Source organism: Schistocerca nitens, chromosome 7, assembly GCF_023898315.1.
Source record: "Schistocerca nitens isolate TAMUIC-IGC-003100 chromosome 7, iqSchNite1.1, whole genome shotgun sequence".
Taxonomy (NCBI): Eukaryota; Metazoa; Arthropoda; class Insecta; order Orthoptera; family Acrididae; genus Schistocerca; species Schistocerca nitens.
In genome coordinates this window covers 230,457,975-230,581,400 of record NC_064620.1, presented here as the reverse complement: position 1 = coordinate 230,581,400, position 123,426 = coordinate 230,457,975, and the positions used below count along the sequence as shown (strand labels likewise).

Below are 123,426 nucleotides of genomic sequence, written 5' to 3'. Positions count from 1 at the left end.
AGTTTCTTCCCTTTCTCTCCCTCCCCATAATGCATATCATAGCTGCAGATTTTGCATGCTGTCTGTTCTTTTTGACTTGTCTGAAAGAACAGACACTATACACTCATATAAAACAATATTGTCTATAAATTATGTTGTGAATATCTTATGTAATAATGTAAACTGAGTGGAAGATTGTGGTGGCATCTCAGGAGGGTTTTGTTGTAATAAGTGGGAGATTGTGGTAGTTCAGGTGTGCCATGTCTCTTAAAGCAGAATCTTGTTGCATTTGGTATAAAGTTTCAGTAGAAAAGAAAAGCTGATGATAAATGATTATTTAGAGCTATTGCGGCATTAACAGAACTGATGGCATTAAAATCCATATGTTTTTTTGAATTTGAAAAAAATTTAAGGCTATTACTAAAAAACATTATATGCTTGTACGTACCTGATATACACAATAAACTAGTCACTTTCAAAATCAAACCAAGAATGGTACAGATCTTTCGAGTGGATCAATAATTAATTAATGAGAAGAAAAAGAGTGAACAGGATTAACATTCCAGTGTTGCCATGAAATGAGAAAGAATGACTATTCTTATGATATTTCAAGCATGTGTACAACTAATTTTATTATAATTTTAGTAATGGTTAAATAGGACAAGAGTAGATGAAAAAGTTGTAATTTATATGTAGATGACTCCTATATACTTCCAGATATGTGTTTTATATTTCTATAATTTATTTAAGGCACTTCTCAAGCGGTATGCTGTGGAGGGAGTTAGACAACCGAAATTCATATGACAGAGCAGGTGCTGCTTGGAGTCCCCAACACCAAAGAGGACCTTAGAGTAGTACATTTCTGTGTGAAACTGTGGATGACCAGGATAAGAATATAAATGAAGAACAAAAAAATAATTCCTGTAAAATTTTTGAAGGTGGCAGGGGTAAAATGCAGGGAGCGAAAGGCTATTTACAATTTGTACAGAACCAGATGGCAGTTATAAGAGTCGAGGGACATGAAAGGGAAGCTGTGGTTGGGAAGAGAGTGAGACAGGGTTGTAGCCTCTCCATGATGCTATTCAATCTGTATATTGAGCAAGCAGTAAAGGAAACAAAAGAAAAGTTTGGAGTAGGTATTAAAATCCATGGAGAAGAAATAAAAACGTTGAGGTTCGCTGATGACATTGTAATTCTGTCAGAGACAGCAAAGGACTTGGAAGAGCAGTTGAACGGAATGGACAGTGTATTGAAAGGAGGGTTTAAGATGAACATCAACAAAAGCAAAATGAGGGTAATGGAATGTAGTCGAATTAAGTCGGGTGATGCTGAGGGAATTAGATTAGGAAATGAGACACTTAAAGTAGTAAACGAGTTTTGCTATTTGGGGAGCAAAATAACTAATGATGGTCGAAGTAGAGAGGATATAAAATGTAGACTGGCAATGGCAAGGAGAGAGTTTCTGAAGAAGAGAAATTTGTTGACATTGAGTATTGATTTAAGTTTCTGAAAGTATTTGTATGGAGTGCAGCCATGTATGGAAGTGAAACATGGTCGATAAATAGTTTAGACAAGAAGAGAATAGAAGCTTTCAAAATGTGGTGCTACAGAAGAATTCTGAAGATTAGATGGGTAGATCACATAACTAATGAGGAGGTATTGAATAGAATTGGGGAGACGAGGAGTTTGTGACACAACTTGACTAGAAGAAGGGATCAGTTGGTAGGACTAGTTCTGAGGCATCAAGGGATCACCAATTTAGTACTGGAGGGCAGCGTGGAGGGTAAAAATCATATAGGGAGACCAAGAGATGAATACACTAAGCAGATTCAGAAGGATGTAGGGTGCAGTAGGTACTGGGAGATGAAGAAGCTTGCACAGGATAGAGTAGCACGAAGAGCTGCATCAAACCAGTCTCAAGACTGAAGACCACCACAACAACAACAACAACTAGATTTTCAGTTTAGTACAAGCTTAGCTCCTGCTCAGACCAGTTGTTTGGACTTGGTAAAATGTAATATTACTTCATTGACGTTTATAAAGGGAAGAATTATTATTTTGATCGATGAATAACAGAAAAATGAGAATTCACCAAATCACTGTTCACGTGGATCTGAATACTGAACATTGGTGAAAAGCAAAACAGAAGTAATTGGAGAAATAGAATAAAAGAAGTAGTAATCTGACTTTGATTTTTATTATGCAGTTATTGTTTTATGCAGACCACAAAGGAGATTTACTGAGAAGCACATACTGATCACTTTAATTTTGACTCTGATGCTCGGAATTTCCACTATCAATTTACATCTCCTGGAAGAAGATAACCACAAGATACTGGTGGTTTGTTCACGTGTTATGACACTGAAAGATGAACCCGTTGCCAAACTGTTCACTGTAATGTTGGATAATGCAATGGAGGATCCTGTCTTATTACTACACAGACCTCAACTATCTACAATACTGATATGACACGTCTGACATCTGTACATGGTACTGGCCCACTTCCCTGTTGTTTAATACATGCCTAAGGTGTGCACTGCCGCCTCCACACTCTTCTGCAATGAGCAGTTCGCAGTGTGTGGCAGGCACATCTTGCACTCATCAGTGAGGTAAACCCTATGTCATTGATCCCAGTTCCTTTCCGGACATTCCATTGCCCACCTTCTGCATGCACCACAGTACTGGGATTCTTGTACTGCTGCTTGTAATGGATGCCTGTAGGCCAAATTGATCGTATAGTCATGGATGTGAACTACAAGGGCAACCCAAAAAGTAGATTATATTCTGACATAAAAAAGGTTTTATTAATTTGAAAGTGCCCTTAAGTAGTACTTTCCAGCATAGTCTCCACACAAATTTAGGCACTTGCCATAGCAGTGAACAAGCTTTAAAATTCGATTGTCATAAAATTATACCACTGGAGACATCAATCAGTTAGTCATGCTCTCCCGCTGATTTGCGTCATCGTCACAGCACTTTGTTGTAAACCGGGTCTTCATCTTTGGAAATGGTGGGTAAGATGATGATGATGATGATAGGTTTGTGGGGCACTCAACTGCGCTGTCATCAGTGCCTGTATAAAGTCCCAATTTTTACACAGTCCAGTTGAGCGACTGTCACTGATGATGATGATGAGGAGGAGGAGGAGGAGGAGGAGGAGGAGGGAGAGGACAACACAAACACCCAGTCCCTGGGCAGAGAAAATCCGCAACTCAGTCAGGAATCGAACTCGGGGCCGTGTGATCCAGCAGCAGCAATGCTAGCCACAAGACCACGAGCTGTGGACAACAAATCGGTAGTCACTGGGTGAAAGATCTGCACTGTACAGCTGATGAGGAAACACCTCTCACTTCAAAGCATTCAGTCCTTCACGAGTGCGATTTGCTGTGTGTAGTCGAGCATTGTCGTGCAAGAAAAAAATTTCCTCTAGCAAGCATTTTATTGATTTTTTGCGGGGGATTTGTGTGCCCTCATTCCATAGACCGCAGTCTGGTCTCACTGTTCACTTGTTTGGTCCAAGTCTCATCTCCAGTTACAGTTTGATTACGTAATGAGTCACCATCTTTTTCATACGAATCCAGAAATGTCAATGATGCAGCCATACTCTGGTTCTTGTGGTTTTTCTCTCCAGATTTTTGGTACCCATCTTGCACAAAATTTGTGATCACCTTCTGGGCAACAGTTTGATGCAACTAACTTTGTGAAATTTGTGGAAAACTAAACACAAGCTTGTCTTTGTGAATCAGCAGTTTTCTTGAACCTTCTCATCAACTTTTGTGGCCACTTCACCAGTCACAATGCTCAGTTGTCCACCTCCCTCTTCATCATGAACATTAGTTTAGCCACTTTTATGCCTACTGCACTGCTGGCACACTCCACTTTCAATGATTACATTATTTCTATACACTTCACACAGCTGTCTACATATTTCAATCAGTTTTTGTTCTTTTGCCAACAAAAACCTTATTACTGACGGTATTTCACAACTCATGGAATTTTTGATTGCAGCACACATTTAAAACTTTTATTGTGAAATAATGAGAAACAACATGAACCTCATGCTGACATGTCTGGATGCCAACTGAACAGACAAATGCTCAGACAATGATATGGCAGCACTAGCTCTACCCATTGTTGCTGTAGTCGAAAACTTTCTGCATAGACCTTGTATCTGTATCAGTACAGCTCTCCCATCTGCATCCGAGAAGGTGGCACACAGTTCTTTTGCTTTCTCCCTGAGGTGACATACACATGGTAGTTTGTAGACAACAGTCATAATCTAATGTCATTGTCTGGAGGCAATACAGACTTTCAATGTTTTGTATCTCACTAGAGTGGCTGAATGTTCAGCTGACATCACTGTGATGTACACTACTTTGGCAAGCAACTTACCATGCTGAGAACCAGAGGCATGCATTCTGGGTATGCTAGGTAAGCGCTGGTTACCCATACAAATTTTCAATAGTGAAAATAACTCTAATTTTTCTGTTGTCAGTCCTCTGTGTTCTGGAAACATAAATGTTTCTTCCGCAACTTGTGCTTCTGCAGTGGGAAAGCTGCAACCCTTACCGCTGAGCTAAGAGCTGCTGTCATGCGATACGCGATGTGGAGTGCATATGTGTGCGCATGGCATAGGCGAGATTTTGAGCAACTCGGGAGAGCTGCGAGGCTTTCGCTGCCCTGTTAGTTAGCTCACGTGTGAAGTGTGCATGCACCGCAGGCAAGCTCTGAGCCTTCTACTGTCCAGTTAGGTAGCTAACACATCGCGACATATTTTTTTCAAGTTATTGTTTCTAGACAACCCAAGTTCTGAAAACACAATTTTTTTCTTTGGAGTGAAAGAGAAGTTTGAATTAGAATTGTTGCGAGAAGACTTTCGAAGTTCAAAACACAATATCAGTATAATGTAAGTATGGTAGTCATTTACTTATTTTATGTTTCATTGTGTTGGTTTGTTGATTACAATATGATAAACAATTACAGTCTTAAATGTATGAGACTGATATCACAAATTAATATTTACGCAAAGCTTTTTAAAGTTGTAATTTGCTTCAGTCTCGTACATATATCACTGATATATAGGCTGTAAAAATTTCTCAAGACTCATAAAAATTTCATTTATTAATTACGTTTTTCTTTATTCTCTGTAATTACACAGTATGGTGGAGGCAGAGTGTATAATAGAACAATTGTTCAACTTTTCAAAATGTCTCAATATAGCAGGACAGACTGGATTGCAGGTAGCTCAATGTTTCACAAACTTTATTGCTGGCCATGTTACTGTTCGCAAAAGAACAAACTGCATGGTCAAACAATGGATGTAATAACCTCAGGGGTAGTGGCAGGGGTGGGGGGAGGAGCTATGGGGAGCTATAGTCCCCCCCTCTCTGCCCAAATGGAGTATCATATTACACTGGATAAAATGACTTCAGAAATCAGTGAATATATTTTTTCAACAGATTCACTCAATTTTTTTATAATTATGTAGCAAAATAGGTGGCAATGTATTTCAAATACATTTTAACAAAAGAATAAGAGTGACAATTAGCTTACTATCTAAACCAATAAACATCATTTAACTTAAAATAAGCGTCTTATTATTTATTAATATACTTTGGATGTATATTAATGTACGAGTACCACTTAACAATAATCAAGAAAGCTAAATATGCCAGGTATGCCTACCAACACTTAAACTGCTGACCCTAGTAGACATGTTTTTACCCTGAACTCCAAAACAGTTACCAAAAACTACTTTAAGCAACACCAAATTTTACCAATTTGTCGGTGGAGGACCCCCAACTCTCCTTTTGCTAAGTGATATTCCATTCCCCCAACCCCCCTCCCTGCCATTGGGCCATTAGGTGGACTCCTGTTACTGGAACTTAGAGACCATCAGAATGAGACAATGCAAGGAAGAAGCAAGATGGATCATGTGGAGAACTAGCAACACCAACAGCAGAGAGAAGTAGTAATTGACGTAAGTTTAGGTCCACTCTAATAGGTGATTATGTCAAACAATGACATGTAGTGTTGGTCCTTATATGGCCATACGTATATGAAGTTTGAAGTTGAAATGGATGTTAAATAGACCATGTCTGATAGGCATCCTAGGAAAACAGAATGGGCTGTATATACAAAAGACCTAAACTCACACTTATCTGAAATCAGAACTCTGATAAGGAATCCAGTAAATTGTGAGGAAATGTCAGACATAGCGACATCTGCTATTATGACCTTGTGTTTAGAAAACTGCCCAGTCACCAAGAAGCACGCAACAGGAGCGTTCCTTGGTGGAACAATAGACTGGAGCTGCAAAGGATGCAGGTAAGAAGACTGTTCAATCTTGCAAGAAGGAAGGGACTGTGGGCAAAATATCAGGTGGCTCTTGCCAAATACAACCTCATGATTAAGCAAGTGACACTATCAGCCTGGAAGATATTCTGTGATGAAGTGGAAGGTACAGTCAGTTGTGCTGGACTTCACAAAATTCTCACAAGAACGCCAACTAATCGAAGATGTACCCTAAAGGAGGAGGATGGTGAGTATACAAGGACAGTGAATCCAAAGCTGGATGTGCTCCTCAAGACTCACTTCCCTCACTGCACTCTGGTAGACAACAATGACCAAGATTCAGTTCCTGAGAGGTAAAGGGAGAACTGGGAACCTGGCAAAGAATGTGTTGATTTCAAAAAAATCCAATGGATGGTGAGAACAGCTCAATTGTTCAAGTCACCAGGCTCAGATGGAATCTTTCCAGCTCTACTGCAACAAGCAGGAGCATGGCCAGTTAAAGGCTACTGCAGTCACCAGAGTCATGGGGGTCCCCAAGACTGGGGGCCCTGCCATAAGCCCCATAAATATTTGTTCTTACTTAATAATAACTGGTTTTCTGTTAAAAGAAAAATAATATTTATATTTAGAATGTTAACAGATTCCATTCATGCTAGTCCCAGTACTAGCTTACCCGTGACTTAGCATGCACTTACCGTGTGAAGTCATGAAAAGTCAGTACTTAATAAACTCCTGTACAGCTTGTATACATATCATGAACATACAAATTGTACACAAAATTACATTCCAGAAAAAGAGTAGGGGGTCCCAAACTTAGATTTTGATGGTGCCCCCAGAATTCCTTAAACGGGCCTGAGCAAGAGAGATTTTAATTACACTCCTATGTAGGCTGTTTTAAAGTTAGCCTAGCAGCAGGAATCATTCCTAATGCTTGGAGAACAGTGAAGGTTGTTTCCATTCTAAAAGCAGGGAGAACTGATCATTCCAAGATGAAGGATATGACACAGATCAGTCTGTCCTCCTTTGATTTGAAATGAAATAAATTATATTTGATCCTTTAGGATTACATGGTCTCCCGTGAATGTACATGTAACATGTCATGTCAAAAATAGAAAACATTCATTATCACATACTACCTAACCATTTTTTTTACATTCTGACATTGTTGATTATAAGTAACAATATATACAAATTTGAATCAACAATGTAGGAATATCAACAATGTAGGGAAAGATAAATTTCTACTTACTGTAAAGAAGACACATCAGGTTGCAGACAGACATGATTAAAAGACACTCACAAATAGCTTTCAGCCACAGCCTTCGTCAGTAAAGAGGGAGTCGCACACACAACAATCACAACACACACAAGCAAGCACGCCTCACACACACGACCGCCAACTCCAGCATCTTGGGCTGTGAATGTTGTGTGTCTCTCTCTTAACGTATGAAGGCCGTGTCCGAAAGCTCTTGTCAGTGTATTTTAATCATGCCGGTCTGCAACTTGACGTGTCTTCTGTATAGTAAGCAGCAATCTGTTTTTTGCTATATACAAATTTAATGCGATAAGTACTCTTCAACACCGTAAAATTCCTTTTCCACAAGATAGTTTTTGAAAACTTAGTGTCACTTACATTGTCATGCAGTTGGTGGGGTACACAAACATTTGTAGTCCACTCTCCACTATCTTTTGAGACATATATCGTAGTTTTATATATGTACAAGGATCTAAAAGTTAAGATGCTGGTTCGTTTGAAGCAGTTTTTGCATGATTCAGAAGTCTTTCTTCTTAATACGATCCTGATCGTTTTTTCTTATATTGTAAACACCCTTTTTTATTTTTTGAATGTTCGATTTCTCCACACTACACTGCAGGTATGGTTTGAAGAGTCCATAGCATACTGTGCACAATAACACTCCATACTGCAGGTATGGTTTGAAGAGTTCATAGTTCACTGTACACAGAAGCTGTTTGTCTGCATACTATGAAAACTCCCTCATTATGAATGTGTGAGAGCTGAGTTTCTTACAGACAGAATAAATATATTGTTTCCATTTCAGCTTGTTATCCACAGCAATACCTAAGAATCTAGTGGATTCTAATTCTTCCAGTCTTGTTTCACCCCACTCTAAACCCATGTGCACAGCCTTCTCTTTATTTCTGAACACTGCATACATAGCCATTTTTTAGGTTTATAACAAGTCCATTTTCCACAAGCCACTGAGCTGTGGTGTTTGCAGATAAGTATGTGCTTCTCTCAAGCTGTACCACAGTTTGGTCAATATTCAGTATTGTCATGTCATCTGCATGCAATATTTTCTTCTCGTTCTCTTCAACACCTAAGCCATTAACAAACAGACTAAACAGCAATGGTCCTATTATGGATCCCTGCAGTACTCCATATCTTGTCACTTGGCAACCTGCACACACAAAACTGTCCAACGTCATCAGTCACTACACCAGTAATTTCAAAATCTTTTTCTCTAGCTATGGATAACCTCACAGCTTTACTGTTTGCAGTCTTTACGGGCTTTCCTGTTTTTTAAAATATATAGAAACTCCGCCACTTTCACGTTTACATCTACAGAAGTATATGGATAAGATATAGTCTTTTATTGTCAAGTTAGCTATCTGACTTTCAACTAGATCCTGATCACTGTTACATAGTATGTCTGGTTGTATTTCACTTAGGACTACTATTGCTTCTAGTTTCTTGGCCTCCGCTACTAAATACAGAGCAGAGCTCATAGCACTAAGTGTGCGAATGAGTTACGCAAGGGAACACCTGAAATACAAACTTGGATCAATGATTACAGGTTTTGTTGAGTGAACTGCAAAATCTGTCTGTGCCTGGTGATCATAACAGAAATGTGTGGAGGTGGCCAGTTACAAAGCAAGTCCAAGGTTTGCAGGCCCACAGGGAGGTGGGACAGTCACGGTTTGAGCCTGTATGTTGTGTATGGGTGTTTGTCTTTTATTTGAGGGAAGAGCAGTACTAGAACAGGAACTAGCAGCCTATTGTTAACTGTACAGGTAACATTTCAGTGATGAGGTCATCTTTCAAGGTGTCAATCTCACGAGTAAACTGTCTCTACATTGTGAATACTTTCCTTCCAGGGACAGCAATTGATCAAATCGAATGCCTCCAACATCTGCTGGTACGAACCCACCTGAGCACACTTGGGACCAGTTGAGACTTGCAGCACTTCACCATAGAGACCCTCCTGACTCTTCCGACATCCTCAGGAGGGCCGTCGTCATAATGTGGTACACGCTCAAGCAGAAATGTCATGAGCACATTTTGCGCAGTATGCCAAGGAGAATCCAAGGACATTGCAAGGCATTAGGTGGAGCAGCATGGTAACCTGACAGACTGTTTTCATTTAATGCATGTGGGTTTTTGAACTCACCGCTTTTATTTGTATTGTTTTGTCTTTAACTCACATTATTTTTTATTTATTTCTTCAGGCTTATTCTTTGATTCCCAGCTCCCCTTCAATAAAGGCCTACACAGTTTTGTTGATAGGCAGGTGATGAAAACCTTTGAGCCATTTTTGCTATGCGTGTCTAGCTCTTATTGGGGGGGGGGGGGAGTTATGATTCTAAAATGTTTATCACTTCTCCCATATCTCAAAGTAGCTTGGTATTGTGACACACAAATGTAGCAGATTGAATAATGAGTTTGAAAGGGAGTAGCTCAACAGTAACACTGGCTTCTGTTTATTAAATTCATTTATCAATACAGCTCACTTATCAATACAGCTGTGTTTGATCAAAATTTATTAACTCTTGCATAATCAATTTTCGGATACAAAAATCCCGCCACTGGGCACGTTTTACCTCACATGATGGTCGTTCGGTTGGTTAGCGATTGTTGTGCTCTTGGGATACGTGCAGACTTTGGGGTTGGTTAGCATTGTACTCTCTAAAAGTGCTCCAGAGTGAGATTTACAAATCCTGAAACTGATTGCATGTGAGTTAATATATTTTCAAAGTACACAACTGTGTTGTCAAATAAGTTTAACAAACATAAAACTGCAGAAATATTCTCTGCAAAACAGATGATATGTAAATCTGTTGTTACAAAAGTGTATTTAGTCGCAAATAAGCAAAATATGCCCTGTGAAACTAACAGGATATACATGGTATCACTTGCTGGTAGTAGGATTAGCAATTACACAATTGGAATATAAGTATTTAAGAACTCACATATTGCTTTCTTTATTCAACTATGTATGATACAAGGATTATAGCTATACACAGTAAATAACAACTGCAACAGTGATTATGTAAGAATGAAATCAACAAACAAATGTTTTAATAAAAATAACTTGCAGTAATAGTATTAAACAGGAGACTGATATAGGGTACTTCTCATGTACAAATACTTTTATTAATATTAATCATTAATTTTTTGTACAGGAATCTGATACGTTGTTTTATTGTATGATTTTAAAATTAAGAATTTTATATTGTGGATGATATATATTTATAATTGATTGATTCTGTTGATATGAATAACAATTAAATAAAAAACACTATTTAAACAAAATTAATATAATTTCATTAACCTGATATGTAACTTTATATTAATGCTGAATTTAAAATACATTATAAAGTAAATGTTACAAAATGTGAACAACATTTAATACAGACATAATCTCAATGTTATACAATAAAATCTGAGTTTCGCATCAGATAGGACAATGTAAATTTAATACTGATTACTGAGGAACAAAATTGTCCAATACCTCAAAATATTAAATTTACATGATTATATATATATATTATACTGGCTAGTAATGCAAGCATGATTAGTTATTAACCCACTACACTGGCAACTGCAAAATCAGACTTCTCATATGATACAACATTCGATATGACATGTTATATTTAAAATTATTATTTATTGTTATATTTGATTATAAAAATATCAGAAGCTTTTAAAATTATAAGTCACCACTAAATAGTGGTACTAAACAGAAGATATGTATTCTGATTATGCTTCAGAAATACTGAAACCAGTGCAGTTTAGATCATCCCTCATACAGTAGACCAGACTATACGTTAGAGACTGCATTTGACAGGCATCACTCATGAAGGTTCCTACTGTCTAGGTGTCACTATTGCATTGCTAGCCAGGTAAAACAGAGTGTGAAGGAAATAGTCATAAGCGCTTCCATTCTGATAAGCAAATATGAACCTTTAAATATGGGAATCACAGGAATCTAAAGCAACTGAAATGTCAATTTACAACCTCATATTAAACTATTTTGCTAAAAATATGTTTTCCACATCACACTGATGCATTTCACGGCAACAACCATATATACATTCATTTCAAGAACTATGAGCAAAATTTACGGCGATCTTCAGAAAGGAAAAATAAAACTGAACAGTGGTAGGAGTAAGTACAGACATATTCAATTACATACAGCTTTCCCTAGCCCCTCACAAAATAGTGAATCACACCCCTTCCCCCCCGACCCTACACACACACACACACACACACACACACACACACACACGGTTCTTCTCTAGACAAATAAATGTTCTAAACATCAAACATTAATAATCAATTGTCAAAAAGTTATATACCTTTATATTCATTATATTTTTATGCATGGGTGGAACAAATATATTCTGTCAAATGCAATGAACAGTAAAACATGCTAAGAGTAACATTTAAATGTTTATAAACATACAGAATGAAATAAACATTTTATGAAAAGGCGAACACTTTGGTAGCACTTGCATTATTTGATGGAAAGACTTGCAATGCTTGGCCTTTTACATAGGTCTGTGTAACAGATCCATTTTTCTTTTCACACCAAAGCAATGATGACTTTCATTCATAATGCTTTGCTTATTAAATAAATTCATTTTACTTTATCTGGTGCACCTTTCAATTTATGCATGTCATGTGCTTATCTACACATTAGCAATGGAAGTCAGATGACAGACAACTATTCAAACACAGAACACACTCTTGTTACTTACAAAAATGATTAACATTAACTACAATGAGTCTATAAAATTTAATTTAACGGTACGAGCTAATAAGTGTTTTTCTCGGAAATATTTTAATGCATTTCAAAAAATATTGGGAGGATAAGTACATCATGAAGACCAAAAGGTTTGACAATATATTGCCTTTTTCTTGTCATTGATAAGGTTCTATATTCTCTTACATATAAAAAACCAGAAGAATGAACAGGAATCACTCTGATAAACTGGAAATAGCAATCCACAGAAAATCATGTCTGATCAGTATGCTTAGCCACAGTGAGCATATTACTTTCATTTGATAAATAATTTAAAACAAAATATTATTCATAAAAACATATATGATATGACTTCTGTTATTTAATCAACTAATGGGGGCTAATGTTTGTACATTTAAAAGATATGGTTCATTCTAAAATTGATATCAACTCCCCACTGATGAATCCCATTATATCTATGTATCAGGCCATATTCTGAAAATTTTGGTGACACACAAATTTATAAGTTGTGCACAACAGAGGTGTGCAATATTATCTCACCCCTTGTGTGAATAACAGAAACCTGAAATACACACCGAGGCAGAACAATAAATCAACAAATTGCATCACATTGTTCCAGAAAATGGGGGAAAAAAAAAAAAATATTTTCTTGGACATAAAATTTGAACGAAGCAAATAAGGGCAAAGCTAACAATATAATAAATATTCCAGAATGGCATGGGGCAAACACAATAATTACTATATGACAAAAAATACTGAACTTTCGTAGCTACAATACTAATACCCGTCATCAAAATATTAACTCATACTAATGGAGTGTGCAGTTAACTACTTAGGATATTGTACACAAAAACCATGGTTAATTAAAGTTTAGTAATATTAGGTGCGATGAACAAAAAACAAACTGATGCATTTTGTTAGTTTTGTTGTTCCAATTGATACAGCAGTTCACACCTTTGACAATGGTGATGAATCACAGTATACAATAAATATGCAATTATTATTTAAGCAAGGCTAATGAAGGAAGAAAAAGTTTTGATAACTAAGGTACAAATTAATGTCCAAATTCCAATTTCAAATAGTTACAGAAATATTAACCAATAAAAAGCAGCAAGCAATGAACACATTCGAAGAGAATATTCACAGACAAACAATTCTAAACTTAATTATATTTGTTTCATGAAAAATGAAAAGTGAGTTTTAACTAAATGAAACCTAAAACACATTTCTACAACTGCAGGCAAATACTACAACCATAATGAATCCCATCACTGGCCACATACATACTTTCTTGACAAAACTGATAAGAAAATGGGCAACCCATCCACGCACGAACACTGTCCCTTATCCTTGCAAACACAAGTTGCACAGTGAAGGGGGAAAAAAAGACAACCTAACTGAGAAAGACAAATGATAATAAAAAAATTAAGGACTGTGGTCATACTGCATCAATAATTCATTATTTTTCAGTATATCTCTATATTCAACAATAACTGATATTTGTGACATAGCAGAAGTGGCTACATGTGAAAATAATATAACTTAAATACATAAAGCTGTTGCTTTTGCTATTTGTAGTTCCAGATGTATAACTGATATCAAGCAAATATTTCACATATTATACCAAACGTTTTTGTAGAGTATACTAGTTTATCAATAAGCAATTAGAACATAAGTTATAATATACAAATTGAACACCATCACTGGTATAATGTAACATTGTGCATATGCAAACTATTTGTGTCAGTGCTACAGATTCTCACACTAAATTCTTTGGAGCATCACTGCTACTGAAGTGGAACAAGCATTGAATGCCAGCAAAATTCACATTAATTCTCAGCTTTTTTAGCACAATAATTTGCTCACACTAAGGATACTTTGTACCATCAATAAATGGCCTTACATTTCTCTTTCAAATATGCACACCTGCCAAAAGTATAACAACACTGGAAGGAAAAGCTTGTAAAGAACCGTTTACTGTACATTGCAATTCAATGGGTTATCAAAAAAGATTAAACTTTTAATTATTGAGCTAGTTATGTCTGAAGAGTAACTGACTGCACTACAAAGTCTATTGTTTTGAAGTAGACGCCAGTAAGTTTCAAAGTTAAAACTTATTTTGTTCACTGTATGGTAACTCTGATTCATGTATCTTATGTTCGCACATACTTAAATTAGTTTGTGAGATCATAATTATGTCTCAACAAAATGACAGGAGAAAAATTAACATGTGCATTTTTCTAGCAGCCAATATGATGGTAGATACTAATACGCTTAGGAAAGTAAGTAGTTTTCTTACTACTGTATCCTTTGTCAACAGAATGCAGTCACTTCTCATACATGTGTTTCAAACATTTCCTTAACGCCAATTAATAGGTTTCAGGAGATCTGCAACAATGATTGCATCCAACTTATCATCACAGAGTATCATAACTATCTGCTACTTTTACAATGAATATTAAAAAAATCATCTATGGTTTGTGAGTAAACTTAAAATCATCATCACTTAGCAGGATGTGGCTAAACTTGTCTGAAACAAAGACTATAATATCTTCATTATCCACAATATCTCAGTTATCAGTATCATCCACTCTTATTGCAACTTCTGTACAAAACTTTTGATTAGATTCAGCTGTCTACTACTCATTTCCTCTTAGCTTCTCTTACTTTTAAAAGACAATGGACGCAAGACTTTCATTCTCAAACAATATTGTTACGACCACATTTCCTCATATTTCAAAATACCTGCAGAGGCTACTGTAATTAAATATACAATTTTGTGCAATTGACACTGAATTTACAAGTACATCAGCTCCAGATCAACAATAAAAAACACTAATTTGCCTTTTTCACTGATTGTAAACAATCTGTTTGGTTTATCATCCCCGCCTCCCCCCAATCTCCATAATACTGTTTTGTCTTTATGACACACAAGACAGTCATCCTCTGCATTCATCCATTTCAGAAATATTACATATACCTATTATTCAATTGTGCAAAGAAACTGCACCATAGCCTTCAATCTTTTAACATTCATTTTCCAGATTTCATATTTTGTCTTTCCCTACAATCTCTTACAACAGTAGTACAATTCTTTACAATAGCAAGTCTTTGGTCAGAGACTGAACTGCTTATCTGAATCTTCTGCTTGTGTCCGGTGATAACACACTAAAGCAGTATCCAAAATAATGCTTGTTTGCTAGCCATAACAGTATAATCAAAGTTTTGCTGGGCTGACTGAGTAGAAATGATTGTCTAAAAAGTTTTTGAGGATGTGACAATGAAAAGGGTTGTTAAATTACACACTGCACAATATGAGCAATCAACACAACACTTGATGGGCCATAAAACAACACTATTAATCTCAGCACTTTTGGTGAATTACAGCACTGGCTATTAGGATTACAAATTAAGACTACAAATATTTCTCTTATGTGTTCATAATTCATTGTAAAATTCCAAAAGATCTACAAGTGCTCAAATTGCAAGACTGACTCCCATACCGTGGCCAGCAAGCAGGAGAGAAGGAAATTAATTAAAATGTCTTAATGGAAGCTTGCATCCAAAGATGTATGCCTGCATTCTATCCCAGAGGGAAAAATGATGCTTCATTATTAATAGAAGACCAAATTGTTTGAACATAAAAAAATTAGTTTAAATGAAAAGACAACAGACAAGATACAAGGTCACTGCAGGTAATCTAAAATAATGTTCGGAAACTTCACAAACAATCTGTGATAATATAACTGGTTTTATCTTACGAAGTATAAACATAACTACCACCTCTGAATTTTACTGCATGATTATGAAAGAGCAATTAATGCATTAAATTTTTTTTTCCCAAAAGTCTATTGTCTAAAAAAATCTTCACTTTCTTGCAATACCTCCAAAACTGAACTTAATAAAACTTTCAGTTCCTTAGCAGCTTGTTTTTACGTAAGAAGAAAAAGGCTCCAGCACACTAGCACAATACAAAAAGATAGTTAGCACTAAACTTCTAACTAACACAAAATTTAATGGTTGCACAATACATGTCACTAACAAATATACTGTAAATGCAACTCTAAAAATGTTTCTAAAATAAAAATATACTTAACATTTAGAACAGTTACATTAACTGAAACATGCACACACATTCGACATGACCACTGAGTTGTAACTGTGGCACAATACTGTAATTAATTATGGCACATTCAGTTGTAAAGATAAAAGTACTTATTTTGAAGTACAATATGAACAAAATTCACATTGCTTTCAAGCAGCAAGGAAATCAGGCACATTACACACAATATTGCCATAGGAAGGAATCCCCCAGATATGATGGCAGCATATATATGCCACTTAATATCAGAAACAATTCAAAACTAATAAAGTAAACTTTATTATAATTCATACCAATAAAACATGAACAAGTACTTAGTGGACCTTTGTTCATTCTTAAATGGAACAAAGAACCACTGCAACAGTAACAATTTATTTCCCCAAACACATCACATCAACAGCAACATCTCTTATGGGCACACTATACAAACTATGATTCTTCGCAAAATTTCTGATGAAGAATGTCTTCTTTATGAGTTTAAATAAAATATGATTTTAACACCACTCCCATTCATTTTTGAATGTCACTAAAAAAAATCACCAGTCATCTCACAATGATTATGACTTTGCCAAATTTCCTTATTTCTTTTAGAACAAAGAATCTTGGAGAGGTTGGTATTTGGCCTGTTTATGAATGAAACACATTTAACTGGCAAGTATGGGCAATAAGTAAATTCTCACACCATAACAATACACTGAGCAAATATGGCCTCCATACGGCCATGTGTAGAGAATCACTACGAATCGAGGTCCAAGTTAACGTGAACATCGGAAGAAGCCAGTTTTACCAAAGTCTTCTTGATACGAAGAGCAGAAAGTCGGACATTTGGGTTCTGGTGCCAACATTCCTTGATAAGTTTCCCCATTCCACTCAGTGTCTAAAAAGAAAGTAACACCTATGAGAACAATGCACTACAATTTCATCTCTCTCTCTCTCTCTCTCTCTCTCTCTCTCGGGCGCGCACGCGCACACACACACACACACACACACACACACACACACACACACACTCTGTAGAAGCAAAATAAATTGTAATTTATTTTCTGTTGACATACAATACCTTTTTTGTTATTTTGTATTATCAGAATGCTCATTAGTGTCAAAATATGTTGGAGATTAAATGTGACCATATGCATTCACAAGGGGAAGAAAATGGGGGCCTCACACAATATTCGAAGACAATGAATCACTAAGGTAAAAAAAAGATATGGAAGTTTTACAAATTGATCTCCCCGTCTTGCGACACTAAAATGATGTTAGAAATACCTAAGAATCAACTCTGTCCATTGTGGCACATCCGGAGTTGGAGCTGTAACGCATGTCTTCACTGTAAGAAACAGCGTAAAGAATTACTTTAAAACACTACAATGACCCTGTTGTAGCAGAGTCAACTAACAGAAAAGGTATCTACTCTCTTTTTTAGTCATCATTCTTCTGACTAGTTTGCTGTGACTAACCGCAATTTCCTCTCCTGCACCAAACCATCCATCTAAGAGTATAACTTACACCTTGTCCACAATTATTTATTGGATATATTATAATCTTTGTCTTCCAATTTTTGCCCTAAAGTATCTTGAAAGTTTATCTCTGATATCTTAGAACTTGTCATACGTTTCTCCAACTCACAAGCAAACTGTCACCTTTCAACATAATCTAGGCCTCAGGCTATGCTACAGATATGTATCTCATCAGGACTAAGGTTTCCTATTCACATCCATTGGCTTTGCCAACTCGCAACCAAATTGTTATTTTTCAATCAGTACACATGCGGCATTCCAAAATGCTGTGCATAAACACAGGATTTTTCCAGAGCTCATACCTTGGATTCTATAGGTGATAGAAAGGAAAGGTCAAATGTCCTAGCTATCCCTTGGGCTACAGACCATTTGTAAAGCCAACAGAAGGATCGTCTTAGTGTACCTACCCTACGGGATAGGGTCAAATTTTGACTGTTACACACTTCCTGCAGCTTACGCAAGGAGCAAATCAGATGATTTATTAATTTACTTTTTTGCCTTACATATTGTCTATGGTACGCCTTAAAAAGCTTATGGAGGCACCATTTAGTTCATGGACAGTTCACGAGAAAACTCAAAAAACATGATTTTTGGATACCACAACTGAGCCACAGATTTCAAGACTGCTGAAATTTTTACAATATATTCGTTAGAGCCCGATTTCAAACAAACATTAAATTTTTCTTGATGTCTTATCTGTTTACAAGCTACAGATGTTCAAAGTTACCCTAGTTGTACATGTAACATACAGAAGTAAAATCTGGTGCGAGGTAAAATTTAAATAATAAATACCAGCAGAAAAGTGCTCAAATTTTAACAATACATTCTCTAGGCATTTATCTAGAAGTACCATCTCTCTATTTTCATAAATATTTATCCGTTATTGAGAAACACTGCAAAAACATGGTTTTTGGATGCTAAAACTGAGCCACTGGAAGATAGTAGATGGTGACTGTGGTATGGAAAGAGCGAAGGAGACAATGGCAATGTGAGAGAAAGAGAGTGACACAGTGGCAGCGGAACAAAGTTGACAGTGACACAACAGCACTAGGAAAAGAGTGAAGGAGATAGTGCCAGAGGGAGAGCATTAAAGAGAAGGAGAAAGTGCAAGTGGGTGAGAGCCAGTGGTAATGAGAGAGAGAGAGAGAGTCAATGACAATTACAAGAAGGCAGAGAGAGATACTGAGAGTGACAAGAGATAGCAGCAGTGGCAGTAGGAGAGCGCAAGAGGGAGACAGTGGCTGTGAGAGGAGATTGTGATAATAGGATGGTGGGGACTGTGGCTGTGATACAGGAGACAATGAGAACGAGTTTGGCATGAGTAAATGGGAACAGGCAACTGGGAGTAGATGAGTGTGAGCAACTTACAGTGATGGACTAATGTGTGAACACGTTACGGTTAGGGGAAATTGTGAGAGTGAGATGCGAGTTACATATTAAAAACAGTGTGAATATGTTCGGATGCTACAATTTTTAAATGTGCTGAGAACAGTAGACTGAGGCAGCTGGTATCCCACTTTTCAATCAGAATATTTTAAAACAAGAAGTGTAATAGCCTTGTTTGTACTCCGATAAGAGCATTTTCCTTCAGATGTAACCTATACCTTGGGCTACCCTGTGGACCAGACTGTAACTAAAACCTACATAAAAAAGGGGGTATAGGAGGATACACATCAATGTTTTTTTCCCTCCCCGTTTGCACGTGTATGACGTCACACCACATCATTACAGTACCAGTAGGGTAACTTGAAATGTTTTCCATATATTTCTTCCCTTACTGATTCTAGAAAGATCTTCCTTATTTCTTATCATTCCACTCAATTTTCAACATCTTTCCATACCAGCCCAACACAAATGCTTTCAATCTCTTGCTCTCCAAAAGGCCATTACAAAGCTAATTTACTATGATCAGTATTTTAAATTGAAAGTGGTTTACTTACCATTCAAGTACATTGTTATATTGAGTCTGAATATTTTCTTCACTTGATCACAAAGTCTCCTATCATACTAATGGCACAGCACTTGTATAATTCTTCTGACTTTATAGCACCTAGATATAGAGTGGATCACGTGTGCTGCACAGAATACAGGGAACTGCCCCAGAGTCACAGCCAGTTGCAGTTGCCAAGCCTGCTATGCAGTGACTGTATAGAGGCTGTCCCCTTAGGGCCACAAGAAACAGTGCTGCCCGATCTGCACCCAGTCTATGCTCTGCCTTAGCTGCTGACCCGCCTTTGCAAGTAAAGGCAGAAATTTTATTACTCAAGAGAGGTCCACATAATACACCTTGGACCCTATTCGGTGCCAGCCCTGTGCCCCAAGACCACCATCTTTTAATTTACGGGAGTTGTGTCAAATCCATGCCGTGCAGAACTGTTGCCTATTAAATTATAAAACTAGACCAAAAACCTATTACGCTGGTAGCCGTGTTTCAGCAGTGTATATAGTCATTGAGCAAGTCAGTGTATATAGTCATTGAGCAAGCAGTAAAGGAAACAAAAGAAAAATTCGGAGTAGGTATTAAAATTCATGGAGAAGAAATAAAAACTTTGAGGTTCGCCGATGACATTGTAATTCTGTCAGAGACAGCAAAGGACTTGGAAGAGCAGTTGAACGGAATGGACAGTGTCTTGAAAGGAGGATATAAGATGAACATCAACAAAAGCAAAACGAGGATAATGGAATGCAGTCAAATTAAATCGGGTGATGCTGAGGGGATTAGATTAGGAAATGAGACACTTAAAGTAGTAAACGAGTTTTGCTATTTAGGGAGTAAAATAACTGATGATGGTTGAAGTAGAGAGGATATAAAATGTAGACTGGCAATGGCAAGGAAATCGTTTCTGAAGAAGAGAAATTTGTTAACATCGAGTATAGATTTAAGTGTCAGGAAGTCGTTTCTGAAAGTATTTGTATGGAGTGTAGCCATGTATGGAAGTGAAACATGGACGATAACCAGTTTGGACAAGAAGAGAATAGAAGCTTTCGAAATGTGGTGCTACAGAAGAATGCTGAAGATAAGGTGGGTAGATCACGTAACTAATGAGGAGGTATTGAATAGGATTGGGGAGAAGACAAGTTTGTGGCACAACTTGACTAGAAGAAGGGATCGGTTGGTAGGACATGATTTGAGGCATCAAGGGATCACAAATTTAGCATTGGAGGGCAGCGTGGAGGGTAAAAATCGTAGAGGGAGACCAAGAGATGAATACACTAAGCAGATTCAGAAGGATGTAGGTTGCAGTAGGTACTGGGAGATGAAGAAGCTTGCACAGGATAGAGTAGCATGGAGAGCTGCATCAAACCAGTCTCAGGACTGAAGACCACAACAACAACAACAACAACATATAGTCATCTATCTCCATAACAACTGACTGTCACTGGCCAACTATTTTGTGCAAAAAGAAATCTTTATCATATGTCAAACAATGGAAACTTCATGTCATAACACCAACAATATTAGGAAAAGGATGAATTGCTACTCACCATAAAGATGACCTGATGAATTGCAGGGAAACACAATGAAAAGACTTACATATTATATCTTTTGGCCAAAGTCTTATTCAGCAAAGAAAACACACACACACACACACACACACACACACACACACACACACACACAAAAAAAGCAAACACATCTCCTAAAGGTGCGCCTGGCAGTCTCTAGGTCTGCAAGTCCAGTCAGACAGTGCTCTTCTCCCCACCTTCCTGTACCTTGCTATCACTCCCTCTTCCCGCCCCACTCCACACTGATATTCGCATGACATTGCGTTCTGATCACAACTGCTGGTGGTAGTGATCATGTGTGCATGAGATGTGATTGCTTGTATGAATGAGTGTGTGTTTTCTTTGCTGAAAAAGGCTTTGGCTGAAAGCTATAATGTGTAACACTCTTTTCATCATGCCTGTCTGCAACTTGACAGGTCATGTTTACAGTGAGCAGCAATCCAGCATTCTCCTAGTATTGTCTTTATCATATGTGTAAGACATTTAGTTTGGTTCACATTCAATAATAAGTTACTAGAAGCAGCTGTAATGAACACTCGGAAAACATCATTCCACAACATACTGTCAGTCCAGAAAAATCTCATAGGAAGGAAGGTTATATTTCTGCAAAATTCTAGATTTAAAAAGCATCAGCCATGTAAAACTCAGCTTGCCCTTTTGCTGCCTAATAAGTATCCTGAGAATCATGGATGAAGAGCAACAGACAAATTACATATTCCTACACTTCCAGAAAGTGTCGAACACAGTGTCACAACGCATGCTGCTAACAAAAACCTGAGCATACAAAACAGGTTCTCGGATATGTCAGTGGCTTGAAGATTTTATAAGGACCAGAACCCAGTAACTTCCTGTGGACAGCGAGTGTTCATCGGAGACAAGGGTAATGTCAAGAGTGCCTGGGGAAGCGTGCTGCTGTAGACATAAACGATCTGACAGATACGGTGAGCAGCAATCTACGACTGTCTGCTGGAAGAGAACTTGCTCTAAATGTTGTGTTGTTGTTGTTGTTGTTGTTGTTGTTGTTGTTGTCTTCAGTCCTGAGACTGGTTTGATGCAGCTCTCCATGCTACTCTACCCTGTGCAAGCTTCTTCATCTCCCAGTACCTACTGCAGCCTACATCCTTCTGAATCTGCTTAGTGTATTCATCTCTTGGTCTCCCTCTACGATTTTTAGCCTCCACGCTGCCCTCCAGGACTAAATTGGTGATCCCTTGATGCCTCAGAACATGTCCTACCAACCGATCCCTTCTCCTAGTCAAATTGTGCCACAAACTTCTCTTCTCCCCAATTCTATTTAATACCTCCTCATTAGTTATGTGATCTACCCATCTAATCTTCAGCATTCTTCTGCAGCACCACATTTCGAAAGCTTCTATTCTCTTCTTGTCTAAACTATTTATCATCCACGTTTCACTTACATACATGGCTACACTCCATACAAATACTTTCAGAAACAATTTCCTGACACTTAAATCAATACTCGATGTTAACAAATTTCTCTTCTTCCAAAACGCTTTCCTTGCCATTGACAGTCTACCTTTCATATCCTCTCTACTTCAACCATCATCAGTTATTTTGCTCCCCAAATAGCAAAACTCGTTTACTACTTTAAGTGTCTCATTTCCTAATCTAATTCCCTCAGCATCACCAGACTTAATTCAACTACATTCCACTATCCTCATTTTGCATTTGTTGATGTTCATCTTATACCCTACTTTCAAGACACTGTCCATTCCGTTCAACTGCTCTCCAAGTCCTTTGCTGTCTCTGACAGAATTACAATGTCATCGGCGAACCTCAAAGTTTTTATTTCTTCTCCATGGATTTTAATGCCTACTCCGAACTTTTCTTTTGTTTCCCTTACTGCTTGCTCAATATACAGATTGAATAGCATCGGGGAGAGGCTACTTTGCTTAGAACTGGGTTTCCATCTGAGCTCTTGATATTCACACAAGTGGTTCATTTTTCTCCAAAGGTCTCTTTTAATTTTCCTGTAGGCAGTATCTATCTTACGCCTCGTGAGATAAGCCTCTACATACTTACATTTGTCCTCTAGCCATTCCTGTTTAGCCATTTTGCACTTCCTGTTGATCTCATTTTTGAGATGTTTGTATTCCTTTTTGCCTGCTTCATTTACTGCATTTTTATATTTACTTCTTTCATCAATTAAATTCAATATTTCTTCTGTTACTGAAGGATTTCTACTAGCCCTCGTCATTTTACCTACTTGATCCTCTGCTGCTTTCACTATTTCATCCCTCAAAGCTACCCATTCTTCTTCTACTGTATTTCTTTCTCCCATTCCTGTCAATTGTTCCCTTACGCTCTCCCTGAAACTCTCTACAACCTCTGGTTCTTTCAGTTTATCCAGGTCCCATCTCCTTAAATTCCCACCTTTTTGCAGTTTCTTCAGTTTTAATCTACAGTTCATAACCAATAGATTGTGGTCAGAGTCCACATCTGCCCCTGGAAAGTCTTACAATTTAAAACCTGGTTCCTAAATCTCTGTCTTACCATTATATAATCTATATGAAACCTTTTAGTATCTCCAGGGTTCTTCCATGTATACAACCTTCTTTCATGATTCTTGAACCAAGCATTAGCTATGATTAAGTTATGCTCTGTGCAAAATTCTACCGGGCCGCTTCCTCTTTCATTTCTTAGCCCTAATCCATATTCACCTACTACGTTTCCTTCTCTTCCTTTTCCTACTGTTGAATTCCAGTCACCCATGACTATTAAATTTTCATCTCCCTTCACTACCTGAATAATTTCTTTTATCTCATCTTACATTTCATCCATTTCTTCATCATCTGCAGAGCTCGTTGGCATATAAACTTGTACTACTGTAGTAGGCGTGGGTTTCGTGTCTATCTTGGCCACAATAATGCATTCCATATGCTGTTTGTAGTAGCGTACCTGCACTCCTATTTTTTTATTCATTATTAAACCTACTCCTGCATTACCCCTATTTGATTTTATATTTATAACCCTGTATTCACCTGACCAAAGGTCTTGTTCCTCCTGCCATCGAACTTCACTAATTCCCACTATATCGAACTTTAACCTATTCAGTTCCCTTTTTAAATTTTCTAACCTACCTGCCCGATTAAGGGATCTGACATTCCATGCTCCAATCCGTAGAATGCCGGTTTTCTTTCTCCTGATAACAACGTCCTCCAGAGCAGTCCCCGCTCGGAGATCCGAATGGGGGACTATTTTACCTCTGTAATATTTTACCCAAGAGGACGCCATCATCAATTAATCATACAGTAAAGCTGTATGCCCTTAGGAAAAATTACGGCTGTAGTTTCCCCTTGCTTTCAGCCGTTCGCAGTACCACAACAGCAAGGCCGTTTTGGTTAGCGTTACAAGGCCAGATCAGTCAATCATCCAGACTGTTGTCCCTGCAACTACTGAAAAGGCTGCTGCCCCTCTTCAGGAACCACATGTTTGTCTGGCCTCTCAACAGATACCCCTCCGTTGTGGTTGCACCTACGGTATGGCTATCTGTATCGTTGAGGCATGCAAGCCTCCCCACCAACGGCAAGGTTCATGGTCCATAGGGGGAAGGCTTAAATGTGGTAAACTGTAATTAATGCAGATTAGTAGGAAAAATAATCCGTCAAGTTCGACAACAGTATTATTGGTGTGCTGCTTAACACAGTTATGTCGATTAAATATATAGGTGGAACACTGTAAAGTTACATGAAATAGAACGAGCTTGTAAAGTCAATTGTAGGGAAAGTGAATGGCAGACTTGGGAAGTGTAGCTCCATCTATAAAGGAGACTACATTCAGAACACTTGTGATACCCATTCTTAAGAACTGCTCAATTGTTTGGGATCGCCATCACGTCACATTTACAGAAGACATTCAAGTAACTGGATGCGTGCTTTTGTATTTCTTATTATATGCTGTTATTCCAGATGGCGGAAGGGGGGGGGGTGGTTTGGAACATGTGTTCTTTTCCTGAAACTCTACTCAGAAAGTTTAGAGAAACTGCATTTGCAACAGACTGCAAAAGAATTCCACTGCCACCAATATACATCTTGTGTAAGGACACCCAAGGCAAGGTAAGAGAAATCGGGCTCCTACAGAAGCAAATAGGCAGCCATTTTTTCTTTACTCTACCTGTTTACTCTATTTGCAAGTGAAACAGAAAGGGGAATGAGTGACTGTGGGACAAGGCGCCTTTTGCCATGCACTGTATGGTGACTTGTGGAGTAATTGTGTAGCTGTAAATACTTATATGCACGTATGGTTAAACAATGAGTGATTTAGTGTTACCAGAGAAGCAGTCAGTCATGTAACTGCTATGGTGGCAAATGGAGTTTACTGCTTAAGGACGTCTGCACTTCAAGTCTTGCAATCAATGGTACCAACTGAAATTTTGCATCATGAGTCAAAGCTATGCTTTTACAGTCACCTAGACCCAGCGTATCAGTTTTTGCACACAAGATAAGCATTCTTCTGTTAATAAGGACAAACTTTTCAGTCTTCTAATGAAATGTCTCCCCCGTGTTTAATAGTTGTACAGTGATCCCACTGACATTCTCACACACACTCCCCCAGTTGATGGGGATGTTATCAGATAAATTATGTGTGGTCAATTTCTGTCCTGTTCAGTGAGATGTGATGACTGAACACAATTAACAATGTGGATACCGGAGTACTGAATGTCTAACCATTTTCTTAAATGGAACATATGGTGTCTCTCTCCAGCTACCATTTCCCATTCAAAAGAACATAAATCTCATCATGGAGCCATAAACACATTAGGAATCTCAAAGAGGACTGTACTGATGGCACATCTTTAGATTGTTTTTCAGGTAACATTAGTGCCACTGTACAACATTATGTGATCAAAAGTATCCAGACACCCCAAAAAACATACATTTTTCATATTAGGTGCATTGTGCTGCCACCTACTCCGCATCAGCGAGCTCAGTAGTTATTAGACATCGTGAGAAAGCAGAGTGGGGTGCTCCGCGGATTCACGAACTTTGAACGTGGTCAGGTGATTGGGTGTCACTTGCGTCATGTCTGTACGCGAGATTTCCAAACTCCTAAACATCCCTAGGTTCACTGTTTTCAACGTGATAGTGAAATGGAAACATGAAGGGACATGTACAGCACGAAAGTGCACAGGCCAACCTCGTCTGTTGACTGACAGAGACCGCCAACAGTTGAAGAGGGCCATAATGTGTAACAGGCAGACGTCTATCCAGACCACACGGTAATACCAAACTGCATCAGGATCCACTGCAAGTACTATGACAGTTAGGCAGGAGGAGAGAAAACTTGGATTTCATGGTGGAGCGGCTGCTCATAAGCCACACATCATGCCAGTAAATGCCGAATGATGCATCACTTAGTGTAAGGAGCGTAAACATTGAATGACTGAACCGTGGAAAAATGTTGTGTGGTGTGACGAATCATGGAACATGATGTGGCGATCCGATGCAGGGTGCGGGTATGGGGTCATAATGTGTAACAGGCAGACGTCTATCCAGACCACACGGGAATTCCAAACTGCATCAGGATCCACTGCAAGTACTATGACAGTTAGGCAGGAGGAGAGAAAACTTGGATTTCATGGTGGAGCGGCTGCTCATAAGCCACACATCATGCCAGCATGTGTAGTGCCAACAGTAAAATTCGGAGGTGGTAGTGTTATGGTGTGGTCGTTTTTCATGGAGGGTCTTGCACCCCTTGTTGTTTTGCATGGCACTATCACAGCACAGGCCTACACTGAAGTTTTAAGCACCTTCTTGCTTCCCACTGTTGAAGAGCAATTCGGGGATGGCGATTGTATCTTTCAACACGATCGAGCACCTGTTCATAATGCACAGCCTGTGGCGGAGTGGTTACATGACAATAACATCCCAGTAATGGACTGGCCTGCACAAAGACCTGACCTGAATCCTATACAACATCTTTGGGATGTTTTGGAATGCCGACTTCATGACAGGCCTCACCTACTGACATTGATACCTCTCCTCAGTGTAGCACTGCCATTCCCTAAGAACCCTTCTAGCACCTTACTGAACATATGCCTGTGAGAGTGGAAGCTGTCATCAAGGCTAAGGGTGGGCCAATACCATACTGAATTCCAGCATTACCGATGGAGGGCGCTACAAACTTGTAAGTCATTTTCAGCAATGTGTCCGGATACTTTTGATCACATAGTGCATGTGCATACTGTTGTTCTAAGACCTTCAACATTTCACTGTAAAATATTTATTTTATACACATGACAACAGTGTGGAAGAGTTCAACAAAGGGTAACCAAAAGATCCAACAGCAAACTGTGTATCCTGTCTAGTTGGCAATTCCATTTCTCACACAATATTTTGGCAACTGATGTAATTTTCATTGTGTGTTTTGAGTTACTATCAGCCTCCACAGTTTAGACTGTGCTGGAATTTAGCTACGTGAAAATGTCTACAGACATGCAATGTAAGACAGAAACAGGTCAACAGGCAAAATACTGCACAGAAAACTATAGACTAATAAAATGGGGACTTTATATATATATTGCACTGGTCACATAAGAAAACCAAAAAAATGTACAAATTATGTTATTATTGTTAATAACTCATCTATACTTGTGGGGAAGGATGCAGAATTAGAACACATAGCAACAAGTAGTACTTACGCAGTTCAAAGTGACATACTCAAGGTAAGTAAGAATTCCTCTCTTGAAGGTATTTGAAAAGGTGAGCAATGTAATGAATAGAAAGTAGTATACTGCAATGGATACCACAATGGATAATACACATAAGTAAAAAATAGATGATAAATGAGAGAGAGAGAGAGAGAGAGAGAGAGAGAGAGAGGTGTGGGTGTAAAGCATCGTAAGAATGCATCAATATGTTGGGTGAAAGGTGCAATAAAACAATGAACTATAATCAAACTAAGAATAGGTAAGTTCACCAAGATAAGGTATCATGATTTCAAAATGATCACAAAAGGGACACATTCAGGCAAGTCTTCACTGTTGTACTGCAAGTATGCTTTCTGTCAATCATTCTTCATGTAAGCTTACTTGCAATACCATTACTGCTGAATACTAAGCAGTCTTTGCATGTGGCTAAGTGCTCTTATACAGTAATATAATTACATTCGACTCAGCTTCACATGGTGAGAAAAGAATGTAAGAGACAATGTTAACAATAAGCACAGTCCTGAGGGTAAGAGTTCTAACTATTGCAATAAGTTTACTCACAGCATTCGAAGCCCATCGATTGGGCACAATGGGGCGCTGCTGATCCACACACACTACCTTCTTCATATCTTCAAAACTGGGATCACTTGGCACTAGATCATAAAATGGAGGTTTGTAGTCCTCTGCTATACCATTTGACACTGTTCGTCGGCAGACCTCCCACAGAACTAGACCAAATGCATAAATGTCCACACGCTTGTAAGATTCGAAACAATCCAAGTTGATCCTGGAACAGACAATATCCAAGAAATGTCACTGTTTTACTTTTATAATGAGCTGTGAGTAAAATGGGTAAATTTTGGGACTTACGATTCATCTAAAACTTCAGGACTCATGTATCGCTTGGTTCCAACACGAGGGTTGGAGCCTACATCCATCTTTCCTGTCGACTGAACGTGGGTTACAGCCAACCCAAAATCTGCTATCACACAGGAGCCATTCAGTTTAACGAGAATGTTCTTGCTTTTGATATCTCGATGGGCAATGGCTGGTTTTCCCTACAATTTGATATGTAAAGAAAAAATGATTTCATTTTCTGTCTGACTCATATAGATAAACATACAAAGACTTAACTACTCACAGATGTTGATGAATAATTCCTTCCATTACATGCTAATTTATCACATAAAACAAAGTTTGTCATTAATATTATGTCACCTACTAGCAATCAGACCATTCACATATAAATTCACTTCTGATTCTCATTAGCCTGGATATTCGGAACATTTACTGCACAACAATTGGACAAAATGATACAAATTTTGATCTGATATTCTGCAAGGCCAACTCTGACGCCTAAATAAGTGAGAATCTTCTTGTGGGTTGATGTACAGTAAAACTTCGTTTATATGTTTTTCAATGGACTACAGAAAAAAACGTTTAAGTGTGTATATATGAAATATAGCACCATACTATCAAATTAATTGGCAAACAAAAATGAGAAATTCAGTAAATAAGAAGTTACATTCTACAAAATGTTATATAGGTTTACTAGGTACCATACTTAACAAAGATATGAAGAAAAATGTAAACCATTTCGTAAAAAAGGTTGTAATTTTTGCTTGTTGTTTCTTTCACGCAACAATAGCATTCACTGTATCCTCAAAAAGAGATAACTCTTATCATTATTTCATCAGAAACATTGTGGTGTGTCACAAATTGTGTAATTACTTCTAACGCATTTACTGCAGCGTTAAATGTCACGGAGGACTGCAGAGGCTCTTTTGTATCATCCTCATCGTCAGTTTCTTCTTCATCCAGGTTGCGCAATGCACGTTAAACTATCTCAGCAATAGTCATGGATTCTGTAATCAAGAGGTTTTTATCAATGTTCAAGTAATCCTCAAATGATGCCTGCTCTTCAAGTCGATTCCATTCTTCATCATTAGGTGAAATATCGTCAGTATATCCTGGCCGTACTTCACGACTAAATTCGGGATTTTTTTTATAGCTCTCACTTTTTATTCTGTTTTTGTATTCGGGATGTTGTAAGCTACACAGTGCTTCATCTGCCTCGAATATTTCTATCAATTTCATTATATATGTGACACACCATGTAAATTTGGGAGTCATATTGATAAACATTGTGTGTCATACAGCTGCAGAGATACTAGCACTCCAGGTGGTTGATTTCTCCATGCAGTAAACGTAAGACGAATGCTTTCTTTGATCAAATCTAAGGTGACGCACTAGATTTGATCAAAGAAAATTTGACCAATGTCTAACTTTGACAAAGTTCCTTATTACACTGTTGGCCTTACCAATTCACTTCCCGGCAACCCACTTTGAAACACTGCATCATAACTTGTGCACACTGAGGATATTTCGGCAGAACACACACAAAAAAAAAGTATAAGTAAGAAAAACATATAAATGAAGTTTTACTATATATAAATGACGATCAATAGGATTTTTTTTTCATTTGTCACAAAAAAAGATAAAAAAGGAAATGAAATGAATCTTCAGAGAAGCAGGACCATGGCTACAGGCCTTTAATTGTTTTCCAATGTAAACTAAAATGGCAAAATGATATAAAAAACCTGTGAATGAGAAAACTACAACACTGAATTTCATTCTCATGCTAGTAAAATTAAACCTAGGTATATGCAGTCAAGTGGTGGCACTATCATTCACTGCTGGGAACAAAGTCAATTCTACTGAATGAACTTGTTCACCTAAAATGACTTCTTAGGCAGTAATTTTCATACATCCCTTGACCATTAGAGAACCACTGCCAGGCTACACAGTTGCTAACCACTCCTGCTGTTCTCTCCATGTAAACATATGCAAACAGTGTAAATAGATCCTATAGACCATAGTATGTTTCCACTGGCCAACATTACAGGTTTTCTGACTGTTGAACCATGATGGCTCTTCTCTAGATTCATTTGCTTTAAAAACAACAGTCATACTTGGAGTTCGTTGTTACTGTAGTTCACACATCAGTGTTCTGTGGATATGTACTGAGCTCGACAATAACTATCCTGTTTCTTTTCTGCTTGCATTCGGTAGAGGACGCTCCCTTTTGGATTTTGCATGATATACTGATGCAAAATATAGCATTCAGGGAACTTTTTAACAGATCTGACATTACTGTCAAGGTGCCCGTACTAAGTGGACATCGACAATTTGCTCCAGAAAATTTTCCCAGATATTGCAATACAAACGGCTACATCAATGGTTTCCTGGTGAGTAAGGTAGCAAATGTCTGAAATGTGATGTCTATTTTGTTCAAAACAAGTTCCTTGTGTATGACGGATTATCCACAAATATTATAGTAACACCTGCAAACAGATTCCACACAATGACACTAGTCATCCAAATAGTGAATCACATTAGGAAATCATAATAAGAATACCTCCAATACAAGTAATTAGAAAACTGTTCCACGAGGAGTGTTGCAAATATACAAAGAAGCAAGTATAAGACAAAAATTACAACACATTGTTTTAATCAAGATTTTTTAAAATTTCTTCATGTTTTAAAGCAAGCCTTTGGTTTAGTATTTTTGTTACATTGCTAGTTTAAAAGTATAATGATTTCACTTTCAAACATATTGCAGAAAATATTCTAAAATATATGCTAATAATTTTCTGTCTTTTCCTCCCACACATACAACTGCAACACAATGACTTCACTATGTGAACTACTGTATTTATTCAGCTGCTGCATATCCAAGTTACACTCAGCAATAGAAAAATTTATTTTTGTAATCTTTAGTGGGATTTACAAGTTTTATAAATACACATGCCATAAAACCCACGAGAAAAAAACTAATTAACTACAACAGCACAAGCAAATTGTGAATAACAATATAAATAAAGTTAATATCACAAGTGGTTAACTCATTTTTATCGCTACAGAACACACACTTAAGTTGCTGAGTCCTATTGTGCATTGTTACCTGTGTTCCAAAAATTTCTGTGTGGAGGTGAACTAATCCATTAATGGCAGAAAGACAAATTTTCATCATCTGATGATGAGTTAGTGTTGTGCGGTTTAGGTGATCATAAAGTGAACCCAAGGGATGGTAGTGCGTCACCAGCCAAAGTTGAGTACAAGAGTTCCTTGAGGTCATATCTGATCCTATGTAGCCAAGAATATTCTCATGTCGCAAAAGGACAGTGCTGGAACAAACACACAATGCTTTTTTCAGACAAAAACATTGCAATGAGTAAAAGTACAGTCACAGAATAACAAAAATATCACAGTTCGTTATTTACATGATGTGAAACATCACTTTAAAAATACATTTATTTTTTTCTGTCCAGATAGACTTCTGCATGAGTTTAGTCTATGTTTCAAAAATTAAACTTAATTCCATATATAACCACATGTAATTCCATTCATTCACACATCATGTTCTTTAAGTCCCACCATGAAGGAGAACGTTCAAGAATGTGGAACTAGTCAAGTTTTATATTAATAGGCAGAAAGAATCACTGCTGGGTACTTCTGCACAGTATACTAACAACAAATTATGACTACTGCTAATCGACGCACACTGAGAACTATGGTAATTATTTTTTAATTACTTTATACATGTACAGTAGGGGAAAAGACAGCTACTTTGCAGAAAGTAACTGCTGTTTTCATCAAATACTTAAACTATTTATGTAATTTTACAAAGGCAAATATCAGCTGTCTATATACAGGCATAGTCATGATCTGTTTAATACAAATGCTAGAGTTACACAGAACTTAAATCTATGAATCTCAATATTCTGATAAATTGTAGGAGTGGCTAATGAAGTCTTTTCTTTTTCTTTTCCTTTGTTATAAATTTTTGCATCAGACTATAAAACTCCATTCTGAGCCTTACAAGAGGTATGAAGCGTCTCTGTTCACCCTTGTTATTAACCACAAATAGCGTCGAAGTAAACCACAAATACCGTAAGGAAGAATGTGTACCGATGCACAAGTCTAAGAATCTGTAAGTCTCAAGACACTTCCAGAAGATGTTTCATTATCAACTTCACAGGCTACTCTTATTGGGGACTCCTGCACACTAAATCTTTTTCTCACCTTTGCTGCATTGTCCAGAAGATTATGCCATAGAATAGTAATGAGTGAAAGCATGCATAGAATGTTAGCAACACTGATGCAGATCAACAAAATGTGAGAGACTTCTACAGGCAAAGCAAGCATGCTGATGCCATCTCTGTCTATTATCTACCTGGATCCATAAGAGCTTCGAGTGTGCGCATGCGCGCACGCACGCGCACACACACACACACACACACACACACACACACACACACACACACACACACACACACACACACAAAAGCATGACATGTTCAAAAAGTCTCTAAAGAACAAAAATAGATGTAGAGTAGGTAGGATTTTAGAATGTAAGAAGCTAATTTTATAATCACACAACTAGATACGTGGCCAAACATTTTTAGAGGTAAATCATTCATTCATTTCTCCTCCAAACCAACAGAATTATTAATCTTATTTTACAACCATTATTATTTCTAATAAACTCTAGAATATTTATTTTAAGCCATATTCACATCAATCAGCCAGTACATTATGATCATCGACCTACTATCGATATAAACCCATCCAGGCGACAGCAGTGTCATCTGGCGAGGAATGACTTATAGTCGCACACATGCACAGTGTATGTTGTATCAGTGAGTGTGCTGTCTGTGTAGAGAATGGGAGAGGTACGCAATCTATCTGAGTTTGACAGAGGGCAAATTGTGATGGCCCAAAGGCTCAGCACGAGCATTTCAGAAACTGCAAATTTTGGGGTTGGGAGACCACTCCTCAGAGATATTGGATGTTGTAGGCTGGGCAGACCAGTAAAACATGACTGGCAGCGTACTGTGGTGGAAATAATATCAGATTTTAATGCTCGGCAGAGAACAATTGCATCTGGAAAAACAGTGCACTGAACACTCCTTTTGTGAATGGGAGATCATTGCAAGGGATTCTTCCCCTCTCTTTACTACTACAAATAAATGCTGGCAAACGGGTGCTGTGCTACTCTCTTTTCTGGTGACAAACATTTAAATATAAGCTCTGTGATGGATATACGAATGTCAAGCTTGTATCCATGCAGCTTGTAGTGCCTCGAGAATGTCTGGGTATATTCTAGAGACACTCGTATTTCCACTGTCTCGAATACACATTATTTTAAAGATGAGTGTGTGAAAGTGGAATTGTGTCTACAGTGCCACGATTATGTGTGTGTGCAGGACTGGCATGTATCGGAAGGTTGATCGGCGTGGGCAGGTAGTCGCAGCGCTAGCCTCAGAAGTTACACGCCCAACACAAGGAGCAAACGCGACGTACTCTGTGACGGTGCTACATCAGTCATTATTGATAACAGTTGAATGTTGTTAAAGAAAAGAAAAGACACTTACTTATTCACTTACTTTCCTGAGGTCCGGATGGTGGACATGCTAGAGCTTTCTAGATTATATTTGTTATAAGCTATGTAAGAATATCTGTTGGACCAGTAATAGTTTTGGGCTTACAACAAATGAATCATTTATATGGTGTCTTGTTTATGGAAGTGAAAATATAGTGAGATTGGTTTAAAAGTATCTTGAGTGTACGGATTTATTTTAAGAGTACAAAAAATTCCTCCAAAACAGCATCTTATCTTTGGAGAAGAAGTTAGGCAGACAATCGCAGCTGGAAATCCTGAAAAGAAGATCGGCAAAACAATTCAACATAAGCTCAATAATGAAGTGAGAGTAGGAGTCTGGCACACCAGTACCACACTGCTCCCTCTAGTCACTGGAAACCGCCAGTACGTGGCAACCAATGTGATCAGGACTTGAAAAGGAGGAATTTTTTTTTTTTTTTTTTTTTTTGAGTAAATTGAGACAAGAAGAAGTTGAGAGTTGCCATAGCAACCCTTAATAACAAGATGGAGAAATTGGTTCGTAGGATTCGATTAAGAATATTTGGGTGTGGGAAGAAAGCAATCCTCACACACGCAGTAATCAGCCGCCGCCGACGCAGTAACCAGCAGCCTCTGCCACCAACGCAGTAACCTGCCACCGTTGCTGTTTGCTGTTTGAATTGCTAACTTCGCACCCGCCGATGCCGCAACCAATGTTCAGCGCTACCGGCGCCCGTGCTATTCACCGTAGTCGATTCTACACCTCACCGACGCAGCTTAGAACTCTATGCCGGGTGAGCTAAAGACAATAACTATTTGAATGTAAAGTAGTGTGGTCATTATTCGCCGAGGTGATTTTTTTTTAATGATCACAAGGTCAAAAAAGAATAAAAATATGGAGCAGGAACAACAACCTACAGAAACTTCTGAATCGGGCATGGCCATAAGAATTAGTAGAGTGATCTCAGATTGGACTAAATTAGCAAATTTAATAACTGCTCAAATTTCCTCTTTAAGTGAAAAATTAGATGCAAATTTAGCTTCTTTAAGACAAGAACTAAATGCCCAAAATCCTTCGTTAAGGGAAAAAATAGAGGGACAAAGTATAGCTGCAACTGCTCAAACTGATTGCTTGAGAAATATAATAAGTATAACTTTAAGTGAAAAACTAGAACCACAGGGTGTAGCTTTAAATTCTAAATTTGAGGTGTTAAATGATAAAGTGGAAAATTTATGAGTAGATTTAAAAAATGAATTAAGTAATTCTTTAACTGTACAAATAAATTTAATGTTTACGGACTTTAACCAAAAGCAGGTGATCAATTTCAGCAGTTGACCCAAAAATTAGAATTTGATATTGAAGACAAGTGTAACAACATAGAGTCTGAATTTAATGAAAAATTAGGATCATTTCAAAATGTATGCAATGTTATGTTCAATGCAGTGAAACAAAGACTACACACTTTAAAAGATAGCATCGAAAGACAGGATAAACTGATCCCTATTGTCCAATTGCAAATTGCAAGAGTCAACACTCAAATAGATGATGTGGAGAGAAATTTTAAGGAAAATCTAGCAACCTCAGACACCATAAATATAAACGGTCAGGAGGAACAGGTAGAGGAGCTGATAAACTGAAAAGTTGCCAAGACGGTAAACCCAGACAATGTTTCATCACTTTTAGTTTCAAAACTTAATGATAATAGCAATGTTAAAGACAACTCACAGAATGAATTCAAACTTGTCCAGGGCAGATTAGAACATAGAATAACTTTACTTAATGTTGTGCTTCCTGGTAAAAGGGTAATTGTTTTGCTGCGAGCAGACTTTCACACAAAATTTAACGAGAAATACTGGTATGCACCTGCTCAAATGAAGTTAATATCAGATCCATGGGATCCGGGAGGAGTCATATCTGTTCCCCAGGGACGTTAACATTCTGTGTTAACAGACGGAGTGACGACTGTCGGATCCCGAGTTGGGTTCGGTGTCACTTCCATATTCGTTTTCCGACACCGAATTCTTTTGAAGTCTTATACTATCCTGTATTCTGTTCTCATCTTCTTATACTGTCATATAATGTATTACTCCAGCATACTCGTCTTGGATGTGGCGGACAAGCTAGAGTTGCAGTAAATAACTGATATCAAGGTCATACTGCTTCATGTTGAGGTGGTAGTAAGTGATCTTGTCACTATACACAGTCTTACTTGTTTTATGGGCACAAGGATCCCCAGTTATATAATCACCTTGATGGATTTGTTGTTATATCGAGTCAAGACTGAAGCATTTGGTAATGCCTCGTAATATGTAAGTCAAACGTATGATCCGCTCTAATCTCGATGTAAAAGTGAACTGACAGCATGCTCCACTCTAGTCTCGATGTAGACGTGAGTTGACAGTATGCTCCACTCTAGTCATCAATGATCTCGAATCTGATCACAGTTAGGTTTTATTTTTGCCAAAAGTAGTCTTTGAACATAATCGCTTCACCATTTTTCCATATGAACCTGTGTGCAGAGGTAGTATCCATGGAGGGCAACGGATAAAAAAAAAATTATACCCGTTGGAACATTTTATGACATCCTCTTCGGTTATTCCAGGGGCCACATTGCTGGTCTTGGTGACTTGTCCTGGGGTCTTCATTGTAGTGTCGACAGCATCTGATGCAGGCTCCACAGATTGTTAGGTCATATTTTTGCCTAACCAGCCAGTCTCTCCCACCATCTGCCTACAGTTAGGTCATATTTTAGCCTAGCCAACCAACGTACAGTTAGGTCTGATTTGGGCCTAAACTATTGGAGGATACAATGTAATATGAATATTTATATATCTGAGATAATATGATACTTACTACTGAATATTTTATAACCTTTGTGAGAAATGATGTGAATGATACAATACAATGTAATATGAATAATTATATATTTGTGATGATATGATACATAGTTTTCTACTTACTACTGAATATTTTATACCTTTTGTGAGATGTGATGTGAATGGGGAGGGTTTATATAAATTTTGAAAGAGGTGGGTAGTGTATGCACAAACATGACACACTACACACACACATACCACCTTTAAGACAACCATCACAGACCAGTGTGACTTATCCTTCACCATTTGCCGTTCCACAGGAGTTGCTAAGATCTTTCTTCGGGGAATTCAAAGGTGAAGGTGAGAATGTCCATTCTGCAGGAGACGTTTAACATCATACCTCCTCCAGCTTCTCACTAAAGTACCAGCGACGTAGGGATCCTGGGGAACGGGGGGAGGGGAAGGGTTTCCTGTCTTTGGGGCTATCTTCTTTCACTTCTTTCATCTTAGCAACCACTTCTGTCTTTTCCTTTCTTACTGCCCATCTGAGTACCGGTCTATTTTTCCCTCTTTCCATATGCATACACTTCTATTGCTGAAGTCCTCCTCAATTTCCACTGTTTTCTATAACCTTCAACTTATTTACATAAGCAGGCCGAAGAATCAGGCTACACAACTACCGATACGCATACACAAAAAAGACACAAACAGAAAAGACATTGTGAGAACCGTCATGTGTTGGAGGGGGAAAATTGTGCACATAATGATGGGTATGCGCACATGGTTATGCGAGGTGACTGTCCACATCACATACAGGTATGTACAGAGATATATTTATATATGTAAGAATTAAGAGTGTTCATGGATGTTATGACAGTACACATTGTGGTTCATTATGCTACATCGTATACGTAAGTGTACAGAAATATATTCGGATTTGATATCAGTCTAACAACTATTCTGACAAACTGTACGATAGTGGGGCAAGTAGAGTATAAGTAAGAGAGAGAGAGAGAGAGAGAGAGAGAGAGAGAGCGAGAGAGAGCGAGAGAGAGAGAGAGAGAGTGTGTGTGTTTTTATATATATTAAACAATATTTCCAAGTGTGGTGTCTATTGGAAACTTAGGACTGGAAGAGTAAGGGAGGATTCTAAGAGGTTAAAGAAAGTATTGAGAAGCGAGTGGGAGGGGTAAAGTAGAGTTTTAGTTTTTCTAGGAGGTAGTTTTGAATTATAGTGTACATTAAGATGTATACTAGGGCAATGGACTATGAAGCCTACTCAGGAAGAAGAAGAAGGGCACACCCAGCATTGAATGGATGGAAAAGGGCAGGTAGGCACACCCAAGAAGGGCTGACCTATACTGTGCGGGCAGGGGCACCAAGAAGGGAATTGTCCTGTACCATAGTATATTAGGAATTTGTTTAAAGGGTTCCTGCCAAAATGGAATGAGGGAGAGCTTTCATAGTATCAACCCGTATGTAAGGTATAGGTACTGTGCCTTAAAGGAAAACAGCAGTATCATGACAAAAGTCACACATTTTGTAGAGATTATTCTGGTAAGTTTGAATTCTCTTTTCCACTCACATTGTTGTGTGTTGTGTGAAGTTACAAGGGTCAAAAAAAGCACCTTTATTTACCCAGAGTTCCTCCAGATTGTAATACGTAAGGAATAAATACATAATTAGAAAAGGTAGTAAACAAAGTAAGAGTAAACAACAGAATACACATGGGTCATGCACACTTTCAATCTACAATTGGAAAAGGGATCAGAAAACAGAAAAATTCTTGTCCTCACGAATTTTAGATTTTGAAAGAGCTGACTCCAACATTGATCAAAAGGCTCAAATTCTATAATGGTAGTAAAATGGAAAAAAAGGAGAGCTATAGATTAAGTACACGATTGTTAAAAGGAATGTCATGCAAACTGATTGAACTATAAATTAATGTTGCATGAATACGATATAGATGTACATAATAAACATGTATAAAATATCGTGTGTTCGAGCTAAGGGGAGGTATATGTAGTGTCTGAAGAATTTTGGGGTAAATTCTAGAGACACTCGTATTTCCACCGTCTCGAACACGTGTTATTTTAAAGATGTGTGTGTGAAAGTGGAACTGTGTCTACTGTGCCACGATTACGTGTGTGCAGGATTGGCATGTATTGGACAGTTGATTGGCGCGGGCAGGTAGTCACAGTGCTCGCCTCAGAAGTTACATGCCCAGCACAAGGAGCAAACGTGCTGTATTCCATGATGGTGCTACATCAGTCATTATTGAGAACAGTTGAATGTTGTTAAAGAAAAGAAAACCACGAACCTACTATGCTGTCATAGTAGGAGGAGAGGTGATACTCCTACGTGGCGTGTCCCAGGTGGCGGATAGGGAAGTCCTCACCAGTTTACTGGCGGACTTGAGTGAAATAAAATAGCTCTTGCGGACCAAACACATCCTCTTCGGTTAACAACCAGAGTTGTAAATCGGAGCTTGCTCCAACTAAGGTTGACAACCTTCGACAGTCAAAAATGGAAAGGTCTTTTAGGAAAAAAATTCCACCGTCCTGCTCAAAAAGGCAGGAAAAGGCTGCATTGGATTCGGTGGGTAGTCAACTAGAAGACAGCAATGAATCGGAGCGTTTGCAACCATCCAAATGCACACTAACACACAAAAAGAAGATTAAACATGAGCAAATAAATTATATAGCAACACACAACATAAACTCACTACTTCAGACCGGAAAACTCAAGGAGCTCACAGATGAACTAAATAAACAAAAAATTTTAGTAACAGGGATCCAAGAAATGAGAAACACCACAGAGGACCCATTCGAATCACAAGGATACAGAATTTATAATGGGAAACCAGGACCGAGGGCAATGAAACAATGTCCCCAGTTTGGAACAGGGTTATTAGTAAACATAAAAATAATAGATTCAGTAACGGATTTCCAAGCAGTATCACCAAGAATTGCGACTCTAAGCTTTAAAACAATGAATAAAACCTATACAATAATAAATGCTCATGCCCCAACAAATGAAAAAAAATTGTCTAACAAAAACAAAGGAAGAGGTAGATAAATTTTGGGACATTCTAGAACAAACTGTGAACAGAGTAAATAAAAAGAATGTAAAAATCTTATTGGGAGATTTCAATGCTCAGTTGGGAAAAGAAAGGAAATATAAAGATATAATTGGAAAATGGAGTCCACATAAATTTACAAACAAAAACGGTCAAAGACTTGTAGAACTCTGCAGAGAACACAACCTTATATCTAAATCAACATACTTTAAGAGGAAGCCAAGTAAACTTAAAACATGGAAACATCCAGACTGGAGGAAGGGCGAGTGGCAGCTAGACCATGTCTGTATGGACAAAAATTTTCATAAGGAGATCCACAATGTTAAAGTACTGAGAGGAGTAGACACAGGCTCAGACCATTATATGGTTAAAATTAAAATCAAATTCACACCGTTAAAGAAGAGGACCGGAAAAACTAATAAAATAAAAAGGAGGTTTGACCCACATCAGCTAATTAAAAATAATAAGTACCAACAAATAACACAAACCATCAAATTAACAGATGATCTAGAACAACTAGTCCCTAATCTTAAAAAAGAAGCAGAGAATCTAGCTCCCTTGAACCCACGAAGGAAACATGCATGGTGGACATCAGAATGTGACAAATTCCATGAAGATAGACACCAAGCATGGTTAAAGTTTCAAACACATAAAACTGAAGAAAATGCCATCAACCTAAAAAATGAAAGAAAAAAATTCACTCAAAATATTAGAAGAATCAAGAGAGGATTTCATAGAGATATTATAAAGTCTAGAGAAGGTAATTATCATAAAACCAACTCCAGGAACTACTACAAAATCTTTGGGAAACAACTACAACAATATGAGGCCCCTACACTAATACTGAAAGATGAAGATGGAAGAATGACACACAGTAACAAGGAAAATGCAGAAATCATGGCAAAAGCATTTTACAAACTTCTGAATTGCGAGGAACCCAAAGAACCCTTACAAATCAACATAAATACCCCAATAAAAACCAAACCTAACAAACTAGACCCTCCAACTTTCCAAGAAGTAGAAGAAATTCTTAAAGAACAAAAAAATTATAAGGCATGTGGAGAAGATCAGGTTTTTGTTGAAATGTGGAAATATGCAAGTGACACAGTCAAGACCTCCTTACACATGGCTCTAACAAAAATTTGGGTAACAGAACAATTTCCCGAACATTGGACCACAGCTATCATCCACCCACTACACAAAAAGGGAGATAAGAGCAACCCAGACAACTACAGAGGAATCTCTCTCCTAGATTGCACATATAAAATTCTATCCAAGATCCTATATGAAAGAATCAAGGAGCAATTAGAACAGGAGTTAGGGGAATATCAGGGAGGTTTCAGACCATGGAGAAGCTGTGCAGAGCAGATAATTAGTTTAAAATTGATTATGGCATACTACAAGAAACGGAACAAACCTCTGGCAATAACATTTGTAGATTTTAAGAAGGCATATGACTGTCTCCACAGACCTTCAGTATTAAAAATTTTAAGAAATCTAGGACTCCATCCAAAACTAATTAAAATAATACAACTCACTCTAACCACCACCAAATCAAAAGTGAAGTTTAGAGGAGAAATTTCGGAACCATTCCTCATAAAAACAGGCTTAAGACAAGGTGACTGCCTATCACCATTACTTTTCAACTGTGCACTGGAATACATAATGAGAGAATGGTACAAGGACAATCCAAAGCGGATAAGAATTGGAAGTGCAAAAGATGATATTAGCTTAAACTGCTTGGGATTCGCTGATGATCTTGCTCTCCTAGCCAACACCGTCAAGAAGCCAGGCAACAAGTGAAATCGCTACAAGAAATAGCAGAGAAAGTAGGAATCACTACAAGAAATAGCAGAGAAAGTAGGCCTTAGAATATCATTTGAAAAAACGGAGATTATGCTAACTGATCCACCACTTGCAAACAAAATTACAATAGGAGAACAGGAAACCAAATTGTTGATAAATTTAAATATTTAGGTGAAACAATAACATACAATCTAAATGAGAAGCCATCGTGGCAAAATAGAATAAAAAAACTGAACTATGCAAATTACATTACCAAAACTACATACAACAAAAAAAGCCTATCTATAGATGCAAAATTAAAACACTATAGAACAGTTACACAACCAGAAATAACGTATGCAGCTGAAACTATCTTCAAAACAACTAATACAGCAGAAATTGACAGAATACTAAAAATGGAAAGAAGAATAATTAGGACATGTATAAATAAACAGTATAAAATAAATGGACACTGGAGAATAGCATCAAATGAAACAGTATATAAGAAAATAGAACCAGTCATGAGCACAATCAGGAAGAAACGCATCTCATTCTTTGGGCATCTGATGAGAATGCCAGAAAACAGAATTAGTAAAAAAATAATACAAAAATTGTGGAATAGCAAGAGCGACATTAAATGGATCACAGAAATTAAGGAAGATATAAAAGAACTTCAAACTACAGTAGATGACCTAAAAAAACAAGACAGAGAAAACCAGAATACTGCAAGACCCGCAAACCAGACTACAAATGAAAATCAATAAAAGGAGTACAGGAAGAGTTGTCTCAGATGAAGAAAGAAAGAAAATATCTGAAAGAATGAAGAAATATTGGGCAGACAGAAGAGCAAAACACCTTTCATATAAGAATAGCCTCTAATAATTATATTACCTAAATATATTAAGTTATTGTTGAACCAAATTGTATCCATGTGTAACAACTTGTTTAGAACTTTGTATTTTTGACTACAGTGGTCCAATGAAGGCCATAAAATAAATAATAATAAAAAAAGAAAAGAAAAGACCCTTACTTATTCACTTACTTTCGTGAGGTCCGGATGGTGGACATGCTAGAGCTTTCTACATTGCATTTGTTATAAACTATGTAAGAGTATCTGTCGGACCGGTAATAGTTTTGGGCTTACAAAAAATGAATCATTTATATGGTGCCTTGTTTGTGGAAGTGAAAATATAGTGAGACTGGTTTAAAAGTATCTCTAGTGTACGGAGTTATTTTAAGAGTATAAAAAATTCCTCCAAAACAGCATCTTATCTTCAGAGAAGAAGTTGGTCAGACAATCGCAGCCGGCTATCCTGAAAAGAAGATCAGCAAAACAACTCCACGTAAGCTCAATAATAAAGTGGGAGTGGGAGTCTTGCACACCAGCACCACACTGCTCCCTCTAGTCGCCAGAAACTGCCCAAAGCTATCCCAGATAAAATACTGTTTCATTCAAGAGATTTAGAGTGGCAATGCTTGTAAGTCATACATCAGCACCTTTCACTTTATGTATCTGAATTTGAATATTTTCAATGAAGCAAAAACTGTGTCGGCTTTACCCCAATGAACTCTTACAGGCAGGGAGGGCTATTTCTTTGTTTTATGAAGCAATCCATCTATCACATTCGCTGAGGCGTGATTTATACTTCACATCTCTTCGCATTCCTTTTTTTACAGATGACGGAACTCGACTATAGAATTCTCTTTGTATAAAAACACCTGTACATTTCACTGGAATGGTGAGAATAATGACTGGTGTATTTTGAAAACCTTTTTTATGATATCCTCTTGACAGACTCCAACACATTTTCAGCAGTTTTGTTACATATATAGGTTTACAGTTTCTCACACAAGTGAAGAGATGCAAAGTTTCCTCATTCTCCATTGCCAAGTTTATCATCATCATCATCATCATCATCATCATCATCTCCTCCTCCTCTTCTCCCACTGTCGTGTGGCCTTAGCCTGGCTGAACTCCAATTGCAGAAATAGAATGTGTTTTGACGTGCTGAAAAGTCACAAAAATATTTCACGCAGGCACTCTTGTATTCACCACTTTGTGATTTCACTGCACTCTAAAGAGTAATTCTGTCTATTTACTAAAGAACCATTTCAGTCATGTTTACAATCATGAGTATGCTTTTTTGTGAAGTTAATCCATTTACACACTCACTCAATTTGCAAAAAATTTAAAAGCACATGTCTGAATTGCTAACACAGGAGCAGCTATTAAGTACATCTTAGCTGCAGAAATTGAGCTATCTAACAGCACTATTTCCACCAAGGAATATTCTGCATCTTCAACTTTTGTAGTCCTGTCTTCCTCAGTTGCGTGTAATATTCTGCACCTTCCATCACAATTGAGACACTTCCTGAAGAAGGTGGAACCAATTTCAGTTTTGGATAATGATTCTAAATCAACAGAGCCACCTTCTCTTCTATTTCTACCAGATGGAGTTGTAACCATGTCTGGTCGTCCTCTAATTGAATCAAGTCCGATTTTTAATCTAGCAAAGAAAGAAATCTAAGAGACTAAAGAAGAAATATTCCCTCACCAGCATTCTGGCAAACACAGCACTTTTTCAAACAAAGAAAAGGAGTAAAATGAAAAAGTAAGAGAAATTTAAACAGCAACAGCTGGAAAAAGCTGCAGTCACCAAAACAAAATATGGCAAACTGTCGATTTATCTTAAAAAGATGATAACCACTGTATGTTGTAAGGTATCAATCTTTACAGTCATCTTAGGTTTGCTTGGTAGCAGGGCACAGTTAGTTGGTGCACGGCTTTCAGAACTATTCGTCGTTCGATTTTGTTAGTGTTTCACTGAGTTACTTCTACAAATGTAGTACATTGTAGCAGTCCTTATAGCATCAAAGCAACAGCTGGTGTGGAGATGTGCTACATGACAGTAGAAAATTCTGACATGCAGTTTTTTGTTGTTGTTGTATTCATCTCTTGGTCTCCCTCTACGATTTTTACCCTCCACACTGCCCTCCAATACTAAATTGGTGATCCCTTGATGCCTCAGAACATGTCCTACCAACCGATCCCTTCTTCTAGTCAAGTTGTGCCACAAACTTCTCTTCTCGCCAATCCTATTCAATACCTCCTCATTAGTTATGTGATCTACCCATCTAATCTTCAGCATTCTTCTGTAGCACCACATTTCGAAAGCTTCAATTCTCTTCTTGTCTAAACTATTTATTGTACATGTTTCACTTCTATACATGGCTACACTCCGCACAAATACTTTCAGAAACGACTTCCTGACACTTAAATCTGTACTCGATGTTAACAAATTTCTCTTCTTCAGAAAGGCTTTCCTTGCCATTGCCAGTCTACATTTTATGTCCTCTCTACTTCGACCATCATCAGTTATTTTGCTCCCCAAATAGCAAAACTCGTTTACTACTTTAAGTGTCTCATTTCCAAATCTAATTCCCTCAGCATCACCCAACTTAATTCGACTACATTCCATTATCCTCGTTTTGTTTTTGTTGATGTTCATCTTATATCCTCCCTTCAAGACACTATCCATTCCGCTCAACTGCTCTTCCAAGTACTTTGCTGTCTCTGACAGAATTACAATGCCATTGGCGAACCTTAAAGTTTTTATTTCTTCTCCATCGATTTTAATTCCTACTCTGAATTTTTCTTCAGTTTCCTTTACTGCTTGCTCAATATACAGATTGAATAACATCGGGGAGAGGCTACAACCCTGTCTCACTCCCTTCCCAACCGCTGCTACAAATTGTAAATAGCCTTTCACTCCTTGTATTTTACCCCTGCCACCTTCAGAATTTGAAAGAGAGTATTCCAGTCAACATTGTCAAAAGCTTTCTCTAAGTCTACAAATGAGTTTTGTCAGGACTGGCTCTCCCAAGGCTGTCAGTAGTTCTACGGGGGAATGTTGTCTACTCCCGAGGCCTTGTTTTGACTCAAGTCTTTCAGTGCTCTGTCAAACTCTTCACATGGAATCATATCTACCATTTAATCTTCATTTACATCCTCTTCTATTTCCATAATATTGTCCTCAAGTTCATCGCCCTTGTATAGACCCTCTATATACTACTTCCACCTTTCTGCTTTCCCTTCTTTGTTTAGAACTGGGTTTCCATCTGAACTCTTGATATTCATACAAGTGGTTCTCTTCTCTCCAAAGGTCTCTTTAATTTTCCTGTAGGCAGTATCTATCTTACCTCCAGTGAGATCAGCCTCTACATTCTTACATTTGTCCTCTAGCCATCCCTGCTTAGCCATTTTGCACTTCCTGTCGATCTCATTTTCAAGACGTTTGTATTCCTGCATTTTTATATTTTCTCCTTTCATCAATTAAATTCAATATTTCTTCTGTTACCGAAGGATTTCTACTAGCCCTTGTCTTTTTACCTACTTGATCCTCTGCGGCCTTCACTACTTCTCCCCACAAAGTTACCCTTTCTTCTTCTTCTGTATTTCTTTCCCCCATTCCTGTCAATTGTTCCCTTATGCTCTCCCTGAAGCTCTGTACAACCTCTGGTTCTTTCAGTTTATCCAGGTCCCATCTCCTTAAATTCCCACCTTTTTGCGGTTTCTTCAGTTTTAATCTACAGTTCATAACCAATAGATTGTGGTCAGAGTCCACATCTGCCCCTGGAAATGTCTTACAATTTAAAACCTGGTTCCTAAATCTCTGTCCTACCATTATATAATCTATCTGAAACCTGTCAGTTTTTTTTATAGTGGCCATATTGAGGAGATCACTGACAGTGAAAGTAAGTATGTCTAAGTTATTGTAACGTAAATCTGAGTTTGTTCTACAGCTTTTATGAGTATCGTCACAATGAAACCACTGGGACAGTATGTATTTGTGATCCAACATTTATTAAATTTCAGGCCCATCTTTGCTTGTTATCCAGGACTAGAATTTGTTTTGGCCGTTATGAGTTCATGAACGTTTCGAAATGTGGGATTTTGTCCAGGAAAAATGTGAATTTGCTTCCAAATATTTCACACAAAATGATGCGTGATTGGAAATTGTAGCTCCTTGTGGTTCCAAAGTGAATTTACTTAAAGCAACTGATCATTTACTTCTGCCCATTTCATCTTATATTTGTTGCTTACAATGATTATAGAAATTAATTTTGTGACAAATTTTACATTTATATTCCAAAGCACACCTATTTAAAACAACTGATCACTTTTAGCCAATTTCTTCATGCATTATTTGCTTACTATGATAATAAAGGTTAATTATGTGAAAAATTTTAAATTTTTTTTCATATTGGTGGGACTCAAAGGATTAACACAAGAACCTGTATGGTGCGTGCATTAGGAAAAGCATGTATATATGTGTGCCTATCTACATCTATATTCTGCCACATGTGAAGAGCACGGCGGAGGGTACGTCCCATTCTACCAGTTATTGGGGTTACTTCCCACGCCATTCACATATGGAGCATGGGAAGAATGATTGTTTGAATGCCTCTCTGCCTGCTGTAATTATTATAATCTCGTCCTCACAACCCCCTATGTGAGTGAATATACAGGAAGTTTTAGTTTATTCCTAGAATCAACATTTGAAGAATGTTCTTGAAACTTTGTTAGTAGACTTTCTCGAGACAGTTCACGACTGTCTTAAAGAGTCTGCCAGTTCAGTTTCTTCAGTATCTCTGTGACACTCTCCCATGGGGGGGAAAAAAAAAACTGTGACCATTCATGCTGCCCCTTCTCTGTATATATTCAACATTCCCTGTTAGTCCTAGTGGTATGAGTCCCACACACTACAGCAATATTCTTGACTGGGTCATACAAATGATTTGTCAGCAATCTCCTCTGTAGACTGATTTCACTTCTGCAGTAATCTACCAATAAACTGAAGTCTGCCACCTGCTTTACCCATAACTAAGCCTATGTGACCATTCCATTTCATATCCCTATAAAGTGTCACGTTGTGGTTTTTATATGAGTTGGGCAGTTCCAACTCTGACTCACAGATATTATAGTCAAAAGCTACTCTATTTTTTTCATTTTGTGAAGCGCACAGTTTCACATAGCTGAACATTTGAAGCAAGTTGCCTATCTATGCACCACTTTGAAATCTTATCGAGATCTGACTGAATATTTATGTAGCTTTCTTCAGACAGTACTTCAGTATAGATAACTGCATCATCTGCACAATGTCCGAGGTTACTGTTAATATTGTCCACAAGGCCATTATTATACAATATGAACAACAAGGGTCCCAACACATTTCACTGGGTCACACGCTAACTTGCTTCTACATCTGATGAAGACACTCTAGCCAAGATAACATGATGCATCCTCCCGACCAAAAAGCCCTCAATCCAGTCACAAATTTCACTTGATAAACCATATGACTGTACTTTTTGATGACAAGCGGAGGTGTGGTACTGAATCAAATGCTTTTTGAAATTCAAGAAATACTGCATTTATCTGTCTGCCTTGATCCAAAGGTTTCAGTATGTCATGTGAGGAAAGTGTGAGTTGGATTTCACATGTCCGATGTTTTCAGAATCCATGCTGGTTGGCACTGAGGATGTCATTCTGTTCAAAATACCTCATGATTTTTGAGCTCAGAATATGTTCTAAGATTCTACAACAAATTAATGTCAAGGATATTGGACGGCAGTTTTGTGGATCACTTCATTTCGAATACCCTTCTTGTATTTACGTATGTTCTGTGCTTTCTTCCGACTACTGGGTACAGTTTATTGTTCGAGGGATCTAAAATAGATTATAGTTAGAAGAGGGGCTAACTCAGCCACAAATTCAGTACAGAATCTGATAGGTATTCCGCCAGGTCTCTTGGCTGTGATCAATTTTAACAATTTCACCTGTTTGAGGATTAATATGGGTTTTGATTTGTAGAAGAACATTTGAAAATAAGAGTTAAGCATTTCAGCTTTTGCTTTGCTGCCCTGAATTTCAGTTCCTGTCTCATTTGCTAGGAATGGACAGAGACTTTGGTGCCACTAACAACCTATTCTAAAGGTGGCAGGGGTAAAATACAGGGAGCGAATGGCTATTTACAATTTGAACAGAAACCAGATGGCAGTTATAAGACTCGAGGGGCATGAAAGGGAAGCAGCGGTTGGGAAGGGAGTGAGACAGGGTTGTAGCCTGTCCCCGATGTTATTCAATCTGTATATTGAGCAAGCAGTGAAGGAAACAAAAGAAAAATTTGTAGTAGGTATTAAAGTCCATGGAGAAGAAATAAAAACGTTGAGGTTCGCCGATGCCTTTGTAATTCTGTCAGAGACAGCAAAGAACTTGGAGAGCAGTTGAACGGAATGGACGGTGTCTTGAAAGGAGGATATAAGATGAACATCAACAAAAGCAAAACGAGGATAATGGAATGTAGTCTAATTAAGTCGGGTGATGCCGAGGGAATTAGATTAGGAAATGAGACACTTAAAGTAGTAAACGAGTTTCGGTGTTTGGGGAGCAAAATAACTGATGATGGTCGAAGTAGAGAGGATATAAAATGCAGACTGGCAATGGCAAGGAAAGCATTTCTGAAGAAGAGAAATTTGTTAACATCGAGTACAGATTTAAGTGTCAGGAAGTTGTTTCTGAAAGTATTTGTATGGAGTGTAGCCATGTATGGAAGTGAAACATGGACGATAAATAGTTTGGACAAGAAGAGAATAGAAGCTTTTGAAATGTGGTGCTGCAGAAGAATGCTGAAGATTAGATGGGTAGATCACATAACTAATGAGGAGGTATTGAATAGAATTGGGGAGAAGAGGAGTTTGTGGCACAACTTGACAAGAATAAGGGACCGGTTGGTAGGACATCTTCTAAGCCATCAAGGGATCACAAATTTAGCATTGGAGGACAGCGTGGAGGGTAAAAATCGTAGAGGGAGACCAAGAGATCAATACACTAAGCAGATTCAGAAGGATGTAGGTTGCACTAAGTACTGGGAGATGAAGAAACTTGCACAGGATACAGTAGCATGGAGAGCTGCATCAAACCAGTCTCAGGACTGAAGACGACGACGACGACGACAACAACAACAACAACAACAACAACAACAACAACCTTTACGTACAACCAGAATTTCTTTGGGTGTTGTGAAAGATCATTTGACAATATTCTGCTGCGGTTGTCATTGAAGGCTTCAAGCACTGCTTTCTTGACAGCCAAACAAGTTTTATTCAGCATTTCTCTATCTATAGTCCTGTGCTTTGTTTTTCACATATTGTGCAGTAGTCTCTGTTTCTTTAGAAGTTTCTTTACAGTGACTGTATACCATGGATGGTCCCTCCCATTATGAAATGTTCTATTGTGTGCATATCTATCCAGTGCACGGTCAACTATTCTTTTAAACCTGAGATTTAGTTCCTCTACATGCTCCTACCCTGTGCTGAAAGCTTTGAGTTACTCATTGGGATATGACACTACTGATTTTTCATCTCCTTTACTGCACTACATTCTTTCTACTTGTTTTAACTGTCCTTTGTAGTTTGGTAATCATTGTTGCCACATCCTCAAACAGATCAGGTCTGACTGTTGCCATTAGGCCAAATATATTTCCCTCATGACTGAGGTTCCAAACTACCTATACTAGGTAGTTTCAGAGAAGGTATTTACTACTGTTTCACAGGATGTCTTATCAGCCACCACTAACAAAACCATAATATTCCCCAACTGATTGTTGGATGATTGAAGTCTCCTCCAATGATTACAGTTATGACTGAGAAACTTTGGTCACTTGAACTAAGGTGTCCCCTAAAGTTTTCAGTTACATCAGAAGATGAGTCTTGTTGGTGACAGAAGGGTCAAATTACCATTTTATGCCCACCCTTGATACTGAGTCTTGCTCAATCAATCTTGTATGCAGCTTCAATTTCCATCTCTGAGGATCTGAGTGCCCTGTCTACTGTGACAAATACACCCTCTCTGTTTCCCATTACCCTATCTTTTTGATGTACACTTAATTTTTCTCCAAAAATCTCACTGCTATCAGTTTCAGGTTTCAAACAGCTTTCTGTACCATGTATTGTGTGAGCTTCAGTGTTTTTCAGGAGCACTGCGAACTCTGGTGCTTTATTGTGTATCATCTGGCAGTTAACCAGTAGGATTTCAATACTCTTATCTGTGGGTGGGATTTCTTTCAATTTCACACTGATACTTCTTCTATATTGTGGAAAAGAGCAAGCTTCAGTATAAGACATACTGTTTTTGATATAATAGTTGCTTGTAAAGTATTATTCCTTTCTTTCCAGTGATTGACATGTAGGTGAGCAGTGAGCACTATAGTAGATTATGCAGCCAGAACTAAGGAGAATATTCAAATGACGCATTTGGTAAATGGAATATGTTGTTGTTGTGGTCTTCAGTCCTGAGACTGGTTTGATGCAGCTCTCCATGCTACTCTATCCTGTGCAAGATTCTTTATCTCCCAGTACTTAGTGCAACCTACATCCTTCTGAATCTGCATAGTGTATTCATCTCTTGGTCTCCCTGTACGATTTTTACCCTCCACGCTGCCCTCCAATGCTAAATTTGCGATTCCTTGATGCCTCAGAACATGTCCTACCAACCGGTCCCTTATTCTTGTCATGTTGTGCCACAAACTCCTCTTCTCCCCAATTCTATTCAATACCTCCTCATTAGTTATGTGATCTACCCATCTAATCTTCAGCATTCTTCTGCAGCACCACATTTCGAAAGCTTCTATTCTCTTCTTGTCTAAACTATTTATCGTTCACGTTTCACTTACATACATGGCTACACTCCATACAAATACTCTCAGAAACGACTTCCTGATACTTAAATCTATACTCGATGTTAACAAATTTCTCTTCTTCAGAAACGCTTTCCTTGCCTTTGCCAGTCTACATTTTATATCCTCTCTACTTCGACCATCATCAGTTATTTTGCTCCCCAAATAGCAAAACTCGTTTAATACTTTAAGTGTCTCATTTCTTAATCTAATTCCTTCAGCATCACCCGACTTAATTCGAGTACATTCCATTATCCTCGTTTTGCTTTTGTTGATGTTCATCTTATATCCTCCTTTCAAGACACTATCCATTCCGTTCAACTGCTCTTCCAAGTCCTTTGCTGTCTCTGACAGAATTACAATGTCATTGGTGAACCTTAAAGTTTTTATTTTTTTTTCCTCCATGGATATTAATACCTACTCCAAATTTTTCTTTTGTTTCCTGCACTGCTTGCTCAATATACAGATTGAATAACATCAGGGAGAGACTACAACCCTGTCTCACTCCCTTCCCAACCACTGCTTCCCTTCCATGTCCCTCGATTCTTGTAACTGCCATCTGGTTTCTGTACAAATTGTAAATAGCCTTTTGCTCCCTGTATTTTACCTCTGCCTCCTTTAGAATTTGAAAGAGAGTATTCCAGTCAACACTGTCAAAAGCTTTCTCTAAGTCTACAAATGCTAGAAATCTAGGTTTGCCTTTCCTTAATCTTTCTTCTAAGATAAGTCGTAAGGTCAGTATTGCCTCACGTGTTCCAACGTTTCTACAGAATCCAAACTGATCTTCACCGAGGTCGGCTTCTACCAGTTTTTTCCATTCATCTGTAAAGAATTGGCCTTAGTATTTTGCAGCTGTGACTTATTAAACTGATAGTTCGGTAATTTTCACATCTGTCAATACCTGCTTTCGTTGGGATTGGAATTATTATTTTCTTCTTGAAGTCTGAGGGTATTTCACCTGTCTCATACATCTTGCTCACCAGATGGTAAGAGTTTTGTCAGGACTGGCTCTCCCAAGGCCATCAATAGTTCTAATGGAATGTTGTCTACTCCCGGTGCCTTGTTTCGACTCAGGTCTTTCAGTGCTCTGTCAAACTCTTCTTGCAGTATCATATCTGCCATTTCATCTTCATCTACATCGTCTTCCATTTCCATAATATTGTCCTCAAGTACATCGCCCTTGTATAGACCCTCTATATACTCCTTCCACCTTTCTGCTTTCCCTTCTTTGTTTAGAACTGGGTTTCCACCTGAGCTCTTGATATTCATACAAGTGGCTCTCTTTTCTCCAAAAGTCTCTTTAATTTTCCTGTAGGCAGTATCTATCTTACCCCTAGTGAGATAAGCCTCCACATCCTTACATTTGTCCTCCAGCCATCCCTGCTTAGCCATTTTGCACTTCCTGTTGATCTCATTTTTGAGATGTTTGTATTCCTTTTTGCCTGCTTCATTTACTGCATTTTTATATTTTCTCCTTTCATCAATTAAATTCAATATTTCTTCTGTTACCGAAGGATTTCTACTAGCCCTCGTCATTTTACCTACTTGATCCTCTGCGGCCTTCACTATTTCATCCCTCAGAGCTACCCATTCTTCTTCTACTGTATTTCTTTCCCCCATTCCTGTCAATTGTTCCCTTATGCTCTCCCTGAAACTCTGTACAACCTCTTTTTGCAGTTTCTTCAGTTTTAATCTACAGTTCATAACCAATAGATTGTGGTCAGAGTCCACATCTGCCCCTGGAAATGTCTTACAATTTAAAACCTGGTTCCTAAATCTCTGTCTTGCCATTATATAATCTATCTGATACCTGTCAGTATCTCCAGGATTCTTCCATGTATAAACCTTCTTTTATGATTCTTGAACCAAGTGTTAGCTATGATTAAGTTATGCTCTGTGCAAAATTCTACCAGACGGCTTCCTCTTTCATTTCTTACCCCCAATCCATATTCACCTACTATGTTTCCTTCTCTCCCTTTTCCTACTCTCGAATTCCAGTCATCCATGACTATTAAATTTTCGTCTCTCTTCACTACCTCAATAAATTCTTTTATCTCATCATACATTTCATCAATTTCTTCATCATCTGCAGAGCTCGTTGGCATATAAACTTGTACTAATGTAGTTGGCATGGGCTTCGTGTCTATCTTGGCCTCAATAATGCGTTCACCATGCTGTTTGTAGTAGCTTACCCGCAGTCCCATTTTTTTATTCATTATTAAACCTACTCCTGCATTACCCCTATTTGATTTTATATTTATAACCCTGTATTCACCTGACCAAAGGTCTTGTTCCTCCTGCCACCGATCTTCACTAATTCCCACTATGTCTAACTTTAACCTATCCATTTCCCTTTTTAAATTTTCTAACCTACCTGCCCGATTAAGGGATCTGACATACCACGCTCCGGTCCGTAGAACGCCAGTTTTCTTTCTTCTGATAATGACGTCTTCCTGAGTCGTCCCCGCCCGGAGATCCGAATGGGGGACTATTTTACCTCCGGAATATTTTACCCAAGAGGACGCCATCATCATTTAACCGTACAGTAAAGCTGCATGCCCTCGGGAAAAATTACGGCTGTAGTTTCCCCTTGCTTTCAGCTGTTCGCAATACCATCAGAGCAAGGCCGTTTTGGTTAATGTTACAAGGCCAGATCAGTCAATCACCCAGACTGTTGCCCCTGCAACTACTGAAAAGGCTGCTGCCCCTCTTCAGGAACCATACGTTTGTCTGGCCTCTCAACAGATACCCCTCCGTTGCGGTTGCACCTACGGTACGGCCATCTGTATCGCTGAGGCACGCAAGCCTCCCCACCAACGGCAAGGTCCATGGTTCATGGGGAAACGGAATATAGCTGCAAAAAACTACAAGAATACAAGACACATGACACTACACGATAACAGCAGCGCAAGATGACAAAAAGTGAGTGTGCATGAAGTAATGCAGTAGTTCGATGTGAAACAACATGCCATACTTGCAAATGAACTGTGTTAAAACTATAAATTACATGTATATCTGAGATAAGGGGGCAACTGTTTCAGCTATTATCACGGTAAACTAAAAATATACCCGAAACAAACAAAGTTGCAGAGAGGCACCCTTAAAAGACACTTACATATAAGCTTTTGGCCATGGCCTTCGTCAGAAAACAAGAGAAACATGTACCATTCATACACACCTCATGCACACATGACCACCAACTCTGGCAGCTCAGACCAGAATGCCAATCTATTTGGAGACGTAAATAATGGACTGGAAGAAGGTAAAGAATAGCAAGAGGGCAGATCTACAGACTCAGGATTTTTAGGCAGTAGTAAAATTAAAATGGGGGATTACGTACAGCAGCACACCTTTTTCAGGCTCATGTGAAGGTTGACAAATGGAGGCAACAGTTAGTAGTAAATCCATGACAATAAAGATCTCGGTGGTGTTAATGGAAAAACAAAAGAAAACTGGAAGTGTTAATGGAAAATGTGTTAAAAAAAAACAAGAAAGGAGGATAAAAGAAGCATAACACAAAGTGAAACTTAAAAAAAGTTCTGGCCAATATTGCAAAAGCAGAAAGAACACATCTATGCAAATGCTAGGAAGTACGGCATACTGGAAACAGGATTGTGAGAGCAATCCAAAACAATCACCACTATTAGGCAGGAAACCAGGGCAAACAGAGAATAATATAAACGAGAAAACACTTAAAGAGAATCAATCAGCAAACACAACACAGTAACATACCTATAATTGAAGAAATGGTGACAAGCAAGCAAAAAGAATGACAGACTATATGACCAAGTTGAAAATACAAGGAAAGGAATTGTAGATAACAGTATTAGAGCTGAAGAAACAGGAATTAAAGGCAAAGTCACATCAAGTACACAAAGGAATCATAATAATAGGTTTATAATAACTCGTGACTAAGGGAAATCCACAAATTCTATCCAAAGTTTTGACCTATCCTATGGCATTTTTGGTTAAATATAAAGAAGGGTGTCCTGTTTATTGGACTGAACTAGAGAAAATCACTTTCATATCGAGGAAGCTAACAGGATGCAGTAGCATGACACATGTGCATACAAACAACACTCACTTCAAGTCGTCACTCCTAGAGGAATACTGGTCATAGGAAAAACAGAGCGAAATGAAACTGAGTTTGGTGCAAGGTACAGAAGAGAAAACTGAACACTAAAGGGTTCCACTGATAAGGAATAGGTGTCGAATCTGTCTCTGGGTCAGCCACTTGAAGAGAAAGTTTTAGTGCTAAATCTAATAATAAGATGCCATGCAATGTGCAAACCAAGCTAGCAGGAATGGTTGTTGAATCTGTGGAGACAGCACAGAAGAAGTTAAAATAGACTCATCAAATTTAATGGGAACGGGAAGTGTGCAACCAGTGGAGCACACAGTAGGCAAACAACAATTTATATTGGAGTCAGTGGAAAGAACAAATGAACAATCAATAGCAAGAGTACAATTGGAGCAGTGACAGCATAAATGGGTGTGGCCAGCACACTTGGCAGCAACACAGCTGCGACACACGAGGGGTGACACACAGCATGGAACTTTTGGATGTTGCGAAGGACACGGCATGACGTGTTGGTGGGGCAAAGACACATACCAAATGTGCAAAGAATGAGGGAAAAACCATATTCAGGAAGAGGAAAACTAAGTGGCACTCTAGAAGAGACCTGTTCTGGAACTGGAAACACAAGGTCATTACAAGTATTAAAAACACATTTAGACAAACTAGGAGAGGAAGAACAGAAATTGATGTCAGAGAACAAGGTACAGGGAAAATAAAGGTCACCAATAATAAACATATAAACTGAATATCTTGAAGTGCAAGTCATTTTAGATTCAGGAAGAAATGTTTCTTCTATTTTGAAAAATATATATGAGAAATTTGTGAGAAGCAAAAGGAAGTATGTAAGTAAGCTTTCCTATAAATGGATACAAAATCATAGGCGCAATTGAAGCTACAATCAAAGCCATAAAATTCCAAGTGTTATTGGATGTCTTAACAGAAGGGGAAATGTATACTATGGAGGCTTTAGTAGTATCAAACTTATGTGTGAGTTGCATATTAAGGGCAGAATGGATGATGGAATGTCAAGTGGTGGTTAATTTCCGAGGGGCTGCTGTAAGGATTTGGAAGGGCAAAACAGGGCAGACTTATGTTTCAAGAGAAGAGTGTGGCAGTACACCACATAAAGTGAAAAAATAATACTGAAGAACTTCGCAAATATAACAAAACTGACATTGTAACGAAATAAATATTATCGCAGTAAAATCGAAAAGACTATGTAATCAATTAATATGATCTGTGAATGTTATTGTAATCTCTGTTCCTTTTGAAAAAGGATCAACACACTTCCCTTTTATTTGTTGGTTGTGTAAGAAGCCATTTTGTTGGGGGTTGGGTTGTTTTGGGGAAGGAGGACAGACAGCGAGGTCATCGGTCTCATCGGATTAGGGAAGGACAGGGAAGGAAGTCGGCCATGCCCTTACAAAGGGACAATCCCGGCATTTGCATGGAGCGATTTAGGGAAATCACAGAAAACCTAAATCAGGATGGCCGGACGCGGGATTGAACCATCATCCTCCCGAATGTGAGTCCAGTGTGCTAGCCACTGCGCCACCTCGCTCGGTGGTCATTTTGTGACAAAGCTTGAAAACGTGCAAGTTTCATGTAATATTTAGTATAAATATAATAAAATATTACTTAAAGGTGTCACTAATGTTTTACTGGAACAGATCCTCTACTCATGAAGTGAGTGACTTAAATTTATGCAAATTTTATAGGGCAACATTGGTGCAGAGGTCAACGCCATTGTTTTAAATGATAACGTTCCAGAGTCGTAATAAATATTTTAATATTTGCTAATTTTAACAAATAATAAAAATAAATTTAAATGAAGGAGATTTCTCTTGATTAGCAGTTCTTTTTTTGAAGCAGTAACAGTAGTCAGTTTTTCTAATATTGAACCATATTCATATAACGCGGGATTGAACCATCATCCTCCCGAATGTGAGTCCAGTGTGCTAGCCACTGTGCCACCTCGCTCGGTGGTCATTTTGTGACAAGGCATGAAAACGTGCAAGTTTCATGTAATATTTAGTATAAATATAATAAAATATTACTTAAAGGTATCGCTAATGTTTTACTGTAACAGATCCTCTACTCATGAAGTGAGTGACTTAAATAATTTATGCAAATTTTATAGGGGAACATTGGTGCAGAGATCAACGCCATTGTTTTAAATGATAACGTTCCAGAGTCGTAATAAATATTTTAATATTTGCTAATTTTAACAAATAATAAAAATAAATTTAAATGTAGGAGATTTCTCTTGATTAGCAGTTCTTTTTTTGAAGCAGTAACAGTAGTCAGTGTTTCTAATATTGAACCATATTCATATAACGTGATTAACAAAAGTAATTATGCAGCTGTATATCTGGAATATTGTATATCTGTGGTATCTTTTGATATAAAAACAGCTTGTTGAGCAAACTAACTGCGAGAAGTACCATAACAGAGTTAATGACATAAATAGTTTTTCAGTTGTAAAGCATGCAGAATAACACTAACTCCAACCTTATATAACAAACAGTTACCAACAATAAATACATAAAAAGAACTGCCACAAGAGGAATGCAGAAGATACTATGGCACTATGAGAGTAGGAGACTGGGAAGCAGGTACAAACGGATTACTGCAGTTTGAAACAGCATATTGAAGAAAAAGAACACACAACTAAAGAAAGGGAAATCATCCAGGAAAATGGCAGTGACGGAAGCTACATGTAGCACAATGAAGGATAAATTATTCATACTACTAATGGAGGCTAAGGAAGAATTTTCTGGGAAGCCAGGTGTAATCAAAGGACCACCATATGAAATAAAAATAAAGCCACATCAACCATACTTTACAAAACTGTACCTGATACCACAAGACAAGAAAGAAAGCAGCCATGGAGAAAGAAATACAGAGGTCACTTAAACTCGGCACAACAAAAAGATCTACCATACAATACAAAAGTTCATTGTTTGCAGTGGACAAAACGAATTGTTAAGGACTCATGCTTGACTCAAGGAAAGCAAACTGTATTTGTGAACCAGAATTCGATCATCCAGAGAATCTTGAGGAGCTCTTGCAAAAATTCAAAGAATCTCATGGCAGGTTGTCATAAAATCCAGTTACACACAGAATCATGGCAGTTTACTACAATCCTCTATGCTGGTAGATGTCACCAATGTAGGATGCTACCATTCGGACTGAGCACATCAGCAGCCACTTCATCTGCATGTTATATAATGTTTTAGCAGAACAGCTGCTTTGAAAAATCACCATTCATGTTGAAGATATATTCATAACCTCAAGGCCATGGGAAGAGCACCTGGAAACCACAGCAGAAATACTACATTGTTTCAATAAAGTGGGAATGATTGTGAATTCAGAGAAACCTGAATTTAGTAGCCATATGATAACACAGGAAGATATTGCATCTGACCCCGAAAAACTGAAAGTTATTCGACAGAGAACACAGCAGCTATGCATTATCTAGGATGCTTATAGGTCTTGGAGAGGAAGATGTGTCTGAACCCTAAGTACAAGAGATGCAGACCAATGTGATGCGAGGCATGGAACATGAAAAATTCATGGTTAAGCTGTTGGAAAACATTTGCTGTGGGCAGAATGCAGATGAGTGCCTGATCTCGATCAAAAGAAAATATGAGTGCATGGAGCAAGAAAAGTTGCGATTGTATTGCTTAATAGATAAAGTACTCTACAAAGGTGAAGCCAAGTGGAAGGGAAGACTAGCAACTGTGCATATTAGAGTATGCAGTGGAAAAACTTATATGTGCATCTAGATAACGCACATTACGATATGAAGAAATGCAGGAAAAAATCTGCAGGGAATGTGTCTTCAACAATATGGCCATAATACCCACTGGGTTGAAAGAAATAGTGGATGTGAATAACATGGGTCCCCTACCAATGTCAACAGCAGGAGCCACAGAAGTTTTAGTAGCCATCAAGCTGCTCTTTAAAGCACATGAGATTCGATTTTACCCCATAAGTCAGGCAAACAGTAGGGCAATGGTAGAGAGGATGGAAGAGGACTACTTTATGAAAGTGTATGGACATAAATGAATATTAAGTGACAATGGAACACAGTTCACATCTAAAATATGGAGAGAGAAATTGTAGAGGTACCACACTGAGCTGATATGTATTACAAGATGCAGACAAGTATCGAACACAACAGAGAGGTTGTTGCAGGAGATAAACAATATGTGCCATGTATATTACAGCCATGAACATGAACGCTGGTTGGATTATACTAACGAGTTTGAGGAGGTGATAAATACTATACCCCTTGAATTGACGGGTTTTATGACAGCAGAAATACTGATGAACCGTGAGCCAAAAAGTACCTTCAGGGAGGTGTTTGGAGATTTATGTAATGAAAACTTCCTATGTGAAGAGAAAATAAAGAAGATAACAGAATCTGATAAAGGGGAGTGAGAGAGGAAAGGCAACTTATGATTGATTAATGCACCCAGTCATATATAAAGTGGGTGCTCCCATGACAGTACAACATAAAACATCCCAGAAGCTAGACAGAGAGAGACAAGACAGTTTTGTCACATCTAAAAAGTTCTGTATAGAGTCATCAGCACTGAAAATCTGAATATGGTGGAGCTGGAGTTGGTGAGAACAAAGATTATTCACGGTAAAGATGATGTCAAGAACGTCTACAGATACTACACAAAGGAAGCAAATGAAGTGGTAGAAGATGGGAATGACAGTGGTGCATCTTAACAGATACAGAGAAAGTCTGCAAATCCTTTTTGGACACGTTTTGTGTGTGAAGGAAAATAAAGCAAATAAGAACACATTCCTCAGATGAGAGAGAACTTAAATTTGTGCCGAAAGTGTCAAGTTAAAATATTGGAAATACCATCAACAAATAGGCACAAACTGTTTTGACTTGCTATCTTCGGGAAGTGGGCAGTAACTGTAAACTGCACACCCAGATTTCAGCACTGTGTAGGTGTGGGGCAGCACAGTTTGTCCACACTGTCACTGCAACATGCAGGATTACCAGGCATGACCTGCACATCTGCTGGGATTTGCTACAGACACCACCAGCAGTCAGCACCAGGCGAGAGCATAGACCTACGGCTGGTTATGTCACACCAAAAGCTGTTTACCGGCGATTATTATTATTATTGTTATTATTATTATTATTATTATTATTATTCTGGAAGTGGAAGTATCATTGTTATGTTCTACAAATATCTGTTTCTGAGAATTTACAAGGTGAATAAATCAATCTACTGATTTACATTTTATGGCCTTCACTGGACCACTAGGTCAGTTTTATAAGAAAAGGGTTTTGCTGTTTCCTGGTAGCCTAGTGCTTCTTCAGTCTCTTGGATCTCAGCTTTCTTTCTTGGTATGAAATCACCCATCCCATTGCCTATTCACTGATACTGGACTGTATCCAATTTACTTGTCATCCAAGTCTCTCCAATAGTCTATTTTGTTTTTAAATCTTCTACTGTAATTTGCACTTCTCCGTGCCTTCACTGATTCCTGTAATCCATATGATATGGCTGTTACTGTTGTCATATTTCTCTATCACCCTCTAGATAATTTTGTTTTACAGTGTACTGGTCAGGCATCCAAAGAATTAAATGTATTTCTTTCCAATGGTGACCGTTACTGGTTACATTTCATTGTAAACTGCTTTATTAGAAGCTAATCTCCAAGTGCTCATTTACTTAGAACTAGCCTCAATTACGGTAATAATAAGTACAAAGGGTGATATGAAACTGTTGTTGGAGTCACAAATGATGGCAGTTGAGTTCGTGTTTGCTCTGCACACCTACATCATGCATTCTCCAACAGCCAAGGAGTGTTCAGTAATATTCTGAGCGGTCTGCTGTGAATGTCGTAGGCAGTGCGAGCAATAAACATAAGTGCGGACAGTTATTTAGTGACTTTTTATTCAATTTGTCGCAAGTTGTTATCACTGATGGTGGTGGTGGTGGTGGTGGTGGTAAGTGACAAACTCCACAGAAGCAAGCAAGAGATATAATCTGCAGGATACATGCTTTCTTCAACTGTTGTATGGAACTGGAAATGTTGCAAACCCAGTTGGTATCACAACATGCACGAACTGTCGATGTTCGTGAACCAGACTATAAGGTTACAAAGGCTGAAAGGAAACATGTACATTTTATTTCATACAAGCTATACACCCAATGATGTTACATTCATTAGGTTAATTTTCTCCATATCAGTTTAGGCTTTGCCATGTCCTTGGATGAGTTTGAATATACACTCTGGTGAAAATCCTGATCTTGTGTGCCATGTATGTTGTTGGAAAGTGTTTCTCCTTCTCATCTGGAGTGAATCGTTGACTTCCTATGTGCTCCTTCAAATGAGGAAAATGGTGGAAGTCACTTAGTGTGAGGCCTGAGATGTAGGGAGGGTAGTTGATGATATCCAAGCAAAACTGTTTCAACAGCATGGTAGTTTTCTTGGCAATATGCGGTTGTGCACTGTCATGAAGGAAGCTGAAGCCCTCAGCGAGAAGTCCTGACCATTTCTTCCCGATTGCTTTGCCCAACTGTGTGAAGGTCTCACAGTATCAGTCAGCGGCCAATGTCTGCCATCTTTCCAGAAAGTCCACAAGTATGACACTTGCACTGTCCAAAACATTCTGGCCATAATCTTTCCGGCAGATGGCATCACCTTAAACTTCTTTGTTTTTGGAGAGACGAGCTTCACTTCACTGATTATCATTTACTGTTGAGGTGCAGTGGTGGATCCATGTTTCGTCACCTGCAGCAATGCATTGAAGAAAACTGTTCCCTTCCATGGAGAACCACTGTGAGAGTTTCAGACTTACCCCCATGCACCTCTCCTTGTATTGGTTGGACAGACTTCATGGAAGCTATCGGGTACAAATTTGCCAATACTGCAGAATATCATGAACAATATGACAAATCTTCCAAATGACATTCCCAATTCTATCATCACCTGCTGCAATGTGATGCACCTATTGTCCTGAGTCAGCTCCTCCATGTGGGTTGTGTTCAAATCTCTGGACTCTGTGTTGGGTGTTGTTGGCGACATTTTCTCTACCAGTCTTAAACTACCAACACCATTCTGCGACATGCGGACAAGACATTACAGTCTCTCCTTACTCCTCAACCAGCTGCCGGGGAATTTCAACCACAATTACATGTTTTACCCACAGAAATTTAACAACTGAGCAGATTTCTTTGCGAGACCAGTTTTCCAAACAAATCATCATTTGTGTGTTTAAGTAAAACTAGTGCTGTTGAGTGGCCAACCGTACGTATCAGAATTACCACACATTACTAATTCCTCTATAATATATGAAACTCCAGGAATATTGGCCACGTAAGCTTAGTTTCTGATCAGCCCTCTTGAAACTGAAAAGTGAGTATTTAAGTGTAAGTGAATTTCAGTGCTCAATGCCTAAAGGTAACATTTAATTTATGCAGTCTAGTGAAAACAGTGTGTGGCATGAAAAAATAAAAGAGACAAAGAATTAGAAAGATAAGTTGCTTTGGAATAAAAAAAAAGTATTGTTGATTAAAGAACAAAGTACTGGTTTTGTGAGCAGTCACCAAGACGAACTAACACTCCACACTGCAAACACATTTATTGACCACGCACACAAAGTACACAAAAAGCAGAAATTGTTGGAGTAACTTAATCAATTTGGAACTCTAATCATCCACAGCCTATCATTGTTTGTGATGTCTGCAAGAATTTCCATGCAACGAAATCAGAAACTTCAAATCATAATTATTTGCAGGAAGCAGGAACTGAACTAATAACTTTCAAATCGTCAATCAGTGAATGTAACAGCTATAGCACGCTGGGTAACAGTATACTGTGTTGACAGGACGTGGCAATATTAGCAACTACTGAAGGTGAGTCAAAGAGAGAAAATATCAGAGGAAAGCACTAGGAAGAAAATGCTCAGAAATAGAGAAATATGAAGAATAATAAATATGCAATGAGGAAAGGAGAAAAAGAATAAAAGTTCCTTAATATAGCAGGAAAGTAGAAGACAAATAAAATTATTTTATGCCAGCTCTGAATACACAATTGCTCACCGCTTCTACTACGAGTTTTTATCTTTACTCTTAAATTATTTACAGTCTACAAGCACTTTCCATTGTCAATTTAAAATTATTTTATGTCACACTATAGTTTGCCAATTTTATCCACATCATCTTTTAAATCTTCATTTTAATGGCATTTGTGTGGCATGATTTGTCCACCATGTCACAGTAAGAACAAGTACTTTGATAATTTGCCTCATTTCCAATATTGATAGTTTATCTACTGTTTAACACTCTTGGACAGTCAGAAGTAGCTTCACACATCAATGTGTTTGGAAGGCTGTTGTTTGGAAACTGTCAGTTAAAAAAAAAGGGAAAGTGCAAGGAGGACTCTCCCTCTGAAGGTTTCATACAAACTTAATTATGTATACAGATATTAACAACAACAATAATAATCATAAAAATAATAATAATTTCACGTGGCTCAATGACCTAGTGCAAATTTCTTACCGGATGCAACTTTGGTGAATTGCTTGTCCCTAACCTACCCCAGTTATCCAATCAGGGAAAGGGGAGCCACAGTTTAACATGGAATCTGAACCATGTGCTTTTTCTGGAGACTCCTGATGCCACTGAGAGGCACAGCTACATTAAAATGAAGACTGAAAAATCCATGGAATGACCAAGATTTGGTCACACAACCTCTCGATTTCCGGGCACACAGTATCACTAGACCACCGATAATTCATCTTACAGGTTTTGATGAGTGAGTTTGAGAGTATCAAAATACGTGACATACACTGTCTTATCTTTTGATGGCAATGACTTATAAGCTTAAATTATTTACATTGTCAATGGACCAAAGATCCTGTATTTGACACAAATTTCAACTTCATACCTCTACCTGTTCCTGAGGAAAAAGTGGTCTTAAGAGAGGGGGACAGGTAGACAGACAATACAAAACAACAAATGGCAAAAAATGATGCAATTACAAATTCACTATTTTCAGGTTTTTTCCTTCACTTGTACTGTGAAACCTTGCTTCTTGAGAAATTCTATGATTCTAGATAAACAGGAAGTAACCTATAGGATTTGATGCGAGAGTTTGCAATTATCAAAATATGTGACATAAATTTCATCGCTCCGACTCAGAAGCTTACACTTTTCACACTACCAAGGGACCGTAGACATTAGTGCAGGGCATAAATTGCCACTTGATGTCTCACCCAATCTTGACAAAAACAGGGCTTAACAGTTAGACAGACAGAAAGACAATGAATTGATCCTATAAGGATTCTGTTTTTACTGACTGAGGTACAGATTCTACAGATTCCTAACAAAGAACATACTGTAACCAGTTGCTAAACTTAAGTTTTTATTTATAACACATTTCAGATGCTTTGCCCCATCATCAAGTGGCAGTCCCAGTGTTTAATTTAAGTGCACTGCTTCTAGGAAAATCCCTGATTTTGAAACATTATCGACATTTCAACACTGTTGATTTTCCTGAAAGCAGCACACCTCAAGTGAACACTTGGACTAGTACCTGATGATGGAGCAAATCCTGCAAAACTCATTGTAAATAAAAATTTTAGCAACTGGCAGCATTTTATGGTTTTACAAGGGGCATCCATGAAGTAATGCAACACTTAAAAAAAATACATATTATTCCCCATTCTTTTGCCCACAAAACTTTACTTTCCAAAAGAGCTCCATTCACTGGGATGGCTTTAAGCCGCCTTACTGGGAGGGCCTGTATGCCTGTATGGTACCACTCTAATGGTCAACATCGGAGCCAACACCTTGCTGCATCAGTAACCTCTCCATTATCCATGTGCTCCTTACCATGGAGTGCATCCTTCAGTGGGCCAAACATATGGAAGTTGGAAGGTCTGAGACCCAGGCTGTAGAGTGGATGAGAAACAACAGCCCAATGAAGTTTTGTGAGCTCCTCTTGGTTCCCCAGACTTGGGTAATGCTTGCATTGTCATGGAGAAGGAGAAGTTTCTTTGCATTTTTGTACCAATGAACATGCTAAAGTTATTTGTTCAATTTCCTGACAGTAGCACAATATATTTCAGAGTTGAACATTGCACCATGAGAAAGGACATCAAACAGAATAACCCCTTCAGAATCCCAGAAGACCATCGCCATGACTTTACCGACTTAGGGTGTGGCTTTGAACTTCAGAGAAGAGGTGGTGTGGTGCCATTCCATGGATTGCCGTTTTGTTTCCAGTTAAAAGTGATGAACCCACGCTTCATTACCTGTATCAGGGTTCAACAAAAATTGTCACAACTGCCCTCATAACACACAAGCAATTTTGTACAGATGGTCCTTTGTTGCTCTTTATGGTCTTCTATTAGGCAGCGAGGAACCCTGCAGACACACACCTCTTGAGTACCCCAATTGGTGGATGAGAGTGTCAGCACTACCAACAGAGACATTCAGTCAAGCAACGAGGTGTTTGATTGTGATCCATCAGTCACCTTGAATGAGAGTGTCTGCACATTTCAGCATTGCAGGATTCACAGCTTTGTGTAGCCAGCTGACATGCGGGTGATCACACAAATTTGTGTGACCTTGCTGCGGTGATGACAGACTCACTGTGCTTTTGTTCTGTTCACTGCCAGGTCACCGTAAACATTCTGCAATGCTCTGGTTTTCTGCCAAAACTAACTCAATGACAGATCTCTGCTTGGAATGCACCTCCATTACAGACACAATTTTGAAGGCCACTTATAGTGCCGTCACCTATTGGAACTTCATGAAACAATATGGACTGAAGCGGGAATATTTCATGATGCCCCCCAACAAATTCTGCATGTTTTCAACCAAAATGGGCTGAGGAAAAAAACATGTTGCATTATTGTCTGAATGCCCCTTGTATTTGTATTTTAATCACAAGTAATTACAAATACTGCAATGGTGAGAGAAAATTGACACAACTCTATCTTCTTTACCATTAGTAAATGATGTGCAAAAATAAATGTTCATTTTGGTAAATTACTCCCACTGCCCACATCCAGTTCTTCGAAGTGAAAAACATTTAACTTGCTGGCTTTTGGAATAAATCCTTAGTTGAGCTAGATTGACATTAATACAGTAATTCATACTTTAGAGTAATGTATTCTAACATTCATGAAAGTAGCTAACTTAAAAGATATTTGGCATTAAAGTTTGGAAACACCCAAAATTACATGGCCTGTTATGCCATTGTGATTGTTATGTTCCAACTTCCAACTATACTTTTGTTGCTCTAATTTTTCTGGGCCGATGACACCCTTTATTAATTACTTAAGAATTTGCTGAAATTAATATAAATGACAACATATAGCTCAGCCAAATTAGTAAACTATAACCTAGCAGTTTTTCAAATAATTACCTAGTTTCTGAAGTACTAAAATAGTCATACACCAGTCTTTATAAAGCCTATCCCATCCCAAAAACCTTCAGCCTCTTGTGAAGTTGTACACCACTATCATCTCCATGAGAATCAGCCGCCCACATTATTCGATTAACACCTTTGTAGTAACATGTATTATCTTTAATTTCTTTGAGTCAATCAGTGGATAGCATATGTTCCGGTCGCATCTTTCTGTAAACATCATGAATGTCTATGTATTGGTGCCCTATATCTGGAAATCTGTTATGCTAACTGATTACATAAACTGAAACCAGTGTTGTGATAGCATTCTGTCAGAACTATATTGTGAAAATGCACTGTATCTGCCACCTTCATATTGATTACTAGAATACTGAAGTACCTGCCTGTGAAAAAACATCTAATGTGAGACGTGAATCTGCTCATAGCACTGTCAATATCGACAGTAAACGTGAAACTAGCTGCATTAACTAAAAAATTGTGTGGTGTTGTTATTGGAATATTTCCCATAAATATAGTTTTACAGCAATCTGATGAACTTTCTATGATGAGACACCAAGAACAGAATGCACAAAGTTTGGATGTTGTTCTTGCCAAGAGTGATGTAACTAGTAGGATATCATTTATCCTTACATATGATAATGAGAAGTGAGGTCTTTAAGTTAGCTGTTACCTGTAAATCTCAGTTTCTCGATTCCATGATGCCTCATCTCGGGAAAAGAATATCTTGACAGCAACATTCTCGCCATGCCAAACACCCCGCCAAACCTCTCCATATCGGCCCTTACCAATACACTCAGCCAATGATATCTGTTTGGCCAAGGTTCGCTGGATAAGAAGAGGGAGACCAGATCCTGAACCAGAGCTCATTGAGCGATCAAGAAATTCCTGCACAAAAATAAACAAATATTAATTTTATCTAGTATGACCATGTCAAGTATGTATACTTGTATAAGGGCAGCTCTGTACAGGTTGTGATTTTAAAAAAATTGTGTACTCAGGGCAAATGAAAAATGGGACAAAGTATAACATTCTCTCCTCTGTTCTCCTTTCTAGTGAAGGAATATAAAAGCAAATGAAATGTAGATGCCCGGGCATAAGGCACCTCACTCATTTCCATACTGCACTGTTGATCATCAGCAAGCACACTTTGCTACGCTAAACAAAAGAAATAATACAAACCAGAAAACTGGTACTTATTTCACACATTAATGCACTACCATATAAGAAAGGAAGGTGGAAAGGACTGACACACTCTCTCTCTCTCTCTCTCTCTCTTTGGTGTGTGTGTGTGTGTGTGTGTGTGTGTGTGTGTGTGTGTGTGCGTGTGGGGGGGGTACCTGAAATGATACTCATTAGTGGCAGGGTGGGGAGTGCTTCTATAGCACTAGTATACCTTTTGCATCCAGAAAGCAACACAAAATTAATATTATGCTTTAAAAATTTCTAACACTATTGTAAAGCTAAGAGCATAGAGCAGGATAACATACCAGTCAGTCATTGGTATCAAAACTGCTCCCTTCAAGGCATTCCATTGCAATTTTTTTATTTTTTATTTTCTTTTACTTTAAGGTTTAAGTACAAAATTGTTACAAAGCAATTTATACACTATACATGAAGAAAATCTACATCTACACTCCACAAGCTTCCTTGTGGTGTATGTACGTCGGAGGGTGCTTTATGTACCACTGTCACTTCCCACCTTTCCTGTGCCAGTCGCGAATGGTTCACGGGAATAATGATTGCCAGTAAGCCTACGTGTGAGGTCGAGCCTCTAATTTTATCTTCTGGATCTTTTTGCAAGATATTTGTAGGAGGAAGCAATACACTGGTTGACTCTTCTAGGCACTATGTTCTTGGAAAGTTTACAGTAAACTACACAGTGAGGTAGAACATCTTTCTTGCAGCATCTGCCACTGGAATTGGTTGATCATCTCCGTGACACTTTTGTGCTTACTAAATGAATCTGTAACAAGGCGTATTGCTCTTCTTTTGATCCTCTCTGTTTCCTCTATCTATCCTATATTTTACCTAGGATGAAAAAGCACTTGGGAGAAACTGTCAGGCAAAGACAGAATGCTAATTAAAAGTGGGCATGTGATTGTTGCAATGTTAAAGCATGCGACGAACTAGAAATCCTAAATATAAAAAAGGAAACTATGGAAGTATATGCTTATTAAATAGCAAGATGCAAAGACAATTGGTAGACTTCTGGAAAGGCAGTCATAGGATTAGTTATACTGGGTTTAATATCGGTTGAGCCAGAGTAGTAGCAGTAGTAGTAGTAGTAATAGTAGTAATGAAATGGGAAATTGGTAATAGAGTATAGAGTTATATGCAGTTGACAAAAAGAACACTCATGGTGAAATCAGGCTTACAACAGACACCATAAATATAAATACACATGTCAACTACATATGCAAATGACCTGAAGTTGAAGCTTTTGCTAAGAATACTGAAGTCAAAAAAGTATTAAAATAGTTTGGAATTTAGTGGCACCAGAAGAATGGAATGCAGTCAGTGGTTAAAGTAGGGAAAAAAATGGGAGAGAATAGTCCATGCAAGCAAATTTTAAGAGGGGAGGAAGATTAGTGGAATTATGTGCTGGGCACAATTTATTCATTGGAAAAACATTGTTTGAAAGCACATTGAGAAGAAAGTACGTGTGGGAGATGTCAGGGCAGGAAATAAAATATTAGGATGATTAACTTTCGGTAAATTAAAGAGTCAGGAATCAAGTTAAGGAATGCACGAGTTATCCACGTGTTGACAATCATTGTGACCACAATCTAGTATTAACGAAATTCTATTTGAAACTCTAGAAGTTAAGGAAAAAGCAACTGAAAGCTGGAACCCAGACAAGCTGAAGCAATTATGAAGTAAAACAGAACATGTGACCAAAGAAAGAACAAAGGATTACTTGTGTGGAAAACCAATAGAACTGCCTTAAAAGAGATTTAGGAAATGCACCAGAAAAAATGCTAGGATTGAAACAGGCCCTGCGTAATGCCCTGAAAAGTAATGCCTATGATTGCAAATATACCAGAAATTGTTATAGGATAAATACTTCCTATGAACTACACATATATAATTTAAATTCTGTATATAACAGTAGTTAGCAAAACGGATCAAATTTGTAGCAACAAGGCCATAGCTGCAGCACTCCAAGCTGTTGGAATTCGAACATAGGAAAGCAATGTACAAGGTGTTCAAAAAATTCCGGAACTTTGTCCACAAAATTTTTCTATGCTTACCTTTTTACTTATTGTGCATAATATTCTTCAAAATACTCTCTTCTACAATTGATACACTGTTCCCAACACCATTTCCAGTTCCAGAAGCAGTCTTGGTACGCCTCTTGCTGGATCACGTGAAGCGCCATCTGTAAATTTTCTTTTATCTTGTCTATTGATGCAAATTTTAGCCCTTTCAATGGGATTTTTAACTTTGGAAATATAAAAAATGTTTGCAGGGGCCATGTGATTCTCATAAGAAACATCCCATTCTAATTTGCACAATACAAAAGCTCTTCACAGATTGTGAGGCGAAGGTCTTTCTGGTCTTGACTGACGAGCCGTGGGATGAACATGGCGGCATTCCACAATGCTGTGTCAGGATTCCATGACATGATCCAATTGAAATGTTACATTCTTCTGCAATCTCTCAGTCAGTCAGTCTTCAATTAGCAAGCACAATTTCATTGACATTTCTGACATGAGCATCATTGGTAGACGCCGAACGGTGTCCTGAATGAGGGTTATCTTTAGCTTCTGTCTGACCATGTAAACCATTCATAACACTGAGCATGGCTTAAGCCCTCATCATTGTAGGCTTCCAACAGCATTTGCTGTGTCTCTGTAAAGGTTATCTTGAGTTTCCCGCAAAATTTAATTCAATGCATTGCTCCTCAAACTTTGCCATCTTGAAATTCACAAACTGTATGACACACTGTTCGATTCAACACAGCACGGAACAATAACTAAAAGACATACAAAAATGAAACTTCCGGCAGTTACACATTAAACACAGCTGTGTGCAGGGATGCCAACCACATTTTGCTCCAACCCACCATTGTGTGAAATTACAAATATTCTGGAATTTTTTGAACAGGCCTCATACACAGAAATAATTTGGTAAATGAGTTTCAATCAAAGTATTTAAAAACAGAAGTGCACGGTAACATCAAAGTTATAAAAATATCATTAAATATGAAAGCCAAAATCAAGACAATTGTTTTACCATTCAGAATAGCAACATTACAGGCCACTCAAAAACAAAATTAACCGTGAATGTAGGTACGCTAAGGGAGAATGGATGGAGGACAGATGTCATGAGAGAGATACTGCACTGAAGCAGAGTAAGAAACATGCGACACAAAGACTAATAAACAACAACATTAGAAAGCATAAAACAAGCCACACAATGAAGAGAGATGGAAAAGGTAACTGAATAATGGAAGTAGAAAATAAGATGGGAGATGGAAAAACTATTTGGAGTCTTGAATAAAATAATTTTGGATTTTATGCTGGGTCATTATAAAACACTAAAGCAACTAAACTGCCATTTCAACCAATTTGCTACTATACTCTTCAGGATGGTTAACTGCTGGATACTGGTGAATATCTTGCCATACACACTGTCTATTTCAGTTATCAGATGGCTAATAACATCCAGGGTGTATACGTGGACAAGGCAAAAACATTCCCGGATTTCACGGTTAAAAATACAGTTTCTCCTGGGTGAAAATACGCTTTGTCCATGTTAAGTGACAGTATACTCTTATTCGGCACTGTAAAACTCATCAATTCTTGGAATGTTAATGGGTTTATATACCGGAGTAGAATTTCCCGGCACTTTAGAAAACGTAACTCAGGGGGGAAAAACACGTTTTGAAAGACCTTTGATGTGCAGCAACATGAAGAAGGCTGCATATTTTCGTATTACGAAGGTATAAATTTGAATTCTACCAAACACCGCATGTTACTTGCCAAAACATTGAAATCGAGATTGCGATGCACTTTTGTAAGCCAGTCGTAGCTCATGAAACATGATCTCGCCATCTGATGACAGCATAGGACACGTGATGTAGTCATCCAATAGCAAGATCACTCTTAAGTAGCGCAAACACACAAATAAGAAAAGTTAATGGTTTAAATTAATATACATAGCATTCACCTATAGTAATGATCTCGAAGATTAATAAGCTGGAAGAGAAGCTAAGCTTCCACATATAATGTTGATCTTTTTTGCGCTTGTTACATTTTAAGATACATCACACAAATGTGCCAGTAAAATTTTTAATAACGACGTAAATGTCTGATCTTCTGGGCTTTAAATTCTTCTAAATGGTCGTCCTCAAAGAGTTGATTTTTAAATGAGAGTCAAACGCTTTGTAATTTAAGAAATTCATCATACATTCTCACACATAGCTCGTCTTATGTAAAAGGAAATCTCCTTTGAATGTAACGCTTTTCAAACCGCCATTCGCAATATTTTCCCGCGACCTGTTAGAAATAGGTTGGTTTCAGTAGTTGCAAGAGAGCACCCGATAACAGGCATCACCGCGCTTGCGCAGCTACGATGACGCAGGAAGCCCTGATGTTCGTACGTGTAAAACATTAAAACATCTTACGTTATGTCATAAAAGAAACAAGACATCAGAGGGTACTTTTAGAGCGTCGGAATTTCGTGGACCATACTGAAACGCGTAATTCGGCTTAAAATGCACATTCATATGCAAATTTTCTTGGAGTAGCAGTACTGTATTATCTCATGTTTGGTTCTTTATTATGGCATAATGCCATACGTGCACTTGAAATGCAGCGAACAGTTGAAACTAGCCAATAGTGTGAAGTTAAACAATTCGTTTCAAATAAATTGAATGCCTCAACGGAAAAGATTAATAAAAGCCAAATCTCTTTAGCAAACCGGCCAAAATAACTTCAGTGTTCTGTAAGGTGATTAATGTTTGACTGTCAGATAGGTGGAAATAAAATCTAAAACTAATAACATATTTTAGCCTTCCGTAATTACATGAACGTATTTTAATTCATTTGATAGCATCCGGCCACAAAAATCTGTTTTGTTATCATTTAACTTGAGAGCCATAAATGAAGAGGAAACAACAAAATCACTTAATGTATACACAGGCCACGTCGAGACGACACACCTGCCCAACACAACTCAGACTGCTCAATGCATCAGCCCCAGATCTACTATATTTCCGAAGCGCGGCAATCTTAGATATTGGCACCCAGCCACACTTCTGTAACCAGAAGCGGGAGTAAGTACTACTCATACGCGCATGCACAAGAGCCCGCCCGCAACTGCTCAAACGAATCTAATTTAAACAGTTGCCACGTCACGCTCATCAGAGGCAATTTGTTGTTACAAAGCATTGCACAGTCTTCCTAAAGCCTTTGACACACTCTGCTGTTGGCAGACGCTTGTATGAGCACTGTTTTGTTGTCTTTTCCGTGCATTTCCTTTCCAACTTAAGTTTTATTTTCTTTCTTTTCTTTCTCCTGTTAATGTTTTGTTGCTGCAGTATTGTTCTGCAGTAGTGGGATACAGTAATATCCTTTGCTGGAGTATTGGTTCTTACCAGTCAAAATCACAAAAATTTAACTGAAAACTAAAACAATGAAAAATTCCCGGAATTCTAAACAATTCCTGGGTTTTTCCCGGTTTTCTCCCGGATGAAAAAACTCCCGGGTTTTTCCCGGACCTCCCGGTTGTCCCCGGTCGTATACACCCTGAACATCGCATACCTGGGATGTCATTGGATAATTTGAAGAGCGGCTGCTACACACTGAGGTGACAAAAATCATGGGACAGCAATATGCACATATACTGATGGTTGGTAGTATCATGTACACAAGGTACAAAAGACATTAACACAGCTGTCATTTGTACTCAGGTGATTCATATGAAGAGAATTTTGATGTGATTATGGCTGCAAAACAGGAATTAACAGACTTTGAACACAGAATGGTAGTTGGAGCTAGACGCATGGGACATTGCATTTCGGAAATTGTTAGGGAAGTCAATATTACAAGATCCAAAATGTCAATAGTGTGCCGGGAACATGAGACTTTAGGCATTACCTCTCACCACAGACACGCAGTGGCTGATGGCCTTCACTTAACAACAGAGATCAGCAGCATCTGCATAGAGTTGTCATTGCTAACAGACAAGCAACACTGTGCACATTAACCACAGAAATCAATGTGGGACATATGATGAACATATCCGTTATGACAGTGTGGTGAAATGTGGCATTAATGGGCTATGGCAGTAGATGACTGACGTGAGTGACTTTGCTAACAGCACGACATCACCTGCAGCACCTCTATTGGGCCTCTTGAAAATATCAGCTGGGACCTAGATGACTGGCCTGGTCAGTTGAGTCCCGATTTCGGTTGGTAAGAGATGATGGTAGGGTTCAAGTGTGGTGCAGACCCCAAGATTCCAGGGATCCAGGTTGTCAACAAGGCATTATGCAAGCTTGTGGTGGCTATGTTTACATGGAATGCACTGGGTCCTCTGGTCAAACTGAACCAATCATTAACCATTTGTAGCCATTCATAGACTTATTCCAAAACAACAATGGAATTTTTATGGATGATAATGCACCATGTCACCAGACCGTAATTGCTCATGATTGGTTTGAAGAACATTCTGGACAATTTGAGAGAATGATTTGGCCAGCCAGGTCGCATAGCCTGAAATCCATTGAACATTTGTGGGACATTACTGAGAGATCAGTTTGAGCACAAAATCATTCACTGGCAACGCTTTTGTAATTACAAGTGGCTGTTGAGGTAGCATCGTTCAATATTTTTGCAGGGACTTCCAATGACTTGTTGAGTCTATGCCATAGTGATTTGCTGCACTATGCTGGGCAAAAGAAGGTCCAACACGATGACATCCATGACTTTTGGCATCTCATTGTAAATGGGGGTGGTTGTTCAGAGGGCTACTGCCTGTGCTACTCTGGTCATTCATTGGAAGGCAACTCTAGTGGGTGATTGGTAGGAAATAGCTTATCAGCTGGCTACTGCCTATGCCGCTCTAGTAAGTAATGGGAGGCAACTCTCTTCGGTCATTCATAGGCAATAGTAAATCAGCAACTTGTATCCATAGGGTAATATTTTTCTGCACTGTAGCATTAAAGCCAAGTTCTATTGTGGCCACTGTTTATGCTGTTAAACACGGGTCAACTGGTGCTGCTCTCCACACTGTAAGCGTCTACAAATTTTGGAATGAATGCAGTCAAGCCTATTTGGTGAGGCCAGAAGACCAATTAGCACTCATGTGTCGGAGCATGGGTGTTATGTACAACTCGGACAGAACAACAAGGCAGCTATAGCTGATCATCATAAGGAAAGTGGCCGTTCTATCAATCTTCAAGAACTACACGTGTTTGCTCGGCAGCCATGAAGGCAGCAGACACTATTGAAATAATCAACAGCATGAACAGGGAGGATGGCTACAAGTTACCTATGGCCTAGCTGCAAGCAATTCCAGTCTGGCAGACTGCACATTTTCGCCAGCCAGTAGCACCATTTGACTCGGGTTTAACAGCATAAACAGCAGCCACAAGAGAACTGCCATGTGGCCTTAACACTTTGCTGCAGCAAACCACTACCCCTAAACACAAGCTGCCAATCTGCAATTGCCTACCAATCACCAATCAAAGTTGTCTAGAGTGGCATAGGCAATAGCCTGCCGAGACACTATTTCCTACAATTCACTTACCAGAACTGTCTTCCAGCCACCAGAGTAGCATAGCCAATAGCCTACTGTATAGCCAGTACCTCCACAGCAACCTCTCTTCAAATTTTCCACTGATGTCCCAGATATGTGATGTCGGCAACCATCAGATAATCAAAGTAGAAAGTGTAGAGGCGACTACATTCATCAGTACCCAATAGTTAACCACCCTCAAGAGGACTGCAATAAGTCAGTCAAAATGTCAGCAATTTAGTTGCTTCATTGTTTTGTAATGACACAGCATAATGAACAGAATTATTTTATTTAAAACGGCACTGGTCATGGGCTATTAGAAGTTATTTCATAGGTAGAGCTTGCGCAAAATTACTTGGCCCACACTCACAAATGCTTTCTCATTCTCAGTACTAGGCGAGTCCATCCCTCTGTTCCAAAGGGGAAGCCACCTCAGTAACCTGTTGGCTACTGAGCTGTGAGCTTCGTTTGTTACATCTCTGAAATGATTTTAAAAGAACTATTCAATGAAAAAATTGATTCTCATGCACATCATAGCCTCACTTGTCAGCTTCTTGATAAGCTGCCATTCATTTCATTAACCGTCATAGTTACTGTGATATTTCTATATTTAGAAAGGTACTGTACGAAATTCGAATCAGTCTGATTTTGTACTGAGCAAGAGCTTTTTATACGTTTACTTGGCCTAAATTGTAAACTTTTTCAGGGTACTGTCACAATAACAATAGTATTAACATGTTACTGAGGTGAAATTGTGTAAACTCCATTTTTTGTGGTGTGTGTGTGTGGGGGGGGGGGGGGGGGAGGAGGAAGAAATAAAGAAAGATGAAGAAGAAAGATGAACAAGACAGGCAAAAGTAAATTTCTCCCTCAGTTGCAACTTCAGAATAATGCTGTACCGTACATAATATATGCTTGAGTTGTTGAATTATGAGAAGGAAAGCTGCTACTCACCATATAGCAGAGATGCTGAGTCGCAGACAGGCACAACAAAACTCACAATTAAAGCTTTCGGCCACTAACACTAACTAACTAACACACACACACACACACACACACACACACGACTGCAATCTTAGTCAACCGAAGCCACACTGCCTGAGACTGCAGTCCTGTGTGTGTGTGTGTGTGTGTGTGTGTGTGTGTGTGTGTGTGTGTGCGTGCGTGCGTGCGCACGCACGCGTGTGTATTGTTGATGAAGGCCTTAATGGCCGAAAGCTTTAATTGTGAGAGTCTTTTTGTCGCGCCTATCAGCGACTCAGCATCTCCGCTATATGGTGAGTAGCAACTTTCCTTCTCATAATATTGTTACATTCCATCCCAGATTTTCCGTTGTCTGATGTGTTGATTTGTTTGTCATACTGGCATAATCCCTTAACATGACTGCAAACTTGCTAGCTGTAGCTTATAGTTTCTGCAAGAAACACGTTTGTGTGAAGGCTTAAGCTGTAGAACTAAGCCTCCCCTACCATGCTGTCCCATCTGCAAGAGAGACCCCTTTGCTACCATTGCCCCTCCTCTACCACATCATCCACATCATCTGTGCAGCTGGATCCCATTTAATACTGCATGCATTCTACCGAAAAACAATGAAAAATGAGGACATGTTGCTAGAAAATGACACGGGCAATTCAAATCTGAATTTCCAATTGCTTTGCACAGCCCCAGAAGGAACACAGCAGAACTTGTAGGCATCATATTGAAGGTGGAGCAGGAAATATGAAAGGTCATTAATGACATTTTGTGAGGGGAAAGTTTCACCAGACTTTGAAAATAGTGTGATTATTAACTTCTGAAAAAGTAAAAGCTTTATTAACTTCTGGAGAAAGTAAGGGCAAATAGATATGAAAGTTACCATCCAACAGAGATGTATGTAAATTTGTGTCAGCGGGGACTCAAACCGAAGTTTCCCACTTATCATGACCAGTTGCCTTAGCCACTTTAGCTATCTTTGCACACTTTCTGGACCAACCCAAACTTTTACATGTCACCTGAATTCATCAAATTGTTCCCAATACCCTAAAGAGAAGCAGGATATGAAAGTAAACACTCTACGAGAGAGAAATAAAAGAAAACAGAGGAAGAAATCACAACAGTAACCAAATCAAAGACAATCTGTCTGAAAGTGCATGTTTGTGAAAACACTTAGTTGCTCCACCTGTGGACTGTAACATGCTCAGATTCTTTATGGCTGCTGTCCATAAGGCAACTGAGATATCGCAGCTCAAGCCAGTCTTACTCGTTGCCATTCTGACACCATTCAGTGTGTGAACAGAGTTGCTGTGACATTGCACTGCGAGTTTTCACTGGTCACAAGCACTCTTCGTCGAGTTCAAGTCATCAGTTATGGCAGGCCATTCCATTTTATTGACTCCTGGCTCCTTCAGGAAAGTGAAGGTTGGGCAGTATGCCCGTGCATCATCATCTTGAAAATGTGAACCCACTGCTGAAATGTTGACCAAGTCTGGACAATAAGTCAGTGATTCCTGTTCTGGTACTGCATGACCCACAAATTATCTTCAATATAGATGAAAAGCATCCTATGTGTACTTTATATCTGCACAAAACATGACCGGCACACTTCCCTGCTGAACCTGTAGTACTGCATATGTGAGATGCGCACTGGTCCTTGGCCGCTTTCACCTACTTCATGATGGTCGTCTGGTGTCAAATGAAACCAGTACTTCTTACTGAAGAGAAACGAACAACACTGATCCACATCCAGGTTTCATTCCAGGTGTGCCCTTGTCCACTTTTTTCATGCTCCAAAGTGCTGTGGGAGTTTGTCCTGTTGCTTGTAATGGACACCTATGGGCCAAACTATTCATGTGGTGAAATCAGTTTTTGAGCAACTTATCGTCTGCTAAGGATCATGCATATTATTTATTCTGTAAGGATTTTATCATAACCTGGTCAAAAATGAAATTAACAACAATAAACTCCCACACAAGTCAGTAATTTCACCAAACAAGTGTCGTTAATTTTGGAGTGTTTCATTTTTACTCTTTAAAAGTGAAGATTACATAAAAATATGGTTCAATAACATTGTTCTTATGGCAGTCTCTGTGACAAGAGGAATATTCATTATACGTGGGAATTTTTTAGAAGCCAGTTCAATAACATGGAGTTTTACAGTGTTTATTTTTGTAGAAAAGATTATTTTACTACTACTGAATCTCCTTCAATCTTACAATAGGCACTTCATCTACAACCTTCTTTCTCAGTAAGGGCTTTATCAATTGACAACACATGGCCTAAGTGATACTAAAATCTAATATAGAGGTTTTTGCAGAACTACTGATAGATGTCGCCAGGCTGACAAATCCATTTCAAGTACGGTGTGACTGGGGTCAAGCAGTGCACAGCAACACACTTATCCGTGGTCTTAATGAAGTTAATTAGGTTAACTCCAGAATACAGTGCCAAAAATGAAATTGTGAATCGTGTTGCACAACCAAGATATAATGCCTATAATTCTACAAAAGAGTACTGTGTATATTACAGTCCTAACATTTGACTCAATATTAAACTTTCCATATCTTTTTCACTCTTCCATGACTTATGCAACTAATTGTGCACTTTACTACATTGCCTGAATTCCCTAGTTCTGAGTGAAAAAAGATCTGAAGAGTTCAGGTTGGTAGTATCTCTCTTGTCTCTGTCAGGTTTAGCTGCCACATTATTCGTATAATACACAAATAGCCCCTAAGAACAGGGCTGCGGTCCCAAAACAAGTAGTGAAAAAATTAAATGTAATGAACAAATAAATAAATAAAAAACGAATAAAATTCAGCTAACTCCGTCATTGCCGGTCCCAAGCCCAGGGCCTCATCTCGCAAGTGATGAGGAAGGAGGAGAGGGAATAGTAACACCTCGTTAAAAAAACCTGGGTCCATCTGGCTCTGGATGGTAGCATCCTGTAAGGACCCCTGCCTAGGGTTACTAGGTGAAACCTGGTCAATGGTCTTGAAGGTGGAAGAGGAATCTGATTCCCAACGGCAGAGAGAGTGGAAGAGCCTAGTGGAATTAAAAATCAAATCAAAATCCAAAAGCGACTGTTCTCAAATTGGGCGGCCTTTGGTCAGTGTCTGTCTCCATATAAGGGGCGGTTGTGAATAATCCTCAGGGGCTAATAACCACTGATGTAAAAAATGATGGCTCTAAAAGTCACCCTCAGAACTGTAAGAATTATCAATCATGGAAAAGTGTGATGTGAAACTAATTACCCCAGATGGCCAATCCACCGCTCATAAGTGCACAAGCAGACATTCGGATTCTGGGGAATCTGCAACATCACGCAAAGACGAATTGGAATGTCTTGGAACCTTAAACAAAATAAAATACAGGAAAGCAAACTACTTAGTAACTTTTAATGCAAATCCACTTCTGAAAGTGGGGAAACTTAAGACTCTAATGTACTCATTAAATGAACATCGAATCATCATTACGACTGTGCAAGAGACCAGGTTCTTGGATGAGGACAGCTTTGAATCAGGAGGGTTCAGGATACTTAAGGGAAGACAGGGACATGAGTTATGAAAAATGTTCCCCACCTTGGGACAGGTTTCGTAATTGACAAGAAAGTATTAGGCTCCATTATAAGCTATGAGTCTACCTCTGAAAGGCTATGCACACTCACGATTAAATCAACCAATAAAAGTACATATCGTTGTAAATGTTCATGCCTCTATAAACATTGACAACAAAAAGAATAAGAAGAAGGTGGAGCTATTCTAGGACAAACTAGATGACACGATCCAAAAGATATCCAAAAAACATAATGTCATCCTTCTAGGGGATTTTAATGCCCACGTGGGGAGAGAGAAAAGGTTCAGGCATATAGTGGGGAGATACCCAGCACGTAACAGGATGAACCAAAATGGTATCAGGCTCCTTGAATTATGCCAGGCACACAGTTTGGTCCTGAAGTCAACTAGGTTTAAGAAATTGCCCAGAAAACAGAAGACATGAGTTTCACCTAACTCTCTCCTGGGAGAATTACAGTTAGATCATGCTGTGATAAAGCAGAAATTTCATAAGGAAACTCAAAATGTTAGGGTTCTCACAAGAGCCAACCTCGACTCTGAGCACTACCTATCTAAAGTGAAACTGAAGATCATCCCCAAGAGTAACTTTCATAGGAAAAACCTTGCACGAAGGAGATATGATCCAGAGCAAATAAATGAGGAGGAGGAGGAATGGGGCAAGTTAACCAGCACCCTAGCAGATCAGGACTGGAAGCAGATGAAGAAGAGTCTTGTAACCGAGGCAGAGCAGCTCGGTCCTGTTACCAGGATGAAGAAGCACAGGCGGTGGACCAATGAGTGTGATAAGACTACTAGATCTGAGGAAAAATGGTGTCCAAGGAGATCTAGAAAGCTAAGAAGGCGTAAGAAGACCAACTGCTCAGGAAGATAAATGATGACTTTGCTAAGAACAACATGAGAAACTATTATCGAATCTTCAGGGAGAAGCTAAACAGACTTGACCCCCCAACTATCCAACTTCATGACAAAAAGGAGAACATGGCATACACAGGGTGGAGCACAGGAAACGCATTTTTTTAAAGCACTAGTATGCGGCGACGACAGGGGGATACTGACCTTGAATGAATGTTGGCAGAATGCCCACACAACGCAGTTTCAGTCGCTATGGAGCATTGGAGCGTAGAGCGCCCTGTGTTTGTTGTCAAGCAGTACTTCAGAAACAATGATTCCGTAGTCACAGTGCAACGTCTTTTCCATCAAAATGTTAAGAGTTGGACGTCGAGGTGCAGTGCCTGATTGAAATACTGTACTTCGATGAGTTGCAGCGTTTAGAAGTACTGGATCTGTGATGGAAAGAAACCACCTGGTCTTCCCTGTTCAGTTTGTACTCCGGAAAATGTAGACCAAGTGAGAACGGCAGTTCTTGCTAGTCCAAAACGATTGGCTACACAACGGGCTGTAGTGCTGGGTACGTCATGTAGTTCACTACACCGCATCTTACATGATGATCTTAAGTTTCACCCGTACAAGACAATGATAGTCCAGCAGCTTAGTGAAGGGGATTTTGTGTAGCGCAGAGAGTTTTGTTGCGTAATGGACGAAATTTTTACAGAAGATGCAGATGCTACAGTCTTCATGACTGATGAAGCACATTTTCATGTAGATGGTTACGTCAATGTTCGAAATTGGCGGTACTGGGCACCGGAGAACCCACATGAATTACACTAAAGACCTCACCACAGCTTAAAAGTAACAGTGTGGTGATGCACTTCAACGATGGGGATTGTTGGACCCATTTGTTTTTTAAGAGGAAGAAACTGCAGTTACTGTGACATCAGCGCGCTACATTAAAATGTTACACAACTTTCTTCTTCCAGAACTTGAAAGGTGTCAAGTGAACATGAGAGAAATATGGTTTCAGCAGGATGGTGCCACAGCTCACATGGCAAGAGCATCCATGGAAGTGGTTCAACAAATGTTCCCAGGACATTTTATTTCGAGATATGGTGATGTTTACTGAACCCATCGCTCACCTGATTTGTCGATATGTGACTTCTTTTTGTGGGGATATTTAAAATCAAAAGTCTACATGAACAAGCCTCGCACAATTGATGACCTGAAGAATTCCATTCGTCAGGAAATTGAAGTCGTGCCGAATGAAATGTTGGGGAGAGCCATGCGTAACTTTCGGGAGAGGATCCAAATTTGCATCCAGGAGGAAGGATGTCATCTCTAAGGCGTTATTTTTCGAACCTAATTAAAGATGTATATTTCAAAACTGCATTGTAAAATCTATCACTTAATGCTTGTTTTTATTATTTTTATCAAGCTGTGTCCCAGTCATTCAATAGCAAAAAAGATGCATTTCCTCTGCTCCACCCTGTAGTAATAAGGGCAACAGTAAGATACTAGCAGAATACTCCCGCGAATTTCTAAACTGTGAGCAACCACACCAAAAGATGGCGTTCGATGGTGGACCAAAGTCATCCCCCAAACCGGAGTCTAAACCCCCACCTGTAAGTGAGATCCAGGCAATACTAAATCATATGGAAAATTTCAAGGCATCAGGGGAAAACCAGATAACAGTTGAATTATGGAAGTATGCAAGTAAAAATGCAATTATCTTACTCCAGAAGAGATATGGAAGAAAGGACTCATTCCAGAGGACTGGAAATGGCCCTGATACACACTCTTCACAAGAAAGGTCCCAAATCTGATCCCAACAAATATAGAGGGATTTCCCTGGTGGATGTGACCTACAAGATATTGTCCAGAGCTTTACCAGAAACAGCAGAATCTCAGTTGGATTGCCAAACTGGGTAGTATCAAGCAGGGTTTAGGAAAGGAAGATCCTGCCCTGAACAGACCTTAAACCTCAAAAACATTTTAGTACATCAGAAGCAGAGGGCAAAACTGTATATAGTGACTTTTGTAGACTTCCAAAAAGCCTACGATTCCATAGACAGTGTGTCGTAGTCCAATACTGTGCAGGAGTTTAGCCTGGATGGGAAAACTGTAAACATCATCAAGAAGATGATCATGAACATGTCCTCTAAAGTCAGATTAATGGGTGAACTACTGGAACCTTCTGAGATCAGAAGACGGGTCCAACAAGGGGATTGTCTCTCACTCCTGCTGTTTAACTGTGCACTTAAAAAAGTTTTGAGGGAATGGAATGCAAGAACGAGAGGGGGAATAAGATTTGGAGCAAAAAAACAAAGGAATCACAATTAAGTGTTTGGCATTTGCTGACGACATGGCACTGCTCGCGGAAATGTGGGAGGAAGCTAAACAACAAATCACCGAGTCACAAGAGCAGGCAGAGAAGGTAGAACTTAAGTTTTCTTACGAAAAAAGTGAAAATCATGATAAATTTACTATATACTCCTAAGAGACTTAAAGTAGGAGCTCAAGAAATAGAGGTGGTTAGAAGTTTCAGGTACCTAGGGATAAGGATTGAATGGAACAACCTTGAAGTGAAAGCAATGGAAGCAAGAAAGACCAGAATGGAACTAGATTTCCAGAAAACCAAAAACACATACAATAACAAAGCTCTCTCTTGGAACACCTAAATAAGGCATTATAAAGCAGTAATTAAGCCGGAATCACTCTACGCAGCAGAGACACTAGTCATGGGGATGAACGGGCAAATGGATAAACTGGAAAACAAGGTGAGAAAAATTTTGAGGAAGATCATGGGTTCCAAATTCCAAAGTAAGAAACAAGTTTTCTATAAAAACAAAGCACTCTAAGGAAAGTTGGAGAGACTCTCGGAAACCATGAGGAAAAGGAGGATAAATTTTTTATGGACACATACTCCGAATGAATACAGACAGACTAATGAAACAAATCTTTGACTTCACTTAAAAAAAAAAAAAAAAAAAGAGACTAAACCCAATTGGTTTAAGGAAATGGAAAAGGATTTGAGAGAACTCCAGTCATGTTAAAGAATGGTACAGCCAAGACTGTGACCAAAGACACAAATTAAAAGCAACACCAGGAAACCGATTCAGGTATCAGAGGAGGAAAGAAAGAAGAATTCAGATAGAATGAAGAACTATTGGAAGAGAAAGAGAGCTCAATCATCTAAGAGGTGACTGATCTGACGTACCCCAAAGATGGGTGGTTCGAAGTGGGGGAGGGGGAGTGGAAGGGGGGGGGGGGGGAGGAGCAGCTGTGAGATGTCTTTTTCCAAAACAAATAATTCTTGAATGTTGTCTTTCACTTCACTGATATGCAATTTGTAACCATAATTATTATCATTTCAGGACCATTATTGAACACACGGTTTATATAAGTCAATCTCAGTTTCAATTTTGATTAGGTGAAACGTAAGTATTTGTTACCTATGTATGTCACTTGTGCTTTTCCGACATTCACTGTGGAACACAAGGCACAAGTACGCAGCCTGTACTGTGTAAGTGTGACTGGGCCTGTGCCAAAAGGAGCAGCACAGGTTGGGGTTGGGTGAGTGGTTGGGGCTCTCCCTCCCCCTCTCACTGTTTCTTTGTTTCATGAAGCAATACTTTAAATAGCTTCAAACCCCGCTATAACTCCCCCTTCTCCACCCACTCCAGATTGCTGCGTTCATTCAACGTGAGAGCTGCATTCTGGCCGCACTGGCAGGAGACAGTAGTTATCTTTGCACAAGGTGTGCCTGCTTGTGTAAATACCTGTGTGTGTTTTCTTTTCTGACGAAGGCTTTGGCTGAAACCTCAATGTGTAACAGTCTTTTCATTGTGTCTGTCTTTATTGCCTTTTTTCTTGAACTCAACTTCAATCTCACCTATGTTGAACAATATCTGGATGCACTGTTCTCTTCTTCTTGAACAATATCTGGATCCACTGTTCTGTTCTTCTTCCATAAAAATGTCCAAGAGTTCCAACTGATGTAGTGTTTTCCTTGACAACATTCTACAATGTTTTTCATACTTCTCTTTGAGTGATGAAATTGAAAGCTTTGACCTTCAAAGATAAAAATTGGCTATACCTTTTGCCCTGTTAGTCTAACTAAATTCATTACATAATTGAAGATATGATGTTTTAGGGAACTGTGACCACCTGTAATTACACTGGAGAAAGACACCATCTGGATCACTTTGTGTGTTTTCTTAAGATAATCGATTTCTTTATATGATACTGGTCATTCCCAGATCCATTCATCAAACTGCTACAAAGTGCAACTTATCAGCAGGACAACGATCAAAAAATTACAGAGTCTTCGTCATGACAAACTTCCATTTGCCATATTTACATGTATGGATGACCTGTATCAATGAAAGTAACAAGTTAGTCTAAGAAAATCTACCATGGTCCTAATGGTGCCTTCCTCATTATAGAATCATTGCCTTTAGCAGCTTAGACTAAAATCTTTAACTTTTCATAATTTATACAATTTTACAATGTTAATAAACTAATAGGATATACCCTCAACGTGCTGTCTCCAGCTGCAGTTGCTCGGAGAACTTCATCTGATGCATAGAATGGATCATGGTCTGCCATAGCTCGGGCTGCCATCAATCTTTTGCGATGCGTTCTCCTCATCAAGAAGAGAACTATTGTCCCAATAGCACCCAAAGCAAGGACAGGTCCCAGAATAGCAAGGGCCAGCTTCACTATGTAACCTATGTTGCTAACATCATGTGGAACTTTTTCTGTAAAGTAATAATTACAGTTTATGGATCATAGAAACATCATACATAACACAAAAAGTGCATAAAATTTAGCAGCAAGATAACTGAAAACAAAGAAATACAAAATTAACCATGTAGTCACTTAGTTTATAGAAAAAAAAAATGAAAACAAAAGTAGAACTGCAAAAAGATTTGGTTCCTACTGAATATGGAGTCTCCTTTGAAAAAGCAATATTAAGTTGCTGAAGACTTTTTGTTTTGTGCCTGAAATATAAAAGTATCTTTTGCCAAAAGGAAAAGAAACTGCCACATTACAGACTCAAAACGTTCATCTTTCTTTTTTTTTTCTTAATACTTGTGCAAAAGAAACCTAATATTCTTAAAGCAGAATACGTAAGCACAGACTTAACTTTACGACATCAAATTTTTTTTAATAATAATGAGAAGATAAGGGCTAAAAGTCACTGGAGTTGGCGAACTAAAGAGCAGCAATGTACCAACTTTCCTGTAAAATATTATAGAATATTTGCATTCTTGGGCAACACTCTCACTAAATCACTCTGAATAGCAGTGTTGAACATGTTTTCACAAGGTGTAACATCAGAATCAATTTCAGATATTTACATAATCCTGATTCAAAAGTGATGTGTGATAAACATAACTACGAATATAATAGAGGGAAACATTCCACGTGGGAAAATATATCTAAAAACAAAGATGATGTAACTTACCGAACGAAAGTGCTGGCAGGTCGATAGACACACAAACAAACACAAACATACACACAAAATTCAAGCTTTCACAACCAACGGTTGCTTCATCAGGAAAGAGGGAAGGAGAGGGAAAGACAAAAGGATGTGGGTTTTAAGGGAGAGGGTAAGGAGTCATTCCAATCCCGGGAGCGGAAAGACTTACCTTAGGGGGAAAAAAGAACAGGTATACACTCGCGCACACACACACACACACACATATCCATCCACACATACACATACGTGCGGATGGATATGTGTGTATGTGCAGATGGATATGTGTGTGTGTGTGCGCGTGCGCGCGAGTGTATACCTGTCCTTTTTTCCCCCCTAAGGTAAGTCTTTCCACTCCCAGGATTGGAATGACTCCTTACCCTCTCCCTTAAAACCCACATCCTTTCGTCTTTCCCTCTCCTTCCCTCTTTCCTGATGAAGTAACCGTTGGTTGCGAAAGCTTGAATTTTGTGTGTATGTTTGTGTGTCTATCGACCTGCCAGCACTTTCGTTTGGTGAGTCACATCATCTTTGTTTTTAGATAAACATAACTATGATGATGAAATAATATATTTATATAAGGTAACAATACCAGACAAGGAAAGTTGCTACTCGCCATATAGCAGAGATGCTGAGTCGCAATAGGCACAATAAAAAGATTCACGCAATTAAAGCTTTCGGCCATTAAGGCCTTTGCCAACAGTAGACACACACACACACACACACACACACACACACACACACACACACATAAACGCAACTTGCGCACACATCTGCAGTCTCAGAGAGCTGAGACCACACTGCAAACAGCAGCACCAGTGCATGATGGGAGTGGCGACTGGGTGGGGGTAAGGAGGAGGCTGGGGCGGGGAGGGGGAGGGATAGTATGGTGGGAGTGGCGGACAGTCAAGAACTGACCAATCAGACTCAACCAAAGACCAATATTGAAACAATATTGAACCTTGAACTCAGTCCACTCCTCCAACCAACCGTGATCCGGCCCCACTGCCTCCAAACCACCCCCCGTTAACTTTCCAGAATTCCTTAAACTCGAACCTTGCCTCAACATCATTCCCCAAATCCCTCAACATGCAAACTAACCTTACATCCGCAGAAAGAACCGCAGTCCACCATCTAAAAACTGATCCTGACCTTATAATCCTACCTGCTGACAAAGGCTCCACCACCATTGTTTTGAACCGCAAGGATTACGTGTCAGAAGGACTCCGTCAGCTGTCAGATACTTCCACCTACAAGCCATGCCACAGTGATCCCATTCCAGTAATCCAGCAGGATCTCCAGTCACTACTCAAATCCTTAGGCCCATCCCAGAACCTCTCCCCAGAGTCCATCTCTCTACTTACCCCTAACACTCCTCGCACTCCCACCTTCTACATGCTTCCTAAAGTCCATAAACCCAACCACCCAGGAAGCCCCATTGTGGCCAGTTACTGTGCCCCCACTGAGAGAATCTCTGCTCTCATAGACCAGCACCTTCAACCTATTACCTGGAACCTATCCTTTTATATAAAAGATACCAACCATTTCCTCGACTGATTCTCCACAGTTCCTGTTCCTTTACCACACGGTGCCCTGCTCGTCACTATTGATGACACCTCCCTGTACACTAACATTCCTAATGCCCATGGCCTTACTGCTGTTGAAAACTACCTTTCCAGGCGCCCTATGGATTCCAAGCAAACAACCTCCTTCCTTAGTCTCCACGATCAACTATATGCTCACCCACAATTGCTTCTCCTTTGAAAGCATTACCTACAAACAAATCCGCGGTACGGCTATGGGCACCCGCATGGCACCATCCTATGCTAACCTATTCATGGGCCATCTAGAGGAATCCTTCCTAAAAACCCAGAATCCTAAACCCCTCACCTGGTTCAGATTCACTGATGACATCTTTGCTATTTGGATTGACGGTGAGGACTCCTTATTCACATTCCTCCAGAACCTCAACAACTTCTCCCCCATTTGCTTCACCTGGTCCTACTCAACCCAACAAGCCACCTTCCTAGATGTTGACCTTCGCCACAGAGATGACTACATCAGTACCTCCGTCTATATCAAACCTACTAACCACCAGCAATACCTCCACTTCGACAGCTGCCACCCATTCCATACCAAGAAGTCCCTTCCATACAGCACAGCCACCCGTGGTCATCACATCTGCAGTGACGAGCAGTCCCTCTCAAAATATACTGAGGGTCTCACTGAAGCCTTCACTAACCGTAATTATCCTCCCATCCTTGTGCCTTATCTTTCCAGTCTCCCACCACCTCGCAAAGTCCCACAGTCCGGCCACAGAGGAGCATTCCCCTCTTAACTCAGTACCATCCAGGACTGAAGCAACTGAATTACATTCTCTGCCAGGGTTTCGATTACTTCTCGTCATGGCCTGAAATGAAAAATGTCCTGCCCACTATCCTTCCCTCCCCTCCTACCGTGGTATTCCGCTGTGCACCGAACCTACACAATATACTCGTCCATCCTTACACAACCCCTGCTCCCAATCCCTTACCACATGGCTCATACCTCTGTAATAGACCTAGATGCAAGACCTGTCCCATACGTCCTCCTACCACCACCTACTCCAATCCGGTCACTAACATCACCTATCCCATCAAAGGCAGGGCTACCTGTGAAACCAGTCATGTGATTTACAAGCTAAGCTGCAACCTCTGTGCTGCATTCTATGTCGGTATGACAACCAACAAGCTGTCTGTCTGCATGAACGGCCACCGACAAACTGTCGCCAAGAAACAAGTGGACCACCCTGTTGCTGAACATGCTGCCAAACATAATATCCCTCATCTTAATGACTGCTTCACAGCCTGTGCCATATGGATCCTTCCCACCAACTCAGCTTTTCTGAATTGCACAGGTGGGAACTTTTCCTGCAATACATCCCATGTTCCTGTAACCCTCCTGACCTCAACCTTCGTTAGTCACTGTCCTCACCCATCCATCCCCTCCCTGTTCCCATTCCAGCACTACACAGCCATCATTTCACCACCACACCCAGTCTTTTATTTTCTCTCCTTTCCGCTACTTAACCCCTCCCCTCTCCGCACCTTCTCTCCTGCCCTCTGTCTAAACTGCAACACTTGACTGTTCGCCACTCCCACCACACTATCCCTCCCCCTCCCCACCCCAGCCTCCTCCTTACCCCCACCCAGTCGCCACTCCCATCATGCACTGGTGCTGCTGTTCGCAGTGTGGTCTCAGCTCTCTGAGACTGCAGATGTGTGTGTGTGTGTGTGTGTGTGTGTGTGTGTGTGTGTCTACTGCCGACAAAGGCCTTATTGGCCGAAAGCTTTAATTGTGTGAATCTTTTTATTGTGCCTATCGCAACTCAGCATCTCCGCTATATGGTGAGTAACAACTTTCCTTCTCTGGTATTGTTACATTCCATCCTAGATTTTCCATTGTTTGATTTATATAAGGTAGTCATATAGGGGTACAAAATTTATGAAGAAGAAAAATATAACACATTACGAAGGACAATCCAAGTCTGAATAAAGGACAAGTTTTTATGTACAGAGAATCCATTATAACAGTAGTTAGCTGGAGGATATCTGGAGGCAATTGTCAATCTCAAACACTTGAGCTGTTATTTCATGATCATACCAAACAATCACCTCTTGCACATATTTTCAGCTTCTAACAGTGGCACAGTGGAACAAAAACCATCACAGCAACAACCTCACACCCGAAATACATGCAATCATTGGTCTCTGAGACACACAGATGATCATGCTGAGAAGGATGAAGCCTCTCAAACTCCCTTTTTAGGCACAACTGATGTCAGCACACTACTGAAAATTGTATGACTTAAATAGCTTACACATACTTGGCAAATTCCAAATTCAAATCATAGTTCTACAGGACACACATTTCCCATTTTGATTCAGAAAACTATGGAACCTATACGGGAAAACGAACCATAAAAGATCAATGGAATGTCAACCATACTGGGTTCAGCCACCGAAGTAAGTAAAATGATTGTAAATTCAGTACTCAACTTTAATTCTGCATCTGGAATAATTTTTGTACTTGCAGTGAAATGAAGCAGCAAAGTGAATGCCTTGATCAACATAAATAATAAGAAAAACTGAACCAAAAGCTGTTTCTGAGAACTCAAGAGACCATCATCATTAAGATCCCAACAAACAGCATCAAAATCTTAAGAGTCGTCATAATGTGTAGGTGGGCAGGACTAAAAAACACACATCAGTTGTAGGCATCCAACTAGCACACCAGGACAAATAAAAATGGAGAGCATCTTGTAGACTTACAGCAAGTTTGGGAAGTTCCACTTGCTACCATTCTACTACTTAAATAAATATATAATATTTTGTTTTCATATGCACACCTAATGCTTACACCATGTATATACAAAGTTGCCAAATTCCTATTCATGCAGCACTTAACTAAATTTCATTATTCACAGCACAGTTTACCAATTTCTGATGACAATAATCTATTCAGTTCACATGAAAACAATGCCTGTAAACCATGTGCACATCAAAATTCAAATACACTAGAAATTCTTTGATTTAAGATTTACAGAGTTTATTTGAAAATCCTTGTTCACATCTTTTGAGCAAATATTTAACTTTTTTTGAAAATGCAATATTTTAAAAGCTATTCGTACTCAGAATTTTCGTGTTGTACAATGTTCCAATCTTAAGATGTAATTATTTATAAAATCCTGTGTTTTTATTTTGTTGCCACAATTTTTCAGTTTCCACAGATGTGTACTTTTCCTGAAATAACATTAGTTTATTAATTATCCCAATTACAAGATTCAACTTTCTAGAACATTCTTGGTGAACTTTTAGAATACCCATGCATGTTAAAACTTCCCCCTCATAAAATGCTATTTATTTTCCATTTTATAATTACACAGCTTTTGGTGACTCAAGTTTACTTAACTGTCTAATGTACCTCTCACATTTTATATGTTTTGTGCTAATGTTTAAAATCTAAGCCTTTCTTCATGCTTTACTTCACACATTTTGACAGCTATGGAAAGAAATAATTTCTCACCAACAATGGGGGTGATTTGTATCTTGCAATTAAGTAGGAGAGCTCTAATGATGCTCTTAGGACACTCCTGGGGTCTGATATATGTTTTTAGAGCAATCAAACATTTTCTTGTAGTTGTCGCTCATTAAGCTTACAAAGTTTCATAGGTTTACTTACAAAGTATGGATTATGCCTCCAGGTCTGTCTTTTAGTTTTATAAGTTTCAAGCTAAGTTGACTAAAATATCAAAACAAAAAACCTATTGTAATCATTCCTCATTATTCAAAAGAATGCTAGTACATCTTAACATTAGAAAATCAACTTGATATTTACATACTTTGGTTTTGAGTGTAGTGTTGATAGGAACAGAAGAAGATGTGAAAGAAGAAAGTATTTTGATTAAATTATAATCTTTTTAAATTGCAGTTGTTTCAAAGAAAATGCCTTTTTTGCATTTTCTTTGAAACAACCGCAATTTATATACAGCTGCTGCGAAAATTGCCACTATAAGAAATGTGTTATAATCTTTTTCCGTAATTTCCTGCTTTCAAAGGAGAAGAGGCACTCTGTGAATCACTTCTACGGGATCTCTTGTTACCACTGTGAATTAGCCACTTACCTATGAGAACGGTGGAATTTTTATCACTTTATTTTTAATCTGGTTCACTACTTCCACTGAACACACACTAGAATTCAACTAGCTAGCTCACCATTTTTTAACTGACTCCAGACGCCTGAGTGAGATCGAGTGGACATTCACAATGGCTGTGATGAACAATCTACTCTTGTAGTCAAAAATATTATGAAAAGGACAGATTGCTGCTCATCATATAGATGGCATGTTGAGTTGGAGACAGACACAATGAAAAGACTATTACATATTGAGCCTTCAGCCAAGACCTGCTTCAGAAAAAAAAAGGAAAGGAAAGAAAAGAAAACACACACACACACACATTCACACAAGCAAGCACACCTCACACATGCATCTCCAGATTCCAGATAGAGACAGTAGTTGTGTGTGTGTGTGTGTGTGTGTGTGTGTGTGTGTGTGTGTGTGTGTGTGTGTGCGCGTGCTTGCTTGTGTGAATGTTTTGTGTGTATGTTCTCTCTCCTGAAGAAGGTTTTGTCCAAAAGCTCAATGTGAAACAGTCTTCATTGTGCCTGTCTGCAGCCCAACGTGCCATCTTTATGGTGAGTACCAATCTTTCCTTTTCCTAACATTGTTGTTATTCTAACCTGGACTTCACACAGTTTTATTCTTGTAGTCAGTATTGCAAGGTACAGGCAGTCACACTGTCAGGCAGCTTGTAGTCATTAGTCAAAAATGGAAAATCCAGGACAGAATAATGACAATATTATGAAAAGGATAGTTTCTATTCACCATATAGAAAAGATTCTGGGCCGCAGATAGGCCTTCAAGTACAGCAGCTATAAAGTAGCATGCCAGGCGTTCATGGTCTTGCAGCAATCTTGCAAAATTCTAGGTCAGTTCTTAAAAGCTTAGAAACCACTTGCAGCATGTGCAGCTTACTGATCTGTGTTGTGAAGTCTATAATACATTACCAGCAGGCTGACATGTTTACTAACCATAAATATGAATGGACTGAAAAAATAAAATCAATTGTGTTGCGATGCATCACTATTAACCGTTTGATAGCTTAGTAAGCCCTGAAAGATTAGATTTATGAAATTCCATGAGAATGAGGCAGCATCAAATTGGTCAGTAACAATGCGAAGTCTTATTTGAAACTCATATCCACAAACTTTGCAAGCTCTTTGCAAAAAAACAGCAAGGCGTTTGCAAGGGGAATTTCTAACTGACACTGTTGCAGTTTCCAGGAAAATACACCTGAAAGGCACAGAAAGGAGTTTTTGACTCAGATCATTACTTAATACAAATCAAAGTGAGGTTTCAGCACAACAGATGTAGACCTAAAAGCAAGCTGTTTCCAAGGTCAGACACCAAGTATCTCGAACATGACACTGACACTCCCCTACAGGATCTACATGAACGATATCTGAGAGACTGACATGGCCTATCTCACACACTACAGACATCAGCCCTGAAATTAGGACAGCCTCCAACAGAATATAAATATAGATGTTGGAACACAAACAGTGACAAAGTACAGAGGAAGAAATCAAATTAGAGAATTGATGAGACATTCATAGAAAAACTGAAAGCTGATAGTCATTTTGAAATGCATAGAATACACCCTCCAAATTAATATGCAAACAAAACAAGCTTATGGCAAAAACAGCCTGTTAGAAACAGAATAGGACTGACTCAAAAACACTGAAATTTTTACTAGACCTACAAGGAGAACCTATATCATTACCAGCCACCGCCAGCACGACGACGACGACGACGACGACGACCACCACCACCACCACCACCACCACCACCATTACATTCCTGTCTAGCAAATGAAACATTGGAGAAGAGACTAATATTAAAGAGAACTGTAGATACAGATTGACTACTTATAAAAGTCTACTCAACTGTCATCAACCAAAGGAAAGATAGTCATTCAAAAAAACCAGTGCCAAATACAAATTTGGAAGCCCCAGCAATGGAGGAAACAGTATCATATGATTGCTTACAAATAACAAATGTCCTGGACTGAATAAGCATTTTACACAGGCACTACTGCACTGCAATGAAATGCAATACTGCCCTGATACACAAACACCTGGCAAACAGCAGAAAAAATCAGTAGTACTATTTACATCTGCTAGTTGCACTAATTGTGTGGGAGTTTTTCATAAATTGTGTCAGGTGGTGGTCTCGTTGTGGGTTTGCTTTTACGTTGCTCACTCTGTGAATGTCAGCAACTTCACTTCCAACTTTCTGACACAACACTTTGTGAATGACCAGTGAGAATCTTGAAATTTCTTAGTTGACAGTTTGTGTAGCAAACTCATCACTAGATCCATCAGACAAAACAAAATATGTGAACAGTGTAATGGTTTTGAATCAAGTTCTTGGTTTCAGATTATTCCTGGCATATATTTTATTCTGATGAAAATGGCGGAATTATGAAAGTGGTGAACATGTGCTGTGTAACTGGAGGAAATAGCAGATGAATATTCAGGGTTGCCACAAGTTTCCAAAAGTGAAATTCACTGATTTCCAGACACCGTTTTAGCAATTTTTCATGACAAATTTAGAGATGTCAGGAGTAAGAAAAATGGCAAGTTAAAAAAAAAATGTAAGGACTTCTGCATTTCTGAATGTGTTTTCAATTGGTTGGTTGATCTGGGGGATGGGACCAAATAATGAAGTCATTGGCTTCATCGGATTAGGGAAGGAGGGGGAAGGAAGGCGGCCGTGCCCTTTCAAAGGAACCACCCAGCATTTGCATGAAGTGATTCAGAGAAATCATGAGAAACCTCAACCACGATAGCTGGATGCGGGTTTGAACTGTTGTCCTCCTGAATGCGAGTCCAGTGTGCTAACCACTGTGCCACCTAGATTGGTTGTTTTTAATTCTAATTTTCAATGAACACCACTTTATTGTCTCCTTTAGAAGATTTATGATCTGGAGGATAAGTAAACAGGTAAGTTGCATGAGTAAAAGCCACTTTAGCTAAAAGTTTTCTGCATTTATTAAAGGTTTAACTCGAACTCTGAATAACCACAAGTTTTTGCTCCTTGTCCCACACAGGATTTATGAACTTTCCAGGAAAGATAATGCATCAGACTGAACAGAAAACATGAAAGGAATATGTTGCATAACATAACATTAAGGTTTCAAAAATAAGAAAGACAGCACTGGAGTATGTACAGTGACATTTTCCCTGCCAAACAATACTAAGTGTTTTGCCAAAAACAAAAAGTAAAAACAAACAATTAAAATCAATCAATGAAACCAGTCAAAATTTCTATGTGGGAGAAGCAATCTCTTCATCAATTCCACTCAGTTCAGTGGCCCTCTCTGCAAGTATCTGTGACATTCTGCCCGTTAGTTCATTAACATGCTGGACAATGGATCTCTTCCTTCTACCCTTCTGCTTTAAAGCTTCGCCATACTGATTTTGGGCACTGCAATAGTCCAGAACCATTCTCTTGTCAACAAAAATCTTGAAGAAACTGCCAGCTGATTTCAGGTCATCATATACTTTACATACTTGACTCTGTTTCTTAGTTGACTATCATACACTCTTTACTAATGGAAGAACCTTGCTCTACAAAGGCTTGACCATCAATCATAATGAGAACCTTTTGAAGAAAGCCATACAAATGCTGGCAGTACCTCCAAAAGTGATTAATTCTAGTCTAACTTCTCTTGTAGCTTGCACGGAGATCCAAATATTCTTGTTTACCAAGAAATTGTGTGAATTCTTTCTTAACTTTATCACAGTCTTTAGTGCTCATCCAATTCTGTATCAATTTGTGCAAGGTGTTTGAGATTCTACTGTTGCTAGTTCCTGGATACTACTATTCACAGCTGGATCACAAAAGCTTATGTATCTACAAATGCTATACTTCAACGGCGGCTTTAGGAGGAGGACTGAGCAAATTATGATCACAAACTCCCTGCACTCAGCTCTGAAAATTAAAATATCCTTGGTAGACACTTTTAAATTTCTCAGCTCAAACAATACAGCATGACCTAAGTTAATTTATTTGGCAGGATTAACACTAGCTTCATCATCAACTTGTACATCGCATACCAATTTCCTGGCAGATAATACATCAGTTAGTCTTTAAGGGCTGCAGTCTTGAAAATCTGACAAACTGTGTGGAGACTAAAGACCCCATATCATTAAAAGTTGATGCATTGTCCATATGAATACTCTTCAGATCAAGAAATAAGTCCCTCACGAAAGCCCAGTTGTTATTAGGGCCATCCATTGATACTTTAAGAAAGTTGGTAACAGTCAGGTCTGAAGTTTATTTCTTAAAACTGTCCAACATATCAGTGGCAGTGGTATGGCCTAAAAATGTAGATGGAAAGTAGTGCATTGCAACCTGTTTGTTTACTCTGTGGCAATATCTGAATGCAGTACCCATTTTCTGCAACAGACGCCTTGTTAAGACTCTCATCAAATGAGAGTACAGCATCTCCTTCAAAGAGCTGAGAGACAATTTTTCCTAAAGTGCAGAGATAATCCATAAACGATATCGCATGTCTTGGTCTACCCAAACTACATGTTACTTCCAATCTCGAGAAAATACCAATCTTGAGAAAATAATGATAATATTTGGTTTGTAAGGTGCTCAACTGCATGGTTGCCAGTGCTCATAAAAGTTCCCATCTTCCCACTGTCCAGTCTTGCTACTTTTCCCAAATGATGGGGACAACACAAACACCCAGTCCCCAGGTGGAGAAGATCTCCAACCCAACCGGGAATCGAGCCTGGCACCCCGTGATCCAGAGGCAGCAATGTTAGCCACTAGACCACAAGCTGCAGACAATCCTGAGAAAATGGATTGTATATAATTTGTACACTTCTGCTTGCACAGGTGTGAGAAAGAAATATTCAAAATCTCCCTTGTGTCTCAAACGGTTCGAAATATCAAAACAAGAGTTTGATGAATGATGGCACTGAAAGTGGAGAGTATTTTGCTACATGATAAACATGCGAAATTTTCTTATTACTGTGATATATGAGTAACTGTAGACTTCTGCAATGGAATGATGTAATGTTTTAGGAGTCCGAGAGATAGTTGGTGAAATGAGAATTAGGGTGGCTTCACAACAAGGTACATTTATTTTTATACCAAGAATGTAGTTTTTCATAAACATTTGATCTGAACTGTCCTCATTTAATAAACCAGTGTTCCAGGATTCTGTGGCAATCACAACTGCATTAGGATGTTTGTGAGGTGACACTGTGCAAACTCCTTTAACATGGCAACAAGGGAAATATACAAGTTACTCAAAACTCACCACTGATCAATGAGTGGTTTTCAGGTGACATCAACTTTCCGTTGCTACAAGTCTAACGGAGGGGCTGGACCAACAACCACATTGTAAAACTTACACTACTGTATTGTGAAATACCTAGTTTGTCAAAAGTGACACACGAACAGTACGCAAACAAGAATGTAAGCAATGGTATACAAAGGGATAATTGATACAATTCCAGACAGTATTCCAACTATGGACCACACTGTACTAAAAACTGAGCTTCGAAATTTGAAATAAAGTTTCACAAAAAAATTCTTTAGTTATTTGACCACATTGTCCATATATGCTTTATAATAATCGAAAGTATTTTGAATCCATATTTGCAACTGCAGTAAAAGAAACAACAGTGCTAAATGAGGAAATTCTAAAAAAATGTGAAAGCAGACAGCATTTCTGATGTGAGCAAAAATCAGATACAATATATCGTAAGTAACATCAACAGCTTTTGTAATAAACTGTTTTTATATCCGGAAAGCAAGCCAGATTGTAAATATGTCACTTCGACCACTGATGATATTTTTAAAAAATGCACTTGGTGACAAAAATATACATATTCTTGTAGTTGCAAAGATGGATTTAAAATACCTTGAACAATTTCAGAAATGAGCTAAAAAAATTTAGCCCTTTTGAAGAAGTACAAAAGAAGGCAAGTTTTGTATAACCAACACTACAGTGAGGGTCAATAAAACGTCTGCTTGTACTGTGTTCATTACTGTAGACTATTACCTACTGTGTTATGCCCCCCCCTTTTTTTTTAAGTATTGTTTGTTTTTTCCTCCGATAAATACACAAGTACATAGTCTACAAACCATTAGCAACGGCCACAGTTTTCTTCCTAGTATCATTCCTACATTTTCTCAAATATATTAACTACTGTCAAAGTACAAAAATGTATTACAATAAATAAAATGCTTATAACACCACACTGTACAACATTATTGCAGTGAGCCTCAGTCAAAACTCCAGAAATCCGTCGCCTGTGGCCTCTGGCTTGTTGAGCATGCTCCATAGTCCTGGGTTCAAAGATAAATCATGAAAATCTGCCTATTTACACCACACATGAATGGACGTGGCCAGTGGGGAGATTGCAGAGACAAGATCAGACAGAACCTGTACGTTAGTGGAAAATCATGGGCCCCAGATAGGCTGGCCCAGTCCATCGGAGATACCTGTAGAACCGGAATGCAGTTCTGGTCTGTCACAGAAATCCACTTGTGTGGCTTACTATTCATGCCCATAGTCATGAGCTATTGATTAACGAGACTGTGGTGATGAATCTGTGCAATGAATAACATTTGCAAATAGTCTGAGGAGCCAAAAACACCATTCCTCGTGCTTACCTGCCATTCTTGTCACCAGCTGCTCAGCTAGTGGTGAGGGGTCGCTGAGAGGAGCAGTGGGGAGGGGACAAGCGGTAGGAAGGACGGAGTAAGGAGAGAGCACACAACAGCCAGCAGCTACTCGGCTGTGCCCAGCCAACGATGTTGTGTGGCATCTCCGTAAAACAAATTGTTTCATCTGCTTAGCCAAAAACGACATTTTTCAATTTTCTTTCAAATTTCGATGACATATTTAAAATTCCCTGACTTCCAAAACTTGTAGCAATATTCTCACATGTCTGTGTTCAGATTTTAACTTCCCAGAATGAATTTTTGAACATTAGGGAGAATAAAGTTGTGTATGACTACTGCACGAGACATTGGGTAGGTGTTGCAGAGTCCTACTTCTCTTCTGGGGTAGGAAACTGTTGTCTACTATTTCCTCTGTTGTTGTAAGCCATGTGGAGCAGTTGATCATGGTAGCTGTGACAACAACACACCTGCATCATATTGTTCAAACCCTGTATAACAGACATGAAAAATTTCCACATTCACTGGACTACAACACAGCTCGGACTCTTTAATTTGGAATACCTTTGTTGAATTAAGCTGCCAGCATTTCAACTGCTGTCGTCAAAATCTTAGCTCACATGGCCAAGTATCCACTGTGGATGCTTGCTGGTAGAGACTGTTTGCTTTGGTAAACAGATGGAGGTAAGGGAGTGTTTGATAGTGTCAAATGACACTCAGCTTCCCAATACGCATTCTCAGTTAATGCACAATAACGGAGACAATGTACCAATATGGCACCCCCCCCGCTTTTTTTTCAGTGAAGAGAGCCACATATGACAATGCTGATTAGTTCATTACATCATGGATACCCCAGTTCAAAATTCTGTAAGAGTGACTTAGCAAAGCAGAAATTTCATAGTAACATCAAATTACACACTGAGTGATGCACTCTACTGCTTACAGACCTCTGGTAAGCCCTGGGCACCTGTGGTTAAGCCATCTGTCTGCAATATCCTTTCTTCAACGATTGCTAGTTCCAATAGGTATGCAGGAGACCATCTGTGAAACTTGGAAAGTAGGAGAGAGGTGTTAGGTGGAAACAAAGCTGTGAAGGCAGGTTGCTGGTTGTGTCTGGGTAGCGCAATCAGTAAGGGCATTTCCCGCGAAAGGTAATGTTCCACGTTTGCGCCCCAATCCAGACCACAGGTTTAATCTACCAGGAGTCTTCACAATATTGTATAGATATTGCAGGACAGATCATCCAACTGCTCTTTCTCATCAGAAGTACAGAACTTATTTCTCATTCATCTTTAATATGAACTACTTCAACTTCTTATTATTCTGCATATGTCTAGTTTTTCTCATCTAACCCAATTGGCCTTTTTTCATGCATTCTGATACTTTGCAACTAATGCTCTGACCAACTATCCCTCTCCTATTGTGTTGTAGATGTCTACTTCTTTCCCACCATTTTTTATCTTCTTTCATATTTAGCATTCTTTTCCTTACTAGCCCTTTTCATCTTGTATATTCATCACAGTGATTATCATATCCTCTGGGAACATTTTCCTCCTGGACCAATTAACACTGTCCACTTACACATATTTTACCAATTGCCTGCAGTTTTAGTACACCTTCTCAAATAGCCATCATGTTTGGAAATGTAAAACTTATTTTCTGCAATTCATTGTCAACTGTTATACTGGAAAGTTGGACTACTACAAGTTTAACGTATAAGGGGCATTCAAAAAGAAACAAGCCGGAGGCATAATTGCAGAAACCAATACCTGTATGTTATAAGTATTGACCCTGGCTGTTGAGACACTTGTCCCACTGCGACACAAGGCAGTAAATGTCTGTCTCATAAAATTCCCGGGGCTGCGATGTTAACAAGTTCTGCACGTACAGTTGGACATTGTCATCCACTCGAGTGCAGGGAAAGTTATGCTGACATTCTTCTTTAACCAATATGGCCCCCTACTGATTTACTACCTGCAGGACAGGACAACAGCGAATGCCCAGCATTATTTACAAACCTTGACCACCCTTCGCCCAGCGATCAAATCAAAACAACCAGGCAATCTCATCCAAGGGGTTATTCTGCTCCATGACAATGCAAAGCCTCATATGGCCAACATAGTCACACCCCTCCTGCAAAAATTAAAATGGGAGGTTCTCCGCCACTCTCCATATAGTTTGGACCTCTCCCCCTGTGATTACGCCATTTTTGGTCCCCTTAACAAGGCTCTGAGGTGCAAAGAATTCACCTCATACAACGACGTCCAGTTGTATGTGTGAAACTTGTTAGCAGCACAGCCCCGGGAATTTTATGAGACAGACATTCGCCGCCTTATGTCACAGTTGGACAAGTGCGTCAACAGCCAGGGTCAATACTTCTAACATATAGGTACTGGTTTCTGTAATTATGCCTCTGGCTTGTTTCTTTTTGAACACCCCTTATAGTTTGTAATTTTCATTCCATGTTACTATTCAGTGATTTTTTTTTTCACATTTATTTATCTTAATGTGTATCTGCCAAGAGGTCATATGTAATAAGTTTCTTTGATGGAACTCAGTTAACTGTTCCTGTATTATGACAAGAGAAATGTGCAGTCAAGAAATAACTAAAATGATCTCTCCACAAATAAGTTAGTATGTTTAAAAAAAACTTCCGCTACTCACCAACAAAGTTTGAATTTGCTAAATATGGAAAAGAGCCATTATTACAATAGTCTCCTTCACAGCAGTCCATTGCATACTGGCCCCCTGTGTGGCGTTTGGTATGGCCAGACTTTGAAGATGATCCACAAATGAAAGGTACATGGTCAGGAACAGTTGTACAACCTCGCGAAACTCGTTCCACGCCATCAGAATCACGGACTCGAGATTTCCAACACTGTAAACATATTAGCTCTATAATGATTTGTTTCTCATCTAATACTCACTACCAGCACTCTAAATCCCATTGGGGTGAATGAATATGAGTCTCTACATCCAACTTATTTCATAAACATATCCTCCATTTAAGGCAACAGTTAGCATCAGTGTATCATCTAAACATCTTACTGGCTAGTACATTTATGAAAACACTTAATTCAATCACAGCAAAACACTATATAATTTTGTAGACTCTTTTTTCTTTTCACATGACACAATCATCACTTAAAATGGAAAGATTGTTCTTCTAGGATGGACACACATGCCTGCTTTCAGGAGTTGCAACATCACTAAGATTTATTGCCTTATTTTTTGTTCATCAGACTGAACAACGTGAACATCAGTTGCTACTGCTGACTGATTGTCTTTCGGTACTGCCACTGTTGAAGCTCTTCAGTCAGCTTTCAAATTTAGAGATGGGTGTGTTGAAGTCAGTAAATTGTGTGTCAAAATTAATAAATGTGTCAAAATCTTTTCACGCATTTTGTTTTTAAATACAGGTACTGTACATTTATTTTTTAAGCACAATGGCAGAGAAACAATGACAAAAAACAATGCAGCTGCTTTACAGGAAATGATGAAAAACAGAGGTTGAAAACAGAAAGATGTAAATATTGTCCAGCAAAGTGAACTGATAACCTCTTCAGGATGGCAGCACCATCATATTTACACCTGATAAGCAGGTAGGGGACGTAGTAAGTACCAGTGTACATTCTAATAGTATTACAAGTGGAGTGGTGTTACATGCTACATGTCTGTATGCACCACTGAATACAGAGTTCACTTAGAATAAGAACAAAAACAGCACATATAATAAAGTCAAACCTCCATATAACGATTACCAATACAACGATAAACCGGGGTACAGCAACAATTTTATATGGCCCTGGCTGATTTCCTATATGTACTATGTTAATTACCTTCGTTACAATGATGAAGTAAATTTAGCAACACCCTGTTATAACAAAGACAAAATTTCGAGGAATTTACTATTTCCTACTTCTAAGAAGGTCACTACAGCGGTAGGTATTGTTTATTTAGCTACTAGACCTTTGGCCTTTCATTTCCAGAAGCTTCACTACATACTACAGTACTGTATTTATTCTAGCGGTAAAGAGAATAGCGTACAGCCGCGGGCGAGCTGTGCTGAGCGGCAAGCGTCAAAGAGCTCCTTTGTTTGAACGAGTGTTTAGTTTGTCCATTGTTGAGCTTCAGTAGCAGACAGAAGTGTTTTGTTGGGCTCATAAGAAGCTTATCTCCATGATTTTTGCAGTCTGCAAATGTTTTTAGTGCCCGCATCTCGTGGTCGTGCGGTAGCGTTCTCGCTTCCCACGCCCGGGTTCCCGGGTTCGATTCCCGGCGGGGTCAGGGATTTTCTCTGCCTCGTGATGGCTGGGTGTTGTGTGCTGTCCTTAGGTTAGTTAGGTTTAAGTAGTTCTAAGTTCTAGGGGACTTATGACCACAGCAGTTGAGTCCCATAGTGCTCAGAGCCATTTGAACCAATGTTTTTAGTTGATGTAAATGCTTTGAAATTCGCTAAGATTTGGACAATGGCTGGAAGTTGGACACAAATAAGGTTGGAGACAAAAATTGAGGTTTCAAAGACATTGATAATGGAATGAAACACGTAGATGCGGCAAGGAAGTATGGACTTCCACAATCGACGTTAGCTACATTCCTTAAAAAAAGAAAATAATTTGAAGAAATCTTTGTAGGTGGTAAATTTAACCGTTCAAGAAGAAGAATGATGATGGCTGCTGCTGACGATGTGGACAGTGCTACACTGGGTGGTTTAATGAGATGCAAGCACAGAATGTACCAATTAATGGTCGGTCCATTGATATGTCAAAAAGCCTTAGATTTCGCTAAGTTGCTTGGCAATTCTAATTTTAAGGCAAGGAACAGATGGTTGCAAAGATTTAATGAAAGGCATGGGATCATTTTTAAAGTGATTTCAGATGAAGGAAAATCAGCACCTTTACGTGATGCAGAATTTTGGAGGAAAAACACAATGTGCAAACTGTTAGAAAAATACAGTTCTGAAAATTTGTACAATGCAGATGAGACGGGATTGTTTTATAAAATGAATCCAGATATGACGATGGCCTTTATGGGAGAATAGTGTAAAGGAGGGAAGCAATCTAAAGTATGTCTAACTGTTCTCTGCAACAACACTTCAGGGACACATAAATTGACACCACTGGTGATCAACAAACCTATGGTACTTCAAAAATGTAAGTAGCTTACCAGGTAAGAGGGTACATGGTACATACATTTTATTTAACTTCCTTTAATTTATAAGTTAATTCAGTACAGTATAGCTTCTTCTGTAATGTTTTGCTACAGTCGTATTATAAATGTGATTTCTTTTATTGCAGTCAATTACAAAGCAAATCGCAAAGCATGGATGATGTCTACTCTTTTTAGTGAGTAGCTGCTTTCGCTTGATAGAGATGTCAATTAAGAATAAGGAAATTGCATTGCTGGTGAATAACTGTAGTGCGCATAGAAACATGCCAGCGCTGAAGAACACTGAACTATGCTACTTCCCCCCGAACTGAACTTTGATTCTTCAGCCACTAGATATGGGAATAATTAAGAACTTTAAGACAAAATACCGTTCACGTGTAGTTCAACACATGATCACAAACATTGAAAGAAGGGTGAGCAATCCCTCCAGTTTCAATGTGAAGCAGGCTTGTGACATGATCGCTTGTTACTGGAACAGTGTACAGCCAAATGCGATTGTGACCTGCTGGAAAAATGTAAGAATTTCTGAAAGTGAAGATGTAGGTGAGAAAGATGTGGTGGATGAAATAATGCAGGATGATATTCAAAGTGATCCGGAGATTTGTTCAGTAGTTACTGGTAAAAACATAGATGCTTCAGTAGTTGAATACTTGTTAGTGGATGACGAGGCATTGGTATTTGAAGCACATACTGACAAACCTATCATTGAGGAATTAAAGGGTAATTCGCCTGCTGAAGATTCTGATGATGGTAGTGATGTGGTAAGTGCAAATCCCCCTCCTCTGCTGGAGCTAATAGATCAGCTGGAAACAATTCAGCCAGTAGCATATTCAGTGCCCAGTGTTTCAGTGCAGCGGTTGATAAAGACAGTATTGGAAAAAAAAGTGCATTTTCTGTACACAAAAGTAAGATATTCTACAGCTACAGTATTAATAAAGGAAGTGAACAAAATGTGTTTCACTATTTGCTTTTAATGTTATTTTTCGCCAGAAAAGTACTTCTCAGTCACGAAAACATGGCTCCTCGCTCCGCGTCACAATAACAAAACCTCATTATAACAATAACCCTTGTACAACAATTTAGTCTTCATGGTCCCAAGAAATTCGTTGTAGCAAGATTTGACTGTATGAAGGTAAGCCAAAAATTATCCACAATGAAGCTATAACTTTTATTGCAATACAAATAGGACACATACATTAATATATTTTTTTAATATAGCCCCCTTGCTTTTTAATGCACTTGGTCCACTGTTGCACAATTTTCCTGATGCCTTCAGAAAAGAAGATTTTCAGCTGAGCAGCAAGCCACGTACACATTGCAACATTAACTTCTTAGTTTGAGGTGAATTTACAGCCCCTTAATGCCTTTTTGAAAGGACCAGACACGTGGTAGTTAAAAGGGAGTTTCCGGAGCAGTGTGGGCAGCAGTATGTAGACAGGCATTACCATGCAATAACATGACATTTTTTGATAGTAGTCCTCGTTGATTGCTTCGAATTGCAGCCTGTCAGTAAGCATCTCACAGTAATGAGAACTGTTTATTGTTGTGCCACTATCCTGATAATGTTCCAGCACTGGGTCTTTTAGGTCCCAAAAAACAGTAAGTATCAGTTTTCGTGTGGATGGTTGGGTTTTGAACGTCTTCCTGCTGGATGATTATGGATGCTTCCATTCCATGCTCTGTCACTTACTCTCTGGCTCATAATGGTGGAGCCACGTTGTGTCACCAGTGACGATTCAGTCTAAGAAGCTGTCATGTTCATTACCATAGCGATCCAAATGTTTTTCACGTATGCATTTGTTTAAGCAACACTGTGAGCCATTTTGGGACCCATCTTGCACAGACTGCACTTGCACTAGTCACTCATCTGTCAATCAGAACACTGTAACATGCACATTCAATGATATCATCATCTGTGGCGTGGATGATTCTGCGGCTCCTTCCTCTTGTGTAACACTTGTATGACCGATTTTTAATTTTGTGATTCATTTGTAAACACTCTGTTGCGGCAAGACACTGTTTCTGTATTGAGCCACATGTCTCTGACGGACTGTGGCCCCGATACACCTTCTGACCACAAAAACCAGAACACTGCTTGATATTCCTCTTTGGTGTAAACTTCTAACAAAGCAGTGATTGTCTACCTGCAACAAGAGGAGGAGAAATTGAGGAATTATAATCAAACTTTCATAAAGGACCACAACAGCAAATCAATAACATAAACAAGGACACAGATCTTTATGAGAACATAAGAAAAGTTATGTCAACATTGTGGGTAATTTTTAACTTACCTTCGTACATCTCACCTTGGTTGTTCACAACGCTTCACTGGCAGTATCCATGAAACTACCTCCCCAAATGATGTTGATATTTCCCACAGCTGTGTCTGTTAATTCATCTGTTGTTTCAATTGCAGATAGTAATGCAGACACTCTGTTCAAATCTGTGCCTACTGATTTTATTATATTTTCAGCTTCCTTGTCTATCAAAGTATGTATCCTCCACGAGTCACCACGTATTTTTTTGGCGTGATGCACGGCATGTCTAGTCTTCCAGTGCCAAAACAGTAAAAGCTAATGTCACAGCAGCAAAACCGCACTGACTGTGTGGTCCAGTAGTTAGCACTTTTGCTAGTAACAAGGAGGTTAGGGGTTTGATTCCAGATGACCATCTCAAATTTTGCTGACAAGGTGTGGGAGGAGGTCCATTCAGCCTCGTGAGACCAGGAGAAAGGTTGCTCGAATATAAAAGGAGTAAAATCGATGTCCAAGCTGTCAAAGTAGGGTCATATTTAAAGTTTTCACCAGGCTGCATTACACAGACAGTTTATGTACAGCAAAAGTATGAGCCGTTATGTTTTCAGGTTTGAGAGCATGGCGCTCAACATATGACTGCAGACATTTTTGCCAAGGCTCCAGACCATTTCTATACAATTTAGGTCCATATACACTGCGGGAAAAAATTAGTATGCCCTTTTAGAGGTTTCCAATTCACTCAAGATTCATTGTTGCAACAGTGCATATCGAGTACCTGAAATGATTATATTTACAGATTAATAGCACGAGAAGTTCTGAGGTAACAGGTATTGACCCACACCGGAACACCCATACTAGCACATGGTTAGTCTCCACGGACATCAATCAAGGTGCTGACTATGACACCCAGTCAATCGTACATATGGCGAATACTGTCCTGGGATGTGTTATGCTACATCTGCTTCACCTGTTCACATAGTTCTGTAAGAGTTGTTTGTTGACATGTCACACAAGTCACTTTTCAGCCGTATCCCACACAGGCTTGATTGGAGACACCTAAAGATCATGCTGGCCAAGGAGGTTGCTGCATGTCTTGCAACGCTTGTGAAGTTTCATGGGTACTGTGTGGACGAGCATTACCTTGTTGGAACAACATATAACCTTCCTGCCACAAAATGGAAAAAGAACTGATCTAACAACATTCTGCACGTACCGAGCTCCAGTTAGCATCCCCTTCAGAAACACTAAAGGTGAACGAGAGTTGTAGCTTATTGCATACCAGACCATGAGGCCAGTGTGTCTTGGAGAAATGCATTCTACAAGACAGCACTCACCACGTCTACGTCATATGTGCAAACAAATATCACTTGCATGCACGCAGAATTTGCTTTCATTGCTGAAGACCATGGCACACTATTTCATCTCCCAAATTGATTCTCGAATGGCACCAGTCGAGTCATGCATCTCGATGATAGGGTGTGAGTGTGCACGTACTTGGTCCCACTGCTAATAACTGGGTTGCAATAGTTCATGTTGACATGCCTGGGCTCACAAGTCCTTTTATCTGTGCTGTGGTGGCTGTACAATCTGCTACTGCTGCCCTTCAATACAACAATCCTGGTGGGCGTCTGAGGTGCGTGCATGTCCAGAACATCATCTACAGGTGTGAGAATGTTCACGTGACCACTGTTATCAGCACTGTTGGACAAATGACACAGCATGTCCAACTTGGGTGGCAATTCTCCAAAACAACCATCCCGCCAGTTGGAAGGCCACAATCCGAGCCATTTCAATATCGCTCAGTTGACTGCAGTGCACTTTCATTGCATGGTTGCCTGCTGGTTTCATACTTTTGCACCACACTGAGCCTTCTCGCTGTGAGCATTCCCTACTAAAAGGTAGACATTGATGGCACTCTGGTAGCTATGCTTTTACACTATTTGTTGGCAGATAATGTTAAAAGCATTATAGTACTTCTATTATCCCCAGGTGGCATATGCCATCATCAGATCAAAAATGATATCTTCTTTCCAGGTGTACAATATATATATTTTTTTCCAGCAGCACAGCTTTTTGGCAGTAGGAAGGGAACCATTTTCTTGCAAAATTTTGTAAATGGAATGAGGAGGAGAAGGTTAGTGCTCCTTAATTAATGTCAAAAGTCCAGGTATCCTTGTCTCTACATATTTTTAGCTTTTTCTCTCTGTTTCTACATGATAGTCCGAAGTTTTCCTGTTGTAGTCATAGAGGAGAAATAAACACGAAATGAAACTCCGCATTCACAACAATGAAACTTTTCCTAGTACTGTTGATTGACAACTGTCTTCGAACACTGTCACTTGCAACACTTATTCAGATTGCAGAGTGTGTGAATCCACAGTTTGTCTAAATAAACCACAGGCTCCTTTAATTATGATGCTTCATTTTTCCATTAAAAATCTAATACAGTATGCTCTTTTTTATTTAAGTATGTTCCCTTGTCAGTGTGTAATGACTCGTTAATTCTGGAAACCTCTTAAAATAAAATAACATATACGCATCAGTTAAATATTTACTGGGCACATTTTACTCATTTTTTGTTGGGGCAGACACTTGCATCTTGCCCCATTCAGCACTGGGTCCCTTCTTCAGAAACTTTCACATCATGACTTATTTAACTTTTGCTTGTTAATATTTTCTTGCACCTTCCGTTGCTTGCTCTGTCAGCACTGTTATGCATTTCTTACTCCGTCAGTAAATTTAATGACATTAACAGCAAGCTGTCATGGCTTTCTGCGAAAGTATTTTCCACAGTCACCTTTATTGCTCACACTTCGAGTTAATAACGAGCGCTACTTTCACAAAGTTAGCTGCTTGGTTGGTTGGGGGCGGGGACCAAACACTTAGGTCATTGGTCCCACCACACAGGGGAGGAAGGGGAAGGAAGCCGGCCATGCCCTTTCAAAGGAAACATCCTGGCATTTGCCTGAAGCAATATAGGGAAATAACAGAAAACCTAAATCAGTATGGCCGGACACAGGTTCGAACCATCATTCTCCTGCATGCAAGTCCACTGCGCCACCTCGCTCGGTCACAAAGTTAGTTCCTGCTATCTGGATAACCAGTTCACTAAATGTCAGACATTTATTTCTGGGGGTAGATCATCAATGAGTTCTATAGCTGCATATTTCACTCCTTGCTGTGATAAAGTTAGATTCTTTAAAGGGCAAAGCAGATCTTTTTTCCTTCTAGCATTTTACTTGTGAATATTTCTGTTATTGTCAAACTCAAATGAATTGTTGATAAATTTCATAAGTGAACAAATGTACCGTTACCGACGACTGTGCCGCTAAAGCGGAGTTATTGAACGCACGCAGTTTTCCGAAATTCCTTCACCAGGGAAGACGAATGGAATATTCCAGAATTTGAAACATGAACAGCTGCTAGCATGACTTTCTTAGAAGTAGATACCTTAGGGGTTGCGAAACAACTCAAATCGCTTGATACGGGCAAGTCTTCAGGTCCAGATTGTATACCGATTAGGTTCCTTTCAGATTACGCTGATACAATAGCTCCCTACTTAGCAATCATATACAACCGCTCGCTCAACGATAGATCTGTACCTACAGATTGCAAAATTGTGCAGGTCGCACCAGTGTTTAAGAAGGGTAGTAGGAGTAATCCATCGAACTACAGACCTATATCATTGACGTCGGCTTGCAGTAGGGTTTTGGAGCATATACTGTATTCAAACATTATGAATCACCTCGAAGGGAACGATCTATTGATACGTAATCGGCATGGTTTCAGAAAACATCGTTCTTGTGCAACACAGCTAGCTCTTTATTCGCACGAAGTAATGGCCGCTATCGACAGGGATCTCAAGTTGATTCCGTATTTCTAGATTTCCGGAAAGCTTTTGATACCGTTCCTCACAAGCAACTTCTAATCAAGCTGCGGGCCTATGGGGTATGCAGTTGTGCGAATGGATTCGTGATTTCCTGTCAGGAAGGTCACAGTTCGTAGTAATAGACGGCAAATCATCGAGTAAAACTGAAGTGATATCAGGTGATCCCCGGGAAGCGTACTGGGACCTCTGCTGTTCCTGATCTATATTAATGACCTGGGTGACCATCTGAGCAGTTCTCTTAGGTTGTTCGCAGATGATGCTGTAATTTACCGTCTAGTAAGGTCATACGAAGACCAGTATCAGTAGCAAAGCGATTTAGAAAAGATTGCTGTATGGTGTGGCAGGTGGCAGTTGACGCTAAATAACGAAAAGTGTGAGGTGATCCACATGAGTTACATAAGAAATCCGTCGGAATTTGATTACTCGATAAATAGTACAATTCTCAAGGCTGTCAATTCAACTAAGTACCTGGGTGTTAAAATTATGAACAACTTCAGTGGAAAGACCACATAGATAATATTGTGGGGAAGGCGAGCCAAAGGTTGCGTTTCGTTGGCAGGACACTTAGAAGATGCAACAAGTCCACTAAAGAGACAGCTTACACTACACTCGTTCGTCCTCTGTTAGAATATTGCTGCGCGGTGTGGGATCCTTACCAGGTGGGATTGACGGAGGACATCGAAAGGGTGCAAAGAAGGGCAGCTCATTTTGTATTATCACGTAATAGGGGAGAGAGTGTGGCAGATATGATACGCGAGTTGGGATGGAAGTCATTAAAGCAAAGACTTTTTCGTCGCGGCGAGATCTATTTACGAAATTTCAGTCATCACCTTTCTCTTCCAAATGCGAAAATATTTTGTTGATGATCATCAAAATACAATAAGAGAAATCAGAGCTCGAACAGAAAGGTTTAGGTGTTCGTTTTTCCCGCGCACTGTTCGGGAGTGGAATGGTAGGGAGATAGTATGATTGTGGTTCGATGAACCTTCTGCAAAGCACTTAAATGTGAATTGCAGAGTAATCATGTAGATGTACTGTGAAGTGGTGATTAATAGTTGAGATGTTTAAAGAAATGCCTACAAGATTTATGCGTGTGAACATCCACACATAATTCTAATTACAGTGAAACACAATTTTTATGTTCCTTCATTTTACATTCCAATTTTGAAGATGGACATCTCTATAATGGGCTTTCTTGAATCATTGGTATTTCGCTCAGTCTTTTGGTTGTTAGAACCTGATGTCAGACGTAAACGTTTCTCCTGCAGATGCTCCTTAATATGATACAGTTTCCACACCCTAACTCTTCGAGGACGCCCCTGAGTTTGTGTGACCTCCTTGTGGCAACAAGCTGTAGATTTTGTGCCTATTATACTCTGTTTATGAAGGCTGCCAACTTTAGTGTTTAACCAATATTGTGTTGCAAGTTTTATTTACTGTAACTTTATAATCATTATCAATAACAAGTATTACATTAGAACATGAATATCTTTTTAATCCTGTTTCATGAAAGACTTCTGCTTCCAAGTTTTATTTAAACCAAGAACATGATCAGAATGAAGAGGGAAACCCGTGTGTGCATTTGTGTACGTCAACACTCAGCCACTGTTTTATGATTGATGCTTTGTATACCGTGGAAACACAAGTACAGCTAACTGCTGTTAAAAGAAATAAAAACAATATTTCAATTTTTTTTAAATATGTAAAATTTGAATTTTTTAAATTTCACCTTCATGGTTTTCTTGGTGCTTACGACTGCAATGTCAATACAAACATTTTGAAAAGGCTACTGTCCATCTTCTTGAAGAAGGGGATAGCCATACCGAAAATTCACTCACATGATGTTGGACCCTGTCCTTCAATTGTTCTTTCACTAAGCACACTTGCTGCTGATTGTCACCCAAACATTTACTTCAGTTCGGCCTGCAATTTGTGCCCGATTGTTGAGTTCATCTCCACTGTTCTCGAACTACTGCTGGGTTGTGAGTCCAAGTAAAAGTAAAAACTTGCCAAGCATGTCCTGTTGTATTCGGTGACTCGGTCAAATCCTTTCAGGCATACCGTCAGGCCCTGAGAAATGTCTCTAAAAACACTCATGGATGTCTGATGTACAGCCAACTTGTTGCTGTTCTGGAAGCCATTGGTTTCCTGAAATATGGACCTCAAGAATGATTTACTGCTTGTATTCCAGGTCCTGTTCGCTTAGATTGTTTAATTGGAGCCACTGTTATGCAGATATTTTGAAGTACCTGCCTTCTCTATAAAGCAATGTCACATCATAACCACAATTCAGTTCAAATCCAAAAGCAAAGTCATCAATGAGGTACAGAGTATCTCAAAAGAAAGTTTATACTTATGTCTCAAAATAAAAAGGAGGTAAAGTTGTCAAAATAAAACAGAGGTCAAAGTCTATCAACAATTTTTTTATTTATTATTGAAATATATGGATTCATAATTTACTACTTAAAAATAATGTCCTTTAAATGCAATTCAGCAAGTCTAAGGCACTTATTTAAGTGATGAACAAAATTTTGCATGACATCTCGGCTTGTATGCATTGCAATGGTTGCCACTTTGCTGCAGATATTTTCTTTCAATTGCTCTAGAGAAGCCAGATTATTGACATACACTTTATATTTGACATATCTCCTCAGGAAAAAAAATCTATGGGCTCAAATTTGGACTGTCTGATCAATTTTCCAGGGAAAATTTCACAAACTTGCAGTATAGACACACTGGACATGTGTGCCATGGTTCCGTCTTAGTACTGAAACCGTGTTCTTTGCTTACAACCAGAAAAGTATTGCAATTCATGAACCAAAAAGTCATTAACATCTTCACATAATGTTCCGAATTCACTGTAACTACACGACCACTCTCATCGTCGAAAAAGTCCAATTACCCCTGAGCCAACTTGCAGCCCATACAGTAACTTTGCTGAATGATGGGGTTTCTCATACTTCTGTTTAGGATTCGTAGCACTCCATTCGTGAAAATTTTGTTTAATGACATTACTGTTCAGGTAAAAATGAGCCTTGTCATAAAAGATGACGATGTTAAATGGAGGGCTTTCAGTCACATCATTAACGAACTGCAGCCTATGTCTGGCATCCTGAGGCCTTAATTCTAGCACCAATTGGATTTTTTAAGGGTGCAGTTTAAGGTATTTTGCAGAATTCTGTGTATTGACGATCTATGCACATATAAAGAACTTGCATGCTTACAAATGGAGATGTTAGGATCGTCACGGACATACCCCCACTCTCCTCCGATTTGTCGCACATGCGTGGAGACCTCTTCAAATATAACCTTCCTCTGAGACACCCTGTACAACAGTTATCACTAAAAGCATTTATTTACACTCTCCGAGAATTCACCCATTCTTGATTACCATAGTCAACTGGATTTTGGTTTGGCCAGTGTTGAACCAGTCTCCTCAAATGTTTTGATCCATTTCCAGGCAATGGGAACACTCGGAGCATAATTTACATTATCCAATCCACAATCACTGCAAAATTTCCTCTGCACTACAGTTGCCGAACCACTATGTTTGTAAAATTTTCGCACACAGAACCGGAAGTCTGCTCCTGAGAAGCACTCCATACCAACTGAATTCCTAAATGACAAGCAAGCAATGAACATACCCACACTCTCCTCTGATTTGTCATGCATGCATGCGTGGAGACTTCTTCAAATATAAACTTTCCTTTGAGACACCGTGTACAACAGTTATCACTGAAAGCATGTTTATTATCAACACCAACATACAACCAGCACCGAGAGCACAACTATTTATATAAACAATGACTATTCCAAAATATGCATATACATGTATTATGTAAACGTAATAAATTTCGAGTACCATCACAAAATGACAAATACTAAATAACAAGTGCTAGTGGCTGGGTTCAAGCTGGTGACCTGCAGCACACCAACCAGCGACATTAACTACTGCACCACTCTGCGTACAGCACAGTTTGTGGCAGTACAAAGACAACTCATAGCGTTCTGCATAATGTTACATGAATGGTTTGTTTAGCACGTTAAATAAAAACAGTAGCTGAGCAGTGCTGAGAGCAGCACCAGTAGCTTTCTCTGAATGTAGCTACTTTCTCCAGACATATATAATAAAGGAATCTAGCCTTAATTCCCATTACTGCTAGTGTGAGAAAATTACCACTAATCTTTTGTTAGTATGAGATTCGTGTAAAAGCTTGTGACGAAATTTACCTCATGCATCAAAACTAAAAGTTTAACTTGGCACCAGCTGTAAGTTGCCAGTAGGATCTCGCTGGTATAGCTAGCTCACTCACAGAATACCCAATACTTGTCAAGTTACAATGGTAACAACACAGCAACAAAAGATGTTATATGTTCTACATTTCAATAGGCCCAATTCAGTTGCAACTTCATGGAGTAATTTCTGTTGAGAACAAGGCACAGCATCCCTTACAGCATAAAACATTCAACAAAAGCACCAGTAGTTTCGAAATACTGGTTGTCCATGAGCAGTGAAATCCACAGGTCATCCCTCAGTGAAAATGTGGAGAGCGTTCAAAATTTTTTTGCACAAAGTACCCAGAAGTCTGTCTACTCAACAAGCCAGCAGATAATTCGCCATTCCTCGTGCATCTGTCTGGGTGTTTTGTGGTGATGTTTGCGTTCAAGCCATGCAGGACTCAACTATTACAAGCCTTCTGCTGGTGATTAACTACAACTCACGGAGTTTTGTACCAGGCAATTACACACAAGTTTTACAGTGTGAACTGGTATTAACCATCAACAGCAATCATCTGAAGATATCTTCATGTGACAGAATCAAAGAAACCATTGTGTGTACAGTAAAAGTTAATCACTCTGTCCCAACAAAATTTGTAACTCTTTATGGATTCATTCTGGATGTGGAAATGGAAAACAATTACTGCATTTTCGTTCACACTTAGTTTTTAGTAAAGTGGTTACATCCAGTTCAAGTGGAAAAGAGAACCACCACAATGTGAGAACATGCAGAATACAGCTACCACATATCTTTGTCGAGTACAATAGACACACTCCAAAGAGTCACATGATTTGTGCCTTTTGCCCAAGAAAGATTTAAGGACCATTCTCTTTTGTGGAAACGGTAGCTACAGGAATCAAATACCTGGGTATGTTGATCTGGCTTTTTTTTTCACAACTGGAGAAATACGCCAATAATTGTTTAATGGGACAGAGCACCTCTACAATGCTACTTGCATGCATGAGCATAAATTAATGGTGAGCTGTCTCAATGATTCAGTCGTAATAGAGGTATGGATGTCACATTGGACAGGGCATTCATGCCCATTTGATATCACAGTACACGATTTTTTATTTTGATAATTTGTGGAAGACTCCGTCAATGTGACTCTCCAACTCTGGTTTGGATGTTTGTTGTTCAATGTGCCCTCCACTAAAAGTGCTTTAGTGAAAGGCAAATAAAACCACTGAGCCTAAATTTAATTGTAAGAAGTACCCCGTGGTTATACGCATCATGTAAAAATGAATGGCTCTTCTGAATACTAACATTTGAGTCAGGAGGAATGCTCGATACAAGTCGTCTGCTTTGGCCAGTTGCACAATATTTTAATGGCTGCTGTCAAGTCACATCTTGCTGTACATGTACACAGCTTTGTTGTCAGTTGGCGAAGCTGACAAATTTGGTCGGGGGAAGAGCTGTTTATGGTGACACTGATTTCTAGCTTAGCCTGAGGTATAGGTTAGACTGGAAAGTTTCAGTTTCATTAAGTTGGTGAAGCCAATGAACGTGGTACTAATGTTTCCTACATCAGCGGTCAAAGCTGATGACTTGCATTGAACATTCCTTTATATCTAAAAACTTAGTAGTTGAGTCCTATGCATAATTTAAAATTCTACCTTCATTCAGGTAGAATATATAATCTTTAGAAATCTATGAGTTTTATTGAAACACCCTGTACTTTACACACGTGCAACAAAATGAATACAAATTCTTATGGGACTGCAGACGAATAACAATAATGGTTAAAAAATAGCTACCAGGGTCCTTCCGCACAATGTTGTAAACAGTTAGGCCTACTAAGAAAAACAACTTTTAATTTATTTGCTTACTTCTGCATTGATGTTTCAAAAACCTTTTTCTGTATGTATTTTGATACCATCATTGTCAGTGGACATGGCATTGTAATTTCAACAAATAGCAACAAGAATTATTATTCCTGTTTTCCTTGAAACTATTACACAAACAAATGGCAAACTAGCAATTTAGTACATATCTCACAGAAAACCAAGCCCTGTGCTGACAACTATACAAATCCATTTGACATGCAAGCAACTAGGGGGCACAAAATCTGAATTCACACAGGTATAATTGTCAACAGCATAAAAATCAAATGGCTGTGCAACAGTATCAGTTGCAAGATGAAGGAAATTATGTAAAATAGTCACGGTAAATGGCTAAACTGTCTTAAGGAAAGTGATTTAAATAAATAAATAAATAAATAAGAAAACCGCAGTATAAAATCTGAAGGTGATAAGATTAAATCTTTAGAAGCAATAGTTGAAACAGGAGAGAGAAAATCAGTTAAAGAATGTGCGTTTTGGTTACTAAAGAAAGAAAAATAATAATAATTTAAAGCAGTCTAGTAGCCAACATATTTAATAATCACTTCCTGGAAGTAGCAGAAAAGGCTAGTGTGAAAATTTCAAGAGGCAAAATAAAGAAAAGAGTGCACAGATAAAAGTCACTAACACATACATATTGTCAAACCCTAATTTCTCCATGCTTTGTCAAAAAAATTACAAACGAACTTGCTCAAATGCAAAAAGTTAAACAGTGCTGACAGTATCTTATGTAAATTACTAGCATTCCGTTCTTCATGTCTATGCAATGTATTCACTTATATACGCAGCAGGTCTACTTCACTATAACGCAGGCTCAAACATGCTATTGCCCGACAGTTTTACAACCAAGGTAGCAACAGGCTCTCCACAGAAAATATCATTTTTTTTTCAGTTCATGAACTAGAATATACAAATGTTAAAGGGCAAAAGACTGTCAAACAGTTTATTTCATGACATGCAGTTCACATTATTCTCCGAGAGAAGCCAGGTATTAAGATATCGGCAATCTTCCTGGTAAGTTGTATTCACGCTATCTAACAAAATAAATGTAGAGTGTCACATTAGAAAATACACAGAGACTGCACAATGGAGAAGCATATTCATAACGTGGAGTAACCATTACACACATCGATATTAAGGTAACTCTATTCTTGTTGTATACACAGTAGATGGTCTGCCATTGTAAATCAAAGAATCCGAAACAATTCACTTTACTGGAATATTAGAATCCGTAAACAAAATTTTGTCGAGAACGATTTTCATGACAAAAAAAATATGTACCGCACAACGCTTGACAATGATGTTAGAAATAACGCACTCAATAAAACAGAATATTCTACATCCTTAAGTATTTACCTGACATAAAATTCAACTTAAAGTCACATGTATTGACTGACAACTCGATTATGGTTGATTTCTCACTTTGTGTGTGTGATTCCACACCACTGCAAGACAAAACAACGAACTAACAACTATAAAAACTGAAATAACAGTTTTACGGCAGTAATGACTTACTACAAAGAACGCAAAAACAGTTAGTACACACCAATACAAAACAAATGGACATGTGGCATCTATTCAAGTGTAGATCAAGATTAGTGTTCAAGTCCTATATCACTTAAAAGCTAATATCAACACTTCACTAGTTGCTCTGAAGGTGAATTGATGGAATTACCTGCAGAGCATCATGGCATTCCGTCAGTCCTGAACAATCTGGTGGTTCACAAGAAAGACATTTGAATCTCTTCTTAGAATCTGTCCGTAGTCTCTTCGAGTCAAAATTTCCAAAGTCACCAATAAGCTGATCTGGAGGTTCATTAGGCTCCTCACTATCATTGTCAATGGCTTCTTCTTTTAGGTGACTGATTGTAGGATAATTCTGTTTACCTAGTTCAAATGAACAAAGTATACACAAATCTTGAGTACCATTATGCTCGATTTCGGTTTCGTTCACTTAATGTAAAATGTGCAATTTACTAAAATACCTATAACAGCTACGTCATCTTCTTTCTACTTACCAGTGCACAGTGATACCGTCAAAACAAAAAGTAAATATGAAACACCTCTCGCAGCAGCCATGTTGCTTCAGTTGTATCAGCCATATCAACAACAAAACTCTTATATGTAAACAAAACTGCGACTTCTGCACGTCCCCATCGCAGGACCGTCGATTCTACTGCCTCGTTCGCTGTATTAAGAAAGTGAATGTATGCTACATTTTTCCGTACACAAAAACATTTCTGATTTTACACTGCACCAACAACACCACAGTAGACCAAAACACAAACTCCCTGACATTAGCCACAACCTAATGTCTTTGTAAATCAAAGATGATACGATTTAAGTTTGTACCAATCGACGTTAAGAACTCGATACTATTCCATCAAGAAACACTCACAATATAGAAAGAAATATAGGCAATTTTTACGATTGGTCCTCTGTTTAGTTGAATAATCTATTCGTATCGAAGTAGCAGTTAAAATATTTTATCAACTACGTAAATAATCTGTTTACCTTAACTGAAAAGTTCCGCTGTTGAGTTTTTTTTACAAATATATTAGTCGGCTGTGGAAGGATTCAAACACACATAACGTGGGTACGTACAGCAATTCAAAGTAAGGTTTTATAGAGTTTTTCTATAGAGTTTGGTTGCGAAACGTCATCTTTAGTGTCTGCTGGAGGTAGATTTTGCTGTGTTGTGGCTATTGAAATTGCAACACCATGAAAGCGTCATGAAACAAACGTCAAATTGGCATGGAGTGTACCATATGCATCAGTGCAAATGATTAGCATTTCTGCGCAACTGCACAAAGTAGTTATGTCATTCAGAAATCGCATCTGAATGTTTGTGAGCAGATTCGTGTTATGTTTCGTGAATGAACGAAAAATGTCTACCAGAGCGTGTCGGAATTCGACTGGGGCAGAATCGTGGCTTATCGTGAGACTGCTGCTTATCCCTCCGCAGTATTGGTCAGAAGAACCGTTTACAAGCAACGATATGTTTGCGTAAATGTCGCCGCACATCTCACCTGCGCAGGCAAGCCATTGCGTGTGAAGTGTGAACTGGAGATTTGCGCAGATATAAGATGTGTGCAAACCTGGCAGTCGGAGTTGGAAGTTTGAGCGAAATTGTTTAAATCTGTGGGTTCAGATCACATCTGCGCAGACTAGTTGGAGAGTGTGGACTGCACCTCGGCGTAAATCTGACGCTAAAATATATCTGAGTAAGCTGTTTGGTCAGTCAGGTGTTTCTCGTTTGTGTGTGCATTGTAAATTTTAAAATGACAGATACACGTTGGTCTCCCAGATAGTTCGCTGCCGAACTTTTTCGAACTGTATAGGAGTCATACATATTTGTGGAAAATTAGAAGCAGGGAATGCAGAGATAAGAAGGCAGTTGTTTGTAATACATTAACAGAGAAATTACGCGAGGTTGATCCGACCACAAACAGGGAAACGGTATGTGACAAAGCAGGTTGACTCAAACTATCCTGCTTTGCATGCACTATTGTTTCATTAATTAAGATCTCCATGAATTTGTTGTTAACTTTCTTTTCAAGATTCCGATGTTAAAGGCTCTCCATTAAGCATAAAGTAAGCCTATGATCAAAATGATGGAAATAAATTCCTCCTACAAAACTTTATTACTTAGAACATTTAGTTTGTCTTGAATTCCAATGAGCTAATTAGTTTCGTCAGAAATGATGACTATGAAAAGATATTGCCATTATAAAATTTCGTACATCTAGCTATGCAGAAAATCTTATGAACTGATAGGGAAATTCGGAAGGAGAGTTCACTTCCAAATTAAAGAGCTATTTTTCATTTTCTCAATAAAGTAGTTACATTACCTCAAACTTCATCAGCTTAAAATATATTGTTAGTTAAACATTTCATGTGGTCCAAATTAAGATTGCCAGTTACAGCCAAACTACTGTATATATCCGATTATCTGTTGACCTACTTTTGATGGCATGATTTTTCTGAATCTGTTGACACCAGTATTAATAAGCAAGGGTCCTGAAGTAAAAATTACTACAGTTTCAATATAGTTAATTTTTAATTGTCAAAATGGTTCCCTTGGTCACAAACCCTGGATTCCCAACATCATAAGCATATATTAGAATTGCATATTTTAATAAATGCTGCTTATGATAAATAATATACAAACATAATATGACAAAAAGTTAATAGCCAGTAAAAGCTCAGCTTTCTGGGATACAAAATTTGTAAAGTATTATGATGTAACAAAGTTCAATAATATTCTTAAGCGACTCTTTATAAGACCAAAGTCAGTCTGCACTCTCACTCATTCTGTCAGTGTCATTGTGTTTGGTCTGCCCTTAGTCTTCATCTGGTGTAGCTTCTTTTAGCCCAGCTTGGGAATCATTTGCGTTCCCTCTTTTTTAGTTTAATTCAGGTTGAGAGAACTTGTTTTATAGTTATGAGCAATCGGCATTAAACTGTGTGTGTTTTGCTTCATTGAAATAATATTTGTGACTATTGTGACCATTCCATGACTCTTTCTACTTAACTGCACACGAATAAACATTATGAAGAAAATGTTTTGATATTATATAAGCTAGTTATTTACTGTGATTCTTTTCTTATGTGCATATTTAATTACTGCATAAAACATTGTTTTACATAATGCCGAAGAAAAGGTCTTTAGTTCTTTTTCTCCCCTTTCTGTAACTATTTGAATATCATACTGAAACTAAAACCCTCTGTAAACAAAAATACTGAAATGCTAATAAAAATATTCTATTCTATTCTATTCTATTCTATGATCACTTCATCTGTACATTGTGAAATTTTACTTTTTGAAGAAACAAAAACTGCTATGCTCCACACATGTCCATACTAACTATCTGTGCGAAAAAATTATGAGAGACTCTAAGAGACATCATCATCACCGGTAATATCTTGAAGACATGACAAAGATTGTTAAACTTCCAATTGTGAACTTACAAACATGATTTTGTTTGTCCATTTTAAGGGAAGATCTTACATTAGCATTCTATGATGATGATCTAGCGAAACTGCTCAGCTACTGTAGACCTATTCCACAACAAGTAGGTAAAGAAATTCGATGTGGACTGTTCACAGAAAATAGTTAGAAAGGTAATGATTTTCGATCTGGTGCTGGGGGGATTGCAAGCATACTTTCACTCATTACTGTCTTATGCCATAATTTAATGAGATGTGAGAGCATAGCAAAAAAAAAGAAAAGTAGAAGTTCCTATTTGTTCTTAAGAAGAGTGCAGTCAAAATACTGCATCAAGCTGATGATGGAAGATCTTGGAACAGCGCCTTCAGGGATATAGTTATTTTTACACCTCTTTACTTTCTAATATAATATATGGTGCGTCACAAGAGTAATTTAAAGGTGACCTACAGAATTCACTACCACAATACAAGAAGTAAAACTTTATGGATATAAAGAATGGAACTTTGTCTTTGGGTGTGAACACTGCTGGTAGACATCAGGTGGGGAACTGGAAATCTTGACTTAGAAACAAACAGAACTCATTGGCTATGTATATACCTCCTAACAACATACTATGCCTCAAATACATTTAAAATTGTAAAAATACCATCTCTAACTTGCCAGAAATGAGGACAGAGTAAATAGCTTCGCACGTGAAGGGTATGATTTCACTCACTGCTTGTTTCGAAATTGCTGCAGCAAATTCTCGGTCCTTATAGCTCCTATTGTCATGAATATTAATGTCACCATCAGTCCCAAGTGTGACGAAATTGCTCTCTTCATATAAATTTTATATACTATAAGTTATGATTATCAAAAGATAATTATACTTTTTTAAAGCCATCCTCAAATTATTACGCCAGTCATCGAGTTCGCCCTACAAATTGTGAAGTAAATTTATGGGCAAACACCTTCGCTTAAGCAGCCACTGTGTAGACAATTATGATCTGTCTTTCTGTTTCTCACATTTTATTTGCATTTTTTCTTTTTTTTGTGAACGAAGACCAAATAGAATTCCCCCATATCTGAATAAGAATTTCCTCCATATATGCACAAATGAAATAAACATTGGGGTTACTGAAGTGTAGGAAATTTCTTTTCTACAGCAAAAGATACTGGGCGAGCAGTAGATAGAGACTGGTGCTGTATAAACATCCCACATTTGCAGTTATCTATTGCATGCACAACATTTGTGGCGATATCTGTGCAGACAAATCTTTGTGTGTCGATGGACATTTTAAGTTAGTTAGTTAGTTTTATGTTCCATGGACCATTTGTAAGGGCGTAGAATGAGTCATGTTATATTTGAAGTTTACAATGATATGTAAACAGGACTAAGGCCGACTTTTTGGAAGGGTTTAAAAAATACGGATGTGAATAATTTCCACCTGCCATTTTTACATATTACATAAATATAAATTCTTCTACATAATAGAAGGAGTTGTCTAGGAGAAAGGTTTTCAGTTTGTTTTCGAATATAACTTTTCTGTCTGTCAGATATTTTGCATCTTTGGATAAATGATCAAAAATTTTGATGGCAGCATTGTGTACTTATTTTGTAAAGACAGTTTTGATGTGATATAAAGAATTATTTTTCTTCTTTTATATCATTCTTCCTTTTGAACTGTGGTGAGTTATTTTCAACAAAGTTCACAAAGGAATAAATATACTTT

The 123,426-nt window shown here is 38.7% G+C and overlaps 1 protein-coding gene across 1 annotated transcript; it reads right to left on the bottom strand.

The window, feature by feature from the left end:
• Positions 1 to 16,403: 16,403 nt before the first annotated feature.
• LOC126194731 (activin receptor type-1) lies at positions 16,404 to 119,060 on the bottom strand. Its single transcript, XM_049932983.1, has 9 exons — positions 118,782 to 119,060; positions 118,439 to 118,650; positions 101,995 to 102,208; positions 86,072 to 86,298; positions 68,083 to 68,297; positions 32,039 to 32,261; positions 28,945 to 29,132; positions 28,636 to 28,861; positions 16,404 to 17,257 (listed from the first exon to the last, which is right to left on the bottom strand). The coding sequence occupies exons 1-9, from the start codon at positions 118,840 to 118,842 to the stop codon at positions 17,117 to 17,119; spliced, it is 1,707 nt and encodes a 568-aa protein (XP_049788940.1). The 5' UTR covers positions 118,843 to 119,060; the 3' UTR covers positions 16,404 to 17,116.
• Between the last annotated feature and the right edge of the window lie 4,366 nt (positions 119,061 to 123,426).

Excerpts from the sequence above, each read along its gene's own strand:
- LOC126194731 (XM_049932983.1), bottom strand. The coding sequence starts at position 118,842 with ATGGCTGCTGCGAGAGGTGTTTCATATTTACTTTTTGTTTTGACGGTA. Across the intron at positions 32,262-68,082 it reads CGAGAAACTGAGATTTACAG|CACTGTCCTTTTGCGACATG; the intron begins GTAACAGCTAAC and ends TGTTTGTTCCAG. Across the intron at positions 29,133-32,038 it reads CAGAAATTTTTGGAACACAG|GGAAAACCAGCCATTGCCCA; the intron begins GTAACAATGCAC and ends ATCAAATTGTAG.